The sequence below is a fragment of the Macrotis lagotis genome, chromosome 6 (genome assembly GCF_037893015.1).
Source record: "Macrotis lagotis isolate mMagLag1 chromosome 6, bilby.v1.9.chrom.fasta, whole genome shotgun sequence".
NCBI classification, from domain to species: Eukaryota; Metazoa; Chordata; class Mammalia; order Peramelemorphia; family Peramelidae; genus Macrotis; species Macrotis lagotis.
Window position 1 is genome coordinate 193,194,240 of NC_133663.1, and position 144,179 is coordinate 193,338,418.

General features: G+C 36.9%; 3 protein-coding genes across 12 annotated transcripts; 1 reads left to right on the forward strand and 2 right to left on the reverse strand.

Moving 5' to 3' along the window:
• Nucleotides 1-841: 841 nt before the first annotated feature.
• Nucleotides 842-13,853, reverse strand: C6H2orf49 (chromosome 6 C2orf49 homolog). Its single transcript, XM_074192190.1, has 4 exons — nt 13,712-13,853; nt 9,985-10,151; nt 6,816-7,185; nt 842-5,307 (listed from the first exon to the last, which is right to left on the reverse strand). Exons 1-4 carry the CDS (start codon nt 13,808-13,810, stop codon nt 5,251-5,253), a joined length of 693 nt encoding a protein of 230 aa, XP_074048291.1. The 5' UTR covers nt 13,811-13,853; the 3' UTR covers nt 842-5,250.
• An 8,330-nt stretch (nt 13,854-22,183) lies between these two features.
• On the forward strand, nt 22,184-79,080 carry TGFBRAP1 (transforming growth factor beta receptor associated protein 1). Of its 10 annotated transcripts, XM_074192193.1 has the most exons (15): nt 22,184-22,242; nt 31,797-32,021; nt 33,270-33,335; nt 34,370-34,515; nt 35,710-36,414; nt 42,497-42,691; nt 45,035-45,189; nt 54,947-55,029; nt 58,385-58,726; nt 61,053-61,110; nt 62,594-62,737; nt 65,415-65,561; nt 66,291-66,450; nt 70,960-71,393; nt 73,124-79,080. In XM_074192193.1, the coding sequence occupies exons 4-15, from the start codon at nt 34,500-34,502 to the stop codon at nt 73,298-73,300; spliced, it is 2,616 nt and encodes an 871-aa protein (XP_074048294.1). In that variant the 5' UTR covers nt 22,184-22,242; nt 31,797-32,021; nt 33,270-33,335; nt 34,370-34,499; the 3' UTR covers nt 73,301-79,080. The 10 variants fall into 10 exon arrangements, with proteins under 10 accessions (XP_074048294.1, XP_074048295.1, XP_074048298.1 ...); XM_074192194.1 differs by lacking the exon at nt 33,270-33,335 and having other exon boundaries at nt 34,312-34,515; XM_074192197.1 differs by lacking the exon at nt 33,270-33,335 and having other exon boundaries at nt 34,370-34,564; nt 35,680-36,414.
• A 17,170-nt stretch (nt 79,081-96,250) lies between these two features.
• On the reverse strand, nt 96,251-97,372 carry GPR45 (G protein-coupled receptor 45). Its single transcript, XM_074192668.1, has one exon. The coding sequence runs from the start codon at nt 97,370-97,372 to the stop codon at nt 96,251-96,253; it is 1,122 nt and encodes a 373-aa protein (XP_074048769.1).
• Between the last annotated feature and the right edge of the window lie 46,807 nt (nt 97,373-144,179).

A 144,179-nucleotide genomic window follows, 5' to 3' on the forward strand; every position in this document is an offset into this window, starting at 1 on the left:
GGATAAAAACTCCCTCTTTGATAAAAACTGCTGGAATAATTGGAAGTTAGTATGGAAGAAACTTAGATTAGACCAACACCTAACACCCTTTACCAAGGTAAGATCCAAATGCTTACAGGATTTAGACATAAAAAACAATACTATAAGCAAATTAGAAGATCAAGGACTAGTTTACCTGTCAGATCTATGGAAAGGGAAGCAGTTTATGACTAAGGAAGAGTTGGAGAACATCACCAAAAACCAATTAGATGATTTCAATTACATTAAATTAAAAGGCTTTTGCACAGATAAAACCACTGTAACCAAGATCAAAACAAATGTAGTAAATTGGGAAACAATCTTTACAACTAATGATTCTGACAAAGGACTCATTCCTAAAATATACAGAGAACTGAGTCATATTTTTAAAACAAAAAGCCATTCCCCAATTGACAAATGGTCAAAGGATATGCAAAGGCAATTTACAGATGAGGAGATCAAAGCAATCCATAGCCATATGAAAAAATGCTCTAAATCGTTAATTATTAGAGAAATGCAAATTAAAGATTCTCTGAGGTACTACCTCACACCTTTCAGATTGGCCAATATGACCAGAAAGGATAATGATCATTGTTGGAAGGGTTGTGGGAAATCTGGGACACTACTACACTGTTGGTGGAGCTGGGAACTCATCCAACCTTTCTGGAGAGCTATTTGGAACTACACCCAAAGGGCAACAAAAATGTGCATACGCTTTGACCCAGCAATACCACTACTGGGTCTATACCCTGAAGAGATGAGGAAAAAGGGTAAAAACATTACTTGTACAAAAATATTTATAGCAGCCCTGTTTGTGGTAGCAAGGAATTGGAAATCCAGTAAATGTCCTTCAATTGGGGAATGGTTTAGCAAACTGTGGCATTATGTATGTCATGGAACACTATTGTTCTATTAGAAACCAGGAGGGACGGGATTTCGGGAAAGCCTGGAGGGATTTGCATGAACTGATGCTGAGTGAGATGAGCAGAACCAGAAAAACACTGTACACCCTATCAGCAACATGGGGGTGATGTTCAACCTTGATGGACTTGTTCGTTCCATCAGTGCAACAACCAGGAACAATTTGGGGCTGTCTGCAAAGGAAAGTGCCATCTGTATCCAGATAAAGAGCCATAGAGTTTGAACAAATTTCAAGGACTATTCCCTTTATTTTTTTTTTAGATTTTTTTTTTTTTTGCAAGGCAAATGGGGTTAAGTGGCTTGCCCAAGGCCACATAGCTAGGTAATTATTAAGTGTTTGAGACAGGATTTGAACCCAGGTACTCCTGACTCCAGGGCCGGGCCGGTGCTTTATCCACTGCACCACCTAGCCGCCCCCTCCCTTTAATTTAGAAAAAAAAAAGCCAGGTTATCTTATTGTCTGATCTTGTTACCTCTTAGACTTCTTGTCTCTTCTTTAAGGATATGATTTCTCTCTCAACACACTCAATTTGGATCAATGTACAACATGGAAACAAAGTAAAGACTGACAGATTGCTTTCTGTGGGGGGGTGGGGGGAGGGAAGTAAGATGGGGGGAAAATTGTAAAACTCAATATCTTTAATAAAAATAAATTTTAAAAAAGGTTACTTTGAAAGACTTGAGAATTCTGATGACTGAAATATCAACCATAATTCCGTAAGATAATGAAAAATGTTATTTACCTCCTGACAGAAAAGAGATGAACTGAAGGGGTAGAACGAGATGTACATGAGGGAAATTTTTTATGTTCAATTATGCATATTTCTTCAAGTTACCTCATCCCACCTCTATCCCTGCAACAGGGGAGAGAGGAGATGAGAGGAAGAAATAAATGCTTATTAAATTAATTTTATCATATAGCTTTGCATCTCTGATTTATTTTCTTAAATAACCTAATTCACACAAAGGTACTTCTCCAGCCCATCCTTTGGAATTGTAATGACACTGAACAAGTTCTCCTGTGACAATTTCTATAGGGAAAATGCATCTCTACTCTCAGTCCTTTATAGCTCTTCTCCCACTGGGAGCTGAGGATTAGGATCTGAGACATGTCAAGATTAGAGGCATTTCAGGAAACCTGGACCAGATTCCAATCAAGATATGAAAGTCTATGCTATAAAATCAATACATTTCTTCTTTTAGGATAGTTTGTTAAAATAAAAGGGATTGTATTATATTCATATATTAGTAAAATGCATGTTACAAGTAATAGACTTCTTCAAAAGTAGAGTTGAATTAATTTTATTTAAATAAGGATAAGGCTACTTAAAAGAATTTTTACATACAAAAAAATGTACATTACAATATTAAACTTTCCTGTACTGAAGTACAAAACCTGCACAAGTGTTTAGTAAAAGAGCATACTTTTTAAAAAAGAACATTTTAACCATTTTACAGCATCTGAATGTAATTGAAAATCCACAATAGTGAAGGGAAGCTAATACAGATTTATGACAATCTATTGGTATTTTTACTTAATGTAAACTTTAAAAAAGTTAACTGCTAATTCATGAGCTTTCAGATCACTTTTAGGACCCTCTTCCATAGCTGAAGTCAAAGAAAAGAAGCACTTTGTGAAGAGCTTCAATAAAAACATACAGATTATGGTCAAAATATTAGTTGGGCCAACTTCTCCTGGTGTCTAGTAACTTTCTAGATTTTGATATTAGATTTTTAAGTGGTACCTTTCTTTTTAGACCAGTGATGCTACTTAGTATATCTATATAATACTATCTGTAGTTAATAGGAGCCTTGTGGCTCAAAAGTGAAAGCAACACTCAAGAGCTTAGAGAGAAGGCAGGAGCAAGTAATCCCTTCTGCCCTCAATGTCATCAGTAGGCCAAATGGCCCTGGGTGTCATTGGCAAGACTCAAGCTTAGGCAGTGGAGAAGGGGGGGAAATAGATAAAAAGAAAAAACTCAGGAGGAAAGAAAAAGGAATTTTAAAAAAATCAAAGAAAAAAGGTATAAATGATGGGAAAAAGAAGTGACACAATGTCACTAAAATTTCATCAGGCCACGTAGTGACACCAATACCATATTGTCTACCCGTACACTAAGAGAATCTGGCTCTCCTGGATGGTAGAATTATAAACTACAATTTAGATTAGAAAAAAATGTTAGTGAATAAAGGAATATCCAGAAAGTTCTTCTAAGTCCAAACCAAGTTCTTCCAAAGCCCTTTAAAACCATCATAAAAAGAGGGACATAAATACACTACACAAAAATTTAAAACATTGAGGTTCCAACACTTTGACTCCCCAACACTTGTCCTTTAACGTGCATTATTATGTGGAGAAAGGTTTTTCTTGGATTAAGAGAAAATGCATCTATACCTTGAGAAGATGCTCATATTACATACGTACGTGGCATGGCATTCTTCTATTCTGACTTCTCCACAATCTTTCAAACAGAAAAAATTGCTTAATAATGTGCTGTCATATGTGCATTTACTCTGAATGACCATAATATAAACTTCAATTTGAAGCAATGGTGTTACACAGTTCAGCTGTTATTACCAACTTAACCTGTATGTTAAACACACAAATAAGAAATTAATTTCATCGAATAATAAAAGCAATTACAATGTTTCCATTGACAAAGAATTGCCAATAGGATAATTTTCACTCAGTTGAGAGAAATGGAAAACTAAGTGTGACTACAGAATGCAAAATAGAATCTATCATTCTACCCCAAATTTGCAAATGTGTAATCAAACATATACATTTATGACTGTAGCTGTCCTCCAAGATCATATAAATCAGCCCTGCAGATTACCACATATCCAAAAATCATCAACACCTAGGCCTCATCTATTTTACAATTCACAGTACAATTCGTTACACAGTCTGAGCTGAAGGTATATGTTGTTTAAAAAAAGAAATCATGGGTTGGAATTTATTAAAAGTATTTATCCACAAAGCTAAATTACAGTTTGTAAGGCTAGTTAAGAACTAAAGTCAAGGAAATTAAGCTCAGCATCAGAAAGTAAAGAACTACTCTAGGAAATGCTGGAAAAATCCTATCCCAAGTTGAAGGTCAACCATACAAGTACTTTACATAAACACTGTTTTCAAGAAAAACTAGATGTAAAGTATTTAATGTAAAGTGAATCCTTCTTTACCACTGGCTTTCATTGAAAATCACACATGTACACTGAAATAAATTATTCAATAAATTAAAAATGTTTTGATGATTAAAGATTTAAGATGATGGCCACTCACATGGCACTCCATTAAAATATACCGGCAATCAAGCAGTTTACATTTCATCTTTTCCTCTGTCCATTCCAGATTGTTTCCCCTTGCTGCTATACATATAACTAATACAATTCTCTTTCTTACCTAGGAAAACTGACAGGATCAAATAGGGTTGCCTGCAGCAACACACACTGTCAACAGCTGCTACTATTTTAATAGACCATTAGGATAAATATGAGTTGATCATTCCTAAATGTTCAAAATTTCTTCAATCTCAAATTCACTTGCAATGAGCAATAACTGCATTCTCAAGTACAAGCTCATACCTACAGATCAAAGGGTAAAGTGTAAATTCCCACTAGTGGGTTAACTTTAAATTAAACATCATTATACCCAATAAATTCATAACTAAACCAGTCTGCCATTATTACTAGTTCCATCAATGAAAGTAGCAGCAGCTGCTTCCTTTTATTACCTGTGGCTAGAGGAAAGCAGCAGCAGCTTACAGATAAATTCTAATTATATAAAAGAACCTTGTTATGAATTTATTTTACTTGGTGATCTCTTGGGAATTAGTTTACTAAAACTTGACAAACATTCTTCCATTGAGCACATACTGATGGAGGAAACTCGCCAAGCTAGCTTAACAAAGAGTAGGAGATGAATAAAAAACTTAGAAAATTGTCACATACTCTGAAGCTGTCAGATGAAAATTATTTCTGTGCTGAATCAGAAAGCTTAATATCAAACTTGCAAACAGTCATTTGGCCAAGGTGATTAATGACATATATCAGGCCTTTAATAAAAAAAAAAAATTACTGATTTTTAACTATTTGATACCAGTGTATGAGAGGGAAGGAATAAAAAGAAAAAAATGTTTAAGGGGAAGGTAAATTTTTGGAACTTATCTGAGAGGCTGTCTTAAACCTTGTAAGAAATGCCACAGCAATCAGAACCCTTGTAAATATAATACTTAGGCCAATAAATGTGACCATTTTGTTCTGAAATCTATGCCTATAGAATATATTTACATTTTGGGGAACCCCATTCATTCATGGCCATGTAACATGTTGGATCTTCCTCTTTGCTTCTGTAGGCTTTAATTCACTCTGAAAAAGAAAGATGGTTAAATAAATTATTATGTTTTTCAATGAATAACAAAATATACACAACAGTCATAGATTTAAAAGACAGTGTTACAGTAGATCACTTCTGCCATCTGGTGGAAATCTATTTTATTTCATGTCCCAAAATAAATACTGGATATGATACTAGAAAAACAGAACAGAGTTAAACTATCCAAAAACTGAAAATTTAACAGAACATTCTAACTGAAGGAGAAAGAGCATGATATAATAGCTAGAAAGCCAGTCTCAGAGTCCAGAAGCTCTGATTCCAAGTCCTACCTCTGACAAAAGTGACATAACTTCACTGTGTTCCACGTAAAATTCTAAGACCAATCTATAACTAATCTGCATTGATGAAGAGGGTTCCCTCATCAGAGGAATACACCAATTCCAATAAAATCACAGGTCCAAAATGCTCATGTCCCCCAAAAGAGAAAGAAACTACATAGTGAGTGCAAAAATAGTATTTATACAAGTGCTACAATATTTATAGTGGGTTTCTTGTCCATCCTTAAGATATACAGGTTTTATTTATTAACAAGAGTTGTTCTATTATTTTTATACTCTTTGAAGTTATGCTCTCTCATGTGATCCCTCTCTCCCTCCCAAAAAACATAATTCGTATAAAAGTGATTTTGAGATCTCTTACTTGTCTGTAAAATGAGAGTGGTGCTTTATTACATCATCAATAAGACCCTTCCCCAGTGAATATTATAAAATTAAAAAAAAAAATCACCCAACAGTTACTTGTGAAGAATGTTAAGAGGACCTCCACAAGTACAGAGAGAAACAAATTAGAGAAATACTATACTAAATTTCCTTTATTTAAAAGTGAATTGGGGCAGCTAGGTGGCGCAGTGAATAGAGCACTGGCCTTGGAGTCCGGAGTGCCTGAGTTGAAATCCAGCGCCAGACATTTAATAATTACCTAGCTGTGTGACCTTGGGCAAGTCACTTAACCCTATTGCCTTGCAAAAAACACAAAAATGTGAATTAATTTTAACAATACTGAATATATATGCATATGTTGTGTGTGTGTGTGTATCTAGCTAGCTAGCTAATATGTGTATGTGCGTACACACATAAGTACTCACTAAGTATAATTACAATACTCTGGCAATTTTGTTGATTTATGATCATTCAAAGCATATTTACTGAATACAGCACAATGACTCCTTTAAACAGTCCTCAAAAAAAGAATACATATAGCAACTCTACCAATAAAAACATGAAGCTAGAATTAGAGTAGAATGTGTTTATCTGACCTTAAATAGTTCATGCAAAGATCTTATAAATGAATACAAAAGTAAATGAGACTTTTTAAACAGAGACTGAAATCACAGTTATTTTTTAGTTTTACAAGCCTCAACAAATTCAAAAATGAAAAAGAAAAGGGACTGTTAATAGGTCCAAGATGAACAAGTGACATTCAGTCTTACCAAGAACTTTTCAGGCTCCTTATTTAGCATAAAACCATTATATATACCTACCACTGATTCGGCTTCTTCTTTCGGAGCAGTTCTCTTTAATTTCACAACAGTAGTTCCCCCAACAGGAGATAAAGGTGGTGATTTTACACTGGCCAATGTACTCCTACTAGTCATTAGAACATGGTTCTGTTTAGTGTCATTATTGGTTTCCACTTTAATGTCTGTAGGCAAGGTGGAAGGCAAAATAAGGGAAGAAGCATTTGAATTTGGTAACTTTCTAAAGGTATTGTTAGTAATGCCTACTGCTGAAGGTGGTTTCAGACGGTCATTAGCTCCATTTTCAGTCTTTCTCACTTTTATGCTTGTACTTGTTGAATTTCCATCAAAGACAATGAGGGGTCTTTTCCGTAAACCTTCCACACTCATATCCCTGAAAAATACAGAAATATTTTACCTCCTGAAAAATATCATCTGGACTAATACATCAGTTAACTAAAATTCAAATGCAAAATAAGCTATTTTGTTTTTTAAAGGGGGAAAGAAGATATGAAGCAGTGCCTGTGTGAGGGAATTTGTAAAACTATACCTAATTAGTACTAGCAACCAGGTTTTGCAGGTGCAAAAGAAAGGAAAAAAAATTATCAGAAATTTATCCCAAAGTTTTCTATGTCTCTCTTTCTCCATATGTAATAGAGATATAGAAATATATCTAGGTACACACACACACACACACACACACACACACACACGTATTTGTATGTGTGTATGTATGAATATATGAGCAATATAGCTGTAATGTGCATAAAAGGTAATAACACAGAGGCTGTTTTAAAAATTTGTAGTCTACACTAAGAAGCAAACTTTGCTTAAATCTCCTTAGAACTCTCTTAGTTCTTTAAAAACACCTGTTCATTTCTATTGCTGACTTTGCCTTGAGCAATAGTTTAGATTAGATATTGAATTATGTTGTCCTTTGTTCTCAAAGAGAACAAAATGACATCACTATGATAAGAGTCAAGTTACAGTGTGTCCCACTGTGGCTGATCAGACCAATACAAGTTCAGAATGCCCTACCACAGGTCAGGCACCAATAGGTCATGTGAACATTTGGGGTGGATTCTCTAAATGTGCACATCTTGTGTTTCTTTTGATCCATAATACAAGATACTAAATTATAAGATTATATTAAACCTCTGATAATAGCAAAATCTGTGGTTAATGAATCATAATAATTCCTTTTCCTAAAATTTTATTAGTGGCATCAATACAGGGTCTAAGTTTATGGAATAAGTCTGTTTCTGAAAAAGTTGTTAAGTAGTTCATTCTAAACAAATAATTTTAAATGCATGAGAGGAAATTTGATGAAGAAAATTGTATTGTGATGCCTTTCAAAAACAAAAATTACCCTGTTTTTATGCAAATCTGGACTTTCAAATGCCAGATTTTCTTAAGTAAAGCTATATATCATTAAATCTTTGCTTAAAAAACACTAAGCCAATCATGAGGATTGTCTTATTATAAATCCAAATAGGCTGCTACAGAAAGGTGTAAATAACCCTAAAGAGACTGTTACAGTATATATTGTTACAAATTACAAAATTAGCAATTCATATATACTGCTTTATCACATAACCTTTAAGACAAAAGATGATACAATATGAATTAAAATAGAATGTTTACCCTCAAACAAAAAGCTTTATACTTAAAAGGCCCAACTATCTAAGGTAGGTTTATGCAATAGTTGTTTTCAACCAGTCTGACATTGACAAAATAATAACAGAATGTTCAATATTAATATATTAATAATTTGATGGAGTTTGATAACATGATGATATTTGAATACATCAGATGACTCTGATAACACACTATAAATGAAGCAAAGGTTTTGAATTATCTTATCAATAATAATAATGAATTTCCTACTGATCAATCTACCATTCCCTCCCTAGTCTTGTTACCCTGTGATGAATGCATATATCTATGAGATGCCTAGATAAGATTTCTTGTGTAGTCTGAAGCAAAGGAATAGAGCAAAATTTCCAGGATCATACTAGGATGGAACCAACAAGGATGATCCCTTCAGCAAGATGCTCTAATTAAATGAATTAATGATGCTATCCTTGAAACATCAAAGAACTATTAACTGGAGCAGAATGTTATTCCTTGTTTCCTGAATTAGGCACCACCTACAGAAGAAGAGTACCAAAAAAAGAATTAGCTTCTGTCAGCCCCTATAAAAGATACACACAGTAGAAAGAGCTCAAAGGGGTCAATCACCTCTGATGTAATTCCCACCCATCTGGAAGTGATTCTTCTGAAAACACCTAGAACCAAGAATAGAAAATCAGTAAAATGAAAAGATGAAGCCAATCCTAGAGCTTATTTTTCCAATGCCTGCGAGGCTTCTAGGACTGTCACCATATAGCCTCAGAACCATAGAACCTTACCTCCAGAGAAAGAAAGGACTTGTCCAAGTTGTACCTAAATGGAAAAATCCTCCAAAATATTCTTAACAAATAGCCAACCAAAACTTCACCTGAAAATCTCTAGCAAAAGAAAAATCTAATATGAGAGGTAGCTTAAATTGCTAGAAAATTTTTTCCTTATAATAATTCTATGGTTTTTTCCTCTGCAATTTCTATTCACTGCTCCTGGTTCTATCTTCTGGACTTAAATAAAATAGGTCCATTATCTCATTTCCACATAACAGCCCTTCAAATACTTAAAGACAACTCTATCATGTCTCTTCTCAGATAACTCCAATTCTCCAAGTTTTCTCTCCTTTAGGCTAAACATCTAGAGTTCCTTCAAAAGGGCTTTGCATTGCAGTGTCTAGCCTCCTAAACAGTCTACTCACCCTCCTCTAGACTTGATTCAGTCTACAAATATCCTTTCTAACATGTAGTACACAGAACTGAAACAATATTCTACTTATTGTCTGATCAGAACACTGTATTTCTCTTAATGAAGTCCAAGACTCTATTAGCTTTACCTTCAATGGCACACTATTAACTCAGAGTGAGCTTGCAACCACTCGAATACTCAAGATAAAAAATTTACACTAATGGTGTTGAACCATACTTTTTCCATTCTATAAAATTCCAATCCTCCAGTCCTGAAATAAAGCATTTGACTAGCTATTTTTACCTTTATACCATACATTTTTTGGTAATACTTTAAATATTTTCGAGGGTGCAAAACATTAAAAGCAGAAATAAGACAATAGTACCTCTTGTGCTCATTTTTCAATTCATTTTGTCCTCTTTTCTTTTCCATCTTTTTTCCCCATCTACTTTTTGGTAATTCTCTTTGAGGCAATGGTATGGCATGTTGAACATAGAGATCCGTAAGGTCATCTTTGTTGATCTTTATTTCTTCTTCAACAACTATATTTTTCTGTTGAAAAAAGATAACAAGGATATTTTCAAAATGTTAACATAAAAATGAAGTAAGCACTCATCTAAAAAGGTTTAGACCTTTTTATTTGTTTTTAGAAATAAATAACTGGAAAAGACCAAAATACACTCTTAGTGGGAAAAAATACAAGCATTATAACAGTAACATGTGCAAACAGCAGTTACAGATAAAATCTAGACTCTATGAGTAAAAAAACTGCTTAGCACTATACATTGGTCATTTTCGCCACACACACAAAAAAATGATAATGTTCAATAGTATAAACTTTACCAATAATAACACTGACTATCTACTACTTTTTTAATTGACACTAAGTCTACTTCTGTGATAGACAACCAAAGATTTGACTTAAAACAGAATTTATGCTAGCAATGGTAGATGAGATATTGGCTATAGTATATCATTAGAGTAATAGACTATCAACTACTACTTTCCGTTTTGTTTTTTGTGCTGGTTTTTCCACCTGTCATCCAAACATCCCAACTATGCCTCTCTTGTTACCTCATTCCCTTCTGCTCATAACTATTCTGGAAAAGTAAAGGCAAGATATAACCAACTTTTTTCCTTCAGCATCAGGAAAAAAATCTTCTATTAACTCCACCTAACTCCCAATCCATTTATGGAGCTCAAGATGCAGTTATGGAAGGAAAAAATTTAAAAAGTCAATCAACAAGCATTTAATTAAGAGTCTACTATTACTGTGTCAGATAGTTAAGCATTGGGGAATGAAACAAGCTCTTCACTCAAGTTTAAAATCCCTGTAAATGAATTGGATTTGGATAGATGATTGAGGACTGTGCAAAGTCACCATCTCACTTTCTCTTCTGGAGCCATCTGATTCAGTAGAAAAGTATTGACCTGGACAACTGGAGATGACTCTGGATGCACTGGAAGACACCTTGACTTTTTTAAGCTAAGGTCTTTAAGGTCTTTTTAAGGATCATGCTTTAAATCCAAATCATTCTTGCTCTTTAGGGTAGGTCAATAATAGGCTCCAGCTCAAGTGGAAGTCTTATTGCTCAGAGTAAAACAAATTCTTTCTGTTTTGATCAAAAATTCTGAGGGCTCCCCCTCCATATAGTCTAAAAAAGAAAAAAAAATAAAGGGGAAAAAAAACAACTAAGTAAATGAGGCCATTCTTTTCCTCATTTCTTACCTAGTCTTAATCACTGAATGGGGATGATTTGTCAAATTGAGACCTGGAAATGACCTTCACTTAAAAGAGGACAAGGTCTCCCACTGCATTCAGTTGTCTACAATCTTGCCATTGGACCCAGAAGGAGAAAGTGAGGCTGTTGATGTTGTACAACCTTCCCTGACACTTCACCTTCCAAAAGTCTTGGTCCTCTTGGAGAACTAAGACAACAACAAGAATCCCTGTGGTCTATAATAATACATAGCTCTACATGACATGGCAATTTCAAAATTTAAAAACATCCAACTAGGAGACTGATATGCTTATTTCTTCAGATTTGGTTCAAGAATAGAGGTTGAATTGGGAAAGGGAAATTAAGTGAAATACTACCCTAGTTCTCTTCTAAAAAGCCTGAAAAAATGCAGATACCTTTTAGTACAGTTCTTCAAAAGTACCACCCATTTCTTTTTTTTTAGATTTTTTTCAAGGCAATGGAGTTAAGTGACTTGCCCAAGGCAGCACTGTCTAGGCAGCCCCTTGGGGGAAGGAGGGTAGGATATCTGGTGGGTGGAGACCTCACCCCTGAGCACAGGCAGAATGCCCAATGCTGTTTTAGATATATTTTATTTTAGTTTTTGAATGAAGAGAGAGATTAGAGAAGGACTCATAGGGGAGAGGGGTTGGGAATGGCTAGGTAATTATTAACTGTCTGAGGCTGGATTTGAACTCAGGTACTCCTGACTCCAGGGCCGGTGCTCTATCCACTGCACCACCTAGTTGCCCCTGTACCACCCACTTCTAATCATACTACTTCTATTTCTCCAAATAAACAAAGTGCTCTACTCTATTTTTCCCTCTATGTTGAACCATAACTTTCTTACAAATTTAAGTCCTTTAGCAACTTAAAAAGCAGTTAAAAAAAAAACCTTGAAATTTCAAATCTTCATTAGAAGATATCATTAGATAATATAAACATAAGAGCACAATATGAAAAACCCTTCATGGTTACAAAGTATTTTGTAGACATTATTTCATTTGATTGACAAGCCTAATCGGGTACGTAGGTTATTATTACCACCTTACCTATGATAAAACTGAGGCATAGAGAGGTCAAATGACTTACCTAACTTCACAGTTAACTGGTAGAAATGAACCTTAGTTTTCTAACTCTAAATTCCTTATTTTTTTCCCTTACAACACTGCTTACTTTAATATTCTATATGATTTTGAATAGGGGGGAAAAAAGAAACATAAGAAATCACAGTCAATCCATTAAGTACTGAAGATGTCTTTGGTATTATGCTAAGCACTGGGGAAAACAAGGAAAAGAAAAAGTCAGTTCCCTCTCAAGGAGCTCACCATCTCATAGGGGAGAAATAATGCAAACAACTTATGTACAAAGAAGCTATCTCTGAGATAAGTTGTAAATAATCAAGGGAAGGAAGGTCCTAGAATTAAAAAGAATACACAAGGCCAAGGCAGGGTAGGAAAGACAGACAGGTTTTTGGTTATTTTTCTGACATTCTCCACCATTCTACCCTTTTCTACACTTTTCTTGTTCACTTCCTCCCTCTGCCCTAGTTCCTCGTCTCCCTTTCTCCTCCTTTCCTTCCTGGAATGTTATTGTAAAATATGTGTTGGCATTCAACTGAAGTCAATGCATAACATGGAACCAATGTAAACACTAACCAAATGCCTTCTGTGGGGGGGGGGAGCAAGAATGGGGGAATAATTGTAAAACTCAAAATAAATAAAAATCTTTCTTAAAAAAAAATAAGGGGCGGCTAGGTGGCACAGTGGATAGAGCACCGGCCCTGGAGTCAGGAGGACCTGAGTTCAAATCCGACCTCAGACACTTAATAATGACCTAGCTGTGTGGCCTTGAGCGAGTCGCTTAACCCCATTGCCTTGCAAAAACCTAAAAAACTAAACTAAACTAAACTAAAATAGGTGTTGGAGTTAAAGTCAGAACACAAGATGTGGCCCACTAGTTACTAACCCTCACAAATCCCTTTAGAGCCCGAGTCTCAGTTTCTCCACCAGGATAATGGAATACAAGACTTGCATCAGCTCCCTCTGGGCCCCTTCCTCCATCCTCACCTAACAGGCCTCTTTCCGCAGGCCTGCCCGGGCCTCTGCAGGTGGCCCCCGGAGGCTCGGGTGGAGTGGATGAGAGGGAGGAGGCCTGCGGCCCCTCGCCGCCCAGAAAACCATTTCCGAGGCCGAGGGGCGCGGCAAGCGGTCGCCGGGCACGCCTCGGGGAGCGCGCGGCCTCCCTCCTTCGCCCGCCGGGGCTCCCGGGAGAGGCTGCCACGGCCGTCTCGGCCCGCTCCAAGGGCCGGAGGACCCCACTCCCGGGCCGGGCCCGCGCCCCGGCCTGGCCTGGCCGGAGGGGGCGCCTCACCTGCTCCAGCGTGAGCAGCAGGAACTCCTGGGACAGCAGCTCCGGGTGCAGGAGCATCTCCGAGCCTGGGCAACCGCGACTCCCCGCATCCCCGGCCATGGTCGTCTCCAGGAGACCCCGGCCGCCTACCCACAATGCCTGGCGAGGGAGCCCGGCCGGAAGTGACGCGCCGGGGGGCGGGGGCGGGCGAGGTCGTTTCCTGGGGCGGCTCGGCTTCAGATTGGGCGACCCTCCCGCGAGGACCTCCTGTCGCTGCCCTGCGCCTGCGCCTGCGCCCCGGGGGCCGCGTTTGTGGCTCCGGGGGAACCTTGCGACATTAACTTTACGTAATACGCTCACTGGTCTCGGTGCTTTAAGGGATTAAAAAAAAGCAAGAAGCAAAAACTAATGAATAGACCGAAGGCAGGGAGCAAAGAACGAAAAGAACGGAGCACAAGGTGATTGGCTGCCATTTCTGTGACGTCAAAATAGTCTCGGGAAACCCCAGGCCCTTAACCTAGACTTAAATTATCGAATAAACATCCAAACTGCCAAGACATTCAAGAGTCAAAGGATTCTTCTCAAGGGTTCATTCATCTGGAGCCACACTGCACTTGGAAGCCATTCTAGTTCCACCTTCTCATTTACCTGGGATTGGACCCCCAATCCTCTGATGCCGAGCCCTCTCCATTGCCCAATGCCCCAATAACAGTGGGAGTGAAGAGATTTGAGTTTCAAGTTTACCACACGATCACACTAGATCCTTAGAACCAAGCTAAGGAGCTCCAGACAGAGATGGGGGGGACCGCGCAAGGGGCCTAGTAACCACTTCCCCAGCTGCCACTGGCACCGTCCTGCCCAGCAAAGATAACTGCTTCTGTAGGGTACAAAGCTGCGGCACCTTGGCAAGAGGCTACTACCATGATGTGAACTTCCAGCAACAGAGAAGCTGTTGATTTGAATTCTAAAACAGCAAAGACTTGTTAAAGTCTTTTAAAATCGAAAAGAATCAGTGTACTGCTTTGAGAATGGAATTAATAGGAATCAGGTTTAGAATGTTGAGTTTTCCAAACTTTACAAAATTTCTGTCACAATAAATTCATTCCTTATCTCTTCCAGATATCCAATCCCACATCTCCAAAGGTATCATGATATCATTCATCATCATCTAGATGTCTCATGGACATCTCAAACTCAACATACATAAAACAATTCATTCTCTTTCCCCAAAAGCTTCTCCTCTTTTCATTGCTTTCTTCTATCTGTTGAAGGAACTGCCATCCTTCCAATCACTCAGGTTCACAACTTTATAAAGTACTTCACTCTTCCCTCTTCCTTTTCCCACATTCACTGAGTAAATAGCTAAATCTTGTTGATCCTCCATCTCAAATGAATCTCACATCGTTTACTTCCCTCCATTCACAAAGCCACTGCTCTAAACCAGGCTCCTATCATTTTTTGCCTGGACTACGGAATAGCCTCTGAATTGATTTCTGTTTATCCAATCTCTTCTTCTCCACACAGCTTTCCAAAGTGATATTCCTAAAGCAGAGGTCTAATCATGTTACTCCTCTGCTTAAGAAGTTAAGTAGCTCCCTATTGTTTGAAGTATAAAATTCAAGCTCTTTGTTGGCATTTAAAGTCCTTCACCATACAGTTGCAATCTATACTTCCAAGCTGATTACACTTTATGCTTCAGTCAGACTGGGCTATTTGCTTTTCCACATGGATGACCTTTCTCCCTTGCCAGTCTTTGTACAGACTATCTTCCATGCTTGGAATACCCTCCACTCCTGCGTCCTGGAACTTGTAGCTCTCTCAAGTACATCTCAAGTATAAAAGACCTTTCTTGTAGTATATCACAAAGATCAAACACTTTGAACAGACTAGAAATTCAGAATTGGTTTATATTAGGAAAACTATAAGCATATATTACCATCTTGATAACAAAACCAACAAAAATCAAATGATTATTTCAATAGATGCAGGAAAAGCTTCTGACAAAACAGAGTACCTATTCCTATTTAAAAAAAAAATACACTGGAAGCCAGAATTATCTGTAATTTGGATAACCTAAGGAGTTTTTCCAGTAAGATCAAGGGTGAAGCAAGGATGCTCATTATAATCACTATTGTTCAATATTATACTAGAAATGCTAACTATAAGAAAAGAAAAAAGAAATCAAAGGAATAAGCACAGGTAAAGAAGAAACAAAGCTTATCACTTTTTGCTGATGTTATGATGGTTTACTTACCATGAAGTATCAATTAAAAAATTACTTGAAACAACTTCAGAAAAGTTGCAGTTTTATAAAAATAAACCTACACAAATCATCTGCATTTCTGCAAATAACAACAAAATCCAGTTGGAAGAAATAGAGAAATTCCAATGAAGAAATGGATAATATATTGGGGTCAGCTGGGTGGTACAGTGGATAGAGTACTAACCCTGGAGTCAGGAGGACTGAGTTCAAATATGATTTCAGACACTTAACACTTATCCATGTGACCTTCATAAGTCACTTAACCCATTGCCTTGAAAAAAACTTAAAAAAAGAAATGGATGATATAAAATGATTGGGAGTCTACCTACATAGAAAAGAACTATATTAACATAATTACAAAACAATCTTTACACAAATATAAAGACCTAAATAATCAGAGAAAGATTAATTGCTCATGGATCAGCCAAAACAGTTAATAAAAATGACTACCTAAATCAATTTACTTATTCACGCTCTACCGATCAAACTACCAAAGAATTATTTTATAGAAGGAAAAATAATTTAAAATTCATGTGGAGAAATAAATGATCAAGAATATCTAGGGAATCAATGAAAAAATGGGAAGGAAGCAGTATGAGATCTGAAGCTATATTACACATCTGAAATCACAAAATAATTTGGTGATGAGTAATAAATACAGAGGTTGTTCTATGTAAGAGATTAGGTATATAATATACAGAGGCAAATGAACAATTTGTAGTTGTTCAATTGTTTTGGTTCTGTCCTATTCCTTGTGATGCCCCCTCCCCAAATTAACCTAGTAACCTATTATTTGATCCACTCCAAAATCCCAACTATTTGGGACTAGAACTCACTGTTCAGTAAAAGTATAGGAGAAAATGAGAAGGTAGTCTGGTAGAATCTAGGTAGAGACCAACATCTCACACAATGTACCAAGATAAGCTCAAAATGCATACATGATTTAAATATAAAAAGTAACATCAAAGCAAATTAGTAGAACATGGAAGGAATTACTTGTCAGATCTATGGATAGGAGAGGTACTGCCCAAAGAAGAAATAGAGAGTTTCACAGTAAATAAATTGGATAATTTTGATTTCATAAAATAAAAAACATTTTGCATAAAGAAAACAAATGTAGTTAAAATTAGAAGAAAAGCAGAATACCGGGGGGAATCTTTGTAGTAATTTTTATCTGAAAAAAAGTCTTCTCATATCTAAGATTTTTATGGAAGTGGGTCAACTTTACAAAAATAAATCATTCTCCAATGGTCAAGGGATATGAATGGACAGATTTGAAAAGAAATAAGTAACAAAAATATTCTAAATCAATCATAATTAGAGAAAGGCAAATTAAAACAACCCTGAGGTACCACCTCATACCTATCAGATTGGCTAGGATGACAAAAAAAAATAAAATGACAAGTGCTAAAGGGGATGTGGAAAAAAGTTACACACTGATTGGTAGAACTGTAAACTAATTCAAAAATTCTGGAAAGCAATTTGGAACTATGCCCCAAAACTTATTCAATTGTTTATATACCCTTTGATCTAGCAAGTCTGCTAATAGGTCTATACTCCAAAGAGATCACACAGAGAAAAAGAATACATATGTACAAAAATATCTATAACAACTCTTTTTTTTTATAGTGGTCCATAGTGAGAAATGACTGCATAAATTATGATATTTGAATATGATGGAATACTACTGTTCTGTTAGAGATAATAAAGGGAATAATTTCGGAAAAACATGAGAAGACACATATGAAGTGATACAAAGTGAGCAGAACTAGAACAACTTATATAATAACTATTGTAAAGAGAATGGACTTTGAAATACTTAGGGACTCTAACCAACACAATGCCTAATCACAGTTCCAAAGAACTCATGATGAAACAAGAAAACCATTGGATGCAAAGTACAAATTCAATCATATTTTCCTTTTTCTTAAAAAATTTTTTTGAACATGACTAATGTAAGAATTTTTTTTTCATATTTGTAATGGATTTTGTTTTTCTTACCTTCTCAATATATGGAGGAGAAGATGGGGAAAGAATTTGGAAATAAAATAAAATGGAATTTTAGTAATTAGTGTCTTTCCTTAGAAACTACTTTGTATGTATTCTGCAAAGATTTTTTTTATTTACCTGTCTGTAACTTGTGCACAAGGCCTTTTCAATGCTGTTTTTTGCATCCCTAAAGTAGCAGCACTTGACACACATTAGGCACTTAATTTCTTGTTAATAAAATGCTTATTGAACTGAATCCAGTTTAGAAGCTAGCTATTCATTATCAAAGTTGTGTTCTGAAACAGCATGCAGACCTAATCACTATAAAATTCAATTTATATATTTGTATCTATTTAATAGCCTGAAATTTATGTTTAATCATTTGTCTTTAAATTCACATCTCTTTCTTGCTCTGTAAAATTTCAAGTAAGTCTAGTCCAGAGCATCTCCTAATGGTCACCAGGATATCTTATTCAGGTCTCATTTCTAACCCTATACATATTATTAAGTGAACTGTTTTATCAGTTTGGTTGACATATGTCACATTGTGGACCTTAGGGCAGTTTCAGCGAAGGGGTAGAAAAGGAAGCTGGATTTCTGGGGATTGGGAAATGAGTTGGTGGTGAAGAAGCAGAGCCAAATAGAAATTGCTCTTTTTAGAAATTTTGCAATGAATGGGTATAACTTAAGGAAGTGACAGGGTCAATATTAAGGTCTATTATTTGGGTTTTTTTTTTCAGATAAAGAAGACCTAAGCATTGCACTAACAATATTGTAGACTATAACATAATAACTCAGGCACTACCTCTGCCCTCTAGAAGATAAATGAAAATAGATCAACAAAAATTTGTACATACCTATACAGACAGGATAGCTATACAATTGTTCTAAACTAGCCTCCCACTGCATCCAGGGTCATTGCTAGTCATCTGGACCAATGCCTTGCCACTGAACTTCAATGAATGTGGAGAGTAAGGCTAATGATTGTCAGTTCTACTTCACTTAAATCCAAGTCACTTGAAAGTCAAGATATTATCCCCATGTTGTCACTGGTCCTCTTCCAGAACAAAGGATGAACAACAATTCCAAAGAATCTGTGATCTCGTGGACATGAAAATCTTTCCAAACACATAGATTAGAACTCATATATACCTGTCAGTTCTATATGAATTTCCATTGCCATTTGGGTGTGTATTCTATGACTCATATCCAATGGAAGATTACTGGTATCAAAAAGATAAGCCCTTTAAAAGAACAGTGAAAAAAAAATCTAGCTTGCTCTCCTCTTTCTATTTTACCCTAAGATAAAAATATTTATTGACAATTATGCATTTTAGATCATATAGTGGTTTTATTTAAAACTATAACACTGAGATCAGAATATCTACTACCAAACACTACACAAATATGGAGATGGAATTTAAAACCTGCTTTACTTATATTTGAATATTGACTATGATGAAAAGATGGAAAAACTCAAAGAACCCTAGGTAGATAAAGATATAAAAAGGAACAAAGAAAAATTATCTAAAAGGAAAATATTAATTCTAAATAAATGTATATCTAAATGGAAAATATGACTATTTTTAAAAATATGTTGGTGAGGGTTTTATATTTTTCGAAGTATGAACTAGTGGAGGTGTACTGGGGGAATTTGGAGGTAAATATGTAGAATTTCATTTTGCTTTCATTTAGGGAAGAATTCCCCAAGAAATGTGGAATTTTAGGAATAAGAGGATAGAACACTTATTGATTAGATGATAGGCAGGGGATGATGGAAAAAAGTAGGTTCACCTGGCCATCAGTCATGTAGGACTTTCCCACTCTAATATTAGTCATTGGTGCTAAATAACCTTTGCTTTACTGATAAGACATAAAGGACAATGCCTCAGTGAGTGATTTATCCCAAATAAGAAGTGTTTTGCCTCCAAGAATGGAGGTTGCTTTCTCCAGGAGTAGTTCTTCTGATTATGATGACCAAGGTTAACTTGGAAAATGAGAAGTATCTCTATCTTCTTTGCAAAACTGGGAGACTATGGGTATGGAACCCTATATGTATTGCCAGATTCCACTAAAATTTTGGTTAGTTTTACCAATTTTTCCCCTCTTGCCTTTTTGTTGTTATAATGGAGGGCTCCTTAGGTGATGGTGGGGGAAGTATATTTCGAAATGGTTTTAATAAATTGTTTCTCCCTTTTTTATTGTTATTAATGGATGGCTGGGGGGGGAGATATATTTGGAAATGAAGGTAATGAAAAAACAAAATATAGTAACATTGTTTCTTTTGTTTTTTTTTTTTAACAAGGCAATGGGGTTGTGACTTGCCCAAGGCCACACAGCTAGGTAAAAATATAGCAAGATTTTTAAAAAATTAAGAGTATTCTTCTGTCCATACTGAATTTCTTTTAGGTATATATACTTGTTCCTGAGTTACACTACTCCAGAAAGCATCCCAGAATTGGCTTTCCCTCCATAGAAATTTAGCATTTGTGAAGAAGGATGGAATAGAGAGAGAGGGCCAAAGCAATGACTTAGGGCCAAAACAATGACTTGCAGCCAAAAGCAGTTTTGTGTCTTGGTATCTGAGCTAGTCCAAGGTAAAGGAGCTGTAGGCAAAATTTTTTCTCAAGGGCCTTCTTCACCTCCATTCCTTTCTGTTCAAGCCTAGATTCTTATTCAGTGTTGCTCTAAGGTCCTGATTTTCAGAAGGAAAGATGTTTTTTGCTTTTTTAGTCCTATTTGATTGATATTTTTTCATCATCTTCACCAGTATAATTTTCTAAAAGTCCTGTCTTCTCCCACCCAGAGAGCCATTTCCTATAATTAAGGGGAGGAGAAGGAAAGGGGAAATAAAGTAATTCAGCCTTAACCAACCAACAAGTCTACAAAGGCAACAACCATAGTCCCTCGTCTCTGCAGAGCTGGGTTAGTTGTTTTATAAGGCCAAGTTTTTCCTAATCAGAGTTGTATAATTTTCTTGATCTTTAAAATAAACAGTTCACACAAAAGTACTCCAACCGACAATTTCAATAAAGTGAAGGGCAAAGCCTGATCTAGAAGAATAAATCTCTAATGGCATAATTTCAGCCTCTGGGAAGAAAGAGATTTGGGATTGAGGGGTACCTTCCAAAACTCAACTTTCTTTTTTTGAAAGATTTTGTTTGAGTTTTACAATTTTCCCCCCATTCTTGCTTCCTTCCCCTGACCCCCACAGAAGGCAGTCTGTTAGTCTTTACAGTGTTTCCCATGTTATTCATTGATCTCAGTTGAATGTGATGACAGAGAAATCATATCCTTAAGGAAGAAAAAAAGTATAAGAGATAGCAAAATTACATAATAATATAATGGTCTTTTTTTTTTCTAATTTGAAGGTAATAGTCCTTGGTCCAACTCCACAATTCTTTCTCTGGATACAGATGGTATTCTCCATCGCAGACAGCCCCAAATTGTCCCTGACTGTTGCACTGATCAAGGTTGATCATCGCCCCACGTTGCTGTTAGGGTGTACCATGTTTTTCTGGTTCTGCTCATCCGGCTCAGCATGGGTTCATGCAGATCCCTCCAGGCTTCCCTGAAATCCCGGCCCTCCTGGTTTCTAGTACAACAGTAGTGTTCCATGGCATACATACGCCACAGCCTGCTCAGCCGCTCCCCAGCTGAAGGGCGTTCCCTCGGTTTCCAGGGCTTTGCCCCCACAGACAGGCCGCCGTGGCGGTTTTGTACAAGTGACGCAAAGCTCAACTTTCTACAGTCCCTGCCGGCCCCCCCTTCACCACCCGGAAAAGGACCCTCCTGGCTGCGGAGTGAGGGCGGGGGAGGGGAGGGGGGAGGAAAGGAGAGGGGAGATGGGGAGACCGCTACTCTACGAGAAAGCACCTGCCCGGGGCGCCCCGGGGGCCGAGGGCCTCACGCCCACTCCCACGGGAGAGGGGGAGGGGCCGCGGGCTCCAGCGTCCAGGCCCCGCCCCGCCCCGCCCCGCCCCGCCCCGCGGCCGGCGTGGGGGCGGGGCCCCGCCGGGCCTGGCTCCCTCTCTGCTCCTGTCAATCACGGGCGGCGGCCGCCCCTCGGCTGCCGGGGCGGGCCCCCACGTGACGGGAAACGGCGGCGGGGCCGGACGGAGCCCCTGGGGGAGCCGCCGAGCCAACCCGGAGCCGGGCCGGGCGCGCGTGCGGGGCCCAGCAGGCCGGGGCCGGGGCAGCTGCCGCCGCCGGAGCTGCGTGCGGCCGGCTGGGGGGCGGGGGGCGGCGGGACGCGGCTCGGCGCGGAGCGGACCCAGGAGGCCCGAGCTGGGCGAGCGGGGTGAGGAGGGGGCGCGCGGAGGCCGCGGGGCCGCGGGCGGGCCGGGCTGTCAGTGCCGGGGCGGCGGGCGCGCGCGCGCGTGTCTGTCCGTCCGTCCGTGCTGGGAGCGTGTGCGCGCGTGAGGCGGGGCAGCCGCGGGGCGTGTGCGTGGCGGAGCGCGGCCTCCGTGGCCCGGGCACCGGGCACCGGGGCGCGGGGGAGACGCCGGGATGGCCGCGAGGGCTAGAGCCCCGGTGGGGGCGGGGCGTGCGGCGTGCCCCTCCCGAGTTGTTCCCACGGATCCGACCCGCGCCCGGCGCCCGCAGAGCCGCGTGGACGCAAGCACTGACCGAGCCTGGGCTTGAACTCACACGAATGGCGTTCAGGGCAGGGACAGGAGCTTAAAGCCAAAGGCCTGGGAGATTTCCCTGTCTCCGCTTGGGAGGTGCGGGCCACTAGCCCCCCTCTGTAGTGGACAGCAGGGACCTTTGCATAAACACGCACAGGAACTTCGGTTTTCAGGCACCTGCCTGTGTCAGTGCAGAAAACTTGAGGCAAAACTCGTGGCCTCATCTATGATGGAATCTCCTTTAGCTGAATTTATTTTCACCAGGCCGACCGGGGCCTGTGGATCACCCGCAGCCCGCAAGGATGCATGGAGTCATTATTCATGTAAAAGGAAGACATTTAGACCTACAGATTGAAACTTAGAAGTGGGGCGGCTGGGTGGTGCGGTGGACAGAGCACCGGCCCTGGAGTCAGGAAAACCTGCGTTCAAATCCGACCTCAGACACTTAATAATTACCTAGCTGGCCCTGGGCAAAAACCTAAAAAATAAAATAAAATTTAAGGCAACGGCGTTAAGTGTCTTGCCCAAGGCCACACAGCTAGGTAATTATTAAGTATCTGAGGCCGGATTTGACCTCAGGTCCTCCTGACTCCAGGGCCGGTGGCACCACCTAACCACCACCTAACCACCCCGTGCCTTAAATTGAAAACAAACAAACTATAGATTGAAATTTAACTGAGTGAGGGGTGAAACACTACTTGTTTTCAGGGACATCGACTGGTTACCATTATTGTATCTGGCAGATTAAAGCATTGAAAAATTACAAGTGTGAGTATAATATGAAGGTTTTGTTTGTAGGTCAGAATTGATGTTTGAGAATAGGCCCTTCTTAGCCCAGTGAAGCCTGAAGTTAGTGCCCAAAACTCATTTGTAGTTTCTGAGTTTCACATAGTTCCTCTTTCATAGTTAGACCAAAGTAGGAAGAATCTGAGTTTTACTACAAAACTTTGAAAAAAAAACACATTGGGACAATTTTATCTTTTCCCCTTCCTTTTCTGCTTGCTGAGTCTACTTCCCTTGCCTCCTCTCTCCAAAACACCCTTATTGGCTCAGCATTTTGTATTCTAAGCAGCTGCATTGGTGTGGAAAGAGCATTGGTCTAGGAAATCAGAGACTTGGGATTTAATATTGCTTCTTAGACTAACTACAGTGACCTTCAAAAAATCAGTTCATCTTTGGGCCTTTTTTCATTATCTCCAAAGTTAGGAAATTGAGTTAGGAGACTTCTAGGTTTCCTTCCAAAACCAAACTTCATTGTTTGTGTGCTTTGAATTCTCTTTGACAACAAATTATGTATATTCCTGAATATGTTCACTTGTGGATTCTCTAGCCTAATTTCTCTTTAGGCAAATGGTAACTTAGAATAGACATTATAGCAACACATTTAGTTTTCATTCATTCTTCTGTTTCATTTTCAGTCACGTATTTTTAAGATATTTTTGTCAACTTTAAGATAATTTGATTATCAGAGATCACATAATTCTACCTCTTATTCAAGACTCAAATTCTTTATAATGAAAGGATGGGGGTGGCTAGGTGGTGTAGTGGATAAAGCACTGGCCCTGGAGTCAGGAGTACCTGGGTTCAAATCCGGTCTCAGACACTTGATAATTACCTAGCTGTGTGGCCTTGGGCAAGCCACTTAACCCTGTTTGCCTTGCAAAAAACCTTAAAAAAAAAGGATCAATCTTTGATATGTAATGGCTCAGTCTGTGCTTGAATATGTTTAGTCAGAGGGTTCTTAGTGCCTTGTAATGTGATTTGTTTCATTTTGTTGGATGATTTTAGTCACTGAAGTCTTTGAAAATGAATAGAAACTATTACCATCTTAAAATGCTACAGATTCAAATTCCAATTTTCTGACCCTTTTATTGAAGGAAAATGAAGTCCCAATGTACTTAAAAGGTTTTTTAATAGACCTCCTCCTGTTTGTATTAAGAATTTGAAGTTCACTTAAAGAAAACTCTAGATATTTTACTTAATGAGTTTAAGCCTTTTAGTCTTGGTTAGTATCCAGTCCTCATTAGAAATACATTAAAGTAATTGTTTTCTGGAGCCAGGTGTTTGAAAGATATTCAGTAATTTGGCCCACATTTACAACTTATTTCCTCTCTGGCAAGCCTGACTTGACTTCTCTCTCTCTCTCTCTCTCTCTCTCTCTCTCACACACACACAAACACACACACACACACACACACACCTGTTAAAATGTAGCTGAAAAAGGAGCATGATATTTTGGAAATGCAACACTAAATATTCCAACACATTAAATATTCTAAAGATCTTCATTCTTATAAGCTGGTCTTTCTTGGACTGGTATTAACAGATCAAAATCTAAACTGGATTTACTAAGATTTTTAAAAAATCACGTTTGGGAATATCATGAAACTTTGCAATTACATTTGTACACATAGATCATACACTATTAGTAATGGCTTCTTTAAATATATAACCAGCCACCCCCACCCCCCTTTTTGGTTTTTGCAAGGCAATGGGGTTAAGTGACTTGCCCAAGGTCACACAACTAGGTAATTATTAAGTATCAGAGGCCAGATTTTAACTCGGGTCCTCCTAACTTCAGGACAGGTGCTCTATCTACTACTGTGCTACCTAGCTGCCTCCTTCCCCATTAAAAAAAATTTTTTCCCCCTAATTTTATTTAAGACAATGGGGTTAAGTGACTTGCCTAGGGTCACACAGCTAGGCAATTATTAAGTGTGAGGTCAGATTAAGTGTCTGAGGTCAGATTTGAACTCAGGTCCATCCTGACTCCAGGGCCTGTGCTCTATCCAGCCATTCCCCATTTGATGGGCATCCCCTCAATTTCCAGTTCTTTGCTACCACAAAGAGAGATATTATAAACATTTTAGAATATATAGGTTCTTTTCTCCCCCCCCCCCCAATCACCTTGGGAAATAGAACTATTAATGGTATTGCTGGGTCAAGATCTGGTATTTTCTAAAAGATTTGACCAAATCAGTATATCCCAAAAAGACAAAATTGAGAATTGAGTCAGCTTTCAATAAGATAGATTCATAGCTTGTTAAGTAACTATTCAAAAAGTATTGATTAGTAGATTGCTATCAGCATGTAGAGGAATTTCTAGTTTGGTTCCATGAGACTCAATCCTGTTCATTTTTATTACATAGATAAAGTTATAGACAATATAGAAATGTAGAAAGTTTGCCTATCAAAATTGTGGATGGCATAAAGCTAAAGTAAGCTGGCTAGTGTCAGGTTAGCTATGTTTCTTTGCATTTTCATGATACTATCCTCTCTCCTGACTCAACATGTCAAACTACTACTTCTTACTGTCCTTTGGTTCTTCATACCCCTTAAAGAATAGCCCCATCTTGAGTCTGCTTCTGTCTGCATATTTTCTCACTTGGTAATCTTATCCGCTTTCCTGGATTTAATTATATCTCTATGCAGCCTCATAGATTTATATATTCATTCCCAGTTTGAAGTCTAGTCATATATCATCAATTGCCTCTTGAATATTTCAAACTAGATAACTTACAGGCATCTAAAACTCAACAAGTCTAAAACAGAATTCATCTTTTCTCCTAAATTCACCTTCTTCCAAATTTCCCTAATTCATCACTCTTTTCCATCCTTAATTCCAGTCTTTAAATCTTGCCATTTCTACTTCTACAGCATCTATCACATCCCTTTCTCATTACTCCTATAACCACTTTATAACCTCTCCCCTAAGCTATTGCAATAACCTTCCACTTGGTATTCCTTCTCAGGTCCTTCTCATTGTGATGCATATTCCACAGATCTACCAAATTGATTTTCTTTTGCACAAGTTTGATGTCACTCCTCAGTGAATAAGCTTCACAAATGCCCCATTGCCTCTAGGATCAAATATAAAATACTGTTTGGTTTTTGAAGCTTTTCTGACTTGTATCCAATCTACCTTTCCAACTTCATTATATATCATTCTTGGTCCATTCTTGACAGTCTAGCCACACCAACCTTCTTGACTTATTTCACATGAAGCCTTCATTTGCAGTTTCCAGGTCTTTACTCTAGCTGTCTTCCTGCCTGGGATACTCTCCCTTTTCACCTCAGTCTTGGAGAATCCCTTCCTTTTTTATGACCTAGCTCAAATACCACTTTGTTCATAAAGCCTTTTCTGATCCCCCTAACAGTGGCTAGTGCCTTCCCTCTCTAAAACTGAGGAACTGGAAGGTGTGTGTGTCTGTCTGTCTGTTTATGCTGGCTATTATTTTTTCTGTGTATATACACACACACATCTATATGTACATGTTACCTCCCCTAATAGAATGTAAGCTATTTGAAAGAATTATTTAATTTTTTTGTCTCCTTATCACCCTGTGCTGACATATGATAGAGGCTTAATAAATGTGTATAGTTTGATAGAATCAGGATTCAACAGAATCCTAGATTAACAAACTAGAATTAATAATAATAGAAGAATTATTAGGATGGATGTCTGATATGTACATAGAGACATGATGGGGGAAACCTGACTTAGTTTATTTGGAGGGGGAGAAGATGTAAAGGTTTTAATTGACTGACATTTTTCTATGAGTTTTTGGTATTCCTGTTACTTAAAAAACTAATATAGTCCTATTTGGTTTGCATTATTAGTACATTAAATGGTATAATAAAGATGGTAAAAGTTCTATACATTAGTCAGATTATATCTATACAAATGAATATAGCATTCACTTTTAGTTGTTATAAAATCTAACATCTAACTACATTTTTCTATTTTTCTTAAAAGTCAAAACATAATAAAACAAGCTCCTTGAGGGTTTTTGTCTTTATAGTTTCATTGCTTAGTATAGTGCTTGATATATAATAAATATTGATTGACTTGAATAGTATAAAGGATGTCACATTCTCTGTACCTTTTAGTCAGTTATGTAAATATGAAATGTGGTCTACTCACATTATTAATGATAAAAATGTATCTAGCACCTCCCATGCAGAAGAGGATATTTTGAAGATAAGCTACTGTTCTAAGCCATAGCTTCTGGAATTCTTCATTCTTTATTCGCTGCTAAGACATTAGAAGCAATGTCAGAGTTACAGTCTTTCTACAATGTTTTTGTCAAATAGGATCCAGGACTTTCATAAAACTGTCCAAGGAACTGCAAAAAGTTTGGTAGATTCTTGAATCTCATAGCATGCAAGATGGTTGTACTATTATTACTCTTCAGGAACTTTGTTAATTTTTGGAATCTGTTGCAAAAATGATAATAATAACTCCTTACGTTTGTGTAGCACTTTAAGATCGACAAAGTACTTTCTTCACAAAAATCCTATAAGGTAAGCAGCTAAATTTTCAATGCAGGATTCAAACTCGAGTCTCTTGAAAATTATTTCCTCTACATCTCGCTAACTTTAAATATGTTGGTTTGATCTGAGGGTCAAACTACCTCAAGGTCAAACTAACATTTATTCAAATATGTCATATTAAATGTTTCCCCTACCCTACCATCTATAAAAGATGGCTTGTACAAAACCTGTCATCAGTGCATTATTTCTTTATGTTAACCTGTGTGTTTTCTCCTTACTTTCAATGAAATCTCATGTTAGGGAATTCAGATTGGTGGTGAGTTCATTTAAGCACGAGATTTGTTCAGTTTTGCCTTTGTCACACCAGTGCTTTGAACACAGCAGGCAATTAATGTTTGTAAAATACTGTACCTGCTAATCTCTTCAACTTAACTTAGAGCATATATGCTAGCCTTTACTCTAATGTTTTATTTCTCTGCCATTAAAATATTATACTAACTACTCCTAAGTAACATTTTATTAAGAGATTTCAATTTTGTGCTGACAGGATGTTTACTGTTTTACTAGTAGATGAACTCTGTTTTGCTAATATTTTGCATTTAAATAGGGCTTAAATTTAAAAAAAATTTGAAGAAAACTTTGGAAAGCCTATCTATTTCTGTCTTATAATAATATGAAAACTATAAAGATATCTTCAATGTTTATGTGTCATTTATGTAAAGATTTAATCAAGATGCCTAAGTGGGCCTCAGTAGTTACATATGTGTTTTCAATCACTTTAAAAAAATATGGCATAATTTTTCCCTCTCCCCCATTATAGGATTGTAGACTTAGAGATCAGAATTTTATTTTGGTCTATTCATATCATTTTACAAATGAGGAAATATGTGTAGAGACTTTAAATGACTTACTCAAATGTCACATAGGTGGTAAGTGTCTAAGATTGTATTTGAACTTAGGGCCTCATATCTCAAAGCCTTAGCTTTTTCTTGTATATCATGCCACTTCTGTAATGATTTGGTTTCCTTTTTTAGATATCATAAGAGTTGATCTTTCATTACTTTCAAAATTATTACCTTCAGCTGACATTTCTTTTCAGCCCAGTGCTACTATTCTTCCTGTCTTTGTCTTTAGTGCCATTTATGACGCAAACCAAGCGAAGAGTCCAAATATGGTTCAGTTGTGATGATGGTTTTTTTTTATGGAAAAGCCAACAGGTCTATTCCATTTTTCATCCATTTGTTGTTTTCTTTATAGTTTCATCTCTGAATACTCTTGAAATTACTTTCTGAATATTTATTTACCTTTCCTTTGTTTTTTGAGGTGAAAACCTCATAAAACAAAGTAGGAAAATACATATTTTAGCTGTTAATAGTATATAATTTTAGAAATACAAAAGACTTTGAGGTCATTTGTTGCAAACCTCTCATTCTATAGACCAATTCGAGACCAAAGAAGTCAAATTATGTGCCCCAGGTCCCACTTCTATTTCACAGGATAAAGTGATGTTTTTAGCCACCATCCCACTTCCTCAGCCATTGACTGTGAAATGGAGTAATGAGAATCAAAATATATAAGACCATGAAAGGAAGAAAGCAAGAAATCGAGTATATAGTAGTGGCCAGAGCATCAGTCTCTGAATATCCACCCTTGGGGTTTTTTTTGGGGGGGGTTGCCTTTTAGTAAAAATACCTTATTTGTCTGAAGAAAAACCAAAAAAGCCACATTTATAGGACCATCAGAGGAGTAGAAAAGAAAACCACTTTTTTGGCTACTGCTAACATCAGATTTTTTTTTTTTGCTAGTATCTCAAAGGGTAAAGAAAGTTCATTTGTGAAATTTGTGGTGAAATACTCATAGAAATAATCCTCCATATATAATGGAAGCTTCAGGCAGTTATTTCCAAGTGTGCTTTCCAGTAAGCCCAAGTTCCTTTTGCTTTGACCACATGTGACAGTAGGAAACAAATGCCCCCAATTTGGGGAAAGGATGTAGCTACTATGTCTACAGGTTGTACTTGTTTTACCTTGCAGACTTCATTAGTGTGTGTCCTCTGGCCCTACATTTCACCCCAGTTGATGGGTACCATATGGGCACCTGTTGGTTCATTGTGAGCCATCCCTACTCACAGCTTATTTTCTGCAATTGTCACATGTAGTTGGGTTGTGCACTTCTAGGGAACTCACTTTAGCCAACATGGTGTCACTTCAGTGGAAACTCCTATATTTCCACCTTATCTTTGTTCAGTAACTTGAATATCTTCCTTCCTTCCTAATAGTTCTTCTAAAGGAGTTTTTGAGTGGTGTGTATCCCACATAGAAAATATAGACTTTGGCAAGATGAGAACTGATGTGGAAGACTTTACAGGTTACAATCTGTCAGCAACTGGGACTTAGTCTCTCTTGTCACTGATACCAGAGGAAGTTTGTCAAAGAGAAGATCTAGCCTTGCCAGGTGTAGGTGTCACTGCTGGGATTGACTTCCTTCAGGTTACATAGTTGCTTAGCTGGAAAACCATCTTTGGGTTTTTTTAAATAATTTTTTTATTTCCATCTTTTTTTAACTTACATTTTTCCAATGTATCTTTACTTCCCCATCCTAGAGAGCCTTCTCTTATAACAAAGAATAAAAAAAGAATGGGGACAAAAAACAGTTTGGCAAAAGTAACTAACATATCCAAAAAATTCTTTTTATATCTTCTCATGCTTTTTCATAGTCATCATTTCTTATAGCCTAGAAATAATCCTCTGCATCTTTGAGTTTTGAGCTAGAAATAATCCTCTGCATCTTTGAGTTTTGAGCTTTGTTTCACTGTGGGACTTAATCAAGCATTATGCTTAAGAATAGTTCACCATAGTTTATATAGAATACTTGTTTTCTTTAAAATTAGGTAAATTCTCTAACCTTGAGGAATGAATATATTATTATTATTCTGAAAACAACTGGTTCAAAAATAACTTTGCACTCATTATTTTCCAGATCAGTGATTTCACTGGTATAAGGAATTCCCTCTACTAATATAGATCAATGATTATTTTGCAATTTATATTCTGAGAATTACTTGGGATGCTGAATCATTGAGTGATTTGTCCTGAATCACATAGCCATTATGTGTCACATAAGGGATTTGAACCCAGATCTTGACATTGAGACTAATATTTATCCACTCTTGTGCTATGATATTTATCTGTGGACTTCAAATCTTGTTTAAAATGTTATTACTAAAGAGTAATTATTAAATTACTAAACTCAGTTTTACAGATATGGTAGTTACTCAGTATCTCATCATTTGAGCAAATCTGCAGAAGTAACAATAGAATACAGACACTGATTAAGTAGAGTAGCAGAATGTGTTTGGAAGACAACAAAGAAAAGCACATTTTAGGGACAAAGGGCATGAGCTTATAAAGAAGTGGAAATCTTATAGTCTTTCTTTTTGGAAGGTTTCCTTTTTAGGTGACATTGATACTGATAGAAATACAGTTGGCAGGGAACAAGTATTTATGTGAGGAGGGGGGTTTCCTCAATCAAAATGATAAGTAACTTGCTTCCTAGCAAAGATTTATTTTTAGGATTTCATTGTAAATCATTTTGGAGGGCTGAAAAACTGAGGAGGCAGGTCTTCTGATATATTAAAGAGGCAGTCTGGTGTCCTTGCTAGAAGGTTGATTAAAGATTTTATAATCTAGTTTCTAGTCCCACCTCTGAAGCATGCTGGCTTGGTGACCCTGGGCAGGTTACTTAGCTTCTTAGTACCTTAGATAATTTCTTAGACTATAAGTTGCAGAGCATGTACTGATCTACATTGGTAGAGAGAGTTTTCTTAACAAGAGTTCTCTATAATGAAAGTAACCCCCCCCCAAAAAAAACTGAGACAATACACCTGTACTCTCCAATTTTCTTTTTATTATTTAAAAATTTTTCCTTTTTTACCTTTTTCTTTCTTTTGCAGAAGATTGTGCTATATTCCAGAAGGTTGTATATCTTGACCAGGAGGAACCATGAAATTTTGAATTTTCAAGATGAATAAGATACTAAAGATGATGCAGGATAGCCCAACCTCCTCATTTTACAGAGAAGGAAACTGAAGATCTAAGAGGCTGAATTATCTAAAGTCAAAACATCTGATTTCTGGCAGCACTAGGACTAGAAGCCAGGTCTCCATACTCCTACCCAGGTATTCTTCCCATTATACATACTGTTATTCAGGGTCCACCTCAAATCAGAGGTAATGTTCAAGTTAAGTGAGTCCAGGGCTTAACATACAATCTTCTATAAGCCCTCAATACATTCTTGTAAAATTATTTTATGACAAAAATCATAAGAAATTTCTATCATGGCAAGCCACTAAATAGCCAGTGAGAATAAGCCCACATTTAGCTTACATAAACTTAAACCACTTTCTGGGAGTCATTTCAAATAGGGAACTGTCTCTGGTGTTTCATTCCAGAAACTAATATAATTTTGCAAATTACAGGACTTCTCAAGCCAGACTAGTCAGGACCATAGTAGATCTAAGTCACTTCTCTGTAGGAATTTCTCTGTTTAGATTTAGGTGAATATGTGTTATGTTTTGTGAAGTACAGAGATAGCTGCTATCCTCCAATGCCTGTAATTCACATGGATCTCAGAATATAAGGTAGTTGAGCACATGCTTTGTAAACTTCCTTACATCTCTCAGAATTTGTGGATGGTAGGACCTTATTGATTATCTAATAACCTCATTTTACCAAGTAGGAAACATTACTTAATCCTTTCTCCCCTCTAGTATATCTACTATAGAGGTAAAATTTTGTATCAACAATGTGTTCTGTAGGCTATTAGCATTTTTTTAAAATGCTAATTTTTTTTTTAAATGCAGGTATTCCTGGAAAGAAATGTTAGTCTTTATTATTTCAGGATGAATTAATTTGTTACTTTACATCTTTGATAAGAATAACAATGGTAACATGAGAATATTCCAACTGTAAACCTGGTTGGAAATTGGAATGTAGAATGCTAAAAGGAATGGACAGGTTAGAAAGTGGGTACAATCCTGCTGGACACACTTCATTCACCCAACATTATATTAAGCCTCTACTAGTTACATTTATTATCTATAAAACACTGCTAAGAGTTGAGAATACAAAGATGGGTCTCATGCTGTATTCTCAAGGAGTTTATAATTTAATTGGGGATAAGAGTTAGTACATATATAGCTAAGATATTAAGTAAAGAGGATAGGTTAAGTGCTAAGAAGAGGTCTAGACAGAATGTTCTGTGAAAGATGAGCAAAAAATACAAATTCGAGGGAGTTAGGGAATACTAATAGCTGACTGCTTTTGGTTTTACAAAACATGTAACATAATTATCTCATAAGATCATTATCTTATAACTGCCTTATGAAATAAATGGTAATACAGGTATTATTACCTCCCCTTTGCAGATGAGGAAACAGATTCAGAGAGGTCAAGTGACTTGCTTTTACAACTACCCAGCTAGTAAATGACAGGTAGGATTCAAATCCAGGGCTTTTTGACTTTGACTCTTGGTCCAGTACTGCTTCAAGGTTTCATGGAAAAGGTAGAATCTGAGATTAATCTTCATCTACTTCATGGATTTGCCTAGGACTGATCCCATATTAGGTGATCAGGTTGGCCTAAATCTAGAAGAGTCACAGAATATTTTAGCTCTAGAAGAAAAGTTGGAGTTTATATAGCCCTAATGTAAGTCCCTTAATTTGCCACTAAAGAAACTGAGACCCAGGAAGGTGAGGTGACTTATCTAAAGTCACACAGCCAGTAAGTGACTAGATCACTTAGTATGAATCTAGGTCTCTTGATTCCTAGTTTAGTGTTATTGGGTCCATCGTGCTCTGAACATACCTTTGCCTCTCTTAAAGAGACTGTTTCTGAAACAGCAGAAGTAGCAATGATGAGATTCACTGATGGCTCTATGTTCCTTTGTTGTGTTTCTTTACAGTTTGGGTGCAAATAATTTAAGGACATCTCCCCACTTTAGTCTAGCAAAGTATATTGAGTTTACTCCCAGTGTAAAATTCATAAGATTAATCAATCAATTTCTCCACTTTAAAATTATTGCTAGTAAATAGACCACACTATTTTGTGCAGCAGGGTAAATATCCAAAGAACACATTTGTATATATCTAGTACTTAGATCTTTGATGCAAGTATTTTGTGTAGGTTTTGAGGGTAGTAATTAATTCATAGAGAGTCTACCACACTGCCTCACATTGATTGATTTCAGAAATCTGAATCTAGGATAACTAGGTTCCAAATTCAATGGGCTATTATATATAGCAACTAAAGTTACAGCACTGCTATATTTGTTAAAAAGCATATTAGAAATATAAACTGTGCTTGTCTAATTTTAGTTAGTGTTTATCAGGCAATTGATTACAAATAAGTATTTAGCTTTTGTGGTAGTTTAAAGAACTTAATGGTGAACTGTTTTTATTTTCTTTAAAGACAAAGAATTCCAATTACTTAAACAATAAACATTTATTAAGTGACTGTTATGCCCCAGGCACTGTGCTAAGGACTGAGGATGAAAAAAGCCTGCAAAAGACTGCCCTTGGCTTCCAGGAGCTCACAGGATAACAGAGACTATAAGGAAGAGACGATATGTACAAAGAAGACAAATAAATGAAAAGTAAATGATAATTAAGAGAGGTAAAGGCATTATGATTAAGAGAAATTGGGATAAGTTTTCTCTAAGAAGGTAAGATTTTAGTTGAAATTTAAAGGAAACTTTGGGAAGGTAGTGGGCAGAGATTAGGAGGAACTTGGCAGATATGGGAGACAGCCAGAAGAAAGTATCTTGTTTGTGGAACAGCAAAGAATCCAGTCTTAGTGAATCGAAGTGGAGAGTAAGGCTTAAGATTGGAAAAGTAGGAGAGGACCACGTTATGAAGGACTTTGAACACCAAATAAAGGATTTTTGGATTTGGTCTTGGAAGCCGTGAGAAGCTGCCGCAATTTAATGATGAGTAGGGTGGCAGGCTTTAGGGAAATCACATAGGTGATTGAAAGGCCTGGAGTGAACAAACTGGAGACAGATCCAACAGGTGTAAGGTATGAGGGCCTACACCAGGGGAGTAGCAGTGTCAGAGGAGAGGAGAGGGCATGTTAAAAAGATTTTGCAAAAGTGAAATGGACAGATCTTGACTACAGAATGAATATGGAGTTGAGAGGTGTTGAGGAGTCAAGAATGACACCTAAGTGTCCAGCCTAAGGGAGTGGGAGAATAGTATTGCCCTCTAGAATAATAGGGAAGATAAGAGGTAGAGGATAGCCTAGGTTTTTATTCAGTGTGCCTCTTTGGTGTTAGAAGGTCTGAGATTGAACCTCAGCTATGCCACTTACTCCCATGGCCTCAGAACCTTCTTTGATTTTTCTTCCTCCTTCATCCTCACATGACTATTAATTTTATCAGGTCCTCTTGATTCTGCCTTGGACAATATTGTTAATATCCATCTCCTGTCCTTATATCCACTTCTCTAGATTATAATAACCTCTCCTCTAAGTCATGCCTATGAAAGATATCTGAACTGTTTTCTTCTAATTTTTTTTAATGTTTTTTGAGCTCATTATGGTCTATATGTGAGATTTGAACTAAACCTAATTTCTACCAAATTGTTTTCAATCATTTTTCTCATTATTTCTTATCATATGAGGAATTCTCTCCAAAATAATTTATACTCTCAAGGTTTATTCAACATTGAGTTGTTTCTTTCAGTTTTTTCTGTTGCTTTATGATATTTAATGTTTCACTGATCTGTGATACTGTTTATTGTTTGATCTAAAACATTTTTGTTTGATTCTTTGCTATTGCAGATTAAAATGCCTGACTTGATTCTTTTCCAGTAGATCATTTGAGAAAAATGATGAACATCAAGGCTTTCAGACTGGTCTCCGCCATTGAGCGGGAGCTCCTGATGGGCAACAAAGATCACATCAATATTGAATGCATTGAGTGTTGTGGAAAGAACCTTTATGTTGGTACCAATGATTGTGTCATCTACCACTTCCTATTGGAGGAAAATATGTTACCAACTGGAAAGGTTACTTTCTCTGCCACAAAGCAGCGGCATAAATATCTGGGTTTCAAGAAGCCAGTGAATGAATTGAAAGCAGCGTCAGCTCTCAATAGACTCCTGGTGCTTTGTGACAATACCATTGCATTGGTTAACATGATAAACCTTGAACCTATCCCTTCAGGTGCTCGAATAAAAGGGGCAGTGACTTTTGCTTTAAACGAGAACCCTGTGAGTAGAGACCCCTTTTGTGTGGAAGTTTGCATCATTTCAGTGAAACGTAGAACCATTCAAATGTTTATGGTCTATGAAGACCGTGTCCAAATTGTAAAAGAAGTATCAACCCCAGAGCAACCATTTGCTGTGGCTGTGGATGGCCACTTTTTATGCCTAGCACTCACTACGCAGTACATCATATTGAATTATAACACAGGGGCTTCCCAAGATCTATTCCCATATTGCAGTGAAGAGAGACAGCCAATCGTGAAGAGGATAGGGAGGCAAGAATTTCTGCTGGCTGGGCCTGGAGGACTAGGTAAGAAAAATATGGCATTTTCATTCACCCTCACACTTTGTATACCCATCTGTTTTGTTTTCTGTTAGTTTTATTGACTATTGTTGAAATGTAGGAATGCTGCCTGTAAAATAAAGGTGTCAGAATTCAATCAGCATGAATCTTAATCCACAAAGAAGGCAATTTCTTCTCTTGTTATTGAGGGTTGTAATGCTTTGCAGTGGGATCTTAGGAAAATTAGTTTTCCATAGTTGTACATATATAACTTAAATTAGATTACTTGTCAAGGGGAAGGAGGAAAAAAGGGAGAAAGAAAAATGTGAAACTCAAAAGCTCACAAAAAATGAATATTGAAAATTACATGTAATTGGAAAAAAATTTAAAAATTTTGAAAAATAAAAAAAGAATTAGTTTTAGTTTTTGCTAATATATATCTTAAGAATTCATATCTCTAAGGAAATTCTTTCATGATCAAAATGGCGAATAAAAGTCTAGATTTCTTAAAGCCTTCTTTAAAAAATTGAAACCTCAATTTCAGACCTGTACTTCCTGTTTCTTTTTTTTTTGTTTGTGGTTTTCTGTTTTCTTTTTAATATTTTCTTTATTTGTTTTCCCAACTATATGTAACAGTAGTTTATACCAATCTTTTTTTTTTTTGCAAGGTTTTGAGTTTTACAATTTTTTTCTCCCGCCCTCCCTACCCTCTACCTCCCCCTGTCAGAAAACAATCTGATACAGGCTCAAATTTATAACCTTGCTAAGCATAGATTGATATTGAACATGTTATGAGAGAAGAATCAGATCCAAATGGAAGAAAACAGAAAAAATGTCGTAATACACAAGACAGCTTTGAAAAAAATTGAAGATAATTCTGTCATGGTTGATCACCCCATGTTGCTGCCAATGTGCACAATGTTCTGTATCTGCTCATTTCACTCAGCATCCATCAATTCATGCAAGTTTTTCTAGACTTTTCTAAAATTCTGTTCCCTCATGATTTCCTGTAGTGTTCCATCATATATATATGCCACAATTTTTTCAGTTATTCCCCAATTGATGGGTATCAGCTCAATTTCCAGTTCTTTGCCACCACAAACATGATCTCTTCAGGGTATAGATCTAAGTAGTGTTATTGCTGGATCAAAGGGTATGTAAATTTCTTTTTCTTTTCCAGCAACATTGCTTAATGTTTTAGTAGCTAGTTTATTTTCAGAAAAGGAAGGGGGTGTGTTTATATGTGATTTTCTTATGCTATATATCCTTGCTGTGTTCCTAAAGACAGAACAGAAGTTCTTGACCTTTTTAGTCTCATGGGCTTCTTGGTGGTGTGGTGAAGTTTAATAATGTTTATAAATGTAGAAAAGAAAATAGAAAGAATTTCAAAGGAAATCAATGATTTTGAAATGAGCTGTCAAAAAATTTTTTTTAAAATAAGTGCAGAGACCCCATGCTAAAAAACCTCTTTTGTAAAACTAATTTAATGTTGAAAGTGAGTTTCACCTCAGTGCTGATAACTGTTAATATTGATTTATTTGAATGGCAAGGTCAGCCAGTTCTGAACATCACACTCTTTCTTTTACAGTCAGACTGCTTATAGACCTCCTCTTCTTCCTCCTTTCTCTTTTTCTTCTTCCTTTTTTTTTTCCCTTAAAGGGATTCCTGAGGGGACTAACATAGCCAGACTTGCATTTAAGAAAAATGATTAGGACCAGAATCAATAAAATTGAATAAGATTAAAAATAATTTTTAAACTTCCCAACTTGGCACTCCTCCTGCCTTTTTGTCTTTTCTCAGGCAGTCCTACCTGGCATGCACATCCCTACCTCTGCTTCCTAGTGACTTGAGCTTCATTGACAACTCAGATCAGACACTACCTCCTATTTATTTATTTAAAATCTTTTGATTTTCTTAGTTGTTAGTGTACTTTCTGTCCTAAAATTATGTTATATTTTATTAATCTAATAAATTTGTAAAGCCCAATCTCAAGCATAATGCAGTACTTCTTTTAAAATTTGGCATTATACACTTTTCAGATGAAGAACTTAAAACTGTCTATAGTCATATGGGGAAAAATGCTCTAGATCAAAATTGATTAGAGGAATATAAATAAAAACTAATGCTGTTACTGTATATAGTTTTTTGGTTCTGCTCATTTTGCTCTTTGTTATAAATATTCCATATTTTTCTAAAATCATTGAGTTCATTATTTCTTATAGCACAGTAGGATTCCATCACAATCTTATACCCTAATTTGCCTAGCCATTTCCCAATTGATGAACATTGCCTCAGTTTCCATTTCTTTGCACCATAAAAGAGCTGCTTTTAACATTTTAGAGTGAATAGGTTCTCTTCCTACTTCCATAATTATCTTTGTAAATATACCATAAGATCAGAGGGTATAGGTAGTTTAATAATTCTTTGGGAATAATTTCATATTGTTCTTTCTATCAATTTAAGCCAATCTGGTAGGTGTAAAATGATATCTCAAGATTGTTTTAATTTGTATTTCTCTAATCAATAATTATTAGAACATTTTTTCATATTACTATAAATTGTTTTGAATTCATCAGAAAACTGCTTTTTTATATCCTTTAACAATTTTTTTCCATTGGGAAATGACTCACTTTTTAAATTTAATAAAGTTTTTTTTATATTTTGGGGGGGGGTTGTTTGTATTTTTGTTGCAAGGCAATGGGGTTAAGTGACTTGCTGAAGGCCACACAGCTAGGTAATTATTAAGTGTCTGAGGCCGGATTTGAACTCAGGTACTCCTGACTCCAGGGCCAGTGCTCTATCCACTGCGCCACCTTAGCTGCTCCTTTTTTATATTTTAGATGAGACCTTTGTCTAATAAAATGTCTATATAATTTTTCCCCAGATTTTCTGCTTTCCTTCTGATCTTGACTACATTTGTTTTAGTTGAACAAAAGCTTTTCAATTTCATGTAATTGAAATTTTTCATTTTATGGTTAACTTTGCTCTCTAACTCTTGTTTATCCATAAATTGTTTGCCTATCCATAAATCTGATAAATCATGTCTTGTGATATTCTAATTTTTCTTTTTTTTTGCAAGTCAGTGGGGTTAAATGACTTGCCCAAGGTCAACACAGCTAGGTAATTATTAAGTGTCTGAGGCTATATTTGAACTCCTGTCCTTCTGACTTCAGGGCAGGTGCTCTGTCCACTTTACCACCTAACTGCCCCACTTCAATTTTTCTTGTAAACTCTCTCTTTATATCTTTATATTTTGACCTTACCTTGGTAAATGACATAAGATACTGAACTATGTCCAGTTATTTTTGCTCACTATTTTTCTTCTTGGCTTCTCACTTCACCCTGTCTCTATTACCTTTTCACCTCCCCTTCTCTCTCTTTTATTCCTTATTTTACTTTTCCCTCTAAAAGTCCCTCCCTTATCTATTAGTTTATCTATTTACCCATCCCCCTAATCTTAATCTATTTGCCCCTCCCCATCCCTTAGATTTCTCACCTCTCTGGACTTCTAAATCTTTTCATTCATATATATATATATATATATATGTATATGTATATGTATATATATGTTATTTCCTGTTCAACCCAGATGCCAAGAAGGTTCCAATAGTGGGATTTAATACTTGTTTTTAAGCAAAATAGTCAACAAAACTTTAGCACAAGTCTCCATCTTTACCATTATTGAATTCTCTACCTTAATTTTAGTCATTTCAATATATTTATATTTTTTAAATGGAAGAATTTAATTTCTCTTTAAAAACAATTAAATAATTTTTATGTGTATTTTCAGATTATTATACTTATTTATGCTCCCTCTTGCAACACAGTATAGCCTATTTGGAGAAGAAAATCACCCAAAGTTCTTTATACTCTTCCTTATACTTTATACTATTGTCTAACCATGAATTGCTGTTTTTGTAGGTATGTTAGGAAGTGACTGGGTTGCAGAGGTGTAGATCTTAACAAATACAGTATTTGCCACCATATAGCTTCTCTTTTCATAACTAATCTTTCAAATTAGTGAGAGACAACATAGTACTGGTCTTGGGGGCAGGATGATCATGGTTCAGTTCTCACCCTGCCTGACATTTGGGTAAAAGTTCTACCCCTGGATTGCCTTTCATTCTGCTTTCCCCATTTGGCTGATTCATTAACTCGTAATTTAGTTCTATATTTATTAAGCTTTTGTGTACAGAGCACTGTTAGGGAGTTTAGGTGAAATGAAGTTTCTGGTTTTTGAAGTTTCCAGGAGAGAAGGCAAGGCAGAATAGATGCACAGATAATGCAGTCAGACAAGTTTTGACTTTCTGTTTCAGGTAAAACTTCTTTTAATCCTTTTCCTGAGTCTCATAACTTTTCTTTTTACTCCATACTCTTCTGGATCTAACATTAATTACTTTTTATCTTAGCTGTATCATATTGGTACTTTCTCAGCCTTGACCCCCTTACTTCTTTGTTGATGTTTGAGGAGGCAGTCTTGCTTCCTGAGAGATTCTACTCTTTTCATAGTTTGCCTCTGATTTCCAAACTGTGAGCTAGTTCTCTAGCCTCCTCTCAGTACAGACAGTAGAGTGATTCTTTTAATCTGACAAAAGCTTGGTGCGCTTTTCTACAGGCTTTGTTTTTGATCTCTGACTTTCTCTCATTCCCTGTACAAAAATACTATTATATGATTGGTATCAGCTGAGGAGGATTACTGTACTATCAACTTTGCGCTTATTGTGAAAATGTACAGTGTGATCATGGTGGGGACAGATGTATCTGATCTGAAGTAGAACTAAACCCTGGTTTGACTCTGTCTGTTTACTCACCATTTTAAACCTTTCTTGACATTTGGGTGAAAGTTCTACTAGATTGCCCTTGTTTCATTCTGCTTTTCCCTATTTGGCTGATTAATTAGCACCCAGTTTAGTTTTATGAAGTTTCCAGGATAGTAGGCAAGTCAGAATAGATATATCGATAATCATCATACAATTAGAAGGTGGTAGCTGAAAACAAAATGTTAAAAGGGGCCACAGGAATTACAATCTGGAGTTACAATCATTTGGAAGAGATAGTATTTGAGTTGGACTTTAAAGGATGGATCACAATTAAATAACAAAAAGAAGGGAGAATATGACTAGGGACAACAAATTACCTGAGCCAAAGGCATCCTGTTTGGAAAGTCCAGGGAATGTTCAGGGCACAGAGAATAGTTCTCTCTGATTGGATCCTAAGGTATAACTAAGGAATTAATGAAGTAGCACCTGAAAAGGTAGATGGCAACAGATTGTGGAAGACTTTGTATGGCTACCTGTTCTCAAGAGGCAGAAAGGATGAGTGTAGCACCATGGAAACCTGACCAGATCTGTGCAGAAGGAAACTTTTGACTGTAATGTGAAGGATAATGTGCAGTACAGAAGAGAAGGGAGGAATCAAGGACCAGTTAAGAGGTTATTGCAGAAGACCAGAATGGTAATATAGAAGGTCTGTACCAAAGTAATGGCAATGGGTATAGAGAGGAAGGGATAGATGGGAGAGAGATCATAGAAGTAGGACTGATACAAATTGATCAATCATTTAGGGTGGGGGAAGACTTTTATAATTTACAATATGGAACATTGGGTGAACGGTGCTGCAATGACAAATCAGAAAGAGGAACCAGAGAGATGAATAATCTCAATTTGGACAATATGAGATAAGGAAATTAGTTATGGGATGCATACAGTACTGAACAGTTGAGAGAGAATAATATGTAGAGTCAGGAAAATCTAAACTCTTAGGAGCAAGTATATGTATTAGTTAAAAATATTTGGGAAAAAAGCAAACTTTAAAATGTGAAAAATTAATCTACTTAATTTGGTTAAAAACACCTCCCCTGTTCTTGGTCACAATCACTGTCTCTCAGAAATAAATCTAGCATATAGATCCTGGGAAGAAGATATACATAATCCCTTCCCAAAATTAAACCTTATAATTCTTTGGACTGTTCACCTTTCCTCCTTTCAATTTAGCTCAGTTTCCAAAAACTAAACAATAAATGTATTGTGTCATCAAGCATATCTATATAAAAATAGCACTTACAGTATTAATCTTTGTTCCAGTTAATTTTATCTCTCTTTTTTTATAGGCATGTTTGCCACAGTAGATGGGATATCTCAGCGTGCCCCTGTACATTGGTCAGAAAATGTGATTGGTGCAGCCATTTGCTTTCCATATGTAATAGCTCTAGATGAAGAATTCATTACAGTGCATAGCATGTTGGATCAACAGCAAAAACAGACACTGCCTTTTAAGGAAGGTCACATTTTACAGGACTTTGAAGGTACTAACAAATAATAACTACTATGTGAAAAAAATAAAATTTTTGAATAGTATTGTAAATTCTCTTTCAGTCAGCAGTGCATGCTTTACATTTTTCTAAATATAAAAAAGAAGTTGATGAACAGTACTTTCTTATAGACCTTTCTCAAGAGTCAATATATATATATATTATATATATATATATAATATATATATATATATTTATATATTCTTGGTAGTCACATCTAAAACTAGTATGTGATCCTGCCTGCACCATTTACAATCTATAGGTAAAGTCTTAGGTTTCTCTGTGTTTTAATTTCTCCATCAGTAAAGTGAGAAGGATTTTCTTACTTTGCCTAATTAACTTAGGATTTTTGAAAAAGATAAATTAATGTAAAGATTTTATAGCTTTTCAGGAAGAAGACTATGTATGAAATTTTCTGGGCAGTGCTTTGGTTCTGAATGTCATTCACTGTAAAGCTCTAATTTTTGGAACAGTCAGAAAAATGCATTCTGTCTTTCAAAGGTCCTTTTTGTTTCTTTTTTATTTAAAAAAGAATCACTTCTAAATGATGGACCATTCCAGTTTTAACCAACAGTACTCTTTAATTGACTTCCAAAGTAAGAGCCCTTGCACTAGATCATTTATTTTCTCTATATTTAGAGGCAACTTCTGATTAAATGGGGGGAGAGAAGAGCATTTTAAATTTTCGTGTTTAAAGATTATATCCTTTGCTAATGTTTTAACTATGATGCCTCCTTATAGTGTAGTTAAGTGGAATATTGCGTCATAGATTTTTTTTCATAAAACCAGCACTTGGTTTTATTTATTAGTTCAGTAGTTTTCTTGCTTTTGGTTTTATTAATTTCTCCTTTAATTTTTAGAATTTCTAATTTGGTATTTAACTGGGGGATTTGTTCTTTCTCTAATTTTTTAGTTGCATATTGTTATTTATTTCCTCTTTCTCTAATTGGTTCATATAAGCATTTAAAGATATACTATATCCCCTGACAGCTGCCTTGAGTGTATCCTATAGGGTTTTTTTTTCTTTTGTTGTGGTGGTGGTGGTTTTAGTTTTTTGCGAGGCAAATAGTGTTAAGTGGCTTGCCCAAGGCCACATAGCTAGGTAATTATTAAGTGTCTTGAGGCCAGATTTGAACTCATGTATTCCTGACTCCAGGGCTGGTGCTTTATCCACTGTGCCACCTAGCCACCCTGATCTCCTAGGTTTTGGTATGTTATTTCGTTATTGTCATTATCTAGGATAAAATAATTCTATAATTTGTTGTTTGAGCCACTCATTCTGTAAAATGAGGTTATTTAGTTTCAAATTATTTTTGTGTCTATATCTCCCTGGCCAATTATTGCATGTGATTTTTATTGCATTATGATCTGGATATTGTGTCATAGGAGCACACACTTTGGCAGGACCTGCCCAGTGGGCCCTTAGGCTAGTCACCAAATATATGACTTGTCATTTTTGAGAGCAACAATTTATAAAATTGTTAACTAAAGTTTCTGTGTAGGTCAGGAAAAGGGGTGCCTGCATTAATGAAATCATGAATCTTTTGAAATATTAATGATTATACCTAGCAAACAAAGTATTAAGCTTGATAGGGAGTGATGGGGAGGGGGTAGATGATAAGGAAAATTATGATATCCATCAACATTTTTATGATATCCATCAATAAATATTCTCTTGGAAAAAGAATTAGCATGTAGGAGTTGTACATGTACAAGCAGGGCATTGATGATGACTTTTGAAATCCATCAATCCATCAAGAAAGTACAGAGAGAACTTGACCTGAAGTCATGGAGAATCCTGCCTCTGATAATGTGATAATAACAGATTCACCTTTCTGGAAAAATTTTTCATACTTAGGTAAAACATAGATCATCAAACTTGCACCTCTATATTTTGAAGCCCAAATGATATAGTGTATATAAACTACTTGGCATACATTAGTGACATAATATAAGATACTGTCTTGGTAAGTGGTACAGGCAATACAGTAGACATCCAGGGAGAAATCATATTGGACTAGGGTGATCACTTGTTTATTATGGTAACATCAAATTTTAGTTGAACTGAAAGCAGGGTAAAGTGTTTGTAGGTATTTTAAAATTACAGATTTAAATCAGAATTATATCCCTGCATGCAGAGGAAAAGAATCATCTTGTCTTTTTCTCTCTCTCCTAAATTTAACTCAGTCCTTTGCACAAAGTATAAGTTTAATAAGTTTTTGGATTGAATTAAAAGTCATTTGAAATGCATCATGTACCAAAAACTTAGTTAATAAAAATATTAATGTAAAATATGACATTTTTGTTCTTAAACAACAACCTTATATTTTTACACAGGAAGAGTGATTGTAGCTACTAGTAAAGGAGTATATATCTTGGTTCCATTACCCCTTGAAAGACAAATTCAGGATCTCCTTGCAAGTCGAAGAGTGGAAGAAGCTTTAGTTTTAGCAAAAGGAGCACGAAGGAACATTCCAAAAGAAAAATTTCAGGTCTGTAGTTTCTGGTTGTGTAAGATATTAATCTCCCAAACAGTAATGAAATCTAATTGAAAAGTATTCCAGTCATTTATATTTATGGGACCACAGAGATGAATCAAGGACACAAATCATATTTGTTGTTTAGAATTTGTGATCATTAGAACCAAGTTGGACTGAAGTTTAACTTTGTGGTTTATAGGGAAAAATGAATAAGCTTAAATGGACTGTTAGTTATTTTTTAAGGTTAAATGGAATCTTCAAGTCTATTTAAGAGAACAACCTGTTTAAAATCTTTAAGGGCATACCGAATACAATAGCTATTATGTTAGTTGTGAATCCTTTTTCTACTTTTGTTAAATTAGAACCTTAAGAACTTCATCTTGCTTGTACTTTGTTAGCTTAGTACAATTTATTTTCAGTTTGACAGTAACAAAATTACATGCACAACTATGTGGACACACATATATACATTATGGTACCATCATATATTAATAAATCACAGTTGTTTACATGTGTATACACACATGTGTAGCTTTGATGGGGGAATGAAGGAGCAGTGCTGTCAATGCCATTGATGATGGTAGGGGAAATTATGAAAACCATCAATATTTTTTTTGGTGCAAGATCTTGTTTTATTGCTTTTTGAGTATACAAAGAAACATAAGCTACAAGGGCTTAGGATCTAGATGGAGAGAGAAAATATATAATACACCTGATAAGAGACCTAGCCTATTCTCTATGATTTACTAAAAGTATCTGTTCTAGAAAGAGTAGCGAGAGCTTGACCTGAAGGCATAGAGATAGAATTTTATATATATATATATGTAACTATGTTTATATGTATATGTGTGTATATATATATATATAATTATACATTATATTATGCATATGAAATACAATTATATATTATATAATAACTAAGATTTCCAACTATTGTTTAATGGGCATAATAAGTTAATAGCTCTCTTCCATTTCATAACCAGACTCTTAGGAAAAAACTATCTATGCTCATTGCCTCTACTTTTTCATCTCATTTATTTTATAATTCTTTGCAGTTTGACTTCAAATCTTACCAAAGAAGTGAAGCATATTTTATAAAATGACCAGTGATCTGTTAATTGCTAAGTCCAGTAAACTTTTCTCAATTCTTAACCACCTTTGAATTGCTTTTTCAGCTTTCAGTACTTTTGACCACCCATTTTTCTGGATGTTCTCTCTACCCTTAGCTTTTGGGATATTACTTTCTCCTGTTTCTTCTTTTATATGGCTGTCCATCAACTACATTCTCTCTCTAAAAGTAAATATATTCCATATTATATCTATACTATACCCTCTTCTTTTCTCTCTGTTTCCTATCACTTGATAATCTGCTCCTTTGACTTTAGTTATTAGCTCCACAGATGAATTTCAGATCTATAAATCCAGCCATAATTTCTCTTTTGTGTTCCTATTTACTACCTCCCTTTGTCACCTCCACTTCAGTGTCCCATAGCATCTCAGATTCATCATGTCCAAAATTAAACTCCTTATCTTCCATCTTAAACCTGCTACTCTAAAAACTTCCATCCTTCTGTTGAGGATGCTACCATCCTTCCAGTAACTTGGGTCCACAAACTCAGCATCATCCTCTACTATTCCCTTTTTCTTCATCCTCCATTTGTGATCATTTGCCTTGTCTTGTTGATTCTTCCTCCAAGAACATTTCTTATGTCCTTTCCAGTCATGCTAGCTACCACCCTATTTGAAATTCTTATAACCTCTTACCTGGACTATTGTGAAAGCTTCTTAATTGAACACTCTTCTTCTAACTTCTCTCACCTCCATCTTCCACACAGCTGCCAAAATAGTATTCCTAAACCATGTCTTGCCTTCAATTTCCTTGCCTGAGAAGTTTCAGTGACTTCCATCAATGACTTTAGTGACAGGCATTTCTTTGCTTACTGCATGTTACTTATCCTCACAAACTTTCTGTATACCCTAAACCAGCCTTTTACCATTCTCTGAACTTGGCATTTCAGATTTCCTATACCTGTAATGCAGTTCCTTCTTACTTTTTGTCCCTTAGAATCCTGAATTTCCTTTAAGGCTCAACTTATATTTCTTCTTCAGGAACCCTTTCTTGATTCCTCTAGTTGTTATCTCCCTCATAAAATAATTATATACTTCTCTGTTTAGATATGTATTCCCTCTAGTAGAATTTGAGCTCCTTGAGGGAAAGGATTTTTGTTGTATATGTTTATCTCCAGAGGCTAGCCTTACACAAATTGTATGTCAGGTGTTTGTTGCATTGTAATGGAAGATATTAGGTCCCTAAGAGTTGAACTCTTAGATCTTTTTGTCACTGCCTTGGGGTTTCATTCCATACTCTACCACACTCAACACACTCAAAAAAAATTATTTTGACCCATATGCAAAAATCCCAGTTAAAGCTTTGATTCAAGACTTTATGAGTCTAGTACTTTGGTTCAACATTGGAAACTGTTACACAATTTTTAATGTGATACCCAAATTGAAAGATTAGGTAGAAAGAGAAGACTTGCTGAGATGAATTCAATTTAACCAAATTTATCACAGTGTCTACTTTGTTACAGCATAAAGATGACAAGATGATACCAAATTTAGTTGGAAGATAGCACCTTTCTCCAGGGACTTAACTGAGGAGGGACAAAATACAAGTAGATACAATTGTAATACTCAATAACAATCCACAAGCATTTATTAAGTGCTTACAATGTTACAACCATTATGCAGGTGATGGGATTACACAGACAAAAGTGATATTACTGCCCTCAAGAAGTAGACTTTCTATCAAGAAAGATAACACATCTCTAAATCTATGTAAAACATACAAAATATTATAATGTACATTAAAGAAAAGCAAAACAAAGTGCTACTTGAACAAAATACTAAGTCAGGTGTTTTGTGTGTGTGTGTGTGTGTGTGTGTGTGTAGAAGTACAAAAAAAAGGAAAAAATAGTAACAGATAAAAAGATAAAATTCCTTTAGTCTCTTGTGCATTACTAGGATTCTGGGTTCTATAGTATTATTTACCTTGACTTTTGAGATGTTTATAACAATTCCTATAAGGAGGGTGAGTATCAATTTTAGGGATGTTGTGACACACTAATGGGATGCACTCTCAAAATAGGAAATATGTTACTTTATTCACAAAGTAGCCATTTATGACTTAAAAATAACAATGTATCTCAGGCAAATCTTAGGAAAATTTTTATGAACCTTGGGAATGCTTAGTAGCACAATTTTGTTACAAATAATCTCTCTGTGCCTCATTTGCCAAATGGGGGAGAAAAGGAAATCTTCAAAGATCTTTTCAGGCTCAGAAACTCTGAGTAAGAACTTCCTCTTATTCAGAAAGAGTGAGAAGAAGAAATGGTAGACTAGAGAGAAACAGGAAGGGGTCCAGGAGATTATCCATTACCACTGGTTTTCCTTTTCCTTTTTCATCTGCTTTTTCCTATCTTTTTTTTGTTCACTGCAGAAATAGGCAAGTACGGCAAGAAATCAGAACATGAACTCATGGTCTCAGAGTGTTTTGATAAGTTTAGAGAATTGCTTTAGAGCTCCTAAGAAGTCAGAAGACTTAGAATGTTGATGGGAAAGAGCAGTGCCTATTCTCCATTAAGCATTTCATAAAGTTTTAAATAAAATATTATTCTATTAAGCTTCAGGAGTCAAGGGACCAGAATTCAAAAACCCATTCTGGCACTTAATATCATATCTGGGTAAATTGTGAGTAGTTCCTTCATCTCTTTGGGCCTTAAAGTGAGAGTTTTGAACTAACTGAATCAAAGGTCCCTTCCAACTCTAAATCCCTGATTTTCATTTCAGTTCTTGAAATGTTTTTTTGTTTCTGTCCATTTTGTTCTGAAGGAATTTGACTAGGAACTTTATTTTTCTCCTTTTAAAAATTAATCTTTCTGTTTATCAAACTTTATATGTAGATTCTGTGTAATAATTCAAGGCTCTTTTAAAATAAAAACTTTTCTAATATGAAAAGTAAATTGAAAGGTAATGGGAATTAGAGACAGAAGGAATCTTAGAGATCATCTTACCTAATCTCCTCATTTAGGAAATGAGACAAAAACTACCCTGCCCCTCCCTCCCCCAATGGAGTGATCTTCTTTAGGTCACATAGCAGAACAAGGGTTTATAGGATCAGAGACTCCAGAGGTCACCTTGTCACTAAATCATAGATCGAGAACCAAAAGGGATCTCAGAAGCCATGTAGGCCAAATGAAGAAACTGAGGCAAGCAAGGTGAAATGGTTTGCTTAAGGTCACACAGGTAATAAGTGCCAGAGTCTGAGTTAGATTCAAAATCCAGTGTTCTTTATATAATGCCAAATAATTTCAAAATAGAACATTGAAAAAAAAATCAGAACTGAAAGGGACGTCAGGGATCATCTAACCCAATTCAAACCTGACCAAGAATCTCTTCATTATATATCTGGTCGTCATCAGCCTTTGTTGTGACACAAACAGGAGACATATTTAGGCATCCCTTTCTGATTTAGGATCATTCTAATTATTTGGACTTTTTTTTCCTCATCAGTCTTTGAAGTCATACTAATAATTATTTAGACTCTTGTCCACATTTGACTTTCAGTAATTTATTTTTACAATTGTCTGATATAGTTGAAATATCAGTAGCTCTGGAGTCAGAAGATATAAATTCAAATTCTACCTCTGGTCCTTATGATCCAACCTGTGTCACCTTCCTCTAACTTTCCTGGGACACAGTTTACTCATCTTAAAGTGAGAAGGTTGGATTAAATGTCCTTTTGAGATTCCTTCTCCTAGATTGATGACCCTACAATTTTGTCTTCAAAATAGAAGAGACTTTTTTAAGCAAGATGTAGCCAAGTAAATGAGCCTTTGCCTGCATAGCATATCTGTAATGGTGTGGTAAATTTCTGTTTCCTTATTTTAATATTATTGTTATTGGCATAGTTCTGTTATCCTTTTCATCTCTAGCTTTTAATATTTATGGGTTGGTAGAAAATAACCATAAGTTTTGATCCTTCCCAATTCCTTATAGCAACTATGATTGTAGAATAGATTGATTTTGATGGAAATTTGCAAGATTTTGGACTTCAATCTAGATCAGGGATTTTTTAAAAGGGAATTCCTGAACTTTAAAAAAAATTGATAAATTCATTTTGATATAATTGGTTTCCTTTGTAATAATTTATTTTATATATTTACAAATATTAATCTGAGGTATCCTTAGATTTCATCAGACTGCCAAAGGAATCTAGGCAAAAAAGTCTGGAAACTGATGACCCTCCTCCTTAAACATAATATGCATATCAATACATAACAATACAAGCAAACTTAGTAGATTTAGTTCTAGACTACTGCAATAAAGCAAGTTTTACAATAAAATAAGTAACATTAATTTTTTGGTTCCCCATATGGATAATATATCTTTCCCCTTCCTAATCTGTTTCTGATTCTCTGTAATTCAATAACTTCCTCTGTGTCCCCATTTTTTCAGCTCCCCTTTTTTTTTTTAGGTTTTTGCAAGGCAAATGGGGTTAAGTGGCTTGTCCAAGGCCACACAGCTAGTTAATTATTAAGTGTCTGAGACTGGATTTGAACCCAGGTACTCCTGACTCCAAGGCTGGTGCTTTATCCACTACACCACCTAACCGCCCCATTGGTTCCCCATATAAAAGTTATGTTTACACTAGGCTGCAGTCTATTGAGTGTACAGTAGTATTATGTCTTTAAAAAATGCACATACCTTAAGTTAAAAATACTTTATTGTTAGAAATAATGCTTGCTGTTATCTGAGCCTTCAGTGACTTATAATCTTTTTGCTGGTGGTGAGTCTTGCCTTGATTTTGATGGCAATTGACTGATCGGTGTGATTGTTGTTGAGACTGAGGTGACTGGAATTTCTTAAAATAAGACAGTAATGACATTTGTGATATCAGTTGACATTTCCTTTCACAGGAATTGTCTGTGTAGGACAATTGTAGAGTTACTTGGGCTAGTCTCAATCTTGTTGTTTCTCAGGGCATAGGAAGTCTTAGGTAGAGGAAAGAGAGACTAGGACAGCAAATCAGTGGAACATGTCAGAACACATACAACATTTACAGATTAAATTCATTCCTCTAAAAGCAATTATGATAGTAATATCACTGATCACAGATCATCATATCAGATGAAATAAGAATAAAAAATGTGAAATATTGTGAGAATTACCACATTGTAACAAAGAGACATGTTGGGAGCACAGACCTTCAATTTGTAGTAAAAACAGAAAGAAATTGAATCCCAAAAAATCCCACTATATCTGCTGTACCTAACCTCTCAGCTGTGCCCTGGACTGGCCTTATCAGCTGTCTTTTCTATCTAAACAGTCTCCTTTAAAGGATCAGCCCTTATCTTTCAATATTTTTAATTATCTGTTAATACTTTAACTAAAATTAAATTACTTTCCTATCTGAGCCAACCAATTGATTAGGAAGCTAGAAACTCCAAACAAATTTTGCCTGAAAAAACTTCTGTTTAAGATTAAACTTACTACCCTAGCCACTGAAAGTAGTTTCATTGTACCTTAACAGGCTCACTGTAATTGCCTTCTGATCATCCTTTACTTAGAAGTTCTTATCTTTATAATAGTACTTAATGTACTAGGCTCAATCCATTGCATCTTCAAGAAAGCTTTTCTTATTTACAATTATATTTACCTTATTTTTATTTAGTCTAGAGAAGGCAGTTTTTATGTTTCATTGGCAACCTGATTGTCATTTACAATGATTATCTTACTGTTTTGCTAGAACATTAACTCTTAAATTTATAAGCTTAACACATGAGTTTTTTAAACTTTCCCTAAATAACTTTGTTTATAACCAAATTTATCTAATTACAAAAAATAAAATGTAAGCTCCTTAAGGGCAAGGTCTGTTTAGGTTTGTGGTTTCCTTACCTAGTCTATCAAAATAATTTGCATATTGGCACTGGATCTTTCTTATATTGAGTATCACAGAGTAGGAATGATCAATATGTGTAAAGTTCACAAAAGAGGAATGCAATTATCACAAGCGCAAGTGATGGGTTTAGCTTTGGCAAGAAGAACCACTTCCCCTTTTGAGCATGCAGAAGAAGTGGGAAGGGGAGTAAACTCAGGATGGCCTTTTGTTTCTGATTTCTGTTTATGATATCCAGTTTCTCAGAAACCTATTGTATAGAGACAACTACCCTTACTTATTTTCTTATCCTTTGCTGCCATCGTGTGGCTGCTGCTTGAAGCCACACTTCTGAAGCTATGCCATCTTTTAAAGTTTTCTCTCTTGATTTTATTCTGACACTTTTTCTTGTTTTCTGTGAAAATAAAGTAGAATCAAACAGAAAATAGCAGTCTGGTGCCTAAGACACACACACCCAATCCAATATTCCAAAAGTTTTAGTAAAGCTTAAAACTTCACAAAGAATTTTAGGATACCCTGTCTAATACACACACGTGTGTGTGTGTGTGTGTGTGTGTGTGTGTGTGTGTGTATGTATGAATATTTGTGTATATGTTGGTATGTATGTTATATGTACATACATATATATATGTTTGTATGCATCTATATAGTATCTATATATATATATATATGTATATATATATATATATATATTCTCCCACAAAAGGGCTTGAAAGAATAATGAAAGCAATTAAATGAACTGCTGATAATATAAATAGGTTCAGAAATCTTTAGGTTATGATTTTTCAGTCTTTTGCCTCAAAATTTCTACTTTTCAATGTCAGATTCAGAATTTCAGCTCTGAAAAGAACATTAGATTACAAGATTTCACTATCATTCTTATTCTTCACTATTCCAAGAACATGTAGCTTCTCAAATTTATTTATGTCAATATAAATTTTGTATTTATATCAATATAATGGGCTATTCTAGATGATCTCAAACATCCCTTCAAAGGCAATCATTTTTTGATCCTTTGTTATGGATAAGAAATTCCAAAAGGAAGTAGCAGAGTGGAGAGAATATTGAATTTTGAATCAGAAGACTTGGATTTTAACCTCCTTACTACTATGTGATTTTAGGCAAGTTTCTGGGCTTTGTTTTCTTTTTTGTAAAATAAGGAAATTGACCCTCTTTCACTAATACCATTTCCCAACTATAAATTTTTGAGTCTTAACTAGAATTAGATGCAGATTTCTGAATGTGGCCAGGGAAGGAATTTATTTTGCTTCCCTGTATTTGTTATAAGGGTTTCTTTTATATCCTGTGTTGGAGGTTTGAAGAAGTAGGAGGGAAAGAAAATAAATGTTAGTTAATTGAGAAAAACTATTTTTAAAGAAATACTGTATCTAATGTCAGAAGTAAACCAGAAGTATGGGTCATAGCTTCAGTTTTTGTTTTCCCTATCAGTAATATAGTTACTTTTAAGCTTAGCTTGAGGTATTTGACCTCAAACCAAACAATAAATAAGCTCCGGATAGTAACTGACTCATGCCTATATTCCCTGAAAGTGAGGGAGTAAAGCTGAGTTTATTCAGTGAGTTAAAACCCATAAGGTGTTTGTACCAATATGGAGAGCCCCAGGGAATAGGATAAAGAGGACAAGGGGATGCCTAAAGGGGGAAGAAGGGAAGAAGGAAAATTAGTCCTTAAGTTTGATTATGTAAAATCTCTTGATAATTTTTATGATATTTATATCCTAAAATAGCGAATAGAGATTATATTTTCCTTTTTGCTGTGAAAACTGCTTATAAAAAAGAAAACAGTTAAAAGTCCCTTTGTATGTTAGGAGCCATTCAGATTTTCTCAGCCTCTACCCATTTCAGCAGGATATGCAGAAGAAGGAGGTGGTTCCTACTTTCAGATCTACTGGGACAAAGAAGAAATATATGTGTCTGCTTTCTGTATCTCTTCACTTACCTGTTCTATATGTACAAACACACATATACACCATATATATGTATACATTCAGTATAATTAGAGAATAATTCAAGGCAGCATATACACAGGTTCACAATAATCTGTTCAAGTCTATATACATAAATAGAATTCAGAGCTTTAGGAGAAAGAGAAAGATGATTGTGAATAGAAGATAGGTATCCTGGTTCCTTAGCGCACTTGAATCTGGTTTGGGATGAGCATGGTACACATGGGGATGGCAAGGAGGCTATCTGTTAGAAGCAGTGGGGGAGACATCTAGACAAATAAGTGAATAAATGTTGTTGGTTAACAAACTAAAGAGTGAAATCTTGATTTGATAAGCATTAAGAAACTATTATAGTTTCTTAAATGAGGAAATGATGTAATAAAAGTGACCCTTTAGGAAAATTAATCTGGATGGATTGGAAGGAAGGACTGAAATCCAAGAACTTTTTGAGAGGTTATCATAGTTATGATCTTAGCCAAAAAAGCACTAAAGTCCAAATCTTGATAACCTCTTCATGTTGTAGAGATAATCTTGGGTCCTTGTTTATGATGTTGACAGTAGATCAGAAGCTCACAGGCCTTACCATACTAGGAAAAAGCTTTGAATATGGTCCTGGTAACAGGCTGTGTGTTTATCGTTTGAAGACTAGCCTGTCTAACTCTCAGGAGACTTACCACCCAAAGGTTGGCTACTCATAAGATTATCCACCAAAGTATGGAGGAATTTCTGTTGTATATATTAGTAGAGGGAATTTCTCACTTTGATGAAATCCTGGATCTTTTGAGGTATTGAAGAAATGATGATTTGTTCTCTCTTAGAAATGCAAATCGTCTCTTTCCTTGCAGGTAATGTACAGAAGAATCCTGCAGCAGGCGGGGTTTATACAGTTTGCACAGCTTCAGTTCCTAGAAGCTAAAGAACTCTTCAGGTAAATTGGAATGTTGGTGTTAAAGCTATCATCACCTTGATCCTCCTGAAAAAAAGTAGGTTTTTTTTTTTGATCCTCTTCAGGATCAGAAGATCTTTCTAGAATATAATGTTGTAGGGCAAATAATAACCAGAGTTATAAGTAGGAATTTTAGCCCCTAGAGCAAATTCAGTTGAGGAGAACTCCAGATGTTGAAGGAGCTTAGCTGAGGAGCATGGCACAGCTATCACTGCTATCCCTGGGTATATGTGGCCCGGTTCTTTGAGCCTAGTATTGATGAAGTGGGATTCCAGCCAGGTAAGGTGATGGATAGTGTATAACATTACTGGTAAAGGGTCAAGAACTGCCAGAGGGACAGCATATGTCTTTCCTTTCATTGAGGTCTGATTCACTTGATCAGAGGTCCATTGATCTTGTGCTAATTATGACTATAGTAATACAATTCTCTTGTACTTCAAGTAGAAATGTCAATTGGCTTTCTGTATTAATGCCTGTCATTTAACTTCTATCTCATTACTCTCCAGCTATTTCAAGCTTTTATTTAGAGTAAAATTAAAGGAGAAAACTTTGACAATTTCTGTGAAAGATTTGAGATTGTTTAATCAGTAAAAAAAAATCAAAAGGATGACCTTCATAATTCTTAATAATAGATGAAAGGTTTCTGGGAGAATACCAATCCCATGATCTCAGAAATGGAGAATGTTCTGGATTTGAAATCAGAGGTCCTGCTTTCTAATTCTGACTCTTCATTATTCATGTTGTCACTTAACCTAAATTTACTTTTCTATAAAATAAATCTGAAATAACACTTTACAATTAGCCAAGTTTGTGCCTTACAATGACCCTCTGTCTAGGTAATACAGGGATTATTATTACAATATTATTATAATTATCCCCATTTTCAGATGAGGAAAAAGACTCAATGAAATATAGAAGAGGCAAAAGTAGAGCTTGAACCTGGGTCTTCCAAATCCAGACATACTCTCTTAATACTACATTTATTCTTTCTGTAGAAAATTGAACAAGAAGGTTAGTTGGCTAAACACAATTACTGGAACAGTCCACCAAGGAGAATTTTGGAATTAGCTTTCTAGTGACTATATAGGATCATGGAATCATAGTTTTAGAGATGAAAGTGTCCTTAGGAGTCAGAGTTCAATCTCTTTTTTTTTACAGACAAGGAAATTGAGACACAGAAAAGTTAAATGATTTGCCCAAGAAGACATAGCTAGTTATTGTCTGAGGCAGGATTGAAACCCAGAGTTTTCTGACTTCCATGTCTGTGCTTCCTCTCTCTACCATGCTGCCTCTCTTATCCTTTAAAAAATAAATGGGAAAGACTATCTCAAAATTGTTTTCTTCTTTTAGAAGTACCTTCCATATTTATAATTAATCACTTTTCAAAGGTTTACATTCTTCCCACCTTTCTTCCCTGCTTTTCTTCCTCCTTTTCTTCTTTTCCTTCTCTCCTGGGAAGAGGAGATACAGTATCCTGAAGTTCCCTGTTTTCCATGTGCATCACTTCCACATAGATGACACTTTTTATTTTTCCTGATCCCCAAGCTCAGGGAAATAGAAACAGCTTTACATACTTTTACAAAGAGACAAAGAGGAGATGTACTACATTTTTAAGAGCTTAAGACAGTTGTCTGTAAAAAAAGATTTATGGTTTTCATTCTAATTACTGGTATGTGATAATTACTGCAGCTGCTATTAGCAATAACTGAGAGAAAACACTATAAAGTTTGCAAAGCTTTCTACGTTTGAGCCTCACGATACTGTGAGGTGATGTCTTCACTTTTAAGATAAAGAAATTAAGACTAAGAGAAATTCAGTAATTTGAGCATATTCCCATAGCTAATAGGTGTCACTCATTCAAACCCAGATCGTTCTCTGAGTCCTGCATGCTCCCCAATACCCCATCTAAAGGGAATCTTACTCATTCCTGCTTGAGACTGCACTGTTGTATGGTCAGAAAGAAAGTTGCTTGGTAAATATTGACAGCAATTAATTCAGTTCACCATTCATTAAATGCCTACTGTGTTGAGTGTACTATCCTAGAACCTGAATATAGAAAATGAGATAAGGCATACTTCTTGCCCTCATCTAACAAGCACGATATGAAAAATGTATATTGCTAACTGTGATACAAATTATGATAAAGATGCTTAGAAGTGCAAAAAAAGTGGTACGAGAAATTCAAGGGGAAAGAACGTTCCTTTCCACCTGGAGGAATGAGGGACAAAATTGCATCTACGCTGCTCATAAAAGAAGGGCAGTATTGTGACTGGTAGGAATGTGGAACATCACCATTCTAGGAATTGGAATGACAGGTATAAAGGCACATGTGAGAAAAACAGTGACTTATCAGTACTCCAGGGAGGCTGTACTGCTGATGCATGAAGGCAGATTGTAGTAAGATTGAAACAATAAGTTGGAGGAGGGCCTCAGATGACAGGTTAAAGAGTTTATATTTTATTTGGAGAACATTTATACACCAAAATATGAAGTATAATTCATGCTGCTTCATAGTCTGGTCCCACATTCCCATAATTCCCTTTATATGAAGTGTAGTTTATAATTAAGGTTGAATTCTCCTCTTGTATTTGTTCTCTTAAAAAAAAATGGTCCAGATAAACTGTCTAGCTTTTTGAGAAAATACCTGTGAACTTTTTTGTTGTTGTTTTTTGTTTTTTGTTTTTGCAAGGCAAATGGGGTTAAGTGGCTTGCCCAAGGCCACACAGCTAGGTAATTATTAAGTGTCTGAGACCGGATTTGAACCCAGGTACACCTGACTCCAAGGCCAGTGCTTTATCCACTATGCCACCTAGCCGCCCCACTTGTGAACTTTTGAGGATAGATCAGTGAGATAATATATATAAAGTGCTTTATCAATCTTAAGGTCATTTATAAATGCTAGCTAACTATTAGCCATTATAGAGGTTTTCATTTAGGTAGATTAAGGATTGAAAAAAATACCCCTTGGATGCTACGTCTTTATGAGTACTATATGTTATTTCAGGTCTTCTAAAGATTGCTGTGTCCTCCTAATTTAAGCAAGTTGCTCATTCATATGGATTTAAGCTTCTCCCCCTTCCCCCCCACCCAGATACTTTTATCCCTACTAGGAAATATGTGACTCATCCTCCCTTTCTATCCTCTTAGATAAGTATGCCTAAATAAATTGTCATTCATGTCAAGTTATGCTAACAAATAAATGGATCTTTTTTTAAAAGAGTGTCCCCAAGACCAGAAATATGTGTATGCTTGCACACAACCTCAGTATTGTTTTTGTGTGCCTATGTGTACTCTTTCTTTCTTTTTTGCTTCATTTAGTTTGACACTGTAATTGCAGAAGCGGCCAGCTTGATGTCCGGGAGCTGATATCCCTGTATCCCTTCCTGTTGCCTACTACTTCTTCATTCACACGGTCTCACCCCCCTCTGCATGAGTATGCAGACCTGAACCAGCTGACCCAAGGGGACCAGGAGAAGATGACCAAGTGCAAAAGATTCCTCATGAGCTACTTAAATGAGGTCCGTAGCACAGAAGTGGCAAATGGCTACAAAGAAGATATTGATACTGCTTTGCTCAAGTTGTATGCAGAAGCAGATCATGAAAGTTTGCTAGATCTTCTTGTCACAGAGAACTCCTGCCTTTTAACAGACAGTGTGGCCTGGCTCGAGAAACACAAGAAGTGAGTCATTCTTTCCAAGATGGTTTAGCAGTGATACATGTACCAGCCACCCTCTATTGAGAAACTGAATCCCAAATTCTTCAATCTTAAAAGATGAGTCGGCAATGACTACTGTCTACAACAGGGCTGTCCAGTCTTACTTTTAAAAGTTTTCATTGGGGCAGCTAGGTGGCACAGTGGATAGAGCATCAGCCCTAGAGTCAGGAGGACCTGAGTTCAAATTTGACCTCAGACACTTAATAATTACCTAGCTGGGTGACCTTGGGCAAGTCACTTAACCCCATTGCCGTGCAAAAATAAATATAAATAAAAAGTTTCTATTGAAACAATAGACAGTATATTTTGCCATTTTAGTGAGAGCTCTGTGGTAGTTTGAACTTGTTTACTAAAGCATTTAGTAAACTCACGGGGCTGTATAAAATTGTACTGTGGACTGTATGCAATCTGCAGGTCCTGTTTTGGACAGCCCTGGTCTAGAACATTGGTTTGTAAGTCCATGAACTTTTTTAATATATGTATTTTGGTAACTGTATTTCAGTTTCATTGGTTTCTTTTTCAGTCCTCTGTATTTTATAAACAGTTTGAAAAAGGTCCATAGTCTTCTTCATCAGATTGCCAAATGGGTTCATATCACACACTAATTAAGAACCTCTGGTCTAGAAGTTAAGCTTGGATGGCATAATCTAAGTCATGAGAGTGACAGAAATATGCAATATCAAAGCCTGGGTCATATTATAATACTAATGGTCTTGATTTTCAGTTCTCATTTTAACATCATGTTAGTTAACATCAGTCACCATTTAACAGTTTTTTCCCTCAAGTAGAGTAGTTCTTACATTTCTCCTTTACTTTGGGAGGGTTTCCATGCTTAAATCTGTAATTTTATACAGATGAAAGAAGCTGCATTGGAATTTTATTAAAAACTAATGTTGTCCTGTATTGAATTAAAACTAAGCTTGGTGATAAAGGAAAAAGGAAAAGCTTCTAAAAATCTTAATACAAGTCCAGTTCTTAATGGCTGAGTGTTTTAACCTTTCAAAAACTTACCTTCTTTGTCTCTATAAGAAATTGCTGAATAATGACAGTATTAAGATGGTACATTTATTTCTTCCATTTTCCCTGGAACCAGTTTAACACATTCTGCTATATAGAGAGGGCACTTATGTAGAGCATCAGAATTTTTAGTGTCTAACATTTATTTTAATGAAATGCTCCATTCAGGTGGTTCTTAGAGTATTATTGATAACATAATTATGTTATGAAAATAATATAATTATATTTAGAAAATACACTTTAGTACTTTATGGGACCAGAAATCCAAAATACTACTGAAAGATATCCAGGGTGTTTCTCCCTTCAGGGAAAGAACCATCCACTTCCTAAATATATCATGACTTCCTCAGGGGAAGGTAGCCATCAATAGTGACTGTACCTTTGTTCAGTAGATTACCTACCTGGCACATTTCTGGTTTCCTTGCCTATCATTAATATTTTAAAGAAATGCTTGAATCAGATTGGTAGATCAGAATGATAGATATTATGACATTCAAACATATCTCATGACACTCAGTCAGCATTTAATTTGTGCTTTATCTATTTATGCAAGCTTTAAGTTTGAAAGGAGCTTTAGGCTTCTATTACAGATGAAGAAACTAAGACTTGTGTAGTGGTTAAACAAGTTGTCTAAAGCCACAAAACTGGCAAAGCTGAGAAAAGGTTTCTGACCTACTCTTGACCAGGGTCACACAATTAGGATATGTCCAAGGTGGTACTTAAACTCAGATCTCCTTGACTTTTCTCTTCACCATGTTATGTTGCTTCTTATATCATGTCTAGTTTCAACTAGAATTTGTAGGTAAGAGAGGCCATTTATGAAGTACTGAGTGAGAAAAATATAAATATATATATATTTGAAACACTGCACTTCAGACCCAACATTAACACATTTTATACTGAGATTTTGTATTTAAAATAGAAATTTCGTTAGGGTTGAGTTTTCATTTTTTTCAACACCTCAGATTTGAACTACATGAACTTAATCCTCCCTACCTTTTCACATTGGTCATCCTGGGGTATATACATACATATATGTGTGTGTGTGTGTGTGTGTGTGTGTGTGTGTACATATATATACACACACACACATACACACATACATTTTCCATAGAAAATCAAAGTATATCCATTTACATAAGTGTGTGTGTGTGTGTGTGAGAGAGAGAGAGAGACAGAGAGACAGAGAGACAGAGAACAAGAGGGAGACTTGAGTGTTTCATAAGCAAGATGGAAAAGGCCATACACTGACCACTTTTATTTTTCCTTTCAGATATTTTGCACTTGGACTTCTTTATCATTATAATGGCCAGGATGCCACTGCAGTGCAGGTTTGTTTAGCCTCTTTAGGCAAGCAGTGTATTTACTGCTTTACTCATATTATATATATATATTTTTTTTTTTAGTTTTTTTTTTTCTAAGGCAAATGGGGTTAAGTGGCTTGCCCAAGGCCACACAGCTAGGTAATTATTAAGTGTCTGAGACTGGATTTGAACCCAGGTACTCCTGACTCCAGGGCCGGTGCTTTATCCACTGCACCACCTAGCCGCCCCTACTCACATATATTTAAAAAAAATTTTTTTTTTTTAGCTTTTTGCAGGGCAAATGGGGTTAAGTGGCTTGCCCAAGGCCACACAGCTAAGTACTTATTAAGTGTCTGAGGCCGGATTTGTATTCAGGTATTCCTTACTCCAGGGCTGGTGCTCTATCTACTGCACCACCTAGCTGCCCCAACTCACATATATTTTTAAAATTGCATCAGGTTGATGGATATAAATGCTGGTTGATCATGTTAGCTTGATTAACAATACTTTTCAAGGAACAAAAAAAATGTAGTTTTTATTTTTTGTGATCTTTAAAAGGTTTAAGAGCCATAATTTCTGGGTGATTTAATCACTTAAATTAATAATGCCAGCATTTTAATAAAAGACCATTTCTCTTTTTACTGAGAGAGAGAGACAGAGACAGAGAGACTAGCCTTATACCCAGGTCACCCCAAGTCTTGGGCAGTAAAAAAGCATCTATCTCTATACTCAAGCGTGATTGAATGGTTTTCATCTTAAATTAGACATTCCTTGTAAAGTTGGGTAGAATGGGATAGAGGAAAAGATGAGCTCCATCTTCAGAGATGGAGGTCTTGAAATGAGGATAATTGAAAAGGGGGGATATCTGAAACTCCACAAGTCATTGGTTATTAATAATCATTTCTCTTTTTTTTTTGTTAAAAAGACCGTTTGTAAGGAAATGTTACCAAAAGCTTTCTTTTTATATGCACACATCTACAGAAATTTCATAATTATTGGGCTAATGAATATTGAAATAGAAAACAAAGCTATTCATTTGTTTGCTATGCCTCAGCAAAAATTGATAAAGGCAGTGAATGTCACTTGTTACATTATTCTAGTGGGTTCAGTCATATCTGTGGGTTCTCTGGAACTGGTCTATAAACTCTTTTTGAGAGGAATCTTCAGCCCTTTGTTTTTTGTTTGTTTGCTTTTTAAAAAGCTGAATACATGGTGTTATGCATAGAAAGGTATCAAGGTGAAAAGAATACATAATCAAATCCCTCCTTCCTATAGAGGAATGTTGGACTTGGTGCAAAATATAGCATACTATGCTGTGCTTTACTTAATTGTACTTCCTTATTACTTTGAATGGTTGTATTGGAGAGGGAAAGAATTGTTGAGGAAGTGGCAGTGATGTTACAAAAATAAAACTCAGAAAAGAAAAATGAAAGATAAAATGCCTCAAAATTATTTAAGCTAATAATGGGAGATGTGTAATAAATTAACTTATTTATTTTCCCTTTTCTAGTTATGGGTGAACATTGTGAATGGAGAAATCCATGACTCTACTCGTTCAGACCTTTATGAATATATTGTTGATTTCCTAACGTACTGCTTAGACCAAGAACTAGTATGGAAATATGCTGAATGGGTATTGCAGAAAAGTGAGGAGGTACGTGCTACATAGATGTCCTCTTTCTTTGTTTGAGGGGAGGGAAATATATTTAGAGGAAAAAAATATTGAGCCACTTTCTGACTTGTATTTAACTTTTTTTATTTATCCTTAACTCCTTCTCATCTTAACTTGAGTATTTAGGTAAGTAACCTATTTCAGAGCTACTATGGCAGGCTTTTCTGATGTATCTCTTGAAGTGAGTCATTTCTTGTCAGGTTATGTTTTGTAACTTTCCCCATAAAATGCCCTTTTGGGGGGGGGATCTCACCTAACAGGTTAAAGTCTGTCCCTTCCTGTGGGCTAGAACAAAGTTGGAATGTATAATAGTGTTCCATTTCTTGGCCCTCTGAAGGGGAGAGGGTTAGACAGAAGATGAAAATGTAAAACTGTGTCAGTCCTGCAGACCAGGAACACTGCCACCTGAGAATCCATTGTCTATGCCGTCTACCATTTCCATTGCTGTTGCTAATCAGAGCCCAGGGCAAGTCTGCTTTTGATAGGGGGACGAGAAAAGACAGAAGCCAGAGACTGGAGTGGGTGGAAAGAAGCTGTGGTGTCTTGGGAAAGGAGAGAAAAGAAGGCCATGGATATGGTCAAGGTCATGTCAGGAGGTAGGGATGGGGGCGCTGTCTTGGGGAGGAGAAGAGCTGCATATACTATATAGCACAAAGTCCTCTGCAGGCATCCTTTAGTAAACCTTGTGTGTACCAAACATCGAGTAAAGTACTGGTGTTCCAGAAAAAGGCAAATATGCCTGCCTCGTAAGGAGGACAGATAACATGAGATACACGTGGAGAGAGTGGGGGGGGCGGGTCTCAGAGGGGAGGAAGGCAGAGAGCCTCCTTGGGGGTGGGTGTAGGGACAGAGTCCTCAAAGCCGGGATTCTAGCAGGTGGAGAAAGGTAGTGGTATAAAAAAATTCAAAGTAGTGAATGATCCAAAAATCATTTCTATGAGATTTTCCATTTTATTATTATTTTTACTCTTCACTACCACTTTCCTACATATTTCCTTTATCATTAAATTTCTTTTGAAATAACTTAACATGTTTTGGAGTATACATTGGCTGACAGGAACATGTAAGGTGGCAGGCAGCAACCAATCTATTTAAGCATTTGCCACTTAAAATAATTCACAGAAATGATTCAACAATTCTGAGGCGTAATTGGGAACCATGCCCAAAAGGCTATTAAAACCATGCCTAATGATATCATCCAGAAGAGATGAGATATGGGGGGGAAGAACCTATATGTATAGGGATATTTATAGCAGCTCTTTTCTGGTGCTGAGGAGCTGGAGATTGAGGGGATGCCCACTGGGTGATGAATGAACAAATTGTAGTATGTGACTGAGATGAAATGCTCTTGTATTTTGGGAAATGATGTACAGTATATTCTCAGTTATAAAAAACAAATGCAAAATGTATTGTATACAAAGTAACAGCATTATTGCAGGATGATCAGTTGAGAATGACCTACCTTTTCTCAGCAATGCTGTGACCCAAGACAACTCTGAAGGACTTATAATAAAGAATATTATTCATCCCAGAGACAGAGCTGATAGTGTTCTAATACAGATTGAAGTATTTAAAAAAAAACTAGTTCACAGAACAATATGGACAATCTAAATGCAGATAATGGATTAATTCTATTGAGTCAACCATTGAATGGTCAATTTTTTGAAAATTTAATTTAATATTTTTATTACATTTTAATTTAAGCTGTCTCCTTTCTTCCCTTCCTTCTAACTTTCCACTATAGAAGGCCACCATTTGATAAAGATAAATAGAGATATATAAATGTGTATATATTTATGTAAATGCATACATATACACACACACACACACACACACAAATGTGTGCATGTTTTTAAGTAAAACTTTACTATAAATCTACTTATTAGTTCTTTCTTTGGAGATGGATAGCATCCTTCTAAGTCCTGTGTCATTGGTTTCAGTATTTATAATACTCAGAATAACTTAACTGTTTACAATTGTTCTTTGAACAATATTTCTCTTTATGTATATAGTATTTCTGCTCATTTTACTCTTCATTGTCTCATGCAAGGGTTATGTTTTTCTGAAATCAACCTGCTCATCCTTTCTTACAACATAGTGATATTTCACCAGGTTATTTTTTTTCTGATAATCTTTCAGTTGCTTTTTTAGTAAGAAGACCTTGTTACTCTTAGGTGATCTATGGATTAACCCAAATTGTTACTCTTCATATTGTCAAAAGCCATGATAAAATAAACTCTTCATTTTCTCTGGCCAAACTTTAATGTCTGAGGTATTTCAGTATGAGTATGTAATGGACCAAGAGTTAAGAAATTCAAAATTCAAACTTTGCCTCAGGCACTTATCAAGTATGTGACCTCAGGCAAGTTGCTTAACTGATGTTTGCCTTAGTTTCTTCAATTTTAAAATGGAGATATTAGTAGCTTTCCAGGGTTGTTGTGAAGATGAAATGAGATGATGTTTTAAGTTCTGATTCTTATCACATTTTGTTTAATTTTTGCCAGTATAAATTTCACATTACTTTGTGCTTGCATGCCCTTGTTCAGTATTATTGATGATTAATTCCTTACCTGAAGTTAGAAATGAGCAGTAACTAGAATAGAAAAAGAGTAAGATGAATTTGAAAAAGCCTAGTATCTAAAACATCACTTTATTTCAGGTTGGAGTTCAGATTTTTACCAAGAGACCTTTGGAAGAGCAGCAAAAAGATATCTTTAACCCAGATGACATCATCAGCCGCCTTAAGAAATATCCCAAATCTATGATTAAGTACCTGGAACATCTAGTTGTGGACAGGAAAGTACAAGTAAGTTCTTCAAAACTTACTAGTTTTTTCTCTATAATACTGTTGATGTACTGGGTAAGAGTTGGATTGGATGGCCTCAGGTCTTTCAAGATTGCATAGGGAAAAAAAGTAATTGTGCGAAGAGACTATGTGAGATAACAGAATGTTTTACAGAGCGTATTGAGTAAAATTGTACAACTACCTTGTATGCCATATGAGCAGACAATAAATATTTAATGGACTATCTGTATGATTTCAATAAGCCTAGGGACATGAAGACCTTGAGGCATAGATTCTAATGGTCTCTTGGCTCACTCTGCCTTTCCCTTACTCTACCCCCATTCTGTTTTTTTTTCCCTTTTCCATCTTCTATCCTTTAATGATGATTTTATTTAAATTTATGTGAATCCCTATTTAAAAAAATCCATTGCAAGAGACATTTCTTTCCCCAAGATTTTTTTACCCCTCATTTTTATATTGAGGTTTCTAGAACAGCTTTGAATTTCTAGAGAAGTTTAGAAGTTACAAGTTTATCCCATCTTATCCTTTAGGATTTTCATAAAGGGTATGGGGGAAATACTTTGTAAATCTTCAAATGATGAGCCATATAAAATGCTGTAGGAGTATTTGTTAATTTTTAAGGTATAATTTCAATTAAACAAGGGTTATTTTGGTTCCTGTGGCAAGGTGTTCTTTTTCTTTCAAACTGCAGCTTTGTATGTGTATTTATTATTGATTCCTTTTCTGCAGAAGGAAGAATATCACACCCACTTAGCCATCCTTTATCTGGAAAAAGTGCTTCAACAGAAGCCCAGCGCAAATGGTAATTGTGCTGAAGTGACTGAAACTCAGGCAAAGTTCCGGAGTCTGCTTCAAAAATCTGATCTATACAGAGTCCATTGTCTGATAGGTAAGATCCACTTCATTATAGGAGCATTCAGCATCCTATCCTCTCTGCTTAGAGGTGATATTTCACATCTGCAGGGCACTTTAACTTTACAAACCATTCTTTCCCAAGTTACACTTGGAAGCAGGTCATGAAAGGTATCTTTATTTCCGTTTTTGAAATGAGGAAACTGGTACTTAAAAGATTTGTTTATGATCACACAACTTCTTGAAGTCTCTGACCCAAGCTTGGACCCAGGGCTTTTGGGGTCCATCATTCTTTCCATAGTCACAGTATGCTTTCCAACCTATACTCACACAGTTGCAGTATCTGGTTTTTGGGTTAAAGAGTTGCCATGACTCGGTCACTGGTACTTTGATAAATCTTAGCATAAGATTTTGGGTTGAATGTGTTTGGAATCTTCTTTAATATTTGCCATGATTTTTTCTTTCTGAATCTGACTCAGGAAAATAGATTATAATATTCTCCCTGCTGACTCAGAACCTGGGGAAGGGAAGCCTGATTCTTTTTTTTATTTATTTTTTTTTCTTTTAGGTTTTTGCAAGGCAAATGATAACCCCTAAGTGGCTTGCCCAAGGCTACACAGCTAGGTAATTATTAAGTGTCTGAGGCCAGATTTGAACTTGGGTACTCCTGACTCCAGGGCTGATGCTCTATCCACTGTGCCACCTAGCCACCCCATGATTCTTTAACAGTACTCTGGCACTAAGAGTTCTAGTTTTACATTTAAAAGCACCAGTAAATCACACCCACAGCTACTGACACCAGCCATATCTCAAAATGCATCGCAAAATCTCTGACTAGGCATATACCAATTCATGCCAACCTCAGCTTCAACTTTTCATAAATCTTTTAATTAATCTTGGATTAACTTAATTGTAATTTTCATAATAGCTATTGTAAACCTTCTTAAGCCAACAAGTCTATCCCCATTTCCTTCTCTTTGAGCCAATGATTTGCCTCCTGCTTTTTTTGGAAGTATAATTAAAAAATCTCTCTGATTTTTTTTTTTTTTTTTTAACCAGTAACTTTACCATGTAGCTCAGTGCAATAGTAGCATGATCCCCCTGGGATACTAAATGACAATATTCTAGGGCTGCAAAACAGTAGGCAGGTATATTTTAAAGACCTTCAAAATATGCTTCATATATGATAAAATGTGTCCTAAAACTCTTTGTTGTTATGTACTGATGTGTTTATATGAGATATGATCACATCATAGTAGAAACTAACCTGGACTTCAATTTAGAAGACATGAATTTTAATCTCAGTTTTTTTTTTCACTTACTGTGGGATTCTAGGAGAGTCACTCAAATTCTCTTCAGTTTCAGTTTCCTCAGCTGTAATAGTAATTGCCTGTTCTCACAGACATGTTGTGAGAATCCAATGCAATATGTTTGAGAATCAGTAGTAAACTAGAAGATTCCTTGCAAATGTAAATTGTGTTAATACCATTAACATTAATGGAGAAGCAGCATATATATCATAATGAATAGAAGTTTGGTCTCAGTTTTAGAAAATCATGGGTTCAAATTCTGCCTCTGCTCCTGGGCAAGTCATTTAACATCAGGCCTCAGGAGGTTTTCCAAGACTATAACTTGCAGCAGCAAAGGTGTAATTGGCATTGGTGGAGGGAATTTTGGAGTTCCTTTTACCATTGAAATCATAGGTCTGGTCTAAAAGAAAATTGAACAGAACCACATGCTAAATAGACCTTTTTTAACAAAATTTTTTTTAGGTAAGTAAAAATAAGAATAAGTAACTCAGAATAATTTATAGACAACATTATTAAAAACATTTGTTTCTAAAATGTGCAGGAAAGTTTCAGACCCTCTCGATATTCATTCAAGATCCCTCCACATTGTTGGCCCCAATATAATTTTCTAGTTTGATGTCATGCTGCTGTTCCACTTGATGAATTCAATACTATAGTAATCAAACTAGACCAGTGACAGCTGCTCCTTCTCCCATTTCCATGTCCTCTTGCCTTCCTTGCGTGGAATGGGCCCACCTACCCCCTTCTCTTTCTGTATAATGCCTTCCTTCCTTCCAGTTCCAGATCAGACAATACATCTTTTGTGAAGCCTTCCTTGTCTCCCACCAATTGTGATAATACTCTCTTCCAACTTGACATAATACTTTGGCTCTTTGCTTTGTAAGTTCTTAGCACATTTAGCCATGTTAGTGTTATAGCTTACCTATATCCCTCTATTATATTGTAAATTTTTTTATCTTTATATCTCTATGGTCAGTGTGGTATAGTGGAAAGTGACAAGTTTGGTGTCAGGAAACCGGGATTCAAATCTTGTCTTTTCCTTTTATTACCTCTATATCTTGGATAAATCACTAATTTTTCTCTCTGCCTCAGTTTCCTCCACTAAAATGGGGAGGTTGGACAGAATGCCCTCTTAGGGTCCTCTTGCCCTACATAGTAGACAGTTAGTCATTTTTTATTGAATTGAATCACCATTAGGCTATAGATTATATAGACATAGGTCATATTGTAGATACTCTCCAAAATTAGACATTTAAAGCTAACATTTATTAAGAATACACTTATGTGCAAAGTAGTATCTGAGTGATGCTGAAGATACAAAAATGCATCAGTGCTTTTCTCTTAAGTCTTTTTTCATTTTAAATGAAAATAAGAGGATTACTTGTAGTGAAGGCATTAACAACTAGGGAACTTAAAGCACTTCACTAAAGTGGCAATACATTGACTGAACCTTGAAGGAAACTTAAACTTCTAAGGGAGAGGGAAAAGGGAGTATATTTCAGGCACTGGGTTTAGAAATCTATGTAACAGAGACAGGAGCTGGAATATCAAGTTGGGAGAACAATCAGTAAGCCAGGTGGGTCAGAAAATAATTTGTGTGAAAAAGAAAAAAAAATAAATTCGGAAGATAGATTATGAAGGGTTTTAAATACTATAGCCTAAGGTGTGTGTGTGTGTGTGTGTGTGTGTGTGTGTGTGTGTGTGTGTATTTGTTTTATCCCAGAGGTAATAGAGAACCACCAAAGATTTTTGAGCCGGCTAATAATATGGTCAGATACCTTAAGAAGATTTTGGCAGCTATTTGGGGGGGCGGGGTATATGAACTGAGGAGGGGAAAAAAACATAAAAGAAAGGAGCCTAGGGACCACTAAAATGCCATTGCAAATCCGGTCAAGAAATAAGGTGGTGTGGCCATGTGAGTGGGCCATTTGAGAAGACTGGGCAACTAATTGGATTTGGAAGATCTACAATTCTCCACTTCCTGGCTTCTCTCAAGTCTAAGCTAAAATCTCACCTTCTTCTAGAAACCTTTCTCATTCTCTGTTAATGCTCATGCCTTTCCTTTAGGATTATCTCCAATTGATCCTATGTGTTTATATATATTCATATACACATATAGGTGTTTATACATATGAATATTTTATATATATGTATATAATTTCCTATGCATATATAAATAGCTCACAGTCTAATGAGAAAGACCACACACACAACTATGTACAAACAAGACAGATGTTACACACGGTATATATATATATATATATATATATATATATATATATATATATATATGTAGATATGTGTGATGCACAGGTAACAAGATACATGTCACATACATATAAAGCAGGGAAGCCTAGGAGAGACATATAATCTGTCCTCTGTGTGTGTGTATATTGTCTCTCCAGTTAGATGAGCTTCTTAAAAGCAAAGGGATTATCTGTTCCTTTCAGTATATGTCCCTTTTGATTCAGTGAAAACAGACTGCATTAGAAAGGTCACCCTCTAGTTCCCCTCAACCAGATTGACATAACTGCCAAACCCGGCTGTACTCTCGTTCTCCAAATGTCCTTGGGATATCCCTTTGTGATAGAAGGGGCCTCTTTACTAGTTTTCTCAATTTATACTGATGTAACCTGCACAGCTTACTTGGAGTAGAAATGAGATAGACTTCAGGTTTCCCTTTTTCTCTTGGATTATGTTGCATCTTCTAATTTGAAAGATTAGGTTGCAGAAGCATTAGGATATCTTGAGAAATGATGTAATTAATTCATTCATGTAACTTTCTATCAAGGCATAGAATTAGGAGTCAATGACTGCATACTGTGGACTTCCTTTTTTCCAACATGCACTAAAGCTGGGGTAGGGAGTATGCCAGGCCCTGTGGTAGGTGCCTTACAAATATCTCCTTTGAGAGGGCTTTTGTGTGTGGTAGTGCCAACTCAAAGCAAAGGAGAGGCTTTCTATTAGAATTAGAGGTTATGGGTGGATCTGTTAACCTGAGTTCTCAGCAGGGCCTTTTCTCTGCTGCAACATTTGATGTCCCTTTTTTGAAATTAAAAAATATATATATCCATTCTAAGATCAATTGTAATTTTAACAAAGGTGCATACCATCTAGATGGCAGCAGTTAGCAGCATCTTGTTGGGGGGGCACTTGGGGAAAACTGATAAATGGCCCAGGTACTCTTTTGGGGTACATTTAAACCTGCTTTTTAAACAGTTTGTTCCCTTTGACAGATAAAATCCAAGGGACCAGTCTTCACATGGAAAGTGCAATATTACACGGGAAGCTGGAGGAGCACGACAGGGCCCTGCACATCCTGGTGCATGAGCTCAAAGACTTCTCTGCAGCTAAGGATTACTGCCTGTGGCGCTCCCAGAATAAAGACCCTCCCTACCGGCAGCAGCTCTTCCACAGACTGCTCTCTGTTTACCTAAAGCCGGGACCTTCTGACCATGACTTGGTCCTAGCCGCAGTGGACCTCTTGAACCATCACGCTGCTGAGTTTGATGTAGCTCAGGTTTTACAGCTGGTGCCCGACACCTGGTCCATTCAGCTTTTGGCTCCTTTCCTTACCAGGGCCGTGAGGGAAAGCCTTCACATGAAGAGGATGACTCAAGCTGCATTGGGCCTGGCCAAATCAGAAAACTTACTCTACCAACATGATAAGGTGAGGAGGGGGTGTTTGTGGTAGGTTGAGTTTCACCTGTTTACAGAAGAAAATTGGGGTAGAGGGAACCAAATCATTAATTTGGTTTTGCTTTTGCTTTTGTTTCTCATATATATGATCATGAGTTTAGACCTGGAAAGGGGCCTTAGAAAAAGTGAAATCTAACCTTCTCATTTTACAGATGAGGAAACTGAGAGACAGAAATGAAATAACTTGCCCTAGGTGGTTCAGTGGGTAGTACACTGAGCTTGGAGTTAGGAAGACTCATTTTCAAGAGTTCCAATATTGCCTCAATCACCCACAAGCTATGTGACCTGAGCAAGTCACCTAACCCTGCTTGCCTGAGATCCTCATCTGAAAAGTGAGATGGAGAAGGAAATGGGAAACCATTAAGTCAATGTGAAACATGAACATTTAATTGCTGATCTTTGGTTGGACCCAATTGCAACAATTAAGGATCACACAGCTAGTCGGTGTCTGAGGCAGAAGTCAACTTGGTGTTTCTGACTTCAGGTTAAACAATCCTGCATACCCATTTACACATTGTTAAGTTTATTTAAGTTAATGTCAATTAACAAGTGAGTGCATTTGTGATTTTTTTCCTCTGTGTAGTCATGATGATTCAAAAATTAGTCCCTATTCAAACTTGGTGCTAAGTGGGGTGGCAAGTAGAAACTGAGGAGGGTAGCTGCAGCATGATGCAGCTGGCTCCACTTAGATAAGTGTTAAGAAGCTTCATCCCAGGAGAATTCCTGTATTCGCCCTAGAGGGTGACATGGGCTTCTTTGCTATTGGTCATACACAACTTTCCATCTCCCAACTCCAGACTTTTCCCTAGCTGCCTCCCATTACTGTAGGACTTTCCCTTATCTCTGCCCCCCTGACATACCCAGTTTTCTATACAACCCAGCTAAAATCCTATCTTCTGCAGGAAGATTCCCAGTCCTCTCTAGCTCCAGCACCTTTCTTGTGATGTTATCTCCAATTTATCCTATATGTACAATTGGTTTGTACAGAATTCTTTGCATGCAGTTTTTTTCTGTTAGATGGTCAGCATCTTGAAAACAGATGCCATCTTGTGCTTTGTTTCCTTAGCATGGTGTCTGGCACATAGAAAGCACTTAATAAATGCTTAATGACTGCTGGTTAGTTAACATTAGATTTGTAGAATATACAATAACTTTGCATTTTAGGAAACACAAAACTTGGAGAGGGAATGAGTGAGACTATGCCAACAATAGAAATGCCTCAGAATCTCTTTTGAGTGGGCACCTGTGTGCCACTAACTAGTGTGTGACCTTGGACCTCAGATTCCTTACTTTGAAAATGAAAGGTGACCTCTGGGGCTCTTTGTAGCTCTAGCTTCAATTAAGATAACAGAAGCTTCAGAGTGGGCTTGAGATTCTTTGGCCAGCTGGAGCTATCAACTTGGCTGCTACTTAGTTTGGTTTTATCAAATTAGGGGTTGTTTCATTTACTGATGCCTAGCATTTATTAGTATTTAAGTACTTTACAAATATTATCTGTAACTTGTGGTTACAGGAAGTAATCTTGTTTATGTAGAGTTTTGTACCAGGGTTCCATTTTATCTTAAATCTTTTCAAGAAACTGATGTAAAGTCATTCACAGTAACCAATAGATTGATATATCTCTCCAGAAAATTGAAAAAAAGCAGTATTTTGAAATGTTGTTAGAAGACACTTAATATTTTCTTTATTTCCTTTTTGCAGATAAAATTAAAAAGAAGTTCAGTTCTCCTGTCAGACAAAAAGCTTTGCCAGATTTGCCAAAGTCCCTTTTGTGAGCCTGTATTTGTTAGGTATCCAAATGGTGGTGTTGTCCATACTCATTGTGCTGCAAACAGACACACGAACCCTAACTCGTCCAGCCCTGGTAATCGGACTTGAAAAAGGCACATTTGTACTTGCAAATGCTTGTTCCTTACAAAATGTGCTGGATAAAAAGACCCAAATACAGCTGCTTTTGACATCAAGATGATGGGATTGGTTCCTGGGTGCTGGGAAGGTTTCAGTCAATGTGAAACACGAACATTTAATTACTGATCTTTTTTATGAATGTAAATGAAAAATACCTTATCATAAAAAGAGACATTCAAGAGTGAGCTTCTCCTTGTACATAATAATCGAAAACAAATGTCTACTTTCTTCTGAAAGAAAAATAAGCCTTTCATTTGTCATCCAGGCAAATCATGGGGAAAGCCAAGACCAACAAATTCCTTTCTTTCTTTCAAGGAACATAAATTTGCACTGAAAATATTTTGCTATAATGTGACGTAGTGATGAGGATGTCTTTTTTTTTTTTTAATCCAAGGAAGTGGTCAGTGTTTAGAGGTCTTGTTGAATAGAGGGGCTCACATTGTGCCACTTACTCTCAAGATCCTGCATTTATCACAGTCAATATAGCACATCCATGTTTGGGGTCTACATCCATTTTTTTCAGGAATAGATCATGAACTATATTATTGTTTTAAAATTGCTAACTTTGGAGAGCCACCTCTGTATTGTTGCTGTCCTCCATTTGGCAACCAGTTATTTTGGTTGACCAGATTTCCACTAAGCACTAGCCCTTGGGTTATTCTTTTGTTTTTCAACTCAGTGGAATGTGATCATATCCATTAGAAATGCATAGTCTCTTATGGCTTAATAATCAGAAAACAACCTACCTTCAGGCCCTAAAAGACAGTGCGGTAATCAGGTAATCAATTCAGTCTACCTGCTTAGTGGTCAAATTTCCATTACTAGTTCCTATAAAAATATTTCCTTACCTAGGCAGGTATATGAAATTCTACAAGTGACATATTGGCCTAGATTATTTTATTTTAAACTTAAATCATATTCTCATTGGCTTTTTTGTTTGTTCCTAAATGCTTTTGATTTACTTAGGGTTTTTTTTCCTTGTTAACAATTTACCTCTTATCCAGAACTTGGATCATTAAAAGGGAATCACTCAGTGGGGACAAATGGAACATTGTCTTTTTGAGATGCCTGTTTTGACCTCATGTATTTGGACAAGTGGTTCAGGAAAGCTGCCTTTGCACAAATGATGGAGAAATATTTTCCCTGATGAGTGCTTTGTCCACTACTACAAAGAAAAAAACCATAAGGCAGTCTTGCCTCCTGACATCTTCAAACTTTTTTTTTTAACATTTATTAATAAAAAATGAAAATGCTTTTTGTTCTCAAAAGATTTGAAATTCATGTTGTGTTTTTGGTATAGCATTAGTGATCATCAAAAGCCACTTATTATTGTCCTCTTTTTAGACTTATGCCAGGACAGAGATTTGTGATTTTATTTTCTCATCTGAACTAGCATTCAAGAAAACCTCCTACGCAGCTGTTACTTTCTAAATACAAGCACTATTTTGCTACCTGTGATAACTTAATGATACTAAATGCCCTCCACTGCCATTCATCCACTACAGACTTGTGAAGGTTTGCTGTTCAACCCATTCCCAGTTCTATTACAAATGTTTTCTAATTGTAATCTACTATTTGTTTTTCCTTTTTTGATTCCAAGTGGATCAAAAATTAAGTATCACTACATTATTTGGGGGCAAGAGGAATGGTATTCTCTCAACTCACTGTGGCTCTGTTATCTGAAGAATAAATTATTAAGAAATTGTGCTCTGTAGTTAGACTACTATATCGGATGTAAATTGACTTGTGATTAATTCAGAACCCGCTCATGAATTTTGCACAGCTGATGACTCTACTGCTTACAGAATGATTATATTATTGCACATTTTGTAATTACAACTTGTAAGTTTGAATTTATACTGCTTGGAGAATGGACACATGATGTGGAACACTGCACTTTTTAAAGTACTCCCTCCACAGGATGCACAGAAATTTGGATATGTCTTGGTGATGCTGTCATCCGTTCTTTTCCCTGAAAGTCCTGTGAAACTTACTTTAAGCATACATTAGACAGATAGGAACCAGATTTGAACTTTAAGCATACATTAGACAGATAGGAATCAAATTTGAATAGTTCTCCATTTCTCCCCTACTGGGGTTTTGGCACAAATAATAGTCTGCCTTGTTGTGCAGATTTATATTATACTTTGGAAGTAAACCCTTTCCTCTGTCTCCTTGAAGTCCTTTTTCTTATTTAATAATTTTTTTTTAAGTGTGGTCCCACCCAGTGGTGCATCTACTGTTTTGTAATCATGCTACTGTGTAGAACAGTTAAAATGTTCATTCCTTTGTTCTTGCCAATAGATCTTTGCATAAGTCTTTGGTTCATTCAGCATGATCTAAACTGTTTTACATTAATACTTAATGGGCAATAATGTACTATTTTAATGAACTACTTAACTGCTATTGCCCATTAAGTATTAATGTGTATTAAAAGTGTTAAGTTTGCAGTAGGGAATGTCATCTGAACTTCAAGTTAAAAAGTTGATGTCTGGGAATAATGAAACATGCTGCTACTTGAAAAGGGGTGAGAGATAGGCACAGTTGGTTAGCTGTGGTTTGCAATCAGGTTTGCACCTGTACTCTTAACAAAGAAAACCCCTACTTTCTGCTTGCGCTTTGCAGGAAACTTATCCTTGCTTCTTTTTTTTTTTTTTTTTGATTTCTGATCATGTCAGTGCACAGGGCCAGAAATACACAAATGTACAAATGTAAACATATGGATTTTATTAAAATTCTTCTAATTCTTAGTTTTTTCTCTAAGTTTTTTCTTTTAATCTTAAAGTAATGGGTTTTTTTCCCTGTTACTTGGTGTATCACAAGGAATTTTTGTTGTTTTTGTTGTCTTTAAAGCTTTTAGTGGTTCTTCCCAGCATTTGAAAACAGGCAAATCTTTTTTTTTGACAGTTATACTACAGACTTATAACTTTTTCATTGTTAAATTTAGATAGATCTTTATACTACTCACTGCCATTAACTGCCTTCAGGTTAGTTAGTAAGTGAAAGGGTCACTTTAAGAAAGGATCTTTGATTTCTCTTATGATGACCTCTTCTGCCTTTCAACTCTTAATTAATTTACTTATTTAACTACACTGAGTTAATATAATCCTTGAGTTTCAATAGTGAGCATTTTTCAAAGAGCACAGTAATAGTCTCTCAGGTGTAGTATATTCTTTTCTTTAATAAGACCTTAAATCAAAGCATAGCACAAGGTCTTGAATGAATTTTTACAAGTCTTCAAGGTACATTGCTCCTCAGAACAATTAAGGGATATATGAGGTAGATGATATAAAGTTGACAAGTGAAGAGCGTGGTAGTATCCTGGTTTGACAACTGAGGAAACTGATCCTGCCCATCTTTTTGTGCTGTCTTCATTTTTCAGTTGGAAAACAATAAGCTCTCCTCCAAGTTTCTCTCAATTTATTTATGTATAGAAGTGACCTTGGCAACTTAAAAAGCAGCCTGCAATCTTTAGTAAAGTCTAAAGCTTCAAATGCTTTGAATGTGCCAGGCAAGGGAAATTGACTGTCATTCCTGTTTCAGCCTAGCTGTCACTAGGCTAGCTGCAAGGTGATGAAACTTTTTTTTGACAATAGCAATCCTCAGATTTCTGGATGTAGAATCAGGAAGACTTATCTTCAGTTCAAATCTTACTTCAGACATTAGCTGCGTAAGCCCAGGGCAAGTCACTTAACCCTGTTTGCCTCAGATCGCTCATCAATAAAATGAGCTGGAGAAGGAAATGGCAAACAACTCCCATATCTTTGCCACAAAAAATCTCAAATGGGGTCAACAAAGAATTAGACACAAGTGAAATGACTGGACAACAGTCTGAGAGTAGGGGCCATATCAAGACAATCACAGATAAGTAATAATAAATAATTTTCATGTATGTATGTAAGCTTTTGAAAAGTCATTTCTATGTCTAGAAATTCAGTAACATTGCAACATATTCATGCTAACAATGATATTAGGTGTCACCAAAAGAGCATTAGAAGACCTGGATTCAAATCTTTTTTCTTTAGTTTATATACCCATGTGACCCAAAACTGCTAAGTACTACCTTGGGAGAAGACCAGCAGTTATGGTCCTATCAACTTTTAAAAATAGTTTTTGGAAGAAGAAGAAAACAGTATCAGAAGTCTAGCTCAACTTTGTCATTTTGCAGATTCGGAAACCAAGGTTCATAGAGATTAAGTTATTTACCCAAGGATACACAAATAGTGTCAGCACCCTTCTGACTCCTTCCCCAGTCCCCTTCCACTTCAAAGTACACAGACTCAAGATGCTGTGAATTTTCAGGACAGCAGGGAAATCCAAAGTGATGAGAGAGCAAGCATGTCAATTGAAGTTTTAAATGTGTCTGGTGGTAGAAGCAAGGGCTGGTATCTGAATCAGTTAAATGGGCTGTGACTGGTGTATAGAGTAATTAGATATTAACTAACACCTCATTTACTCTGAGCAAATCTGTCAACCTTAGCATTTAAAATGAAAATGTATGTCAGTAAAGACCATATGGACCAGGAGTCCTTTCACCTTTTTTAAAAAGTTAAATGGCTTCAGCACCATCTAAAAGCTTGTTAACACATTGTTGGGAGACAGGCCACTTGAATTAATGAAGCCTGGTTTTCTTTAGATTGCATTCTGAGAAGTAAAATAAACAGCCTTGATTCAGTGTATAGCTTAGGAAAAGCCTAAGATGAGGCTCTGTACCAGTGAGCGATGGAGGTACCCTGCACAGCCTCATTTAATAAGCTTCCTGACTGTAAGGGATGGGGCTAGCAAGCCCAAAGGCATTCTGCCTAAATTTATGCAAAGATTTCCAGGTATCAGGTGCTAACATATCCCTGGAGCGTGGGCTTTCTGGAAGGACAAAGAACATTCTCTTCTTTTTGAAACAATTGTCAAGTACTGCCATCAGGGAAATATTTTATTGTCATTTAGAATAATAGTGACACCAACCTCAGATTTGGTCTTTCTAAGTAGACAGGGGCAAAACCAGAAAAAAAAATCTAGTAGAAATAAAGATGGTTACATAAGTAATAAGATGGAGAACTAGACATTTTCTCTGATCTCCACATTCTCAGACCTCTCTAAATATATAATTCAGTTTCAGCTATTTCCATGATCTTGGGGACCCTTAATCCGAAAGAAGGGGGGGAAAAACTAACATCCAAACTCATGAACTGATTCTTAACTGAGCCTGAACTCTCTCGTCATACCCCCAATCCTCCAACTTCCTGTATTGCCCGAATCAAAGCAGACCCAAGGACACAAGACTGACCTTGATCAGAATCCATCCCTTCACCCTATTCCCCTCCCTCTGAGGTTTGCTCAGGGAAGCAATGCCATAACAAGCACATGAATTGGAGTGAGGGAATGCTGTGCTAAATCACCAGCCTCACTTTCTCCTCCAGAGACATCTGGGTCCTGTGGCCAGATATGGATGCCTCAGACCTTGATAGTTGGTATGGCCACAGCCCTTCAGGAGCAAAAGCCTAAAAGGGTTTTATCCCTTAGAACTGCAAAGTTCTAAACTGCAAATGAAGGCTCTGAACTGGGCCAGAGAACAAAGGGAGCAGGACCCTGTGCTTGGGAGCTGTGTAGTACTCCCCTAATCCAGAGGAAAGATGCCTAGCATCCAGTTGTGCAGAGACATTGATCGCCGAGATGCTTTGAGATCCAGCCCCAAGGAAACCACGATCAGAAGGAAGGGGAAGGAGCAAGGGATGAAAAGAGAAATAGGCAAAAAAAAATTTATTTTGATATAGGCGTAGACCCCTCTGCCTCTCAACCTCCAGTTTTTACAATTCTCCCTTTTTACTTCAAACATAACACATTTTTTATTCTTTTTACTTGGGGGGGGGGTTGCAAGGCAATGGAGTTAAAGTGACTTCCCCAAGGTCACATAGCTAGGTAATTATTAAGTGTCTGAGCTGCCCCCATATCCCACCTTTTAAAAGAGACCTTTCCCTAGCTCCCTACCCCTGCCTTGATTGCCAGTGCCTTCCCTTTGAGATTTCCTTTAATTTTGCACTGCATATACATCTCATATGTACATTTTTCCCCATGTTGTCTTTTCATTTAGAATGTGAATCCCTTTAGGACAGGAAGTTCTTTTTGATATGAGTTCTTTGTTTTTGTTTTTGTATACCTAGCATTTCACAGTAGTAACTAGTGTGCTTGGCAATTCAAAACTTTCATAGGTGCTTCTTGTCTAACAAAAGCAGAGGCAACTCCTCAAAGTCTTTGTTGTTTAGTTGTGTCCCCCTCTTTATGACCCCTTTTGGGGGTTTTCTTGGCAGAGATGCAAGAGTGGTTTTCCATTTTCTCCAGCTCATTTAACAGTTGGGAAAACTGAGGTAAATAGGATTAAGTGACTCGAAGCCAGATTTGAATTCATAAAGATGAATCTTCCTGATTCCAGACCTGGTGCTCTATCCACTGCACTACCTAACTGTCCCTCCTTAAAACCATATTAAATGCCAAAAATTGCAATATTTTATGGAAAGGAAAAGTGGCACACTCAGAAGTCCTGGAGCCCTTGCTTTCTCTATAGCCGACTTGGTATCTCTTCCCTTTTGTATTCCACATATATTTACATGGAACAGCTGGGCATACAAAATAAAACTTTCTAAATCATCTTGCCCTTGTTTGCCTCTGCAAGGAAGTATGTTATGGAAACAACCAAAAGGGCAACTCTCAATTTCTTCATGATCCATGTTACTGGTTTTCTTTAAGTTTCAACTAAAATATTTTTTATAGGAAACCTTCCCTAATCCCTCTACCTCTTTTAATTGTTCCCTGTTTATCCTGTATGTAACTTGTTTTGTGGTAAGGTAGTTAGATGACTCAGAAGATAGAAGACTGGAAGTCAGGAGGACCTGAGTTCAAATCCAGCCTCAGACACTCGCTGTGTGATCATGGGCAAATCACTTAACTCTGATGACCTCTTATTCAGGACCATCTCCAGTCATCCTGATTCATATCTGGTTACTGGACCCAGATGTTTCAGAGAAGAAAGTGATGCTGATAATTTAGCACAGCACCCCTCACTCAAATCCACTAAATATGCTTGTTGTGGCATCACCTCCCTGATGTCATGATTTTCTTCGAGAAAAAAGCATATAATCATCAGCTGCTTGCTTTGTTTATATATACCTGCTGTTTATCCCAGTAGACTATTAGCTTCCTGCAGGCAGCAACTATCTTTTTGCCTCTTTTTTTTTTTTTTGTATCCCTCAACTCAGAGCCTAGCACAAGTAAGTGCTTTTAAATGTTGATGGATTAACTTGGAACCACTCTTAGCTAATTCTGGGGCAGGTTTTTCTTTGCTGTTTTATGAAATGAGGCAGTAAAGAGAACTTGACTTTTTCAGTCTCTGCTAGCATCAACATACTCTGGGTCTCTAGACAGTTTGCTATTTAGTCAGTTTTCAGACTGAAAAACAGATGTATCTGCATTCTGCAGAGTTCACATGATGTGATAAGGACCATGGAGAGCAGCTCCTAACTCCAAGTTATGAACGGGTTGACAGAGGTTAAGTCATGTATGCAGCTCTGCGTTTTCTGTTGGACCTGCTGGACCAGAGGGTGTCATGAAGATTAAATGAGATTATTAAATGAGTGGTTTGTAACTCTTAAACTATGGATGGATATCAGCTAATCTTATTATTTTTAATATGGTTACTGATGAGAAACTTTTTATCTAAACATTAACAATAATAGTCAGTCTATTAAAACTGTCCCAGCACTTTTCTCTTGCTGGGAATTCAGATACAAAAGTGAGGTCATTCTTATTCCACTGATTCATTCATTGTGGTTTTAAATAGCCTAATTTGGGGCTAAAAGCCAGTATGCAAAGTACTAGAAATATGGATATGCATGTTTTGCTTATTTCAGTTTCTCCATTAGGAAAATAGAAGTATGTTTGTGCCCATTTAAGAATCAGCCTGTTTTAAAATCCATCCACTCATTTGCCTGAACTTAAAAAAAAAAGAAAAGGCCAAACTTTGTTCTTATTGTAAATAATATTATAATGGATCAAATTTATATAGGACTTTAAGATTTGCAAACTGAACCATTTTCTTTGACCCTTTCCACAGTCCTGTGAGGTAGGAAATACTACTATTATCCCTATTTTACAGAAGTAGAAACAGTCTCAGAAAGGTTAAGTGATTTGCACAGGATCACACAACAAATATAGAAATTTAGGCAGAACTTTCTGACTCCAAGTCCAGCTCATGCTGTCCATCATTTCAAACCCTCCCTAGATAGCTTTGGCAGTAGTGCTTGACGATCCTCCCAGCCCTTGCCTTTAGAGAGCATCGAAGAAATGGCACCCCAAGAAAGTGGTTTGAGTGAGAATACAAAGGAAATACACAAAGCCCGTGAGAGAAGTACAGGTTTTCAACTTTTCTTCCTCATGATTTCTGCCCTACCTTCCCCCTTAGACAAAAGCAAGTGGCTTAGGAAGCAAGGAAGACTCTTAAAATTATAGAATGTTAAAACTGGTAAGGTCCTCAGAAATGATATATTTCCAGGAGTTCCAACCTTTTCAGTTCCCCTAACTTTCCTGTAAATCCTATTCAATTTGAAAGGAAGTACATTCTAGAATCAGACATGCATTTGCAAAAAAAAAAAAAAAAAAAAATCAAATGGATCCGTTTCGGTAGAACAATGTAATTATTTACTGTTGGGGCAGCTAAATGGCCCAGTGGTAAAGTGCCTGACCTGAAGTCAAGAAGACTGATTGTCAGGAATATAAATCAAGTCTCAGACACTTATTATGACACTGGATAAGTCACTTAACTTTATTTGCCTTATCTGAAAATGAACTGGAGAAGAAAATGATAAATTACTCCAATATTTTTGACAAGAAAACCCCAAAATGAGATCAGACATGTCAAACGTGACAAAAACAACTGAGTAACAATAAACCTTTTACCCTAGACAATCTCACACCCCTTAGTTCTATCTGTATCCTAGTCCTTTATCAGTCTGGGGAAACTGATCCTCAGACACCTGCTTAAGGACACAGTTAATGGCAGAGGCAGGCCTGGAACACTGATTTTCTCCTTCCCCCCTTTTCATGAAGCCATGACTGCATTGATTTCTGCAGGTGGTGGAGGAGGCACTGATGAAGAGGAAAAAAAATATATTTCTCAGTTCATCCAGGGATGAACAATGTTTCATCAAATTAAGAGGGTCCCAAGTCTTCCACAGAAAGCACCTGCTTCCATTGCTGAGGAACAACGTTACTGCTGGTGAACCGACTAATGCATTTCTGCACCTGCACAGTAGGGCTGTGTCCTTGGGTAATCTTGTCTAGAGCAGGCAACATTAAGAATTCTCTAATTATCCTTGGAGGTGTTGGTATACCAACATGCTACATAAGATATAGCAAATGTGTTGTAAACCCATTATCATATCTGACATCATAACTGTAATTTTATGCAATTTGATATTGGAGATGAGTGGGGACAGTGCCAATTTTCCATTCATGTTCAGTGCTTGCCTAATGGTGCAATTTTCAGATATTTTGTGTTTATATAAATACTAGGAAAAAAATCTGCTTGCTCTGAAGCAACTGACACTGAATAGAGGCCCTTTCAAACTTGAAACAAGAGTGTCCAGAATGTGTCTAATGGGCTAGAATCTACTGTGACCTGGGATGGTGAAAGGTTCTTTCTGCCAGTAAATTATTTGCCTTGAGGAAGCAAATTCACTCTTCTTGGGATGCAAAGTAAATTAGAGAATTATCCAATTGGTAAATTACCCTGGTTCATCTCTGGGTACTGTTCAAAATGGTTAGTGATTTACTTCAAATTTACTGCCAGAGGTTCACAAAAATGTCTCCTCAGGCCAAAAAATGGATCTTAAATTGCCTCTAACCCTTGTCAGCAGTCAAGGGACATGTCATCATTCATTGAGACAATCACTTTTAGAGTTAATATGGTAACTTTCTTCCCCTTCTGAAACTCAGAGTGTTCTGAGACATTTATAACTATCCTCAGTTTTCAGGTGGGGAAAGAAAGAGACAGAGAAAGATTTGTCTGAGGTCCTCAAGAAGGTGGTAATAGATTTTTAAAGGAGAGGATTCTCTTTTATTAGGACTGACCTTAAAAACAGACAAGGAAACCTTTAGTAAAGCAGATGGGAGTTCAATGGGTACAATTAAAACTTCAGTTTACTAGTAACCCCACCTTTTAGCATTCTACTTTTAGAAGACTATGGATAGGAAATGGACCTGTGATTTCATTGAGAATTCTCAGGTAAGGAAACTCCCTCCACCAATTTCTCTCTCTCTCTCTCTCTCTCTCTCTCTCTCTCTCTCTCTCTCTCTCTCTCTCTCTCTCTCTCTCTCTCTCTCTCCTTCTAAATATGGGGATAAATCAATTAAGTTCATATTTGATATTTATTAATATTTTTCAAATGGTGAATAAGAGGGAGTTGGGTTAGATGGTCCATTTAGAGCTCTTCCAGCTCTAGATTCTGTGGTCTTATGATAATCTTGGTCTTAATAGGCATTGCCCCCTTATATAGCTCATATCTACACCTATATTTTATAAAATGATAATCAATGATGGTCAGAGTATTGACTAGGAGGAATGGCAAATTCTCCTCCTAAAGATGATAAAATTACATCTTCCCCATCTCTTTCACTCTCTCTTGATTCCTTCAAATCCCAGTTAAAATCTCAATTTCTACGAGAAGTCTTTTCCTAATCCACCTTAAAGTTAGTGCCTTCCCTCTCTGATTAGTTCTAATTCATCCTGTCTATAGCTTCCCCATTAGACTAGGAGCCCCTGTTTTATGCCTATCACCAGGACTTAGCATAGTGTCCTGCATATAAAGATGCTCAGTAAATGCTTGTTGACTGACTAACAGCTGAAAGGCAGCTGCATTTAGATTAAATTATTCTCATCCCATTATGCTTTCTAGAGGAAAAAAAATAGACTAATATGCTTTTGAAGATATTCAAAGGCAAAATATTAGTAAAGGAATACTGAGTGAATTAGCAAAGCTAGGTTCTAATCCAAATTTTGCTCTATGTAACCTTAATTCACTAATTTATTTAGGCCTCATGGTTGTAAAATAAAGGGATTCAACTAAATTAAGGAATGATTAGTCTTTTATTTCTGTTAATATACCCTATTGGCAGTCTATTATCTCTTCCTAGGCTAGTTTTTTACGCACTAAATAAAACAGGATAACAGAATGACACCGATTATATTAAAATATAGTAATTAAATTATATTTCAAAATTCATTAGTCCCAGGTGAAGACTCACTGGGCTAAATTGTTTTTAAGAGCTCTTCTAGCTTCCAAATTCTGTGATTCTATAGAAAATACATTTCTGCCTAATCCTTAAACAAAAATTCAATTTAGCCAGAAGACCTCATACTCTACTAAGCATTCTGTTGAATCAAGGTTTTATTTACAAGGTTTATTGGAGACCTTTTAGCATAGTGGAAAGAGATTTGGCCTTGGGGTCAGGGAGATCTGTCAAAGACTGTTTCTGCCACATCCTGCCTATATAACCCTGGGGAGTTCCTTAACCTTTAAGAGCCTCCCAGTCAACTTTTCTAGTCTATAAGTTGCAGATATATTGTTGACCTGCATCAATCAAGGTGTTTCTGTGTAGGAATTTCCTATCCTGATTAAGTCACAGAAAACAAATTCACTCTCTCTACTATTAATGATGAATATGACCCTCAGAACTGACATGGAATTAATTAAGGCAGTGACTCCCAGTTGCCTTTTATTTTAAATGGGAAGGCATTTGGGGTGAAATGACTAGCTCAGGGTCACACAACTAGTATGAGGCCAAATTTGAACTCAGATCTTCTTGATTTCAGGGCCAATGATCTATCCACTGCTCATCCTAGCTGCCCCTGCTTTACCTTTTGAATCAAAACTGACTCTGGGTTCTAAGATCCTCTGTCAATCAATCAATCAGTAAATATTTATTAAGTATCTGCTATGTGCCAGTCACTATGCTAGCAGTCCCTGCCTTCAAGGAGCTCACAGTCTAATGAGGAAGACAACATGCAAACAGCTATGTTTAAATACACTCTATATGGGATAATTGTAAATAATCTTAGAGAGAAGGAATTAGCATTAATAGGGAGTGAAAAAGACTAGGATTTGGGAGTCTATCATTTTGGTCCTTGCTACCCCTACATCTTGCTCTATTGTTGTTCTCTGAGCAACCAGATCCCATTAAATTTGCCACTTCCTCCCTCTGAGCAATGCATCATATTCACTGTTCTGACTACCTGGAAGTCCTCTCCCTTGTGGTCCACTAAATTATGTTTTTCCCCCCATTCTATAGAATGCTCTTTCATAAAACCTTTCTGAATACCATCAGTAGGCTTCAGCAACTAGTTAGGTAGATCTTAAAAAGCAATCTAGCAACTTGGAGCAGTCATTTTTCTCCCAAGACATTTGGGGTTTAGTAATAAGATTTCTTATTAGTTACCTCCATTTCTTTTTTTGCCTAAATGACTGCATAAGTTCTTTAACTGATCTTTCCAATTTCAGGCTATCTCTTTTCCTGGCTAAAATTTTTTTTTTAGGTTTTTGCAAGGCAATGGGGTTAAGTGGCTTGCCCAAGGCCACACAGCTAAGTAATTATTAAGTGTCTGAGACTGGATTTGAACCCAGGTACTCCTGACTCCAGGGTTGGTGCTCTATCCACTGCGCCACCTAGCCACCCCAGCCTAAACTTTTTAAGATCATAGGATCACAGATTTAAAATAAGAAAGGACTTTAGTGGCCACAAAGTTCAACCCCCTTATTTTACTGGTAAGGAAATCAAGGTGCACTGAGGTTAAGGAACTTCGTCAGTTTTTAAGTTTCGGAGGCAGAATTTGAACTTGAATCTTCTTGACTTCAAGAACACTATACCATGACTGTCCAAGTAAATTTCCTAACATGACTCTCTGATCTGTGTAGTATGGTCAGAGTGACCCGAGGGTCAGAAGACCTGGGTTTTCCTACCTCTAATATTTACTAGCTTTGTGACCTTGGGCAAATCTTTTAGCATTTATTTGAGCTTCAGCTTTTTCATTTGTAAAAACGGGATAATAATACTTAAAAACTATTCACTTCACAAAATTATTATGAAAGTGTATTGTAAACCTCTAGATGACATAAAAATAATTATTAGCATCATGTCACTCCTCTACTTAAAACAAAACAAAAATCCAAATCTTCAGTGGCTTCCAGTTGCTTTTTAAGGTATATAAGTTCTTAATCTTTGTGTTCGAAGGTCCTCTATACTGTGGGTTCAACCTACCTTGCCAGTCTTGTCTCTTATCATTCCCCTTAAAGTAGTCCCCCAAGCCAAACTGGATTTTTTTCTCTCCCTCATTCTTGTCCTTTCTCCATGTTGTTGCCTATCCTACCATTCCTGGAAGGGACTTTCCTTCATTTTTGTATGCTGAAATCTCTGCCTTCCTTCAAGAAGTCACTTCAAGTACTGTATCTTCTATGGAATCTTCCATGGAATCTTCCCATCCCTTTACTTCATCTGCAATTTCTTATAGTCCTTTGCCCAGACTGCTCCTTTGGGGCATTTAGTTCCTTACATATGTTACCTGGGATAGTTTTCACAAGTCATAGTGGCTTGGGTACATTTAGGGGATTTCTCCTATCTCTGACTCATGGTCCAAACACAAATTTTGTTACCAATTCCTTGTGAATATCTGATTCACAAATCTCTGTAAAGACTGAAAAGTTATCTATTGGAGAATTAAATATGACTTTTATCAGAGCTGTAGAATAATACTGATGCTGGGCAATCAGCATCCTTTCCTCAGAGATCTGCCTAATAGTAATAATAACAACAGTAAAACAACAACAACAACAACAACAACAACAACAACAACAATAATAATAATAATAATAATAATAATAATGATGATAATGATAATAATAATGGAGTCATCTACATTTGGGCTGAGTATGGTATCCAGGAGCCATTCCTCCTGTAGCCTCTCAGCACCGGTGCCCACTGTAGTGCTCCACAGTTCCCAGCAGGTGGCATTGCTAGTCCTTTTTTCCCCTAGACAAAAAGTCAGGTTTGTGGGCATTCCATTCAGTGACTTTCAGATCTCATTTGGCATCTTGACACATCAGTGTTGCACTTTCAATACTGGACCAGACTGAGATGCCATTACTCCAAAGTCTCTTTGTTGCACACAGGTCCCACTGACCTCTGACTTCGAACAAAAGTTTGCCCAGCAGTGAAGAAGGCAGCTCATCTATGTCATTCATCTTTGAGCTGGGCTCCTCCAGGGAACTGAGATGATGGCAAGGTTCTCTTCTCAGAACCCAGGCAATACATTTCCTGCCCACAACAGCATTTTCTATAGTCTATAAACTTGAAAAAACATCCTGACTACCCTCAAAGTTATTCCACCAGCTCCATGATTACCTTTAGGATAAATTCATCAGTAATCAAAATAACCCAAAACAGTTTTCCTCACATCAGCAGGAGCCCAACACCATTCAATATTATTTTCATGTGCTGTGGGGAGGAGAGAAAAGGAATACTCCTTTCTAAGTGTACTTGTCCCTCTCCTTATTGGACTACAAATATCTTGAAGGGACAGTCTGTCATACCCTTTACAGTGGCTAGCATCATTCCTGGGACACTAAATTATGTGAATATGAAAATAAAAAGTGAGTGTGGTTCTTTTGTGATACTTCCAGAAAGTATCCTCATTCCTTTGTAATCATGTAATGTCCATCTCTGGTCTTCTGAAACTAGATGAATGAATGAATTAAGGAAGGGGGAAAGGAGTGAAGGGAAAAAAGCATTTAAAGAGCTGCTAGGTGGCACAGTGGATAGAGCACCGGCCCTGGAGTCAGGAGCCCTTGAGTTCAAATCTGGCCTCAGACACTTAATAATTACCTAGCTGTGTGGCTTTGGGCAAGCCACTTAACCCCATTTGCCTTGCAAAAACCTAAAGAAAAAAAGCATTTATTAAGACACTGTGCTAAGCACTTTTATAAATAATTTCCATTTGATTCTCACCACAACTCTGAAAGAAGTTATGATCTTCATTTTTTTTTGCAAGGCAAATGGGGTTAAAGTGGCTAGCCACCCCCCCTATGATCTTCATTTTTACAGCTGAGGAAACTGAGGCTAAGAAACTTAAGTTACTTGCTCAGAGTCACACATTTAATAAATGTTTGAGGATGAATTTTGAATTTGTCTTCCTTGGTACAAATGCAGAGCTCCATCCACTGTATATGGGATAGACAACACATATTGGCAGTTTCAGCTAGAGGCCAGATGGAAAAGTCCCATGGTCCCTGGGGTGCAAAGGTAAAGCAGATGAGAATGATGAATGGTGTGTGTGTGTGTGTGTGTGTGTGTGTGTGTGTGTGTGTGTCTGTGTGTGTGTGTCTGTGTGTCTGTGTGTGTATTTTTACTGGTCACTTTTTTTTTAGGTTTTTGCAAGGCAAATGGGGTTAAGTGGCTTGCCCTTGCCCAATGTCACACAGCTAGGTAATTATTAAGTGTCTGAGGCCGGATTTGAACCCAGGTACTCCTGATTCCAGGGCCAGTGCTCTATTCACTTTGCCACCTAGCCACCCCTTTACTAGTCACTCTTAATCTGGAAAGTAAGGCATTGACTTAAATCCTCTCCCAGGTCTAAGAAGATCAAGTAGTTTCCAAAGTCTCTGACTTCTTTTGAAACTCAGAGCTCCTTCAATGTCCTATGTAAGGAGGTGTTGAATAAATAGTTTATTAAGTACTTGTATTTAAGTAAACCAATAAATTGAATATCTTGGTTGCTGGGGGAAGGAGGAAAAAAAGCAATAGAAAATAACACAGAAAACAATAGAAAGTAGTAGATAGAGCACCACTCTGGTATCAGGAAAACCTGGGTTCAAATATGACCTCAAGACATTTAACCCTTACTAGCTGCATGACCTTGGGTAAGTCACTTCATCCTGATTGCCTTACCAAAAAGAAAAGGAAACAAAAGAAAAAAGTAGAAAGAAGTGAGAAAGTTTGTGAATTGTTGAGTAGCTTGGCATAGAGTTGATGTTGTGGTGATGGTACCTCTCCTTTCAGTTTACCTTTCAACTACTCTATTATCTTCAGGCACTTAGATATTGACATGTGGTTTCCTCATAAAATGATCTCCCTGAGGACAGGGACTGTTTTTACTTTTCTTTCTATCTCTAACATTTAATTCTTAGCACAATTTGACTGAGAGGCAATGCTCTAAAAGTATTACTGGCAGATCACAGGCACAGTTAGACTAGGTGACTTTGAAGGTTCTGAAACACTCTAGTCTCCTCTCTTTTCCCACTACAAACCACCCTGTCTGACCAAGAGACCCAGTCTGAAATGGGAACTGTTTCTCAGCAGATACCCAACTTGCTGGCCACAACTCAATTCTAAAGCCTCTGGTTCCTATATTTGTCTTTATTGGGGTGGGTTGGAGGGGTAGAGAAATGAAAACAAGAACCTGTTGGGAACCATTGTATATGGGAGTATTGTGAATTATCTTCACCTGGTGTCCTTGAATCTTATCTTACTAAGTGCCACAGGAGTGGGAGTGGATTAGAGACTGGAAATGTATTTATTCACTGGTGTTTTGGTGAATAAATGGAACACTTGGAGATCTTGAGGGAGAAACTTGTCTCCTGCCCCTCCAAGGCTTGCCTGGGTAAGGTTGAAGGAGTCCAGAACTGATTCTATGAGAACCTTTTCTTAACTTCCCACTTGACATTTAAAAACATCCATTGGTTTGCCTTTTTAAAAAAATCTTGGGCAGTAGCCCCAGTGATCCAGAACCAAGTCCTTTTATTGTTCAGTAGTTCATTTTTTAAAGTAGTTTATTCCAGCTATGGAGGTATCAGAGACTGAGAAGGTGAGAAAGGAATTCAATGTGGGGTGGGTGTGGGAAGAAAAAAGCAAACAAAACATCCTTAGTAACAATTGTACAGCCTGTTCTTTTGATAAGGCTTAAAACACAGACACATACAATCTATCACATTTTTTTCCCTCCAGAGATAAATATCAGGGAGGAGAAGAACCAGTATCCAAACAGTAAGGGGGAGTTTGGGAGTGGGAACAGAACAGCCAGCTTATTGCTCAGTCATGCTATTTAGGGTCTGTAGAAATTGTCCAAAGCCCCTTAGAGAAAGGGGCCCAGCAGTGCGACTGCCTATCAGTTTGGAAAACGCAGAATGTAAGATTCCCAGGCACATCTGAAGTGTTGTTCGTAGAGATACGTTAGTTCTTCCTGTTCCTAACAAGTTCATTAGGAAAAATCTCACTGTGCCCTGGCCACAGCTGGCTCATTCTGATCAACTGGCATCATCTGATGTCACTGTTGTTCTCAGGAACATCTTGTTCTTTTCAATCTTGCAAAGGGAAGAGGTAGGAGAGCAGGAGGAAAGGATTGCTCAGCTGATGTAATTATGGATCCTGGTACGCAGGAAATGTGCTTGTTTTTTCTTCAGAACTGACTTTTCTTAGGAAAATCCACATCCATTTTCAGGCTATGCTTTGTTGGAATTAGGGTGGATTTAGGGGGATGCATTTAGTGGGTAGTACTTTATGAAAATCCTCAGTATTTGAATGTGGCTACTTTGTTTTATTTTCCCAGACAGATACAAGTACATTTTACAGCTGAAGGACCTGGGACCCAGGGAGTTATTTATCCAAAGGTATTATTAGTGACAGTTGAAATCCGAATTCATTTTCTCTGACCTGAAATTTTCCACTGAAGCAGGGCATGGGGATATGCCACTTGAACTTGAAGGTCACTCCCTTTGGGACAGGAAAGATTAGTGTGCAGAATGACATCCATGTGCAAAGAGTAGTCTTAGCCACTCTTTGGGGACTGCCCTGTGACATGCATATTGGAGAATACCTGGAGCTGGTGATAAACCACTGCCCAAGGACCACCCTTGTCCAAGGGTGCATTTAAACAAGGTCCTTTAGAGTAAAGGTCTTTTTCTTTTTTGAATTTTCCAAGTGACTGTCACATTTCTCTCTCTAAGCCAGAGCCACATGCTCCAGGCCTGTGCTGGTGGAGCAACATGGCCCCAGCTCCACATAACTGGACTTATGTTGATCTAATCTTTTCTTCTTTCCTCTCCTGGGCTCCCTGCCATTTCCTTCTCCCTTCTTCTCTCTAAGTTCTTTCCTGGACCTATGTTCTTTCTGGGCTTGTAACTAAATTCTTTCCTAGTCCTGTGTTAATCTAATTTCTCTCTCTCTCTCTCTCTCTCTCTCTCTCTCTCTCTCTCTCTGTGAAACTATCTCTTCAGATAAAGTTTAATCTCTGAACTGCTTATGCTTTGCAGGCATGTGAATAAAAATCTGAACTTCTTACACCTCCAGGTCAGAATCGTGAGTTCTTTATTTATAGTGCCCTGATCTTTGGGGTGGCATCACCCAATTCCCTGTCAACATCACTATACCAATATATTGCCATTATGGTGAACCCACAGGAATTTAGTCTATATTTAACAGAATCACAAAATTTGAGATTTAGAAGGAACCTCCCCAGACAACCATCTAGTCTTATCCATACACAAAAGGAATTATCTCTGTAATCACTTAATAAATGATATGGTATTCCTGGCTACATTAATCTCCCAATTAGTAGTTTATGGGGGGGGGGGATGGCACAGGAAGGGAACAATAAATATCAAACATCTACAATATGCCAGATGATATGCTAAGCACTTTACAAATATCTGAATTGAACAAAACCTTGGTTAAATAGGTGCCATTATGATTTCCATATTACAGCTGAGGAAACTGAGGCAGACAGATGTTAAGTGACTTGCCCAAAGTCCTAGAGCAACTCTTTCTCATTCTAGGCCCTGTGCTCTGTCCATTGTGCTGCCTACCTGCCTCATACCACTCATATACAATCAGACTTAGATCTGGAAGAAACAGAAGTCATCTAGTTCACTTTTTAAATTTTATGGATGAGCAAACTAAGAAGCAACTTGTCTAAAGTCATACAAAAAGGGAAGTGGAGAATCTGGATTTGAACCTAGGTCCTCTGAGTCCAAATTCAGTGCTTGACCCCTTTATTCCCTCCCTTTTCCCCAGCTTCATTGTAATCTTACTACAAGTTGCTTGCTACAATTTGTTCTTTTGTGGGGAAGGTCTTGTTGTTTGGTCATTTTCAGACATATCTAATTTCATGACCCCATTTGGCAGATACTGGAGTGGTTTGCCATTTCCTTCCATAGCTCATTTTACAGATATATTATGCCAGCTTCATTTGGATTAGATCTGCAAACCAGAGTTAAATTTGGGGAATGGTTTCATTTTGGTGCTCGTTTGGCACTAACAACACAGTCTTAGAGATGGCTGTAGGACAATAACACTTTATTTAAGACATATACAAAATTATTCTTTTGCGACATATACATTACTTTTATTAATATAACCACAAATCATACAACACTACTGGATATAAACTGGGAAACAAAACCTTTCAAAACATGCATATTTTCCAAACACGCAGTTGCACTCCCTTAAAGAGAGAAGGAAAACCTTCACTTCTGTGTCCCAGGTGCTATGTGTCACATCATCTATTTCTTGGAGACTGGCAGGGGTTCAAATGTGTAGTTACTCTGTCTTCTGTCATTTTTTTTCCTGGACTGAATTCTTAATTCTCTATTAAAAGAAGTCACAAGGAAAAACTATCAAATACTATTTAGGACAGAAATAGAGTTGAATTGATTTGAATACTTCATAGGGCAATGCTCCAAAGCAGAGGCAACCAGTCTTTTCTTTTTCTGCATATGGATGTTAATGCAATTGATGGAAAAAAAAGTCCCAACTAATTTTCATGATGAATTGTATTTAAATAGATAAGACTAAATGAAATGCCTCTTTATGGGAAATAATATGTCGAATGAGGAAATAGGATCTCTGAATGCTTTTCTTTATTCACAGAAGAGAGATTGGGTTAGCCTATATTTCTCTGCAAGATTTTAGGATGGAAACTGAAATGTAAACCCAAATTTAGCTTCTTTAATTGTAGGGCTAAATCTGGACTGTGATTATTCTGAGACCTAATTTACAAATCATGCAAGATTTGACCAGTTGAATAATGGGATTTTGGTACTTGAAGAGATCATCTAGTTCATTTAAGAAATGAGAAAGTTGATGCCCAGAGAAGTTATATAACTGTCCCAAGGTCACACTTAGTTCCATAGCTGGTATGGAACTCTGTTCTGCTGGACTTTTATCTTTCAAATTCTGTTTTGCCAAAACTTGAACCTGAACCTTACACAAAACCAAAGAATACAGAGAAATTCAATCAAAGGCCTCCTGGCAAAAACTGGAATGGACAAGGTCTGCCATATGAAGGAAAAATACACACAAAAAACAGGCAACTTGCCATAGCTTCAAAACATACTTGAGATTCTGAGAAGTGGGTCATCCAAGGCAGGATGGAAAGTAGAGGAATGCTCAAAGAGGGTTGTAGGAAAAGCATAAAATAGCCTTTTCTAAGAAGGTATCATTTTGTTTTTCTCCTTAGGAGCATCAATTCTTCCACTGAAGTGATTTTTTGTGCTCATAAATGACACTGGTCTCAAGACCAACAGCTTAATAAACTGAAGAGGGAGAATGGAGTTTAAGGAAGCAACTTGTAGATAACTATCACCTTTCCACTCCTAAAGGGCAGAGGAAATCGATGAAAACAAATAATCAGGATTTCTTTTTTGTTGAATGAATTAAATATACTTTTGATTAATTAAAAAGAGAATACGGAGTAGAAAAAGGAGACAATAAAGGAATGGGGACTGAGAAGGAAGGAGGAACACAGGAGAGAAGATGTACAGAAGGTAAATTTGGTGAAGGGTCCTGCTCCATGAGCAGGAATCATTCAAAACATATTTCCATATAAAATGTTGTGAAAGAAAAAAAAACAGACCCTCCAAAAAAAGCAAACAAGTAAGAATTACATGATAGAAGTCATTGTTGCTAAGTAAAACCAATGCAGTCAAGATTAGGAGAAAAGCAGAAAACTGGGGTTGGGGGGGAGGGTGATTTATAGCAAGTTTCTCTGATAAATAAGAATTTATAGAGAATGAGGCACATTTATAAGAATACAAGTCATTCCTCAGTTGATAGTCAAAGTATATGAACAGATAGTTTTCAGATGAAGAAATCAAAATATTTATAGTCATATGAAAAAATGTTCTGAATCACTTCTGATTAGAGAAGTGCAAATTAAAACAACGCAGATATCACTTTACACCTATCAGATTGGTTAATATAACAGAAAAGGAAAATCACAAATTTTGGAGGGAATATAGGAAAATTGAGACAATAATGCATGGTTGGTAGAGTTGTATATGAATCCAACCATTCTATAGAACAATTTGGACCTATGATCCTTTGACCCAGCAATAGCCCTGTTATAGCTGTATCTCAAAGAGAGCTCAAAAAAGGAAAAAAAGACCTATTTGTCTATATTTTGTTTGTTTTTTTGGGGGGGGAGGGTCTGTGTTTTCTTTTACAACATGACAGATATAGAAATATGTTTTGAACGATTTCTCATTTATAACCTATATAAAATTGTTTCCCTTCTCAATGAAAGGGGAGGGGAGGGAGGAAAGGAGAAAATTTGGAACTCAGAATTAAAAAAACAAAAATTAATTTTTACATGTAATTGGAAAAAAATAAAATATTTGAAAGAAAAATAAAACCATAAAAAAGTCATTGTGCTATCCACACCTTCCATGTGGTCAAGTGGAGAGAAAGGCATCATGGTAAGTGCATGTGTATTCAGATAAGGCAAATCAGGAGATCAACTCCATGCCTTAAAAACCACTGTGTATAAGGAACTGAGTACAGATTATTTTATTCTTTGTACTTGTATTCTCAGTACTTAACACAGTGTCCATCCACTGTAATAATAAATGTTGTTGATAGATTGAAGTAGAAAACCAAAAGGCTAACTAGGTATTGGTTTGCAAATGTATACAAAATGGCAACTCTTGGAAATGGATACTACATCAGTGATTAAAATTTGGGTACATTTTGTTCTTAGTATTTATTGAATACAAATCTAAAGAGTTCATGTTCTTCTTCCAAAACAAAGTATAAATAACAACAAAGGGTGCTGAAAAGAAGGAAAAAATTACAATAAAACAAAAAGTTAGCCCATGACATTCTACAGACCAGATGGGTGGGTTGCTTTGGGTATTTTTGTATTTTTACAATATGGCACCATGGGTTTCTTTGGGCAGAGATATTAGGAAGGTGACAAAACTAAACACAATCTATTTACTCCACACAGATACACACAGATATCTATCTATATACATAATCTTTTATTTAAATTACTTGGCAGTTTTCATCAGATTGTGTTACTTGTAATGAATGAATAACCCAATTTGACTTTTTACCAGATTACAAACTCCTTAAGAGCAAAGATTGTGTTGCAATCAAATTGTAGTACTGAAGGGAATTGTTGAAAGTGAAGGGAGTTTAAAGGTCATCTAAGCCAATCTCTAATTTCATGGCTGAGGAAATTGAGCTCCAGAGAATTTAGTGACTTTCTCAAGGTCAGAGGTTTGCAGAACTTGAATTTGAACCTTCTTAAGATCTAGTACTCTTTCCATTATACTATAAAATGATCTGTATTCTGCCTTCCAGTGACTTCTGCAATTTCTTGAACAGTGAAGGTGCTCAACATAAGTTTATTGAATTAAATTTGTTGAATGGTATCCTCCCCAAATTTGAGGCACTAGTTTTTTACCTACATTTAACTGAATGAAGACTTAGTACATAACACTAATCATAGAAGGTAGCCAACCTGGTATCACTTTTTTTTTTTGCTGAGAGGAAAAGCTAAATTCCTTCCCATGACCTTTTGCTAGATCTTATCTGCTGGGTTCTTCCCTAAACTGCTGACTGATGCTCATTGCAAACATAGATGGTGCTTGGATGGATTCTCCTCCTTGTTGGTCCAGGCACTTTGGGGAAGATCTTAAATGTTTTGGGTAGAAACTCTATGCAAGCTTCACGGAACTTCTTGATTCTCCAGCAGTAGATAACAGGATTGAAGACAGATTTGAGGTAACTAAGCCACAGAATGTAGGTACTGGTAATATAGAATGAAGAGCTGTAGTAAAACTTCCGACTGAACACAGACAAAAGGCTGAATATGGTATGAGGAAGCCAACAGAAGGAGAAGCCAATGAAGAGGATCAAGATAGTAGAGAAGGCCCTTGTTTTGAAGCTCATGTCAATATTCAGTGGATGTGGTCGCTGGAGACCCATTAGCCCCAGCTTGTTCACCTGGTTCAGGCAGAGGCTCTCTGTGTGGTTATGGACTCTAATGGCATTCCTGCGCACAGTGTTGAGGATGCATAGATAGGAATAGAGCATGATGCTGAAAGGTACAAAGAAAACTGTCACCACCAGTATCACGGCATAAGCCCTGTCAGCTGGAAACTCTGTGTAACCTAGTACGCACTGGGGGGCCCGGGTAGGCACTTCCACAAAAGTCCAGCCCACTAGGGAGGGAAATGAAATACAGAATGACAGAGCCCAGGATATGGCAATCATCACCTTGGCCCTTCGGGGATTCAGTTTGTCTTGGCGCTGGACAATGATGAGGAAGCGGTCCACACTGATGATTAGGAGGATGGCAACCCCTTCCAAGACAAAAAACCAATAAAGCATGGCTGAAAAACGGCAGAAGTAGGCACCAAAGTGCCAGTTCACAGTGATCAGGGTGATGGCTGTGAAAGGCATACAGCACAAGGACAGCATAATATCAGAAAAGGCCAAGGTTGCCAGGAGCAGATTGATGGCTGAGCGCATGGCAGGCTTCTGGTACACAATGAGGCAGACAATAGCATTGCCAAGGAATCCAACAGCAATCATCAGCATCATGACTAGTGCCAAGAGAATCCTGAGTGGGGTGGACAAAACTATGGATCTGGATGCTGGGGACAGGCTGCTCACATTCAGCAAGAGAGAATCATAAGTCTCAATGGGAGTACTGTTGCAAGCCATCACTGAGAAAATTTTTTAGGCAGGCTAACAATGGTGGAAAAGATTGCCACTAACACAATGGTAACTGCCATTTTTGATCTGTTGGATGCATTGTCTAGTGGCACACCTATAGACCTCTGTTAGGCCTTAACAGATAAAAGAAAAGTCTTTGGGGAGGTTCTGCTTCATACATGAAAGGCTTGTTGGGAAATGATATTCATAAATCATCGACTTGCAAGATTCTTTTTGGTAACAACTGATTGTAGCCTCTATTCCATTGTCTCCTGGGAACTCTGACCTAAAGGAAAGAATGTAGAGAGGAAAGGAATTATTCTTTACAAGTACACACGTGTGACAGCTGCTTCTTCTTAAATTTAAACCCATTCTGAAAACAACAGTGGAGAGTGGGAGAGAGAGGGAAGATTTCTTCCTTTACTGACATTTTGAGAGTTGTGACAAAGCTTGATATGCCTGGGTTTTATTTGGTCTTTGGGAAGTACCATAGAAAAAGAAGTCAATGGCCCTCTTACTTCAAAAGGCTGAAGTGGTGAATTCTTTGTAATAAGACTTTATACCATAATCTCCCTGAAATTGGACTGGTAGAATGAAGTCTCTGTCTGGCAGAATCCCAGGTTTCTGATGGCCTCAGTGAGGTCTAAAATCTGTCTTTTGAAATTAGGTTTTCCAGATTTCAGAACTGAAGGCATAGAAAATGCCTTCTAGGAAATTTCCTTGAAACCTTTAAAAATAATCTGTTAATTCCCATTTTGTTTTTAGAATATATTTAGTAGTTTTGTATAAAGGTGCAAAGATACTTGTTATAATGGGAAGTTTCTTTTTTTTCTCATTTGTATTTTGTCCACCCTCAAAGTTTATAGTTTACATCACATTTTGACTTATTTTAGGCACAGTCTGAATTCAGCTTATTATTCCAGATTTACCTCTCATTACTCCCCCATACACATTCTGTGTTCCAGTAGAACTGGCCTATTTGGTAGTCTGCTAATACAACATTTAATTTCTTGCCTCTTTCACAGGCTAACCCCCAGGCAGAGATATGTTCTTTCCTTATCTTCTTTTGTAGAATATCTAGTTTTTTGTGTTTTTATTTTGAAGTCTAGCTCAGGTGGCATCTTTTACGGTGAACCTTTCCTGATTTTCCTAGTTGTTATTCTTCCCTCTCCCCCCAATTACTTTTGTATTTACTCTGACTATATTTTGTATCCACTTATCTATATCCATTCAATAGAATGTAAACTTCTTAAGGACAAGGATTATTTCATCTTTGTTAATATTTGTTAGTATCTAGCATGGGCTCCTCACAAGTTGTTACTGTTTGTCCTTCCTTTCAAAAAGAATCAATGCCATCATGGGGTGGAATTAAATTAACTAATATTCTAATTCATAAAAATTTCCTTTAAATCCATCCATTATTATTGGCTTATATGATTCATTTTTAATAAGGACAGTTAACACCTGAAAACACAAATCTAACTGGAGAATTATTTAAAGATTTTTCCCACTTTTGCCTTATTTTTACAAGTTCAAGGATTAAGAATTGACATTCATTTGGCAAAATAAACTTTGTTTTTAAGGTTGGAAAAGTTTTCAAGGGTTTTGAAAAGTAAGATTTACTATGAAGTCAATTTGTAATTCTCTCAAAAGACACTGAATTTAAAATTGCATGTATCAAAGTAAAAATGAGTGAAAGTTGTTTTAGTTAAACCTAGAATCTGACCACATTCTCTCTTTTAAAAAAAAAAGAAAGAAAAAGAAAAATGGGTCAAGGTCAGAAATAGTACCATTTTCCATGTTTTTTGTCATTAAAGAAAGGACTGTAATTTTTTTCAACCACACTATAAACAAAAACAATATTAAACTTTTACCAAACTTGGATAGAATTCCAATTTCCACATGATAGAAAAGGCAGCATACTTCTATATTCTTCACAGAGAAGTGAGATACTACTTATGGAAGAGTATCCCAAACTCATAATGCAGTTTTAAGCTTTAGTAGTTTTAAGACTCCACTAAGATTTCTGGATCACCAAAGATTTAAGAGCTAAAATTGTACCAAGCCTTTTTGTATACTCAAATGAGATTCTTTGTTCCTTAGGTTTTGCTCAGATTTCTCTGTGTGGTTTGGGAGTGTACATTTGGAATTAATTTTGATGTATTAAAAAAAAGGTTTGAATAAAGGCTGATAACTTTAAAAAATAAAGACAACAGAAAGAAAACAGGACTTCATTAACAGCTGAATCATCATTTTGGAAGGGAAAATATTCATGGAAAGACTTACGGGTAGAATTTGGATGGAAGAATTTGGAAGGAGAAGTAGCATAGATGTGGAGGTTTCTAGAGTCTTGGGAAGAAACATATTTAAAGGGTTCTTATTTCGCATGGAAGATTTTTCATTTGGTCATAGTGATCTTATTAAGAAGTGATAAGGACATGAACTAAAATGGTTAAAGGCAAGGAAAAAGGGGGAAGAAAAATAAATGTGAAAAATATTGCAGACTCATTATAGACAAGTCTTAGCAAAGACTGTCAAAATTTTCTATAAGGTTTTGAGCCCTGGCATCTGCTATATTTGTAATACTTACAAAAATGTAGATTTTGAAAGGACATTGTTAATATCCTTTCTTCTCAAGAAGTTCCTTCCAATGTCTGATCTACCAATATGATATAATGTTAACTTATCATACTTGGGAATTACAAAGAACAATTTAATGCTCAACAAATGTAAAAAATATTGTGAGAGATTCCATCCCTTTCTCCCTCTGAGATATTTTCTATTTAAGGGTATTTTGACTTCTGAGAAACCACTTATTTTTACAACTTTAGAATTTCTGTCGCAGACTTCCTATTAATACTGAGCTCAACTAAAACTTTGACACATTTCGGGTCAAAGTCAATAAATAGTAAAGACTTCCAGGACTTGACTGAGTAAAGCTTCTAGCAAAACCTAAACCTTCAGTCCAACAGTCCCCAAATACCAAGAAATGTCCCCCTCCCCAAAGAGAAAGGAATGATAAATCTCATTCAGAGAGAGAGAGAGAGAGAGAGAGAGAGAGAGAGAATTCAAAATGAAGAAAAAGAAGCCAAAAGAAAGAAAAGAAGAATCCTAAAGATAAAGTTTCTGCTGGAAATAAAAGAGAAAACTAATGCACTAATGCAAAGGCACATTATCATTGTTCTATTTTCAATTAAGCATTTAGTAGTACAATAGATGAGTGCTAGACTTGAAAGACTTGAGTTCAAATCCTGCCTTAGACACTTATTATCTGTGTGACATTGAGCAAGGTATTTAACTTCTCGGGGTCTCAGTTTCCCGAGCTGTAAAATGTGAATAGTAATAGCACCTTCCTAGCTATTATTATTTATTCAAACCCCAGGTAATAGCCACCAAAGTGATAGAGCTTTAGAGCTGTTTTCATGTAGGGTAGAACTCATCAGGAACCCTTAACTTCTCTTTCAGATTGATGATACCCTATTCTCTTCATTCCACTTAAAGACCCTTCAGCAGAAGTTTTGGAGCCAGTGGCAGGAGAAGTGGTCAGTGGGCCTTCTAGCAGAACTATCACTTTTGACCTGATTCATACATGCCACTGGGACGCAGAACTTGCTCAGCCAATTTCAGTTACTTCCATGACAAAGCATCATAGCATAATGTATAAAGAGGAACATTGAAATTAGGTAGAACTGGGTTCAAATCCCATCCCAGGCAGGCCACCCAGCCCCACTTGCCCTGCACCCTCCCCCAAATAATAATAACAAAAAATGTGCTTCAGTCTTTGTTCCAACACCATCAACTCTGTCGTGAATGGATCACATTCTTTATGATAAGTCCATCACAAAAGTTACTTCCATATTTTTCCAACGTTGCCATTGCTGATCTCAACTCCCTCCTTTCTTATTTCTCCACTACCGTGTACTATATTTTCTCTCTCCTTTCACTCTGACTCTGCTGTAGGGTTGCAGACAGAGTGGCACAGCAGACAGATCCCTGGTCCTGGGGCCAAGAAGCCCTGAGCCCCCATACCACCCCTTAGGCCCAGAATCCACCTGGCCCTATGGTCCTGGGCAGGCCATCCAATCCCAGCCCCTTGCAAGAAGTAAAAAAAGAAAATGTGTTATATCTGAACACTGTCCCCCCATGGTCCATCCTCTCCTCCTTTATTCACATCCCCACCCCTTCCCCCTGCTCCCCACTCCTTCTTACTCCAGATGTCTATACCCCATTGAGTATATTTGCTGTTTCCTCTCCTAGCCATCTCTGATGAGAGCAAAGGTTCCCTCATTCCCCCTTGCCTCCCCCCTTCCATATCATTGCAATAGCTCATTGTAATAAAAAAAAATCTTATTATGTGAAATATTTTGGACTATTCCCCCTCTCCTTTTTCTTTCTCCCTTTCCATTTCCCTTTTTTTTCCCTATTGACTCCATTTTTACACCATATTTTATCTTCAAATTCAGCTTTCTCCTGTGCTTCAACTATAAAAGCTCCCTCTACCTATTCTATTAACTGAGATGGTTCATATGAATATTATCAGTATCATTTTTCTATACATGCAGTTCATCCTCATTAAGTCCCTCATATTTCCCCCCTCTCCTCCATTCTCCATGCTTCACCTGAGTCTTGTATCTGAAGATAAACCTTCTGTTCAGCTCTGGCCATTCCAAAAGGAACCTTTGAAATTCCCCTGGTTCATTGAAAGTCCATCTTTTTCCCTGGAAGAAGACATTCAGCCTTGCTGGGTAGTTCATTCTTGGCTGCATTCTATGCTCTTTTTGCCTTCCGGTATATTGTATTCCAAGCCCTACGAGCTTCCAATGTAGATGCTGCTAAGTCCTGAGTGATCCTGACTGCAGCTCCACGATATTTGAACTGTGTCCTTCTGGCTGCTTGTAATATTTTCTCTTTGACTTGGGAGTTCTGGAACTTGGCTATAATATTCCTAGGGGTTGGTTTTTTGGGATCTCTTTCTCGGGGGGGATCAGTGGATTCTCTCCATTTCTATTTTGCTCTCTGCTTCTAGAATATCAGGGCAATTTTCCTGTAGTAATTCTTTGAAAATGATGTCAAGGCTCTTTTCCTGATCATGACTTTCAGGTATTCCAATAATTTTCAAATTATCTTTCCTAAGTCTGTTTTCCATATCAGTTATTTTTTCAATGAGATATTTCACATTTTCTAATTTTTCATTTTTTTGGTTTTGAAGTATTGATTCCTGATTTCTAGTAAATTCATCAATCTCCCTGAATTCTATTCTTTGTCTTGAAGGATTTGTTCTCCTCAGAGAGTTTTCTTATCTCTTTTTCCATCTGGCCAATTTTGCTTTTTAAAGCATTCTTCCCCTCAATAACTTTTTGAACTGTTTTATCCATTTGACCTAAGCTGATTTTTAGCATGCTATTTTCTTCAGCATTTTTTTGGATTTCCTTGACTAAGCTGCTGACTTCATTTTCATGTTTTTCCTGCATCTCTCTCCTTTCCTTTCCCAGTTTTTCTTCCAACTCCCTCATTTGATTTTCAAAGTCTTTTTTGAGCTCTATCATAGCCTGAGCCCAATTTCTGTTGTTCTTGGAGTCTTTAGATGTAGGAGCTTGTGCTTCCTCATCTTCAGACTGAGTATTTTGATCCTTCTTGGGCTCATTTGCAAAATATTTCTCAGTGGTCTTCCTCTTATTTCTTTGCTTGTTCGTTTTCCCAGCCTAAGCCTGTTTTTTTGGGGTGCTTCCTGAGCTTTTGGGACACTCCCACAAGGGTCTCAGTGTGTGAGGTTCTGTCCTCCCTCCTGGTCTGTGAATGAACATAAGCACCCTCCTCTGCCACGGGGCTGAGGTGGGGGGGGGGGGGCCCTGCTGTTCTATGGGGGGGCCTAGACTGCGATCAGGATCTGAATGTGGTCAGAGCCCCAGAGTCCTGTTCCAGGGACAGAGGACAGATCTCGGCAGTCTCTCTCTCTCTTCACTCCCCTCCCTCAGCTCAATGGGCTCATGCCCTGGGGGCTCCTGCTTACAGGCTCCATCTGCTTCTGTTTCCTGGATTTGGGCTGTGGAAAGACCATGCTGCTTGCTGTGTGCCCTGAGGGCTGGGCTCCATGTGCTCGCTCTGGCAGAGGTCCCCCGCTGTTCCCCCACTTTGTGCCGGTGCTCCCCGGGGTGCAGCTCAGGAGACTCCCCCGCTGCTGTGAGTGGCAGCTCCCAGCGCCCTGGGGCTGCCTCCGGGAGGCTGAAGTTCTTTGGCTCTGGTGGACCACCCCTCTGGCAGGCCGCCTCTCCGATCCCGGGGAGCAGAGCCTTTCTGCTCTTTTCCAGGTTACCTTGAGTAGGAGAACTGCCTCACCGGGTCCCTTTGTGGGTTCTGTCTCTCGAAAGTTTTGAGTCCTTAGCTTATGAGTTTTTATCAGAGAGCTCCTAAGACTGGATCCCTTCATGTCGCCATCTTGGCTCTGCCCCCCCCCCCCAGTTGGGTAATTATTTAGTGTCTGAGTCCGGATTTGAACTCACGTCCTCCTGACTCCAGGGCTGGTGCTCTATCCACTGCACCACCTAGTCACTCATTTTACAGATGGGGAAAACTGAGACAGAATCTCAGTTACTAAGTGTAAGAAAGAATTTGAGGAAGACATTGAACTCAGACCTTCTTGTGTCTGAGTCTAGCATTCTTACCAGTAGGCCACCTATCTGCTTTAAAAATAGCTGGCATTTTCATAGCACTTTAGAGTCTGCAAAACACTTTACGTATTCACAACTCTGAGAGGTGTAGACTATTATTATCATCCTCATCTTATAGACTAGGAATCACAGGCTGAGAGAAATTAAAGGATTTTTTCATGGTCTCACACACAGCTAAATAAGTGTCTGATGAAGGGAAGGATTTGAACTCAGTTCTTCCTAGCTGCAAATGCAGCACTATATTCATTGAGGCATCTTGCTGCCTATTATAGCAGGATTTGATGTAGAGAAAAAGCAATCATAGTTGTGGATATGAATTTGAATGGAATGAACCTGCCCATAAAAAAGGAGAAATTATTATTTCTGTTTTTGCTGTGATTTGGATTAATTGATTAATTTACCATGTAAGTTTATTGTGAAACTGATTGGGAGAGGGGTAATGTTTACCTTGGATTTAGAGCTTCGGGTCCTCTTTCCCCCCAATAAAAATGAATAAGCAATCAGAAGTTAGCTTGAACCTAGACTAGTCTCCACTAGACTAATAATATTTAAAGGAAAGATAAGCCTGGTAATTCTACCCTGGTGCCCCCTCTCTCTAATGGAAGACTCTGGCCCCAACCTTCTGCTTCCCTGCCTGACAGGAATGAAAATCTTCCTTGGAGAAGCACGGAAGGAAGAGGCTAGAGCTGCCTCCCTTCGAGTCAACACAGACAGGCCTCACCAACAATGGACCTCTTATTACCTTACTGGCAGGTTCCTCTGTTAGGTAAGTATTTCCAAGTACTATGAGGATGCCCTATCCTGAGGTAGTCTATAACTCATCTATGATTTGCTATGACACAGAGCATAAAATGATAGAATTGTGTTCAGGAAGATCTGGGATCAAATCCTATCTCTGTTCCGTAATAGCTGTAATTTTTTTTTTTTTACCAAATCATAAGGTTTTTGAGTCTCAATTACTTCATTTGTAAAATGAGAGATTGGACTAGATGGCTTCCAAAGTCCCTTCCAATACTAAGTCGATGATGCTATGAATTGGCTTGAGGCACATGAATTTACAAAATCAAAAGTATTTAAACCTTAAAAATAATCAGTGACATACAAATATTTTAAAAAACTTCTTATATTCTTATATTCATATATTTTCCATTTTTAGAGTACTGATCTGCTTCTACTTTCTTCTCTTTGCATTTTTTCATGTCTGAAAATTTCTTTTCACTTGTTTGTCAAATGCAAAACAGTTTGTCAAAAGAAAGAACAATGCATTTGCAGCTAAAGGATCTGGTTTCAAATTCTGATTCTATAACTGCTACTACTTGTATAAACTTGTGTCACTTCTCTTGACCTCTGTTTCCTATCTGTAAAATAATGATGATGTTTGCCCCTTATTCTCAAAGAAGACCATGACATCAGGGAGGTGATGCCATGACAAACACATGAATTGCATTTGAGTGAGGGTTGCTGTGCTAAGTCACCAGCCTCACTTTCTCCTCCAGAGTCATCTGGTTCCAGTGGCCAGATATGAATCAGGATGACTGGAGATGACCCTGGATGTGAGACAATCAGGGCTAAGTGACTTGCCCAAGGTCACACAGCTAGTTAGCAAGTATCTGAGGCTGGATTCAAACTCCTATCTTCCTAACTCCAAGGTCAGTGCTTTATCCACTGCACCAAAGGAAACCTACATGACCAGTAAATATAGAATGACTGAGTATTAGGGTATATCAATGAAATGGAATGTGTTTCTCAGACTTATAGATTAAGAGCTAGAAAGGACCTAAGTCATTTAGTTCAACCCTCTTATTTTATAGGATAAAAAACTGTTATGATGTAAATATAACCTGTGAATCTTATTAAAAGTAAATGAGATATCTGTTCCCAAAATTTATAGTATCCTTACTTTTAATTGTGCCTGTATTTGGTGGCAGTGGGAATAGTGAAGAGAATACATGTAAGACTTAAATGGAGATAATCTAGGAAAATACCTACCTGAATCTACAACATATAACTCCAAAAATGCTCACCCAATCACTGCACATAGCCTTACTTTGCTAACTTTTTTGGACAGTCTCTTTCATTTTTGGTTAGTTCTGATTGTTGAAGTAACATGACAATGGACAGAGTTGGCCATAGAACCAGGAAGACATGGGTTCCACCAAGTCTCAAACACTGACTGTATGTATGACCCTGAAAAATCGCTTCACTTCTCTGTGTTTTAGACAAGATAAAATTAAAAGTTTAGGGAAAAGTATTGTTCTGAATTGACAGCAGGAATTTCCTCATTCTTAGTGAAGTCACATTCCAAGTCTCTGTCATAGGAGTTCTTTCTTGTTCTAAGTTGAAATCTGCTTCCATAATAATCTATCCTCTCCAGTCTTGGTTCTGAAAGCTTTCACAAAAGACATTTTCCTTTTTGTTTTTAATGATGATGTTATCCTTTCCCCAGTTTTGGGAATGAGTCATCAAATTGTCTCAAATACCATGACAAATGCTTACAGTATGTTTTTCTTTGTTAGAAAATAAATGCTTACTGTAGATTAAACTCAGTAGGAGGAGCTGAGATTCTGATGACAGTACAAGGTCCACCCCATGGTTCCTTATTGCTTTCTTCTCTCCTCCTCCGAAGTTCAAGTAGATATATTCTGTTGTTTTTTATCAGACACAAGAAAGCTACACTGCTGACACTCACAGAGGCTCTGTGTTCTAGGAATCCAGTTCTCTTTGTTGAGTATCACTTTGGCTGGAGGTTAGAGGAAAAATCCGGAGGGGAGGTGGCAAGATGCTGGTGTTCTTTCCTCAAACAGATAGTATATTCTTTGTATCATAGAAAGATGTGGAAAATAAGACTGATTGAATCACCATTTATATTTATGAAAAGCAATCTGGAGTAGTGAGAGAGAGGGAGAAGAATCAAAAATCTGGAAGCAGAAAGGAACTTAGAGGTAGTTTAGATGAATTCCCTTATTTTACCAAGAAGGAAATGGTTCAGATATGTTAAGTGCTTTGTCTAAGCTCAGAAATAGGTGGTAAGGAATTTGAACCTAGGTCCTCTTTTCACTAAAACCCTGGGTTTAAGCCCAGCCTTCAACACATAGTACCTGTGAGACCATGGACAATGTGCTTATCCTCTAAGTGCTCATTGGTGACTCTAAAAACTGTGTTACAGATTAGTTACCATATCTAGCAGAAGAGGAAATTCCCATAGCTGAGAGATCATTTATGGACTTTCTCTCTCTGTGCATATCCTAGTATATTTTCTAATATATATTACATATATAAATACACACACACATATATCCTGTCATATTCTAGTATAAATACATATTATATATGTACATAGACACACATATATCCTAGCATATACCCACACATGCACACACACACACACACACACACACACACACACACACACACACATATATATCCTAATAAAAAATATATTTTCTAGAAAAGATTTAAAGATTGTCTGGTTGAATGGAATAAACTAGGTGCAATATCAGGAAATGATTATCGTAATCTGCTGTTTGATAAACCCAAAGAGTCCAGCTATTGGGATAAAAACTCTCTCTTCGATTAAAAACTACTGGGAAATTTGGAAGTTAGTATGGAAGAAACTTAGATTAGAGCAACACCTCACACCCTATACCAAGATAAAATCCAAATGGTTACGGGATTTACACATTAAAAAACAATACTATAAGCATACTAGGACATCAAGGACTAGTTTACCTGTCAGACCTATGGAAAGGGAAGCAATTTATAACTAATGAAGAGATGGAAAACATCACTAAAAACAAACTAAGTGATTTTGATTACATTATATTAAAAAGCCTTTGCACAGACAAAACCACTGTAACCAAGATCAAAAGAAATGTAGCAAACTGGGAAACAATTTTCTCTGACAAAGGACTCATTTCTAAAATATACAGAGAACTGAGTCAAATTTTTAAAAAAAGCCATTCCCCACTTGACAAATGGTCAAAGGATATGAAAAGGTAATTTACAGATAGAGATCCAAGCAATTCATAGTTATATGAAAAATTGCTCTAAATCATTACTTATGGGGTGGCTAGGTGGTGCAGTGAATAGAGCACCAGCCCTGGAGTCAGGAGTACCTGAATTCAGACCTAGCCTCAGACACTTAATAATTACCTAGCTTTGTGGCCTTGGGCAAGTCACTTAATCCCATTGCCTTGCAAATAAATAAATAAATCATTATTTATTAGAGAAATGCAAATTAAAGCTTCTCTGAGATACCACCTCACACCTCTTAGACTGGCCAGTGTGACCAGAAAGGATAATAATCATTGTTGGAAGGGTTGTGCGAAATCTGGGACACTGTTACATTGTTGGTGGAGCCGTGAACTCATCCAACCTTTCTGGAGAGAAATTTGGAACTTCACCCAAAGGGCAACAAAAATGTGCATAGCCTTTGATCCAGCGATACCAATACTGGGTCTATACTCTGAAGAGATGATGAAAAAGGGTAAAAAAAACATCACTTGTAAAAAAATATTCATAGCAGTCCTGTTTGTGGTGGCAAAGAATTGGAAATCAATTAAATGTCCTTCAATTGGGGATGGCTTGTCAAACTGGTATATGTATGTCATGGAACACTATTGCTCTATTAGAAACCGGGAGGGATGGGAATTCAGGGAAGTCTGGAGGGATTTGCATGAAGTGATGATGAGTGAGATGAGCAGAACAAGATTGTCTGGTTGAGATGTGATAAACTTGAGATGCCCAATGAGAAATTTTTTTTAAAATTTATTTTTATTAAATATATTATTTGAGTTTTACATTTTTCCCCCAATCTTGCTTCCCTCCCCCCTCCCCCTCCCCCTCCAGAAAGCACTCTGTCAGTCTTTACTTTGTTTCCATGTTGTACCTTGATCCAAATTGGGTGTGATGAGAGAGAAATCATATCCTTAAAGAGAAGAGAAGTCTAAGAGGTAACAAGATCAGATAATAAACTATCTGTTTTTTTTTTTCCTAAATTAAAGGGAATAGTCCTTGCACTTTGTTCAAACTCCACAGCTCCTTATCTGGATACAGATGGTACTCTCCTTTGCAGACAGCCCCAAATTGTTCCCGATTGTTGCCCTGATGGAATGAGCGAGTCCTTCAAGGTTGAATATCACTCCCATGTTGCTGTTAGGGTGTACAGTGTTTTTCTGGTTCTGCTCATCTCACTCAACATCAGTTCATGCAAATCCCTCCAGGTTTCCCTGAAATCCCGTCCCTCCCGGTTTCTAATAGAACAATAGTGTTCCATGACATACATATACCACAGTTTGCTAAGCCATTCCCCAATTGAAGGACATTTACTGGATTTCCAATTCTTTGCCACCACAAACAGGGCTGCTATAAATATTTTTGTACAAGTAATGTTTTTACCCTTTTTCCTCATCTCCAATGAGAAATTTTTAAAGCTATGACTAGTATGTTGATTTGCTTTTCTTGAGTATAATTATTTATTATAATGAAAATCTTGGGAGCAGAGATACAAAAAAAAAGCAAGAATAAAAAAGTCACAAAAATAAAGGGAAAATAAAGCAAAAAGTGTTAAGAAGGGGAGATTAGGCAATTTTATCATCACTATATTAATTTAAGATACAATTAAAAGAAACAAACCATCTAGTAGCAGTTTGGTTTCATACAAAATCCGCTTTTTTGTTCTTTGTATATCAAGATGTTTATGTTTGTTGATGTTAAGTTTATTATCAAAAAAGATGAAAAAAGTCTTAAATAGTAGGGAGTATGGGGAAAAGAATATTTTGTTACCCAAAAGATGCTTCCATATATACAGGATAGAAAAGGGAAAATTGAAGGGTTCTCAGAGGAACTTCAGTTTGTAGAAGAAAAGTCCTGACAATGAGTTTTAAACATTCACATCAAAGGTTCATTAGGAAAGTAAGATAATCCTCATTCTTAGGGTATTTAAAAACAGATTTCCTAATTTAGATTGAGAAGGAGTTATGGGGCAGGAACCATCTGGACCAGTAAGCCATTTGGTTGGCACTGCCACAACAACTATAGGGGGTACTCAAAATTAAATAAATCTGGGAGATTTTTAGGTGTGTGAATTAATTAATTGTTTGACCAAATATAGCAGGAGAATGATGTTATAAATATTCAAATGGCCCTTGGCAGGAAAAAAGTTTCCCCAATCCTGAGATGGGGGAATAGGCCATTCATGGACCCTTTCACTCTTCCAATTGCAAATAATTTCTAAATTTAAAGATTGTTTTAGGGAGATTTTTAGTATAGACCTATGATTAATTGGTGAAGGGAATGGTCCAATGAGGAAACTCTCACTACCAATGCAGGAAAGCAACTGTCCTGTCACTATTGCCTGAAAGGTTAAGAGACTTTCAAAGAATCCTTCAACTAGTCTGTGTCAGAAGTAGAATTGGAGGTCAAGTCTCCCTGACTTCTTAGTCAGCTCTGTCCATTCTTGATGTACTGCCCTTACCCAGGAAGATAACTGATCTTTTAATATTTGTCTCCCCCATTAGACATGAACTCTGACAGTAGGAACTTTTTTTGTCTTTTTTTTGCCTTTCTTTGTAACCCAAGAGGAGCAGAGTGCCTTGTAGTCACGTGATAACTTTGTTGACCTGATTTTACTATGCTATTAAGTTCTAAACAATGTAAAAGTGGTAGCTGGGTGGTGAAGTGGATAGTGTGGCAGGCCTGGAATCAGGAAGACTCATTTTCCTGAGTTTAAATCTGGTCTCAGACACTTCCTAGCTGTGTGACCCTGGGCAAGTCACTTACCCCTCTTTTTTGTTCCTCACCTATAAAATGAGCTGGAGAAGGAAATGGCAAACCAATCCAATATCTTTTCTTAGGAAAACCCAAATGGGATTGTGAAGAATGAGACCCAGATGAAATAACTGAACATACAACAAACAATGTCAAGCCATTATTCCTGACCTTCCAAGCATTTCAGAAGTTTACAAGAGTGAAACTCTTCTGATATTCCAAGTCACAAATTTTAAATGTCTTGGAACTATGTAGCAGCTATGAAAAGAACAATATTTTCATACCTTTCAATTCACAGATAATTTTCATTTATATATGTATATGTATACATAAACACACATACTCACATATATTTACACATACATGTATATAGATAGATATAGATGTGGATATATATTCTGGGGGAGAGGGGGAAATGAGATAAGTTTTGAGCCAAGTGAATATTGATATGATGGGGGATTTCCTCTGAAATAACTTGTTCTTTTTTTTGTTTTGTTTTTTTGCTTTTAGGTTTTTGTAAGGAAATGGGGTTAAGTGACTTGCCCAAGACTACACAGCTGGGTAATTATTAAGTGTCTGAGGTTGGATTTGAACTCAGGTCCTCCTGACTCCGGAGCCTGTGCTCTATCCACTGTGCCACCTAGTTGCCCTGAAATAGATTGTTCTTTAATAATGCCCCTTTATTAAATCAGTGCTTGCCCAACTGGACTGTCATTTCCTATACCCTAAGAACACATGGGTCTAAAAATGGAAAGTTTAAGAAATAGAAGCAACTTAGGCAAATGAGAAAAACTGAAACAGTTTTCCTGTGGAAACAGCTTGAATCTATCACTACCTGTCACCTGTCTTCTGATACAGACAACTCACCAGATGGCATACTTCAATTTCAATAACTTTATTGGCAATGAAAAAATATGTGAAAGCTGTTCAACATACATCGAACAGTCATGTTTAAGAACAGGTGTTACACCATGTGTCCTAACTTCCTGCAAAAAAAAAAAAGTGTGGGGAGATGAAAAGGACCTATTTCTCTATTTCTTTGAGTCAAAGCTGCCCTAGAAGAAGATTATGGTTAACAAAACAGCCTTGCCACTGGTTTTGGTACCATAATCTCTCTGAGCAAATGAGAATCTACTATCTCCATTTATAGTTCACTTGTGTAAAAGGAATTTGTTAATGGAATGAGAAGAGCTCTGGCTTATGAGTTTTTCCACCTAAAGCAAATTTCACAGCATCTAAGACAGACAGGGGCCCTTAATTTTCTGTGTTCCATAGATCCCTTTGGAATTCTAGTGCAACCTATGGATTCTTTTTTGAAATAATATTTTAAAAGAATTATAGAAATTCTAAAGTTTAATTAGAACTTAGTGAAAATAAAGTTGCATTTTTCCCCTATCCAAGTTCATGGACCCTCTGAAAGCTACAATCAGACCTAGGGTTGAGAGTTCCTTTTTTTTTTTTTAAGGTAAGCAGTGTTAAGTATGACGTAAATTGGAGGGGGTGGGAAGAGGAGTGGCCTAACACCTGTATGGAAGGTTTGCTATAGGGTAGGAGGGGATTACAGCAGGGTAGGAGAGGGGCTCACCTCTCTCCACCATCTGGTATCTTCCTGTTTTCTGTAATTATTCTTGCTAACTAGGTGCTGAACTCTTGTTTCTTCACTGCTGAAAGGTTGTGAATGCTGTCAGCATCCTCCAAATTCAAAGCCTTGGGGCAAAGCTCCCATCATCCTATCCTAGTTACAACTCTAGGAAGAAGCTAACATTAGACTTTTCTCTTGGAACTGAAGCACCTTTTTGGAATAAAGGTGATTATTTCATTTCAAATGAAGGGACAAAAGATGACAACAAGGTGCTCAGGTCATAGGAGAATCTTTAGAAGACTCAGAACATGCAAGTCCTGCTCTTTTCTGGCACTGCACAATATGACATTAGTTACTCTCCAATTGATTTGGTCAATGAAACACCAAATAGGCTTACTCAGACCCTCTGGGGGCTAATTTAGTTGAGTTTTCTTTTGCTTCTTGCTACGTTGCATTAGGCTATACTCTTAAGATCAAAGGATCCTATGTATAGAACTGGAAAGGACCTCAGAGGCTATCTAGTCCAAATCAGTGCTATTAAAATTAGGAAACTGGGGCACAGGGAGTTTAAATGACTTGCCCAAGATTTAGTAAATATCAAATGCATGATCTGAACCCATGTCCTTTGACTCCAAAGCTAGTGCTCTTTCTACTATACCATGAAAATCTTAGGGAGCAAACATTATATACAGGACAGATTTTTCTCCTTCTGGGGACAAATCTGTTTGAATGACTCCAAGTGCAGACTTATTACACAAAGAACCATTTGTATTATAAGCCCTTTCTGAAGCCTCAAAATTAAATTATTTGGCATGCATAAAAGCTCTCTAATAGCTTTTTTACTTACATAGTTCTTTTTATCAGAAGAAGTCAAAGTACTTGATTCTTATTCAATTTAAAGTTGAGCATTTTCAGATGCAACTTTGAATTTTTTTGTACTTTTTTATAGCTAAAAGCTACTTTGGCAATATTTCTTCCCTTTTGAACTGTTTAGGAGTGCCTTATTAAGGTGTTTTTATTAAGCCCCCGGATCCTGAATGAAGATTCTACAGGGAGAAAGCATATGGCTCTTGTTTAAAAATGGAAGCCTTAGCTTGGTATTTTAACAAAATCTGAGACAATTAGCACCTCTCCAAGATCCTGAAAAACTAGAGCTGCCAACGAATGCCCTGTTTCTCCTGGCAGAACAGATGACATCACCACTTTCCGAGACCCAGGGAGAGCTTGGGACAGCTGTAATGTCACTTGTCTTGGCAGAAAGTCCAGGATGTTGGCAGCTCTGATTTCTTAGGACTCCAGAGGAGTCATCTTGTGAAAACTTTTTCCTTCCTCAAAAGAACAGCTGTGGACTCACCCGCCCATTGGCCTTTCCAAAAAAAGCAAATTTTAACTTTCATAAAAACTTTTGCAATTTTCTTTTATGTTTCTCTTGTGAAAACTACTAAAACAGTAGAAAAGGTCATTTTTCTTTTACCAATGTAAAGAGTAGGATGCTGCCTGAATATAGACTTAAAATGGGGATTACTTAGAATTTGTGTTTAGAGAAGTTGCAATGGGTTTTGGGAAAAGGCCATTGAGTACTTATGGATAATTGTACATTTGAATGGAGTATAACTGGTAACTATAGCAACCTTCTTCCCTTTGTCCCCATATTTCCCCAGGACAGAAGGGGATTCTTCCATTGGAGAAGTTACCTCTCTCCTGAAATGATAAATCATTTCCCCAGTGTTCTTAGGATTACTGGGACATAGATTTAGAACTACAATCAACCTTAGACTTCATTGAATCCATCTCTCATTCTAAAGATGAACTGACACCCAGAGAAGTTAGGTGATTTTTCCAGGATCACAAAATTAGGTAACGTTTGAGGCAAGGTTCAAAAGTAGACCATCTTGACTCCAAGATAAGGCCTCTAGTAGTGCTTATCACTGTCCTTCTATTAACTCTCTATGAACTAGCCAACCACCACCTCAGTATTTACAGTACTGAAATGAAAAAGATGTTTTCACTAGGCACATGAGCAGACTTGATTTCTTTTTCTGCTGTCATTTCTGTCATTGCTGCGAAATGACCTTAGTAGCAGGGTAAATAAGCCCAAACAGTGCCCATGGTCTCACTTAAGACATTTTACCTGAGACAAGCTGGAAAATTTAGTCCTGAAATCAAGGGTGATCAATCATTATATTTGAATTGACTGATCCAATTCCTAATCTGTGGACCACTTAGGGTGTTTTTTCAAATCTAGATAAATGTAATTCAGAAAAAACTGGTTTCCTTTGTAATCTTATATATTTTATTTTATGCATTTAAAAGCATTTTTCTTTTAGTTTGTGTTCTCTTTTGTACTTTTATGTGAATTTTTAAAAAGTATTAATAGTTTTTTTTGCATATCATTACCCACTAACCTACCATTTCTTGCCCCTTCTCTTTATTAAAATATGTTCCCAGCACTACCAATTATGTTCTTAAATTTTTTGATGTTGAGGACTTTTAACGAAAACTTATGTTCATCATTGGAGAAGAAGAAAACTGAAATCCAGATTCTAGCAAGGCTGCTGTGACAACCAGATAGTAAGAAGTCCAAAATATGTCCCTTGAAGAAGTTTCTGACATGAAGTTTACTAACTACTAGTATTTTTATCCCAGTTTTACATTGGGATAAACTCAAAATACTTAAATGACTTGCTAATGTTCACTCAGCAAGTCAATGATGTAACCTAGATGATAACTCAGATGCATTTTTTTCAATATATCATATTGGTATTTTAAACCACACGGATCAAGATGTGCTGGGAGGATGAAATAGTTCCTTTGTCAAAAGTTCTCCAATATTTGAGAAATTAGTCAAATTCTCTTCAACAGAAAAGTTATCTTATCCAACTGATAAGAGGCTTTTGGTGGGCACAGGTTTCTCATTTGTGAATTGTTTGATCTTAGCATAAGTGCATATTGCACATATATCTAAGGTACATATTATTTTGTGTATGACAAGGCAAATCCTGGGTCAGTTCCCGTACTGGATTCCCCATAACAAATAACAAATTTTGCATTTTCCATTTTGAAATTATCCTTGTAATATATCCATGAAAATGTGATCTCTCCAGGGGGACAAATGATTCGACTGATATCTTTTTCATAGTGTCATGAAAAAGACATTGGTGATGAGTCATGGTTTGGGCCAAATTTCTAAAACCTGGAAAAATATGATAGGGAAGGAAGTAAAAGGCTGGCTGAGCCTTATGGCACATTGCCATATTACTCATCCAATAAAAATGGAATTTATGGGCCATAATTGCATTATTATAAGACACAATAGCATATTTTAAAATAGGAAGCTATAAAAGCTATAATTTTTAAAGCTTCTTCATGTTTTCAGATGACATAGGCTTGAGATAAATTGGGTGTGCAGAATTCCAAACAGCAACTCCAGCAACCATTTTCAGTAGGAAGTAATACTATTACAGTGAAGTTGTCAGAGGAAAGAAATGAAATAGAACTGCTCTTTAAGGTAGGAGGAGATGGTTTTAGGTGAATATCCAGGAATACCCTCCCCCTAAAGCCTCCCTCCTGCTGCACCCCAACCCCACTATATACTAAGCAAATAAAATTCAACAATTGATGGTATCTGTTCATATACTTTGTTTAATCACTCAAGGGGAAAAATTGTTTTAAAAATGATCTCTAGAATGTCTAGGTTCTATTCTTTTGAATGTCTAAATCACTCTTTCCTAGTACTGTCAGGCATTTAAGAAGTTGTAGTTAGCTCTACCAGATCTAAAATTATATTATAAAGCATCAGTCATCAAAACAGTCTGGTACTGGCTGAAAAATAGAGTGGTGGACCAGTGGAATAGACTAGGTACAATAACAAGAAATGTTTATAGTAAATCTGCTGTTTGATAAACCCAGAGTACAGCTATTGGGATAAAAACTCTCTCTTCGATTAAAAATTGCTGGGAAAATTGGAAGTTAGTATGGAACAAACTTAGATTAGACCAACACCTCACACCCTATACCAAGATAAAATCCAAATGAATACAGGATTTAGACATAAAAAACCAATATTATAAGCAAGGTAGAAGGTCAAGGAGTAGTTTACGTGTCAGATCTATGGAAAGGGAAGCAGTTTATGACCAAGGAAGAGATGGAAAATATCACTAAAAACAAACTAGATGATTTTGGTTACATTAAATTAAAAAGCTTTTGCACAGATAAAACCACTGTAACCAAGATCAAAAGAAATGTAGTAAACTGGAAAACAATCTTTACAACTAGTATTTCTGACAAAGGACTCATTTCTAAAATATCCAGAGAGCTGAGTCAAATTTTAAAAAAAACCAAGCTATTCCCCAATTGACAAATGGTCAAAGGATATATACAAAGGCAATCTACAGATGAGAAAATCAAAGTGACCCATAGTCACATGAAAAATTGCTCTAAATCATTACTTATTAGAGAAATGCAAATTAAAGCACACCTCTCCAACTGACCAATGTGACCAGAAAGGACAATGACCAATGTTAGAAGGGATGTGGGAAATCTGGGTGGTGGAGCTGTGAACTCATCCAACCTTTCTGGAGAGCAATTTGGAACCCAAAGGGCAACAAAAATGTGCATACCCTTTGATCCAGCAATACCAATACAGGGTCTCTACCCTGAAGAGATGATGAAAAAGGGTAAAAACATCACTTGTATAAAAATATTCATAGCAGCCCTGTTTGTGGTGGCAAAGAATTGGAAATTAGGTAAATGTCCTTCAGTTGGGGAATGACTTAACAAACTGTGGATGTCATGGAACACTATTGTTCTATCAAAAACCAGGAGGGATGGGAATTCAGGGAAGCCTGGTGGGATTGCATGAACTGATGCTGAGCAAGATGGGCAGAACCGGAAAAACATTGTACACCCTAACAGCAACATGGGGGTGATGATCAACCTTGATGGACTTGCTCATTCCATCAGTGCAACAATTAGGCACAATTTGGGGCGATCTGTGATAGAGAATACCATCTGTATCCAGAGAAAGAATTGTGGAGTTTGAACAAAGACCAAGGACTATTACCTTTAATTTAGGGAAAAAACTGTGATATCTTATTATGTAATCGTTTTGTCTCTTTTACTTTATTTTTCTTCCTTAAGGATATGGTTTCTCTCTCATCACATTCACTTTGGATCAATGTATACCATGGAAACAATGTAAAGACTGGCAAATTGCCTTCTGTGGGGAGTGGGGGGAGGGAAGCAAGATTAGAGGAAAAATTGTAAAACTCAAAATAAATAAAATCTTTAAAAGGAAAAAAATAAAATAAAATTAGTCAAAGAAAAGAAAAAGAAGTTGTAGTAACCTTCCACTGGGGACTCAGACAGATTGATGTAAAATTGATTTACCATGGAATGAATGAAAGAGCTAAAAGAACTTTGTACTTTTAAGGCATTGAAGTGTAACTCTTTTGTCAGCCATTCTTCAGCCTCACCCCTAGACACAATGGGACCTCTTACTTCTCTGAGTCACCAGCTCCCCTTAAAAGCATACAGATTCACAAGGCTTAAACTATGCACTATTTATTTAGAAATTCATGGAAGCAAAAAAGGATTTGTTTCTTAGTGTTTGAAGTGAATCATCATGTCTTGTCATTCTCCCTAGTCTTTGTCTTTTGTATACTTTTCTAGGCTTTGGCCAAGGGGTTGGGATTTGCTCTCCTTTATTAGTGCTGCCATCACAGCAATCCCATCTGCTATACCACATTGCTAGCTGTGATCTCTGAGCAGCATCACGAATCTCCACGGGTGCTTTCCTGGGACTGTCCTCCATTAATTCACTTCAGTTCATCTCTCTTTCCAGCAAATGGAAGATCTCTTGAAAGTATTTCTGTTGTCCACCATCCCTCATTCCAGTCCCAAGGCTTTTGTTGGGTGTCACTCCTCTCTGCAGTTGTGATCTTCTCCAGTAGATGGTGCTCACCACTCATCTGCATTCCCCTATTCACCTGCTCCTTCCTAGTTTTCCTCCAAAAGGGCATCATTCATTTTCCTAATATGAGAAAATCTGAGATTTTTTCTTATAGCTCTTACTATTAAGACTTGGTTAGTCCATGGTATCTCTCTACACAGCACACTTTTTTGGGAGGAAGGCTATAGTTTGGCTTGGGGTGGGGGAGAGAGGAGGGAAGTTCCCTTTCTATTCAATTGGCTTCAATAATCAATGAACGAATGTTTATTAAGGACCTACTATGTGCTAAATACTTAAGGATACAAAGAAGAAGAAGACTGTTTGTACCCTCCAAGAGATTGCAATTTAATGGGAGAGAAGATGTGTAAACAAATTGTACAAACTAAGCTATATTATAGCAAATAGGAAATAAATAACAAAAGGAAGGAACTTGAATTAAGAGGAGTTGGGGAAGGTTTCCTATATGATACTAAAGAAAGAGTTCTAAAGAGAGGAAGGATCTAGAGTGGAATGCTTGGTTTTCAATCCCACTTCTAATATTAGGTGTTTTACTTTGGGCAAGTTAATTTCACCTCAGTTTCCTCATATTAAAATAAAGAAGTTTGGACTAGATGGCCTCAGGTCTAGATTCAACAAACAGACGTTTGTTAAGCATCTTTGTGGGCTAGGCCCTCTATTCAAATGAATCTCTGACCCCAAACCACATGGGTCAATGGTGATTTATTCCTACCTATTTCAAATTCTTTCTCCCCACATCTTTCAACATGGTATAGCTGAAGCACTGGATTTTTTGACCATTTGATCATGTGACCAAATAACCACATCACTTACTTTACTGTGTAAAACTGGAATAATTGGGGCGGCTAGGTGGCGCAGTGAATAGAGCACCGGCCTTGGAGTCAGGAGTACCTAGGTTCAAATCCGACCTCAGGCACTTAACAATTACCTAGCCGTGTGGCCTTGGGCAAGCCACTTAACCCCATTGCCTTGAAAAAGTCTAAAGAAAACCTGGAATAATAAATTTGCCCAATGAAGTTGCTATGGTACTCAGCTGAGAAAACGTACTTTGTGAACCTTAAAATGCTCTATTATTCTAAGACCATCTGATATGAAATCCTTTAACTCCTTTCCTTCACATTGCAATATTGCTCAGTAGTTTCATTTCTTCTCCCCTCCTCTCTCAGGGACAGTGTGTGACCTTTATATTTTGCCAAAATTCATCCCAGGTTCTCTTGCCCATGATGATCTCCCCTTTGGCTCCATCAATCATTTCCTTTTTCTCATGTATATTTTCTCTTGCCACTGATTCTTCCATTCCTTTATAGATGTGTTCAGATCCCCCAGGGCAAAAACAAAACAAAACAAGAACCACTTCCTTAACTCATTTTTTTTATATTAATGTCATAAGCTCATCAGGCTAAAGCTGGTAGAGACCTCAAAAGTCAACCCCTCCATTTAGAGATAAGTGAGTATCAGAGATTTGAACTTATGTCATCTGATCCTAAGGAAGCAAATGCTTTATCTACTGTACCATTATTACCGTGTTCTTCTCCCTTCTACCTTGAAAATTCCTGAGAAAGTCATCAGTGTAACCATGTCCATACCAATATTCTTTCCTCAGATCCTTCCTTAAATATTTCCAGTTACACAAATTTATTAAACTCCTCTCACAAGGATAATCTACTTACTGTCAAATCCTAAGTGTTCATTTTCTTTGACTTTTCTTCAACTTTGGACTTTCTTGATCATCCCATTTTTTTGGATACTTACTCCTCCATAACTTATAAGATGTTTCTCCTATTATATTTTCAACTCTTTCTTCTGTTTCCTTCACTAGTCCATCTCCTTCTTCCCTAGCCCTGCTTTCTAGCATTTGCAGAAGTTTTATCCTTGACTCTCTTCTCTTCCTTTTCTCTACCCTCTGCTTTACTAATCTTATTCAAAGTCCCAGAGGTCAGCTAGGTCAACCTTTTTAAAAAAAATTATGGAATTCTTTGGCAATCTGATGAAACCTATAGGACCCCTTCACAGAATAATGATTATAGATATATAAAATAAAATATGTAGGATTGCAAAGAAAACCAATTAGATTGAAATATCATCTGCAAACAAGAAAACTTCAATCATGTGTGATCTAGCTGTGGGTCTAATAACCAAAATAATTTTTAGGAGTAGTGATGAGTATAAACTGTATTTCAAGATATCAACAACAACTACAATATGATTTAAAAATATCCACAATTTGCATTGATGAAAAAGTTGCAAGTACTCTTGATACTACTGTGATATTTTTATTGACATTCACAATTGAAGGAAATTCTTCAAAAATTGAAATATTCCTCAGATGCTATTGAGTTGTCCCTGAGTTCTCAAAGATTATGACAATACAAGCTTCTACCATATCAGGAAGGCTTCAAACACTTGCTGACAATGGACTGTGTCTGCTTTTTTGAGGCCCAGTCTAGCTCTATATGGAGAACCTTATGACCATTTGACTGACCACTAGCTGATAAAGTCTTTCTTTGACCATGACATCAGTTTATATGGTGCTGGATCTGCAGTCAGGAAATCTTGCTTTAAAGCAAGACACTTTACTTTGTGCCTTGGACACCTCCCTAAGTTAACAACTCAAAGAAGGTTTATAATTTGTGAGGGAATTGCCATATCAACAGTTGCACAAGTCCTTACTGCATTCTTCCAGGAATGTTGCCTCTCTACACATTATGCAATACTACCATCTCTAAATAATCAAAAGTGCAGTTCTCCAATAAAGAATTCTATTTCATGCAAATTAAAGCATCTCTGAGAAACCACCTCACACCTCTCAGACTGTACAATGTGACCAGAAAGGACAATAATCAGTGTTGGAAGGGATGTGAGAAAGTTGGGATACTAATACATTGTTGGTGAAGCTGTAAACTCATCCAACCTTTCTGGAGAGCAATTTGGGATTATGCCCAAAGGGCAACAAAAATGTGCATACCCTTTGATTCAGCAATACCACTACTGGATCTATATCCTGAAGACATTATGAAAAAGGGTAAAAACATCACTTGTACAAAAATATTTACAGCAGCCCTATTTGTGGTGGCAAAAAATTGGAAATTAAGTGAATGTCCTTCAATTGGGAAATGGCTGAACAAACTGTGGTATATGTATGTCTTGGAACACTATTGTTCTATTAGAAACCAGGAGGGATGAGAATTCAGGGAAGCCTGGAGGGATTTGCATGAACTGATGCTGAGGGAGATGAGCAGAACCAGAAGAACATTGTACACCCTAACAGCAACATGGGGTGATGATCAACCTTGATAGACTCACTCATTCCATCAGTGCAATAATCAGGGACAATTTTGGACTATCTGTAATGGAGAATACCATCTGTATCCACAGAAAGAATTATGGACTTTGAACAAAGACCAAAGACTATTACCTTCAAATTAGAAAAAAATACCTGTTATCTTATTATGTAATTTTACTATCTCATACTTTATTTTTTTCCTTAAGGATATGATTTCTCTGTCATCACATTCAACTGAGATCAATGTATAACACAACATGGAACCAATGTAAAGACTAATAGAGTGCTTTCTGTGGGAGGGGGAGCAAGAATGGGGGAAAATTGTAAAACACAAAATAAATAAAATCTTTCTTAAAAAATGAAAATAAATCAATTTTAAAAAGAATTCTATTTCAAATACAGTATAAATTATATTATCAAAGATAAATAAGAAGTAGCCAGTCATTTAATAAGATTAATAGCCTCTATACTCTATTAGTTAGTACATGAAGGTAAGAAGAAAGCCCTTCTACCCCATCCCTATCCCTCTCAGCACAATGATAGAACCATTATGAAATCTTTACAGAGAGCTATGGAACTATGTGGATGGACCACATTTTGGAGAGAATACTCACATCACTGAGATCACAGATCTAATCAAAATATATGAAATCTACCAAAGGATAAGTGAGAGAGAGAGAGAGAGAGAGAGAGAGAGAGAGAGAGACAGACAGACAGACAGACAGACAGACAGACAGACATAAAGAGAGAGACAGATAGATAGAACCAGAATAGATAAATGATCACTAGTTATCATACCTAGATACACAGATGCCTCAATAACTACGTTGACAAAATACTTACACCACATAGGAGAAAAGACACATTTTAATATTGTTGTTAAGAGTATATTTTAAATTCTAACTTGTATTTGCCAAGTTCTAGAATAAAGTACATTTTTTTAAGATTCCAGACTACTATTTTTTCCTCTGTTTTATAAACTTAAATGTATGGATTTGACTACCTATAAGGATCTGCTGAAAAAGTGAAAAATGAGGGAGTAATACTAAGGAAAGATAACAGTTATAAAATTCAATGATACTGCACTGTGCCTTTTTTTCCTGATGGCACATTACCAAATTTTTCTTGAGTTAAGAGTTCTAATTTTGAATGGAATTCTGCCTGTAGTTGTTGGAGTAGGGAAAGGTAAAGAAACTAGTTCCAATTCCAATTTGTTCAGAAATATGTAGCTCATGTCCAAAGGGATCCAAGAGGGTTCCTCAAGTAATTCCCTTACCTTTCCCTTGTATAATAGTAATCCTGTGAATGTGCAGAGGTGAGACATGATTTCCATAAGAAAAGTGTTACAAATGAATTACCAGCAAGGCAATATTGCAAAAGGATTTTTGACTTTAGAAGGGTGAGAAGGGGTAAAGGGAGAAATATTGGTAATTACAATATATTAATATAATTATTACAAGAGTTGATTAGTTCATTATGTAGTCTATTCCTTCTTAAAATAGCTTATTATTCCATTTATGTATAAAGCTAATATTTCCTGTGAAGATTTTTAAAAAAATTTTTTGTTTATTTTTATAAAGTCACAGAAGGGAATATTAAGCTCTAAAAACTTTGCTATCACATCTGATTTGGGTCAAGAAAGTATTTTGGATAGACTGGTCAGGCAAAGAGTTCCAAATCCTCCCTGCTATACTGATGTCTGCATTACCAAAAATACTTAGCCTTTTCCACTTCAAAGCATCCTTGTGTTAAAGTCAAGATTTTACTGGGTTAGGGTGAATTGGAAGGGGAGAAGGACAGTGAAGAGAGGTATGTAACCTACCATTACATACCATTTTCTATATTTTAGACAAGTTCTTTCTTGAATCCCAGACTAGAATTTAATATTCCCCTTTTCAATACTTATTAAAAAAAACCAATTCACCAAATCAAACCTAGGGCAATATGTACTTGAATGCCAGATGCTCAGATTTCTAATAATGACAAACATATTTTTAATTCTCAGGTTTCTAGTAACACCAAACATATGTCTTTCATGGGATGAGAAACATATTTAGTTCAAAAAAACATTAGATTTGAAACATGAGAAATATATGTCAAAGCTACAAGAGGGTGAAATGACACTCAGGTTATCAGTTTTTCAGTGTTCCTTTGCTCATATACTGAAGTAGGAGAAAATATTTATTTATCATAGTGAAGATGCAGTATAGGCTTGCTAAAACAATGTTTCTGTACCATCTAGATCACAAACATATATGCTATTCCTTTGTTGGCTGCTATTTATGTAATAAATATACAAAGCAAAAAATATATAAAAGCAAATCTATCTATCTATCTATCTATCTATCTATCTATCTATAAAAGCATTGAAGAAGAATCAATATAAAAGCATGGTATGACCTTGACAGTGTTAAGACTAAAGTTCAAAATGAATTGATATAAGTAAGAAATAACTGAACTGCTCAAAGAAAAAGCTGAGCTGATCAACTCAATTTGTTTCTGTTTTCTCTGACAAGGAAGGTAATCTTTGAATTTGAAAGGACAGAGGAAAAATTGGCAAAAGGGGGTTGATATCCCATATAAAGTAGTAAAATTGTAAAAGAGCACTCTGCTACCTTTGATGGAACTCAGATTATCTGCTCTGACTGAACTCTTTCTAGGGCACTAAAAGAATGGACAGATATAATTCTTAAGCAACTGTCAATGATTTTTAAAAGATTTTGGAGAGTAAGAAAGGCATAGCAGGAGTGGGTAAGGACAAGTGTCTGGATTTTCAAAAAAAACAGAAAGGAAAGAGAATAACATCTACAATTATAAGGCAATGAATTTGATAGCAATTACTAGAAAAATTCTAGAATGTCTTAATAAAGGGTTGGTTGATAATTATCTGGAAAAGGAAGAAGTGATCATGAAAAGCCAATATAGTTTCAAGCCAATGTAGTTTAGGACTAACCTAATTTCCTTTTTGGATTGGATTACTAAACTGGTAGATCAGAGGAATGCCACAAATACACTACTTGAATAAATAATTTTACATTCTCTCATGAAATAGAGACTAGGAGATAGTATGAGTATATGGTTATAGTATAACTAAATGGTTATAAATATAGTTGAATAGTTAGATCCAAAATGTAGTCAGTCAAAACATTTATTAAGTGTTGGGAATATTAAAACAGGAGAAAAATAGTTCCTGCCTTCAAGGATTTTACAGTCTACTAGAGGAGAAAAAACACAAATAAATGTGAACAAACAAGTCATATATGAGATAAATAGGATATAATTAAGAGAGAGAAAGGCACATGAGTTAAAAAGGTTGGGAAAAGCTTCTTGTAGAACAGGGGCTGGGAATTTCAAACCCTGGCCCATGAAATCTTTGATCTGACCTTCCACAGCAATAGCAAGAGAGACTGGAATTTCACTAATCTAGGCTTTTTTAAAGGGTGAATTAATGAAAATTTTGACCAAATATTGCAGACTAATTTTTAAATTAATAATTTTGTATAGCTTGCAAATGATTTTATGAATATCCAAATGGCCCTTGACAGAAAAAAAGTTTCTCTACCCCTGCTATAGAAGATGTAATGAATTAGGACTTAAAGGAATCCAGGGAAACCAAAAGGCCAAGATGAGGAGGGAAAGCATTCTAAGGATGGGGGCCAACCAGCAAAAATGCCCAGTTTCATGTTTGTGGAAGGGCAAGGAGGTCAATATTATAACATCAAAAATATGTGGCAGAATATGACCAGAAAGGGCAATGATCAATGTTGGAAGGGATGTGGGAAATCTGGGACACTAATACATTGTTGGTAGAGCTGTGAACTCATCCAACCTTTCTGGAGGGCAATCTGGAATTATGCCCAAAGGGCAACAAAACTGTGTATTCCCTTTGATCCAGCAATACCACTACTGGGTCTATACCCTGAAGAGACAATGAAAAAGGGTAAAAACATCACTTGTACAAAAATATTCATAGCAGCCCTGTTTGTGGTGGCAAAGAATTGGAAATCCAGTAAATGTCCTTCAATTGGGGAATGGCTTAGCAAACTGTGGTATATGTATGTCATGGAACACTATTGTTCTATTAGAAACCAGGAGGGACGGGATTTCAGGGAAACCTGGAGGGATTTGCATGAACTGATGCTGAGTGAGATGAGCAGAACCAGAAAAACACTGTACACCCTACCAGCAACATGGGAGTGATGTTCAACCTTGAAGGACTTGCTCATTCCATCAGGGCAACAATCGGGAACAATTTGGGGCTGTCTGCAAAGGAGAGTACCATCTGTATCCAGATAAGGAGCTGTGGAGTTTGAACAAAGTGCAAGGACTATTCCCTTTAATTTAGGAAAAAAACCAGATAGCTTATTGTCTGATCTTGTTACCTCTTAGACTTCTCTTCTCTTTAAGGATATGATTTCTCTCTCATCACACCCAATTTGGATCAAGGTACAACATGGAAACAAAGTAAAGACTGACAGAGTGCTCTCTGTGGGGGGGGGGGGGAAGCAAGATTGGGGGGGGAAATGTAAAACTCAAATAATATCTTTAATAAAAATAAATTTAAATTAAAAAAATAAAAGTTTTATGCTTTATTTTAGAGTGACACAATTTTTGCTATATTTAAAGGACAGAAATTAAGTGAATGTCCTATATTTGGGGAATGGCTTAACAAAATGTGGTATATGTATGTCATGGAACACCATTGTTCTACTAGAAACCAGGAGGGATGGGAATTTAGGGAAGCCTGGAGGGATTTGCATGAACTGATGCTGAGGGAGATGAGCAAAACCAGAAGAACATTGTACACCCTAACAGCAACATGGGGGCGATGATTAGCCTTGATGGACTTGCTGATTCTATCAGTGCAACAATCAGGCACAATTTTGGGGTTTCTGTGATGGAGAATACCATCTGTATCCAGAGAAAGAATTGTGGAGCTTGAACAAAGACCAAGGACTATTACCTTCAATTTAGAAGAAAATAAACCCTTATCTTATTATGCAATTTTGCTATCTATACTTTATTTTTCTTCCTTAAGGATATGATTTCTCTCTCATCACATTCAACCTGGAAACAATGGAATACCATGGAAACAATGTAAAGACTAACAGACTGCCTTCTGTGGGGGGTGGGGAGAGGGAAGCAAGAATATGGGAAAAATTGTAATACTCAAAATAATAAAATATTTCCTTAAAAAATAAAATAAAATAAAAGTCAAAAAGATATATGGCAGGAGCTAGTATATAAGACTAGATATTTAGGAGAGGGACTACATTATGAAGGACTTTGAATGCCAAACTGATGATTTTGTATTTGATACTAGAGGAGAAGCAAGTCACTGGAGTTTATTAAGTAGGGGGTAAGGGTGAAATGACACAGTCAGACCTTCACTTTAGAAAAATCACATCAGGGACAGCTAGGTGGCACAATGGATAGAGCACCAGCCCTGGAATCAGGACAAACTGAGTTCAAATCTGGCCTTAGACACTTAATAATTACCTACCTTTGTGACCTTGGACAAGTCACTTAACCCTATTGCCTTACAAAAGCCAAAAGAAAAAAAGAAAAATCACATCCTTAAGGATGTATTGGAGTGGAGAGAAATTTGAATAAGGCAGACTCACCAAAAGACTATTCCCAAAAACCATCTCTGAGGTGTTGAGGTCTGTACTAGAGTGGTGGCAACATTAGAAGAACCTAATCAAGAGATGTCACAAATGTAAAATTGACAGGTCTTAGTAAAAGATTGAATATGAAGGGCAGAAGTCAGGGATGTGAGCCTGAGGGCCTGGAGGATAGCATTGTCTTACATCTGTGTTAGCCCAATGTTGCTTAAATATTTTTATCAATAACCAGATGAAACATGATTTTTTTTTGGAGCTATTCTTTCTACCCCTACTAGCACTGCTCAGATCCCTTAATGGTGGCTATATCTCCTGCCAGAGGTAGCCCTAAGGGACTGACAGACAGTTTTCTAATACTATAGTTCATTTGATATCAGTTAGCCAGACATAAGTAGGTTTTAGGAATTTACTAAGGTAGAGTAGAAATAACAGAAAGCATTTGTGTAGCTCTTTTTAAGTTTGCAAAACTCTTCCTATGTTATCTTCACTACAAAACCCTGTGAGGTAACAACTGTTATAAACCTTCTCCCAAAAGTTTGTGACATACTTTCCTACCAGTATATACACAGTCCAGGTAGAGCAGACACAGGTGGCAAAGGAGTAACTCACAGCTTCAGGTTGCATTAAGTCCTTTTCTCTCCTTCATAGCACCCTCATGAAGTACTCTTGAGAACGGCATAGTTATTCTACTGGGCGTGTAAAATCCTCAAGCTACAGTTCCTCCTTTGTGTAGTTTGACTCCTGATTCAGTCACCTATGGAAAGTCTGAAAATAGTTTCATCTGATGAATTTACAAAAGTCTCCTCAGGGTAGAAGGGAGTAGAAGAAACGAAGGTTAGCTTTGTTTCCTCCCTTTAAGCAATTTCTCCGCAGGGAATGACTTTCTCTTCTCTTTTGCCAGTTTCTCAAATTCCCAGTTCTAAACTAGCTTTAATGGTTTTTTAAAGCCCAAAGGGAATGACCCAGGGTCTGCAACTAATCCAGACTTCCTGTCACACCTCATTGAAATGCTTTTGATCATTTGAATCAGTGGAGATGTACAGGCTTTTGTATATATTTGTATTTATTCAATTTATCTTTATGTTGTATGTATTTTTATATGTACTTATCTCCCCCCTCCCTCAGAATACTCACTTTATGAGTAGGATTATTTCATTCTCTGGCATGCTTATTGCCAACCACAATACCTAGTAGGTACTTAATAAATATTTGGTCACTAGTTAATTGTTATACCAATTCTTTCCTCAGTGTGTCCACTTTGTCTTGGGCTCCAGATGCCATTCACTGTTCTGGGGAGGCTACTAGAAATGATCAACTTAGTTTTCTCATCAGGTAATAGTATTAGGACTAAGTGGGATGGGGTGATTGGCTGACTTGATCCACCCCAATTCTTACATGTGGATAAAGCCACAGAACACATGCTCATCAAACTTGCTGAAGATACAAAAATTTGGATTCAGAAGACCCTATCAAGCTAGAACATCTGGCCCAATCTAATGATATAAAGGGGAAACTACACAGTGTGCAGAGCTTCCTGCCTGACCTAAATTCAAATCCACCTCAGACATTTACTAGTTATGTGACCCTCGGCAAGTCACTCGACCCTGTTTATCTCAGTTTCCTCATTTGTCAAATGAACTGAAGAAGGAAATCACAAACCATTCTAGTATCTTTGCTAATTCCTAAATGGAATCATGAATAATCAGGCATGACTAAACAACAAACAACAAGATGAAATTTAAGGTCAAATGTAGAGTAAAGTTTAAATTTTAAAAATTAATCTCACTAGTTCAAGAAAGGGATGGTATGACAAGAAAATAGATCATCTGAAAAAGTTCTGGGAACAAATAGCAAGGGTTTGCAAGCTTAGTAAGGATCAGAATTGTGATATCTCAAACAAACAATATAATTTTAAGCCATAAAATTTTATTGTATACAAATTTTAAATACAAATACAAATTTTAAGCATAAAATTGAGATGTTGTTGCTCATTTTCAGTCATGTCTGATTGTGACCTCATTTGAGGTTTCTTTTCAAGGAAGTGGAGTGGGTTGCCATTTCCTTCTCCAGTTCATTTTACAGATGAGAAAACTGAGGCAAACAAGGTTAAGTGAATTGCTGAAAGTCATTCAGCTTTGAGGTTGGATTTGAACTCAGGAGACTTAGGGGAGGTAAAAGTCTGCTTTGTCTGGTCTGATCACATATGATGTATGGTATTCAATTTGAGGCATTATATATCAAGAAGAGTATGAATAAGCTGGAAATTGTCTGGGGGAGGGGCAATCAGAATGGTTAAGGGACTTGGGATCATGTCACATGAAGACTGATGGAAAGACCTGAATCTATTTATCCCAGAGAACACTTAGCAGCAGACAATGATAACATAGACTGTATATGGAAGGGAGATTAGATATTCTACTTGCCACCATAAGGAAATAAATGAAAATTATAAAGAAACAAATTTAAGCTTAATGTCAAGAAAAAACTTCCTAATACTGAGAGCTAACTAAAATGGAATAGTGGGTCTTGAAAGGAATAAACTTCTTCCCAATGGAGGTCTTTAAACAAATATCCAATCTTTGCTACCAGTTGATTGCTTAGCAATCTTTTATCTTTTTAAAAATGGTTGGACTAGATGGCCTCAGAGATCCTTTAAACAACTTTGATAAAGCCGTTGTGATATAACAGAAAGAGCCAGAATTAGAATCAGAGGTCCAGAATTTGACTGTATCTACCATTTTAGTAGCTAGATTAAGTAAAAATTTCACTGTCTCAACTCTCTCATCTAATGCAATGGATAAGAATGAACGTAGAGTTTTTGTGAAAGTCAAGTGAGATGTCACTTGCAAAGTATTTTATAAACTAAAAAGCTCCTTCTGAATGTAAACTGTGATAATGGTGCTAATTAGTTAGGCTCTCTCAATACTCTAGAATAATGAACAGAAGATGGGTTACCTTATTCCCATCTTGAATACAGATCAACTACAACAGGTAAGAGATGACCATCTTGGGATGACACTGTTGATATTCTAGGAAATAGGTGAGACCAGATCAGGACTTTATGAGTCCCGTAAACTCAGAATATCCATAGCTAATAAATGTCCTTGACCTCTTTAGCAGATGTTAAACTCAAAGCCTGGCCTGGGATGAATTGTGGTCACAATACTCCAAAGTGATTCCAAACCAGATTAAAATGTAATTGGGAAACATTTAACAAAATAAATAAGAATATAGTAGAATATAGATGTTAACATATTATTTTTCTAAGTCAATATGCTGTTACAGGGATCCTTACATATTTCATCTGGATTTGACACCACAGCTTTACAACACAGCTGTTAATTCCACCAGAAGTAGACTATGATTGAGTACTGAAGCAATGTTGTGGCTTAAGAGGATTTGAAAAGACTGAACCTTGACTCCTAAAAATATCTCTTCCATTGAACTATTTGATACAAAATACAATAATCAGAAATAACTTCCTTTCTTTCAGGGATGTGAAAACTTTAATTCTTTCTGGCCATGGATGTGATTTCAAAGGTTTCTTACCTTGTTAAATTTCAAATATTCCATAGAGTAAATAAACTTTATCACAGTGCTTCTCATATTTAGGATTTATTTCATGCTTTTTATTCTTTTGTCATCATTTACATAGGAATCAGTTGGTTTATCAGATCTCTACTAATCCACTTGGAAACTGCTGGGTATCTGATATTAGGAAATGGAGAAAATGAAGAAATTTGGAGCCTGAAAATTTTTTTACCTTCTTTATATTTTCTGGAGGGCTCACCATTACTGCTCTAAATTGCAAGATGAGTTGACTTCTGCCTATATCTATATCTATATCTATATCTATATCTATATCTATATCTATATCTATATCTATATCTATATCTATATCTATATCTATATCTATATCTATATCTATATCTATATATATAACTTTATAGCAATGATCCAAGTCCACAGTCTGGTGGTTTCTAGAGAATTATTGAATTATTGCAAGTGGTTAGATAACATCTGAATTTATATAGGAATATTAATAAACAAACTTCTCTAAGTTGAATAAGTATCTCATAAATATGCATATTGTTTTCAAATGGGACATAAACTTTTTTGATTCATAAAATATAAATTCACTTTAAAAGATTACTGAATTCATAGCTTTCTTTCATCATGAACTTTCTTAATCAACAGATACTAAAAGTGCTATTACAACCATGTGAACACTCATTAAATCTGTATTGAAATTGAAAACCTTAGCCAAAAAATAGGTCTTCAAGAGTGATGCGTTAAAAAAAATTGAATAAAAATAATAATCCACCTAGAGGTCAGTTTTATGGTGATGGGCCTTTCCTCTACTAGGTCCATACTGGCCATCTTCCCTTTGAGCTTTTGCCCTTTACTGGCATGGCTTTCAAGAACCCAGGGTTACCCCACTTCCATGTCATAATGAGGCAGAAAAATGGGGAATCAAAATGTTTTTCTATAAATTTAAAGGAAGTGTGGGCAATTAGGAAATAACTAGAGTATTTAATGTTCCTATTGAACTCGATGATTTAATGAACTATTTCTTTAAATTTTTTTATATATTTATAGTCTGCCTATGTTTAGCAAAACAAGCAGTTTAAATGTTTAGGATCAAAGATAGAGTTGGAAGAAAACTCAGAGATTAACTCGGGGGTGGGGGGGAGGAGGATTTGTGAATTTGTTGTTTTTAATATTTTGATAATTGTATTTCAAAACAACTTACCTCTTTTTTTTGTAGTTCTATGAATATACTTTACGCATTTAAAAACATTATTCTTTTAGAAGCCCATTGATCTTACCAGACTGCCAAAAAAGTAAAGTTTAAGAAGCCCTGATTTAGTCATACCTCCTCATTTTAGAGATGAAGACACAGAGCCCTTAAAAAGTTGAGTGACTTATCCAATATTAGACAGATATTGGCAGCAGAGTCGGGCTTTGAACCAAAATGCCTTCGACTGCAGTTGTTATTGTTCAGTTGTTCCAGTCACATCTGACTCTTCATGACCCTTTTTTAGGGTTTTCTTGGCAGAGATACCAGAGTGGTTTCACATTTCCTTATCCAGCTCATTTTACAGATGAAAAAAAGGGAGGCAAATAGAGTGAAATAACCTGCCTGGTGTCACATTGCTAGTAAATGTCTGAGGCTGCATTTGAACCCAGGTCTCCCTGACTCCAGGTACGGGTATTCTAAACACTGGGCCACCTAGCTGCCCATCTGGAAGGGCTATGGCTAACCTCTGTTTTATTCCATGTGCCTGAAGTACTTATTAGGTTAATTAAGTTTTAAGAATTTGACAAAATAATAGAATTTCCATTATGAGCTTTGGGGAAAAAGAGGCAGGAAATACGAGGGTGAAGGCAAGACCAACTGCATTTACTAAAATCAAAGACACATTTTTCTTTGTTCAAAACAACTTTTAATCAATACCTTTGAAAATGCTAATGTAAACCATACAAGTCTTCTCTTCCTTTAACATGTATATCAAAAACAGAAAAAAAAACCCTAATCATTTATATTTTAAATAACAGGAATTTTTATTTTGCTTCAGGGAAAAGCTAGAGATCACATTTCTAAGAGTTTGTTATCATATTTGAATATACATAAATATAATGTTATATTATGAACTCCTATTTCTATTGGGCTTAGAGAGGCTGATTAAGAAGAAGTGGAATAGTTGTTCCTTAGTAGAAGGAAGAAAGGCCTCTAAGCATGAAAGTCCTCTAAGCAAGTTTAAGCAATGGGGTAAACCCTTATCTCTCACCCTGATAGAATAAATACAGGAAAATCCCTTCAGACATTATTCTGATATTCAAAGATCTTTCAGTGTATACAAATTCTGGAAGTTGAGATTGAGGTTGAAGTTGAAGGTGAAATGAAAAGTTCCGGTTAAAGCTGTTTAAAACAAGCAGGTGACTAATCTAGTTTCAGATGACAAGATATTTCACTGGCTGCAGGTACATGTAAAGCATGATGGCAGTTGAGAAACTTGTATAAAGATAACAAAATTTCACACTTGGATATCGCTTTAAGGTTTGCCAATTATTTGTTATAGTTATATACGTGTGTGATCATATTCATATAAATGTATATTTGGGTATATATGTATGTATAAGTATATGTCTACATATAGGCAGCTAGGTGGCATAGTGGATAGAGCTCCAGTCCTAGGATGAGGGAAGACCTGAGTTCAAAGATAGCCTCAGACACTTACTAGCTATGTGACCTGGGCAAGTCACTTAACTCTGTTTGCCTCAGTTTCCTCATCTATAGAAATGAGCTGGAGAAGGAAATGGCAAATCATTCCAGTCTTGTTTGAGTCAGATATGATTGAAACAACGTGTGTATACACACACACACACACACACACACACACACACACACAAAATTTCATTTGACATACAACCCTGTGTAGTGTTTCATTTTATAGATGCCGAAACCAAAACTCAGAAAATTAAAGTATCTGTGACCTCATTTCAAAGAGATAGAGCCTAAGCCTCCCTGAATTCTCATTCCAACCTCTACCCACTAGGTTTTTGTTTTCTTGTTTACATATAGAGACTAGGTCTCTGTCTGCCTCACCCAGACCAGAAGAACAGAAGCTACTCTCAGTCTGACCCATTATTGATCTGCAAGGAAGCTGACTTGCTCTGTTTTCCAACCTAGACCTGTTCATTTCTCCACAATCTACACCCAAATTTCTCAGAACTCCTAAGTACAAGCACCAGAATTGGACCCTATCAACATGGCTTAGCAGGGAGATGACCAGACCTGAAGTTGAAACAATAATAAAGGCATTTATTTTTATATTGATAATATGCAGACTATGATTTCAATGAAGTCTCATGACATCTCAGGAAAGCAGATACTCTTAAGTGTTATTGTTCCCCTCATCCTTATGTTACAGATGAGGAAACTGAGGCTCAAGAGGTCAAATAATTACATAGTTAACAAGTATCTGAGGTAAACTTTGGTTCTAGGTTTTCCTGGTTCCCAGCCTAGCCCTCTATCCACTAAAGCATATTCCTTCATCTAGAGTTGAATCCTATCTCTGCTACTTTCAGCTGTGTGACATTGGGCAAATCATTTGAACTCATTGAGTTTAATGTCCTTTTATGCTTTTAGTTTCCATGTCAAGTGAGGAGGCTGTACTAGGGGACTTCTAAGGTTCCTTTAAACTCTGAATCCTATACCTGGTCAGGGTATGGGGAAGGTGTTAAATGTGGGAAAACCAGAAAATAGGTATTCTGACTCTAAGGCCAGTGACTCTTCATGCTACCACCTAAAAACAATGAATGGAAAGTGAAAACAAATAGGGGTGGCTAGGTGGCACAGTGGATAAAGCACCGGCCCTAGAGTCAGGAGTACCTGGGTTCAAATCTGGTCTCAGACACTTAATAATTACCTAGCTGTGTGGCCTTGGGCAAGCCACTTAACCTCATTTGCCTTGCAAAAACCTAAAAGAAAACAAATAGAAAAGATACATTTATGACAGGACCAGGGTTTCTCTGACAACCCTTTTTTCCCCTACCCCTTACAACTTGGAAGCACTTTTCCTAAAAGAAGACAAAGCTTCTATTGGACATGATTGCCCTATCCAATGGCAGATACTCCCTTCCCTAACACACACTCCTTCATTGTCTTTTCATTATACTTTCCCTCTTCTCCCTTCCTATGCCCTTTAGTCAACATGAGGCATTCCTTGGACAATCTGACCCTTGGACTTGATAGTCTCTGGCTTCCCTGAAGCTGCCATTCCGGTCATCTTGTTCAGTCATTCTTTAGTCATGACCCCTGTTTGGGGTTTCTTGGCAGACACTGGGTGGTTTGCCATTCCTTTCTCCAGTTCATGTTACAGAAGTGGAAACTGGGGCAAACAGGGATAGGTGACTTGTCCAGGGTCACACAACTGTTAAATGTCTGAGGTCAAATTTGAATTTAGGAAGAATCTTCCTGACTCCAGCTCAGCACTATTCACTGAGTGATCTACCTGCCCTTCTGGTCATTGAAAACAATTCCAGTCAGGTGGATAGGCCCTTCAGATTTGGATTTCTGAGGTTTACATAACAGGGTTTCTAAGGTAGTGGGGAAGGTGGAAGGAAAAGCATCTAAAGAAAGTGTCACTGTATCTTTTCTTTTTTAAAGCTATCTAAAGTTTGGGACAAAGTGTTTAATGACTTGCAAATACCTCATTTCCTTTCTGATCTAAAATCTGGGCCACCTAGCTGATGTGATCTCTAGCTTTTCCCTCACACTCTTACCACACCTTACAAGGTTTTAGAGAAATAGAAGTAAACCTTCCAGGGATTCTCAATACTTTGAGAATACTGACTGATGCAGAAGGCAGGGGAGGAAGTGCTGAAGGAGCAGCATTGATCCACTTTCATTGTAGAGAGGCAAAGAAAGGACTCCAATTACAGGTGACTTGATATAAATTAGTAAGGGCCAAACTGAACAAAATGAACTGAGATTAATGACTGTTCTTTAAGTGTCTTTAAATAACCTTGCCTGACAGGTGAGATTCTCTTCTGCTGTTTGTAATATTTATAATTTGTGCAACTTTTCAGCCCTTTCATTTGTCTCAAGTGTCTGATTGAACTTTTCTCCTAATTGCTAAATCAACAATAGTAATAAAGCTCCTTTGTATTGTATAGAAAACAATAGGGGAAAATGCAGTATGAGACAAATAAAAAAGGATTCTGTAAGGAACAGCCTTGACTACTGAATTGTACAGAAGGCTGGTGCATGAGAATGGAAAAAAGAAAAAAACAATATTTTACTAAGCAAAATGATCCCCCCCCCCAGTCTGTTGAAATTCATAGGATCATAGATTTGGAAGGGACCTCAAAGATTAGGGGTTCTTACAGAAGACTTTATGGATATCTTAGTAGTACATGAATAAATTTCAGGGGTTCCATGAATTAGGATAAGGAAAAATATATCTTAATCATCACAGACTTCCAAATTTAGTATTTTCTTTAATTACTTGTGTTGTTGGTCCTTATTTTTCTTTTTTTCTTTTTGCAAGGCAATGGGGTTAAGTGACTTGCCCAAGGCCACACCACTAGGTAATTCTTAAGTGTCTGAGATCACATTTGAACTCAGGTCCTCCTGACTCCAGGGCTAGTGCTCTATCCACTGCACCACCTACCTGCCTCAGTCCTTCATTTTCAGAGGACCAATGATATCCTGCGGTGATATCTTGACTTACTTGTGAATTGGATTAAAGTGAAGCAGAGTTGCACAAAATCATCAACCTCACTTTTCAAGAGTCAATCAAAGTCCAGTATCAATGTGACAGTTAAAATGACTGGTTATCCTCAACCAGGTTTAGCCTGTCTGCTAAGACAGTTTACTAGATATGGTCATTGTGCAATCCAATACTATGCATGCATTCTTGGAACCACAGGTAAGAACTGGATGAAGGTGAATTCCAAAGGAGAATGAGTAGCCTTGAAAAGCATTCAGCATCAGAGGCACTAGTCCTCCTGAGCACCTCATCCATCCTCTTCAGTTACATAAAATATCATCTGAGAAGTCTATAGGCTTCATCAGACTGTCAAAGAATTCTGTGTTGAAAAATAAAGATTAAGAACTCCAATCTATTTCAATTCCTTCACTTTATGGATGAGGCCCAAGTTGACTCATCTAAGTTAAAGATTAGAGGTAGCATTTGAAGTCACGTCTTCTGACTTTGGATGACACCAAGGAAAGAGCTTTGGTTAGATTCAGATTTTGCATCTGATGCCTTTGTATCACTTTGGAAAAATCATTCACTCTCTCTCTCTCATTCTCAAGTGATTGGGCTAAATGGCCTTTGAGATCCCTTCTAGCTCTAGTTCCATGATCATATAACTTGAGACATGGGTCTCTCTCTTTTGTACCACATTGTCGACCAATCTTCAAAATCTAATTCAGTTATCACCTTCTCTGAAACCTTGCAATGATTCTTCCCAAATGATGAGAAATGGCTTTTCTGATCTCTCATAAATATTTTATGATGCTAGATGGCATGGTGGCCTGGAGTCAGGAAGTCCTAAGTCCAAATCCAGACTCCAACACTTACTAGCTGTGTGTCCCTAGGCAAGTCCATTAACCTCTTTAGCCTCAGTTTTCTTAATCTGTAAAATGGAAATCATACTAACAACTAACTACTTTCCAGGGTTTTTGTAAAGATAAAATCAGATATCAAGTAGATAAAAAAAAAAATTGAAACTAGAATCAGGAGAAACCTAGGCTCTACTCTTGGTTTGAGTACTTTACTTACTAGTAGACCTGGGAAAGTTTTTTAATATCCATGGACACTAGGTGGATAGACCTGGAGTCTGGAAGACTCATCTTCCTAAATTCAAATCTGACCTCAGGCACTTACTGGACAAGTAACTTAACCCTGTTTGTCTCAGTTACATTATCCGAAAAATGAACTGCAGAAGCAAATGGTAACCCACTCTAGAATCTTTACCAAGAAAACCCCAACTGAACTGAGTCAGATCCAACTGAACAACAATCAGGATATTAAGGATAGACCCAGATTTTCTCTGCCTTTCTGAAAGACTCAAAGCCTGTATATCAGCCTCATCTTTGAGAGCCACTATCATTTTCTTTGACATCTTTGAAGGTAGGGGTGCTTGTAGTTTTATAAGCCCACCATGATCCAAGAACTTTATTGAACACTGGAAGCAATGGGTGTCCATTGAATTAAAAACCAAACTCCTCATGATTAGGATACTGAATTTTGGGTCATGAGACCTGGGTTCAAATCCAGACACTACCCCTCTGTAGTTGTACCACAATAGCTAAGTCACTTCCAGCACCCTGTTGGCTTCAATATCCTCATCTGTAAAATGAGGGACCTGATCTAGATAATCTCTTAGATAAACTCTGTGATTCTACAACTGAATAATGTATGGTTCTGTCATCTAACAATCACATTTAAAAAACTTTGTTTTTTAAGTTTGGCCAGGGAGGAGAGGCAGGCACTCCTCTAGGCTTGCTCCTGTGATGTCAAATCTCAAATGGTTACACTGCCCTTGCTAATGACTTGAAATGTTCTTTTCTGAATCCTGACAATCTTCTTTTTCTTCCCCTTCACTCCTGAGGTCTTGTCAAAGAAAATAAAACAATTCAGCCTTTTCCGTAAATTAGAACTAAAGGATCATGGCCCTCATCCCAGTGTAGTGCAGTGGGTTTGGAGCACTGCATTTCAAGCCTGAGAGTTTGAGTTCAAAGGCAGATTTATATAGCCAGGTAGAGAGGGTGTTAGGTCTGAATCAGGGAGTTTGAATCCCAGTTCTGCTACTTACTACTTGTATGAACTCAGGAAGGTTACTTAATTAACCTCTTTGGGCCTCAGTCTCCAACTCTCTAAATATGAAGAGATTGAAGTAGAAAATAACCTCCAAGTTTCCTTCCAAATCTAAGTCTATGAACCTTTTTATTTCCTAAGTGGGACCTTGGGAAAATCCCTTAATTCTTTAGTTTTCTCATCTGTAAAATGAGGGATTTTGATTACTTTTGACCTTTAAGTTCCTTTCAGCTCTAAAACCAGAGTGTTTTGTTCAGTCTGATCCTTCAGGAGGATCCCATTTAGAATTTTCTTGGCAAAGATACTGAAGTGATTTGCCAGACTCTTCTGTAATTCATTTTACAAATGAGGAAGTTGAAACAAATAAGGTTAAATGACTTACTCAGGGTCACACAGCTAGTAAGTGTCTGGGGTTGGATTTGAACTCTGACTCCTGTCACTTCTGACTCTGGGACCAGTGCTTTATCCACTGTGCTACCTAACTGCCTTGAAAACACACACACACACACACACACACACACACACACACACACATAGTGTAAGAAATTAACTGAAGGAACCTATCAGCTATATTTTAGAGTATCCTCTATCCTGTCCCCAAAATTGCTAAACTATAGCAAGACAATGTTCTGTGAATACTCAGGATCTTGCCATCTCTTGAGTGTCTGGTGAACAGTCTTTCTTAAATTTCCACTATCTATTCAGCACAGGTCCTCCATACAACCTGGGGTTTCTTTTCTTCAGGAATACTGATAAATTGACAAAGCAATGACTCAAAAGAAGGGTGAATGCTCTGGATTGCTATAGAGACAATAATAATTGTAATGTTTGGTGATAAGGGTGGGCTTAGGAGAGTAGAGAGCATTATAGAATTATATAATAAATACAATTACATAATAAATAGAATTTATGTAGAATTATATAGAACAGAATTATATAATAAATAAAATTAATATAATAAATAAAAATTCTATTTATCCTCTAAGGTCTAATCCATAGTCTACTTCCACTGTTAAAATATTTCTGAACTATAGAGACCCCACCAAGAGTGACTTCCTGGGGGCAGCTAGGTGGTGCAGTGGATAAAGCACCGACTCTGGAGTCAGGAGTACCTGGGTTCAAATCTGGTCTCAAACGCTTAATAATTACCTAGCTGTGTGGCCTTGGGCAAGCCACTTAACCCCATTTGCATTGAAAAAAAACTAAAAAAAAAAAGAGTGACTTCCTCTATTCCCTTGTTGAATTTACAATTTCTAATAAATTCTTTGATAATTAATCCTATAATTTCTCCTGTGAGGGTGGGATTCATTGAGTAAATCAATCAAATCACACTGTACCAGCCCATTTAAAGTGATTAGATGCTACACTACTTAATCAGGTAAGAACACCTGGAAGTGATTTTGTAGATAATCCATTCTGACCTATTCATTTTACAGATGAGGAAACTGAGACCCAGAGAAATTAAGTGATGAACTCAAAGCAGCACTGAAGTAAGAAGCTGAGGCAGCAGCATTTGAAACTGGAATTTCTGACTAAAAATGAAAAGTATTTAAGCACATTTGCAAAAATGCAAGATCCAAAATGCAAAAAGAGTGCAACATTTTGAAAGCATTTTATAAAAGAAAATGTTTTATTTAACATGACATAGCACCTCCATGAAACTAAAAGTCAAATTCCTCATATCAAATACTGTCTTTATAAAACCCTTGATGCACAAAAAAGATTTCTAAATCTCAAACAATATGTAATGCAATGAAATGCAAGTATTACAACAACAAAAGAGGCACAATCTCCTAGAAACTTTTTTATACCATTATTTGACATGAAAATACATTTGTGCTTAGGAGATATCATGGTGATTCATTATTCCTTTAGTCTACTATATGCTTCTTTGCATATCTCAATGCAGTCAATGTGTACAGAATAGGGGTTTATTCATTTCTCCTCCTTTCTTTCACTGTAGCCTTTGAGGATGAGGTAGTAGCTCTCCTTTTCAAAGCTAATCCTTTCTCATAAGTGATTGATCCCATCTGCTCTACTCTCTTCTGGAACCCTGAGTCATTCATTAATTATATTCTTCCTCTCTCTGACCTTCAATCTTTGCCTCTCCCCCTCTTCCAGAACCATCAATTCTAGGCAAAACCTACCAATTTTTATGGTGGTGGTAGGGGAAGTGATTTTTATCATTATAAGGAACTCTGGATGTGTAACTCCACTGATTCCACTCAGTACCCCATCTGCAAATTTATGAAAGACTTGTGTGGTCTTATCCCCTGTCTCATAGACAATATTTTACAGAAAGAACTTAGAAACCTAAGTTTTTCTAACTCCAAGTCTTTCCATTGTCTCATTACTTTAAAATAACTCTTTACCCTATGATACTTCCCCTTCTTATCTACCCATTCCCTATCTCCTCTCCTGCTATAGTCATTGATAAGGTAGCTAGGTAACACATTGTAGAGAGCTGGATCAGGATTCAGAAAGACCAGATTTCATATCCAGTTGCATTTACTAGCTGTGTGTGTCCCTGGACAATCTATAAAATAATGATAATAATAGTATCTACTTTTCAGAGTTGTTGAGAGGATCAAATGAAATAATATTTGTAAAGTATTTAGCACAGTAAACATTTTAATTTTAGTTATTATTATTAATCAGTGACACTAATAATTTTTAAAGAAAAAATACCAAGTGTTCACATGTCCAAAGCACCTTAGGAAGGAAATTCTAAATATTAACATTTTCATTTCCTATTTTTACCATAACCTTTAGTCAGTCCATCCAAATCTTCTGATCTTTTCTTTTGCAAATCAGTTTGAGCTCTCCTCCCTGTTGCTTATAAGCTAACACAAAGGCAAAACTGCTAAGAAAATCTATGCATGTCAGACACTTTTTCTTCTAATTGATAAGAAAGTGCTCCAAAATAGAACTGTCATCTGATCAGTCCTGGGATTAATTGATATGCCTCCTTCAGTGTGACTGCCATTCTCTACTCAACTGGGGGTTGCCAAGGAAACCAGATCAGCACATTCATGAGCAACTGTGACCCCATGTGAGTCTCTGCCCACTGAAATGAGTTAATACTAGCAAAGAACTGGAAAGTCATTTGATGTTTTTGCTGACAGCTGAAGAGCAGGGGTTTAATAAAAAGATTCATCTGTGCTTAATTATTATTCAACAAGAATTAATTAACAAATATCTATTAAAACTAAACTTTTATATATATACTGGAGAAGATACAAAATACAAGATAGTTGCTGCTTTCATAGAGTTTACAATCTAGTTAGGGAAATAACATGTAAACATGAAAAATACCTATCAATAAAAGGTAATTAACGATACGGGAAAATGAGAATATGGTAATATGTGCTATAGAAGTCCAGATGAAGGAGTAAATAGTCTATTGAAAATATGGGAAGGCATTGTGGATGCTAAAGGACTTCATATGGGTCTTTGAATATTCATGAATATTTTAGCTTGTATACTGTGTATCTTAAGGCAATAAAGGTAGCAATATAAGTTAATAAAAGGAATATTGGTTCTGGAGCCAAAGAACTCAAGTTCAAAACCAGCTTCTAACACTTACTAAGACTAAGCCTCAGCACCCTCATCTATAAAATGGGAATGATCTCTCAATTCCTGGGGAGGCTTAGAAGTTCTTAGTTGTAGCAGACCATGCCTATCAAGCATCACACTTAGTATAGCATCAATATTATGAGCCTCCAGGATTAGGAGGCCACTGGGTTTCTTAAGGAGGGATGAAGGACATAAAAAGAAGGTCCTAGGCTCCTGGGTTAATCAGAATTGAGCTAGGGTCTGTACCAAGAAAAATCTTAGAAATTAGCAGAAGACCCTGTGGAAGGACTACCTCCATACCACATCTGTGCCCTTTCCCGCTCCCCATATTTTAAATAAGCATGGATTGCTGACCTGAAAAGGAAGTGAGCTCCGGGACATTTGAGTGGCAAGAATGAGAGACAAGAGGCATGTTTTCTGGTGCCCTCAAGACAGAAAAAGAAAATCAGTCCTCAAGTTTACTGAGTAGATCATTAAGTGGGAAAGTCTGGGGTAAAAGTAGAGAAGGGTAGTGCAGGGTAAGAAGGTGCAGGAGAGACTTCAGTCTTCAGTGGAGGGAGAGCCAGCACCAAGTAAGGTATCCTTCAAGGAAGTGGAGTAAAGAACAAAAAAGATGGCTTAGAAAAGAGAAAGCTAGGTGGCAGTGGGTGGAGTGCTAAATCTGGAGACAGGAAGACCTGAATTTGAATCCTGCCTCCATCAAAATAATTATGTGACTCTAGACAAGACCCTTAATCTTTCAAGACCCTTATCTCAGTTTATTCAACTGTAAAATGGGGATAATAATAGCAACTACCCCTCTAGGTGCTGAGGGAGCAAGTGAGATAACAGAGATAAAGCACTTCAAAAAACTTAAACACCATATAAATACCATTTATAGTAATGGAAACTAGTGATGGTAGCAGCAGCAGCAATAGTAGCAGCAGCAGCAGCAGCAGCAGTAGTAGTAGTGATAGTAGTAGTAGTAGTAGTAGTAATAGCATTAGCATCAGTAATAGTAGTAGCAGTAGTATTAGTAAAGTCTTACAGGAGAATACTTTTATTCTTTATGGGTTATATATGAGTCTTTGTATATGGATTCCTAGCATTTCAAATCTAGAAAGGGAATGTGGAAAGCCAAGGCCCTGGAGATGTCAAGGATTTTGCTTCTCAAACAGTGAAGTTTGAGGGTAGATAGAGCTAGAGACTAATCCAATTTGTCATGACTTTCTATTTTGATAGTATTGAAAAAGGTCTCATGGGAGAGGATACACTTGGGAAAAACAATAAAATCAATAAAAACTACCTTGTCTTTAGCTACTGCCAATAAAGCCTTGTATAGACTTTTCCCTTTATAGAGCAGTTATCTGTGCCAATGAAATCACAGATCTGGACCAAACAATTTTTGCATAATAGACTCCTTTCTGAAAGAGTTTTTATATCTCTATATGCTCAAAAAAAGTAAATTATTTGGGGGGTTTTGACATATAAAATCTGTTTCCTTTCTCATATTTTCATCAAAGATATCCTCTATATGTATATACCATAGATCATCCTCATAACCATTTTGTAGAGCTAAAGAAGAATGGAATGTAAGTCACTAGATGTTAGTATTTTCTTAATCTTTTTTATTTTGTAGCAATAATAAATAATCCTTTATTTTCCACATTCTTTAAGAATTAACTTGAGAAATCTTGTATCACCTCTAGCACAGATGTCTACTATATGTACATATTCTGGTCTTCCTAATTTTATTTTTTTTAAATGCCATAGAAGGGGTTATAGTTCAAACATGGTAGTTTCATGGACACTGATGATAAAGATACATTGCTACAGAAATGTTGGCAAATGTGTTCCATCTTTTTTTCTATTTGTTCTATATTTCAGCTATAAATTATTTTAGAATGATTATATTTAACTAAGTCATGCACAAAGTTTGTCTCAAAGGTGTTTATTTCTTCAATTGTATTTACTGTTTTGTGAGGTGACACCACTTATAATCTTCTACTTTTCTGTTCCCTAAAGGTTTCTCTGC

Coding starts and splice junctions, on each gene's coding strand:
- GPR45 (XM_074192668.1), bottom strand. CDS start 97,372: ATGGCTTGCAACAGTACTCCCATTGAGACTTATGATTCTCTCTTGCTG.
- C6H2orf49 (XM_074192190.1), bottom strand. CDS start 13,810: ATGGCCGGGGATGCGGGGAGTCGCGGTTGCCCAGGCTCGGAGATGCTC. Junction 10,152..13,711: donor TGCTGCTCACGCTGGAGCAG/GTGAGGCGCCCC, acceptor TTTTTTCAACAG/AAAAATATAGTTGTTGAAGA. Junction 7,186..9,984: donor TTGAAAAATGAGCACAAGAG/GTACTATTGTCT, acceptor TGTATTTTTCAG/GGATATGAGTGTGGAAGGTT.
- TGFBRAP1 (XM_074192193.1), top strand. Junction 55,030..58,384: donor GAAGCTAAAGAACTCTTCAG/GTAAATTGGAAT, acceptor CTGTAATTGCAG/AAGCGGCCAGCTTGATGTCC. Junction 61,111..62,593: donor AGGATGCCACTGCAGTGCAG/GTTTGTTTAGCC, acceptor TCCCTTTTCTAG/TTATGGGTGAACATTGTGAA.